This window comes from Larimichthys crocea, chromosome IV (genome assembly GCF_000972845.2).
Source record: "Larimichthys crocea isolate SSNF chromosome IV, L_crocea_2.0, whole genome shotgun sequence".
NCBI lineage: Eukaryota > Metazoa > Chordata > Actinopteri > Sciaenidae > Larimichthys > Larimichthys crocea.
Window position 1 is genome coordinate 6,315,217 of NC_040014.1, and position 129,354 is coordinate 6,444,570.

Below are 129,354 nucleotides of genomic sequence, written 5' to 3' on the forward strand. Positions count from 1 at the left end.
CTTGGACTTGAGTCACTGCTGGAAAATGAAACGTGGGACTTGGTGGATTTACCAAAGGATCGCAAGGCAATAGGATTGAGGTGGGTGTTAAAAGTCAAGCATCACAGTGACAGGTGGAGAGACACAAGTGTAGACTCGTTGCTAAAGGCTACTCACAGATGTATGGTGCTGACTATGATGAAACTTTTTCACCTGTGGTACGATTCAGCTCGATTCGTACATTACTGTCTTTTGCTGTCCAGAATAATCTACATGTACACCAGATGGATGTAGTAACTGCATTCCTAAATGGACACTTGGAGGAAGAAGTCTACATGGAGCAACCAGAGGGATACATCAAAACAGGACAGGAATATCTCTCTGCAAACCAAAGAAGTCAATATATGGACTGAAACAGTGTCCTCGCTGTTGGAGCAAGGCTTTCACAGAGTTCATGAAAGACATTGGCTTTAAAAAAAAGCACATCAGACCCGTGTGTGTTTGTTAGATCACGACAGGAGCTAGAGATTCTAGCTGTGTATGTTGATGATGTGATTTTGATCACAGAATCAACAGAAAGCATGGATGAGCTGAAACAAGCTCTCAAAAGAGACTACAAGATGAAGGACATGGGGGAGCTGTCCTATATCCTGGGCATCTCTGTTGTTCAAGAAAGAGCAAAGAAGTGCGTCTTTCTGCATCAGAAGCATTACATTGAAGCCATTCTACAGAAGTATGGAATGAGCAATGCTAATCCCATTGCAACCTCTGCTGATGCAAATGTTAAATTAAGAAAAGATGATGGTGTCAGTAAACCTGTGAACTCAAGTACTTATCAGTCCATGGTAGGTAGTTTGTTGTATGCAGCAATGGCCACACGACCAGACATAGCACAAGCAGTGAGTGTTGTATCAAAGTTCAATGCAAATCCAAACACTGCACATCTGTCGGCTGTGAAAAGGATTTTTTGATACTTGAAAGTTACTGTGAACCTTGCCCTCAAGTATGAGCAGTCAGAGTCAGGAACTTTGATTTATTTCTCAAATGCTGATTGGGCCGGAGACCATAAAAATATTGAAATACGTTCTTCCTAAATAGAAGAGCTGTGAGTTGGTTCAGCAAGAAACAGGCAACAGTTGCACTGTCAACTGCAGAAGCCGAGTACATTGCACTCAGCCAAGCAATGCAAGAAGGTACCTGGCTGAAGCGATTATTGACTGAATTGGGAATGAATGATTCACCTACAGTGATCCTGGAGGACAATCAAGGAGCCATCGCAATAGAAAAAAATCCAGTCAATCATTCGAGAACCAAACACATAGACATTCGCCATCATTACATTTGTGATTGAATGGGCAAATACAAGTACAGTAATAAGAAAAAAAGTTTGAAAGGATTGGACTGAAGCATCATGGCCTGAATCAGACATGATTACTGCAAAACTGGGGGTGTTGTGACGGAGAGGCGGCCCTAACATTAGTTTTTGAGCCAGAACTAAACATATCGGCCAACTTTCATGGCTGTAAGGTGAGTACAGTTCCTCAAACATCAACTCACCTGTGAAACCAAGCTTCATTCAGCCTGCCTCAGCTCCACCCACCACTGTTGAATTAGCTGGAGCCAGCAAAGTCAGAACAAAATCTGGCTCTTCAAACCTGTGAGTGACGTCATGGAGACTATGCCCACGTTTTAAACTGTCTATGTACAGTATATATGATATTATACAATAGCATGCAGCTGGTGGGTGACATGTTGGGCTGCACTAGGTTTTGACTCGTGTTAGAAAATCTTTGAGGAGAGTCAACGCAGTAACAGAATCTGGATTATTATTTGATCAGCACTAAATAGTTTGACAGTTTGAGTTTTGTGAATGAGTTAAGTTAGATGAACTCACTTCGAATGACAAGGTAGCCACGCGCTAAAGCATACCCTGCTTTATCCTCTATTTTACTCTAAATGGGATCATCATTTATAAAATGAACATCTTGTTGTGTGGAAGAAGAATTGTACCCAGTTAATTCACACCATAAACTCATGGTGAACCTGTTTCCTAAATAACATGAGAAGTGGGATTATTTCCTCTTAAGACTCCATAGAATCGGAGCTGCAGAGTGTGCTGAACCCAGCGGCCACCGCACCACAAATCACATTGTGTCTCAAATAGCCATCATACACCATGGCCATTTCAGACACAACACGGCACAACATCAGCACTGCACTCTGAAACCCATTATTTACAGTAACACAGCACACCAAATCACACTGTGTCTGAAAGGGTCATTGTGCAGCCTGATGGACTGGATGTACAGACATTTTGACATGTCATAGAAGGAAAGTCAGACAGACTGTGCGTGCAGGTTTACTGTCAATGTTACTAAGAATTCCTGATATTAAGTTTTGATGAGTAAGTTCTGATGTTAAGTTTTTGCTTTTCCAGCTTTGACAAGTCGAAACATTTATCATGCAACCACTCTGCCCAGACACAGATCTCTCAGATGGCGTGACGGATTTCACGCACAGTTACAAGAGCACAGCACTTTTTTTTTTCGTGGACTCTCCGTGAACACACCGATACTGTACCACCTGAGCCAGCGCCCAGCGTCATCCAGAATCATCGGAACCCACGCAGGGAACTAGCATCCAATGCTTTTCATGTTTAAATCTGTTTGTGTTCTTTATGAAGCAATAACGGATGTTAAGCAATAATAGTATTAGGCATGGTAAGAATAAACACAGCACGAAAACTTCTTGTAGAGAAATGACTCACCGTTTTGACAGACAGTCAAGTGTAAACAGCAGTGTAAGTTTTCATCTGTTAACGAGGGAAATACCAGCACGCACGCGGTTACACGTCACTAGATGATGATATACATAAATATATTTGTTTCATCACTTTCTGTTTATTCTTTGCAGATGTCGTGAATAGTTTAATCAAATCAGATTTTATTTGTATAGCCCAAAGTCACAAAGTACATTTGCCTCAGAGGGCTTTACAATCTGTACAGGGAGTGACACCCTCTGTCCTTAGACCCTCGGTTCCAGTGAGGAAAAACTTGCCCACAAAAAACCTTTAACAGGGAAAAAAGGTGGAAGAAACCTCAGGAAGAGCCACAGAGGAGGGATCCCTCTCCCAGGATGGACAGACGTGCAATGGATGTCACGTGTACAGAACAAATCAACACAAACATATTGTACAATTACAATGACTGACAAAATGACAATGAATCACAATGAATGATAAAATGGATGGATGGATGAAGGCTTTATTTTATTACAGTACAACGACATTTCAGTACCAGTCTGTTACATTATGTGGTTCAGCCAGACACAAATATCCATGAACAATGTTCCAGAGAACTGCTGAATATTCTTTATAATATTGTAATGATCCATAAAATCCCCCTGCTCCTTTATTGTTTCTGTTTCCTTTATTTCTGACTCATACCTGAGTGTGTAGTCACACTGGTTCTTATTTGGAGTGTCTCCCTCACGTCTCTGCGCACGGAAAGCCGTAAACACTCCAACTCTGCTCCCTGCTGGACTGTTACAGTGTGCACTTTGTTTATTATTTCAATATGGTCTTGCCTTGTGGGGTAGTTTTTTGCCCTGCATATCATGTTGAGGACATGTTTTTCATTGGATTTGTTAAAGCCTTCTTTTACAACTATTTGTTTTCATAAACTGTGAGGATATTACTTACTAATGCTCCAAATAATTGGGACTGCTTTAAAGAATTTAAGTTTTCCCCGTGTACCAGAATGAGTGTGGTTTCAGCCAGACATGTCTCCAGCACTAAAACATGTAGCGAAAACTCTTCCTAATGATATTTTCATAGAGAAATAGATTTCAAATATGATGTACAGTCATATCAGAATATCCAAATATTCAGATGCAGGAGTCATGGCATCCTTCTTTCATTTCAAATACTTATTTCAATTTTGAGAATTGCTTTTAGTGACAGTGAGTCTTGATAATGAACATTCAGTACCAAGCTGTCTCCTCAGTGGACGTCTATGTGAACTGATGAAACATTAAAAAAGGACACCAGAGAAATGACATGTTCTTTATCCTTTAGGTTACAGCACATACCGTTCCCATTATTTGTCAGGTAAAACCTGGACCTTGTCAAAATGACAAATTAGTAAAATTAATTAATGAAAAAGTCTGCAGCATCATCAGCTTCAGGGTATCATCAGTTTCATTCTTTAGACATTCATACATGAGCACAGAAATCTTACTGGTCAGTAAAGCAAATATAAGAAATATCAATGAAGTTAATGTTCTTTTCACTGTTTTTATGGTAACTAATAGCATGTAGTGTATAATAGTGTTATATTTTAATGAGACACTGTTGAATTCCAGGTAAAACCTGGACCTTGTCAAAATGACAAATTAGTAAAATGAATTAATGAAAATGTTCCTTGTGATTCAAGGTGTGTGTTTTTTTTCCCCAAGATGTAGAGAAATACAGTCTTTACAGTATGCATTCAATAATACTGTTACAACAAAACACATTTTACCAGATGGCATTGTAACAGAAACAAACATTTTAGAACGACTTGGAGTATTGGGAAAATTCCTGATTAACCTCTGGCTTTAAAGGGTCCACTGCACACATTTCATTTCAGTATTACATAAGCATAAAGTTCTTTCAAAAGGATATATGGAATTATTACTCATCCTGCTGCACCCTGGGGTTAGTGACTCTCAAGTTTCACTTTCACCTGCACAGACAGGTCTGGTCTATACAAGACTACTATGCACGATGCACAGGATAGGTACATGCAGGCCGGTAAATGAAGCTTGCTGGGACATGCTAACTCAGGGAACAAGTCAGTAGACAGTCAGCAGACAGCCTGCAGAATGCACCATGTAATCTGAACATGCTAGCGCTGACTCAGAATTGACATTTAACATTAGAAAATGAAAAACACGCCGCCCAAAATAAGTCAGACTGTGTGTGGGCTGTATGTGATGACAAATATGTGATACTGAATGATACATGTCTCCTATATTTTTGAGTACATCGAGGTCCTCAAATGTGCAGTTTGCAAGATCATTTATTCGTTTCTTCTGAGATTATCTAAGTTTTTATTGAAACAATATTATAGGTTTTACTGTTTCTATGTTTGAAGTGGGGTTGTATGAAGTATTTAGCGGTCAGTGTGTTACCTACAGTAGACGGTAGAAGCACGGAGAAGTCCCAACACAGAAGCAGAGCTATGCTGTTGTGGACAGGGGCAGAAATAAAAATGTTTTTTAGTCACATATAGGCCCACCGAAAAAAAACACTTCAATTGTATATTATTATGATATTAAGAATATTTTCACTGCTACATTGCCATCAGACTGACTTTTTCTTTGGCACTAACCACAGAAGCTTTCTTCTACATACACGTCCTACGTATATGCCAAACTGTGCCAAATGCATTATACTGCAGAGCCACAGACTGAAATCAAACTTCAGGTTTCTGAAGATGTCAAAGATTGTACATGCTTTTGTTTTTCCAGCCTGGGCTGCTGTAACCCTGACTCTTGAATCTTTTTGAGGTGTCTAAAATACATTTTGTTGCTGTCCATGTCTACAGCAGTACATTGCTTAGCTTTGTGTGCTGGACCTCGTGTCTGCTTCTCCAGACTGGGGGTTAGATGACACACTGTGACTGACTATGGATCAGCACCTCATACAACCATGCTTCAGTAAGTACCCAAACTATCCAGGTAATTAAAATTTTCCTTCAGAATTTTAATCATAAGTGTTTAATATTATTAGAGTTTCTTATAACTGTTGATCAACTGTTTTGTGGATGAGATGTTGGTCTATTGTGTTGTGGCACCTGTATCAGGCGCATATATCAAATCAAAATATATATCATAACTACAGCAAACATTTGGACCTTCTGTGCCTTCCCATTGCACAAGTCTTGAAAAATGAAAATACTTGTTGACATCATTCCATGCTGCTGTAAAATCTGGATTGGAGACATACCAAACAGTTTTGTTTCATCCTTGACTTTAACTTAAGAGAAAAGGTGTCCAGTGTTGCCAGTGTTTAATAAACCATTCATGCAGGTAGATATGCATATAAAACATATGAAGGCCATTTCTTTACAAAGGCACATCAAAAGCAATCATTTTTATTTTTTAAAGCAAAGAGCTTCTTATCCTCTTTATGATGCCTGGGGATGTTCAGAAGCCCTTTTAGCCACCATACTGTTTTATTTTGTCTAAAAAAGATCTCATCTATGGAATTAAATGCCAAATTTCTGCACAATCAAAATTATTGTATATTGTAATTGCAATCATGCATCATTTCATTTGAGCAAACAAAGAGCTGTCTTGTGCTCATAAATTTAATCACACGTTTGCTGTTCCCTCTCACTTGGTTTCACTCTTTGGTTACCTTTCAAATTCACTGCTCTGTTAACCCTTTGCACTCGTTGTGCAAAGTTTCACCATTTGATCACCCTAAGGCAGAACTGTCAATCACAAACAGGACCATTTAGTCCACGGCAATAAATTTAGTGAGTACAGAATCCATTTGTTTGCTCATCACCAGTCTCATTGTATTCCGTGATATTTTCTCTACAAAATAATAATTATAATTAACGTCCCTGCAGAAAATATTTTGAGCATGTAGAAAGATAAAAGAACCATGAGACAAGTAAAGATAAACTTGTGTTGTGCGTGCAGTGTGTGGATTTTGCTTGATCAATTAGTTGGCTTGACATGCTCAGTGAGAGTTGGTGGTGCACCACTCATCGAGGGTCTACTTGGTATGATCCTGTACCCACTGACAGAGCCTGAGGCAGTATGTCTGTGGACTGACAGTGGAGAAGGACCGGCCTGGATGTCTCAGCCTCTTCCACCAATGCTCCAGCCTCTTCTTAAAACTGTAAACTGTGAAAATGTCAATGATGCCAATGAAGTAACGCTGCTCAGGCCCGTCGATAACATGCAGAGGATTCTTTAAATTGGGCAGTAAACGTCGGTTTTGGGCTCTGAAATCTTGGTCAGCTGCATCACGACCTGGCCCCGCATGTTCTGGGCATGTTTGAAGAGGGTCACCACTCGATGCATCTCCTACTTGTGATTGTCTCAAACAGCCACCATCAATTTCGGACAAAAGTAAGGTGAAGTCGTCTTCGGGGACTTCCCCAGGGACAGCAGCTATGCCCAAGTGGACTGGGCTGGTGCCTGGATTTACAGATCTAAAATGATAAAGTCACAGAGAAGAGAGTGTGTACAAGTCAGAACAATTATGTAACTCACAATTCATCTGTGCTGACAGATTGTAAAATGTTCTTCTGTCTAGACCAGGGGTGTCCAAACAAAGAGGGCCAGATTTGACAATGTGAAAATGTCTGGGGGCCAATACTAACATTAAAAAAAAAAAAAAGTACCAATAAAAGTTACAAACAAATGCACTGTTCTGTAACTATTTTGTTTTCATTGTCACAATTATCTTTTTTTTTAAAGGACAATGGAACCTCATTCTAAACATGACTTACATTTAAGTTGGAAACGTATCACTCTTGTTCTTGTCTTTAACAAAATCATTCAGAAAATAATATTTTGTGTCACATCTACAGATATATAACACCATCAGTTATGTTCTTAGAGGTTCAAATGCTACGTTATGTCAATCAAAAAAAGCCAAATCTTCCAGCCATATATTATCTGACAACCCTAGCAGGCCGTGATTAGCCCCCAGGCCAAGACAGCTGAAGAGTTACAGGAATGTGGGAAGATGGGGAATGCAGTTCAATTCCGAAACCATCTGGGCCAGCGGCCTTGCCATTGGGAAATGATTTTATAGCATCCAGAATCTCTTGCATGGTAATGTCAGAATTCAAAGCTTCACGAGCAGCTTCACTTAATCTGGGGAGTCTTAGACCCCCCAGCCAATCAGAAACATTCTCTTTTGCTTAAAAAATAATTGTTTATACTTTTAGGATCAATAACTAGTTCTCCAGTCTTTGATTTAATCTTGTGAATGGCTCTACTAGCTTGCAAGCCTCTTAACTGTTGGGCCAGTAATTTATAGGGGCTTATCACCCAACTAGAAGTGTTTCTGCCTGATCTTAAACAATTGATCGAATCACAATTTTAAAAGTTTCCCATAAAGTGGAGTCTGTGACTTCCAAATTGTCATTACTCTCCAGGAATTCTGAGATCTTAGTAAATATATATTGACAGAATGATGCATTGGAAAACAATGATGGGTGGAGACTCCAGGTAAACTGCTGTTTTTTTATGATTGAGATCAAGGACCAATGAAGTTGGAGAGTGGTCAGAAATTAGAATATTATGATACTTTGAGGCAACCATGTTTGATATCAATTTAGAGTCAACTAAAAAATAATATATTCTTGAAAAGGACTTTGGTGAGAAAAAAAAAATCTCTATCTGTAGGATGTCCAAGCCTCCAAATATCAACTAGATTCATGGAAGAAATTAAGTCATTGTGGAGGAGGTAGACGACTGATTTGGCTGGGCTGAGCTATCCAAACAGCTATCAAGCACACAGTTGAAGTCACCGCCTACAATTAAATATCCGAGAGATCAGGCAGTAAGTTATAAATATCTTATGGAAGAAAGCTGGGTCATCAAAATTTGGACCGTATACATTAAAGAGGGTAACATGAAATGAGTAAATGTAGCCAGTTACCAAAATAAACCGGCCATTTGGGTCACAGTAGAAACATGCCTAAAAGGAACAGTCTTATGGATCAAAAGTGCCACTTCCATCGTTGCTTCAGTGCCCAGCAGCTCAGGGATGAACTTTGCCAAAAACTCTGTTGGATGTCCATTCTTGATTTTCTCAGGCAAGCCAATGATTTTAATATTCTGCCACCAGGAGCGAGCCTCCAGGTCGGTTGCTTTCAGACAAAGTGTTTCATTCTCCGACTGCATTTTCGTACATTTTTGCCCAAGCTAGCATTTTCCACCTCCTGTATTCATTTATCGAGACTCGCCAGCGTTGCTTGGGTGGATGCCAAAGATGCCTCCAAGCCATTAAAACGGTCAGTGATTGTCTTGCTCATACATCATATCGCTAACTCTGGAGCTGTCATCGGCCTCATTTAAAGCTTTCTCTTTCAGTTTTTGGTTTTGTCATCCTGAGGCACTTAGATCAAAGTATTTATGAGGCTAAACCGGGAAATGAGGTGAAATATCCGTCCGTCCGTCCGTCTTCTTCTGCTTTATCCGTTTTTCTCGGGTCGCGGGGGCAGCAGCTTTAGCAGGGAGGCCCAGACTTCCCTCTCCCCAGCCACTTCGTCCAGCTCTCCCAGGGGGACCCCAAGGCGTTCCCAGGCCAGCCGAGAGACGTAGTCCCTCCAGCGTGTCCTGGGTCTTCCCCGGGGCCGCCTCCCGGAGGGACGTGCCCGGAACATCTCACCAGGGAGACGTCCAGGAGGCATCCTCACGAGATGCCCGAGCCACCTCAGCTGGTTCCTCTCGATGCGGAGGAGCAGCGGTTCTACTCTGAGCTCCTCGCGGATGGCCGAGCTTCTCACCCTATCTCTAAGGGAAACTCTAGCCACCCTGCGAAGGAAGCTCATTTCGGCTGCTTGTATTCGCAATCTTATTATTTCGGTCAAATACCCAAAGCTCGTGATCAACTGTTTTGTCAACAGATTATAGATTATATATAGAACTGATGTGACATGAACAAACTAATGTTTTTTGTGCCTAAATCAAATCAAACCTGAACTATAGTAATTATAGTAATATCAGAAAACTGTTGTTGAATCTCGACTGCTAAGCTGCTGAAATGCATTATTCAAATAAAGTGAAGTACCCGGTGTAAAGGCCAACTCAAGGCCAACTCAAGGCCAACTCACACCAGACGCGGAACGGAAGCGGAACGGCACCGCCGCGGTCACCGTAGCAAATAGAATCCAGTCTAGTCAATGAGAGCACTCACACCGGGCGCGGATCAGAAGCATCCCAGAAGCGGCTCTCCGCGCCACGGCGCGAGCTTTCGCCAAGATTTCTATTTCTTCCGCGAGCCGCGGCTAAACCTCGTAAATTTCATAGACATATATACATAGACGCCGCATTGAGCGGGTTGGTCGTTGGTCGCGATACGTAAACGGTGCCGCCATATTGGTTCGGGCAGATCTGCCCGTAAACTAATACAAGGAAATGGACTGAACTTCATAAAGCGCCTTTCTACAAAGTTCTTCAAGTTAATGTCTCTTATACACCCATTCACACACACACTAATATATCTGGGAAACACAGGCACCAAAAAACAACGTATGTAACTTTTAAAGTGATGATTATAAATGTTTACTCCTTATGTAAGCACCAAACCAACGTATGTATTTTTCTAATGCTGAGTGTTTACAGCTACTAATGTGTGTAACACTGTTACTGTGATGATAAATATTGAAATATTTATATTTAACATTTAATCTGTGTCTATAATAACCAGATCCTGAAATGTAGATGTGACATGAGGCTTTCTGAATAAAGGAGCACCACATACACACACACATATATATATATATATCAATATATGTGGTGTGTGTGTGTTGTGTGTGTGTATGTGTATATTTATATATATATCTATATATATATATATATATCTCTTATATATATATATATATGTTTATTTGTGTGTGTGTGTGTGTGTTGTATGTAGTAGTCTCTTTATTCAGAAACCTCATGTCCACATCTACATTTCAGGATCTGGTTATTATAGACACAGATTAAATGTTATATATAAATATTTCAATATTTATCATCACAGTAACAGTGTTACACACATTAGTAGCTGTAAACACTCAGCATTAGAAAAATACATACGTTGGTTTGGTGCTTACATAAGGAGTAAACATTTATAATCATCACTTTAAAAGTTACATACGTTGTTTTTTGGTGCCTGTTTGTTTCCCAGATATATTAGTGTGTGTGTGAATGGGTGTATAAGAGGCATTAACTTAAAGCACTTTGTAGAAAGGCGCTTTATGAAGTTCAGTCCATTTCCTTGTATTAGTTTATGGGCAGACCTGCCCGAACCAATATGGCGGCGCCGTTTACGTACAATTCAGCGCTCAATGCGGCGTCTATGTATATATGTCTATGGTAAATTTCAACAGAGCACTGCGCACCAGACAGGAAATCCAACACAGAATCAACATAATAAACTTCCGCCCCCCTTCAAAATAAAACACAATACACAGTTCATGTAGCTTTTTACAACTTCACATCAACGTTACGTCATGACCGGTGGCACCAGGTGATCAAAGATCGATCAAAGGGTCTCAACGAGAGACTAATTGTTGAAGTGGAACAACACACAATCCTTTATGACACAACAGATGCTTTTTATAATCTCTTCCACGTCGGAGAAGCAAAGTCAGCTGTTTGTTGTTGTTGTTTTCTTTATACACTGTTTATCGCAGGGTCTCGGGTATGTCCACGATTCTCGCGTGATCTCGCGTGAATACGGCCGGCTCGCTCCGCTGCCGTTCCGCGGCTGATCCGCCTCCTGTGTGAGTCCCGTGTCATTTCTTTGTTGTAAAGCACTCTGAGCTGCATTTCTTGTGTGAATCCCCAGCCAGGATGACTGTTTGTCTTGTTTGTGGGTGGTTGTTTGTCGTCTGGTGTCTTCTCCTGGCAGTGCTTGAGGGGGCGTGCCTGCACCTGAATACCTGGCTGACATCATTACCTCATCACCTCACCTGCTCCTCTTCAACTGCTGGCAGTATTTAAGGAGCAGCCACACATCCAGTCTCCGCTGGATCGTTGTCAAGTATTGTGTATGCTACAGCCTTCTAGCCCAAAAATCCTACTGTGTATCAGTAACTGCCTGTTTCTGCCAACCTCCTGCTGTTTTTTGCCCGCCACTAACCACGTCTTTCTGCATCAGGGATCAGCCTACGTCTCGTGTAGCCGCCGTGTGGATCTCCACCCTTCAGACCTGCCAGCCGACCCCTCTCTGATTGCCCCCACCTCTGGACTCCCACACTCGCCTACCTGCTCTCTTTTCATTTCACGCATTCACGCTCTGATTTAATAAACTATTGAATTCTAACCCACTTGTTCCGGTCTGCTTCTGGGTTCCCCTCTGAACCGTGACAATAAAAGGTGCTTTACACACACGATTTGATTACGATTAAGCTTACGATTCTGATTCCAATTCAAATTCAAATTAAAACTCTTTAATTGCACTCGGAATTAAATTTCACTGACAAAGATCGCAAAACGTTGAGAAATCTAGTAATGGAATGTACGGAAAACAACTGACTTTTTAGTTCTCATGATGAGAGTAGCGAAGGAGAGACTTGGGTGGCGTTCATCGTGGTGTAATGGCTGATGGGCCAGGAGGAGACTGTAGTCCAACACATTGAGCCTCCGGAGGAAGCGTGTGTCGATCTCCACCTGCCGCAGGAGCCATGGGCGCTGCCGGTCTGCACATATACACAGACCACAAAACATTATGTTTATGCATAATAAAGCAAAAATACACTATGTTTAATTCATTAATATAACATTCATTCACACATTGCTGTTCTTGCAGGAGTGCACTTTGGCAGTGTTAGAAAGAAGATACTGATTGGCCTGGCAGTGCAATAAAGCGGTTATACATAAACATCACTGTCCGGTTCCTTACCCAGAGTGATGTACTGTCCTTCAAAGTTGAGGTCTTTGAAAACCACAATAATCTGGCTTCCCTCTGGTGCAGGCTCTGTCCAACGACTCACCTCACAGCCCTTGATGTCGTACCTGCCAACACAAAACACGTCAAACCACATGGAGCGGCTGCCGTGGATGTTTCTGCGTTGTACCATACTACTCATGCTTTGTAGTAACCAAACTCACCTGGCATTGATTCGATCATCTGGATAAAACACACTTTGCATAACAATGAAGTATTTCTGCAAAGGCAACAAAGGAAATGTTCTTTATAGTGATCTGTAAGAGTCTATAATCATAATGCCATGTAAAAGAGTGATGAAGTGTGATCTCTACCTTTCGTTTGTGAGGGATTTTTATCCTGTGAACACCTTTAAAAAAACAGTGAACATTATTTAGTCCAAAGCAACATTACGTAACATTTCCACATCCAGTAGACACAGACAGTAAAATCTTTTTGGCAAACACCGGGCCTGCAAAGGTCTCCATTGCCTCACCGTGTGAGCAGTTGTCGCATGCGTTATGTGTTATATGGATAGGACGAGGGGGTTTCAGGAGGAGCGATCAGCTGTTCGTCTCCTGAGCTAACCCTCATAAGGGGAAGCCTGTCTCAAAGCTACCTCCTGAATCACAACCGCAGTTATGTGCTAATATACAGTACGTTTTTGTCATTTACAGCGCAAACCATGTAAACCCAGTAGTGTAGGGCTGCTGCGCAGTGCTGTGACACTACCAATGTTATGTGTGGTCAGAAGTACATCCTGCAACATTGACGTTTTCTGCCCATAGAAAGAAGTCCAACTGCACTTACCTTCATGAAAATCCTCAGTCATTACACATGTGAAACTGTATACACTATCACAATACAATGTGTGTGTCTGAGTGTGATGTGTGTACCTAGGAACTTGACTAGCAGTGAATGGGGGTATTCCTTCAGATGTTCCACGTAGATCTTCAGGTTGGCCAGAAGGAATTTGATTTCCCTTTTATTTTGGGTCTTCAAAAAGAAGCGTTTATCATTTCTAGACATTCAAAGGGAGACAGAGGGAGATCTCTATTTCAATTTCAATGAAATATTTGTCACATATAATCATAAAAGAACAGTCATTGTGACATGTACCTACACAATCTCCAACACTTTTCATTGATAGTTTTAAAAGGAATAAAAATAGAATATGTGGTAATATAGTTATAGAAGTAATGAGTACGTTAGTAAAATATGCTGTCAAAAAATGTATAACTGAAAGTTGTTATGTTTATTCTATATTTTGTTAAAGATTTGTCACAGATTTGTTTCCTAACACAAAATACTGGATGCAGTCATTTCACATTCAGCTTTAGAGCTGCACCAACTAGCTGTCTAAAATTGTAAGACAACAGAAGCAGCTTTTGCACATCTGTCTCTGCATGTGTACATGACGTTCAGTTCACTGGGTACGTTAAAGCTGGGTTAGGTTAAAGCTAAGGTTACAGTTTGGGTTAAGTTTAGAGTTATGGTTACAGATACACTGAACAAAAATATAAACGCAACACTTTTGTTTTTGCTCTCATTTTTCATGAGACGGACATGTTTTATATACACAAAATAACCATTTCTCTCAAATATTGTTCACAAATCTGTATAAATCTGTGATAGTGAGCACTTCTCCTTTGCCGAGATAATCCATCCCACCTCACAGGTGTGGCATATCCAGATGCTGATTAGACAGCATGAATATTACACAGGTGTGCTTTAGGCTGGCCACAATAAAAGGCCACTCTGAAATGTTTAGTTTCATCACACAGCACAATGCCACAGATGTCATAAGTTTTGAGGGAGCCTGCAATTGGCATGCTGACAGCAGGAATGTCCACCAGAGCTGTTGCTCGTGAATTGAATGTTCCTTTCTCTACCATAAACCGTCTCCAAAGGCGTTTCAGAGAATTTGGCAGTACATCCAACCGCCCTCACAACCGCAGACCATCTGTAACCACAGCAGCCCAGGACCTCCACATCCAGCATATTCACCTCCAAGATCGTCTGCAACCAGCCACTCGGACTACTGCTGCAACAATCGGTTTGCATAACCAAAGAATTTCTGCACAAACTGTCAGAAACCGTCTCAGGGAAGCTCATCTGCATGCTCGTCGTCCTCATCAGGGTCTCGACCTGACTTCAGTTCGTCGTCGTAACCGACTTGAGTGGGCAAATGCTCACATTCGATGGCGTCTGGCACGTTGGAGAGGTGTTCTCTTCACGGATGAATCCTGGTTTTCACTGTTCAGGGCAGACAGCGTGTGTGGTGTCGTGTGGAAGTCTCTCATCATGTCCTGGTGAGGACGAACAATACGACGACGGTGGCGTACATCAACCGACAGGGGGGATTACGCTCCCGTCAGTTGTACATGCTGGCACGCAGACTAATCCTGTGGTGCTGCGGTCGTCTTCTCTCCCTGAGAGTGACGCACGTCCCGGGAGTCCTGAACACAGACGCGGACCTGTCCAGGGGCGCGCCAATATACGGGGAGTGGTCTCTGCACCCAGAGATTGTGGAACAGATATGGGCCCGTTTCGGTCGGGCCATGGTGGATCTGTTCGCGTCAAGAGACAACGCGCAGTGCACGCTGTTTTACTCTCTGCGCAGCATGGATGCTCCCCTCAGCGTAGACGCACTAGCGCACATCTGGCCACGCGAGCGTCTTTACGCATTCCTTCCCCTGGCCTTGATACCCTCCACTCTGTCCAGAGTGAGGGAGCACAGCCATGGACTGATTTTGATAGCTCCGCATTGGCTGGCAGATATATCAGTTGCTGTGCGCTCAGCCCTGGCAGCTCCCGCTATGCAGGGACCTGCTATCGCAGGGAGGGGGACCCGCACCCAGAGCGCCTGGCTCTGTGGGCTTGGCCCCTGAGTGGCTAAATCTGTCAGCTGTGGGTCTTTCACAGCGCGTGATTTCCACTATACAAAGTGCTCGAGCCTCCTCCACTAGGTCTCTGTATGACTGTAAGTGGAGAGTGTTTGAGGGGTGGTGTCACAGAAACGGCCACATTCCTTTTCAATGTCCAGCAGGAGTGCTATTGTCATTCTTGCAGGACCTGATTGACAAATGAAAGGCCTTCTCCGCGGTTAAAGTGTACTTGGCGGCTAACAGCAAACAGCGAGCCAGCGAGCTAAACGGGTTAGTGACATCCATGCGCTTTCGGTGCATCCCTCATGCGCCCAGGTCTTCCCGGGGGATGTAAGGATGATTTTGAAGCCCAACCTGCCTTTTGTGCCTAAGGTGGTGGGCTCATGTTCTCCTATTGACCTTGTGGCCTTTGCTGCCTCACCGTGTGAGCAGTTGTCGCATGCGTTATGTCCAGTCCGTGCAGTGCGCACTTATATGGATAGGACGAGGAGTTTCAGGAGGAGCAATCAGCTGTTCGTCTCCTGAGCTAACCCTCATAAGAGGAAGCCTGTCTCAAAACAGCGCCTATCCCACTGCGTGGTAGGGGTGGGAATCTTGGGGCACCTCACGATTTGATTATAAAACGATTATTGATGCATTTTTAATTTATGTATATTGATGCACTTTTTCCACATTTCTTTTTGTTTCACTGAATGAGTATTCATCATTTGCAGTTCAAAAAACAGTGCATTTGCAATAAGAAACAAAGAGTTGAATTCATTTCCATTATATTTTATTAACCTTTATGGAAATATCCATTGGAATGGAAATGCATGAACATCTAAACTTTAGTGTACAGCTCAAGGTGCTTTTTGCTGCTTTTAGTGTTTCATATGTTAGTTGCAAATAAAACAAAAGTGCTCTCAGGCTTAAATGAACTACTACTTCAGTACCAACAGCTCAAAACAGTAAATAAAATACTCAAGTCTCTCATTTTGTATCAGCAGCTTAACAGTACATTCAATCTTCAATAAAACAAATGGTAGCATTTTATAGAAAAATATTATTGTTTTTTTTAATTCAGCGAAGCCTTTTGTAATTTGCTTGGCCTTTTGCGATGTGGGTGGCAGCTTACCCAGAGCGTCCTCGATTGTTCTCTGGCTGCTAGTAGCAACAGCAGCTGGCTTTTCCACCTCCTCCGTGTGACTTCTCATGTTCGTTGTGTTGCCAAAGTATTTTATTTTAGCGCGACAAATCTTGCGTACAACGTAGCTTTTGTCCAATTAATTTCCTCCATCAACGTTGTAGAATCCAAAATGATTCCACACGTCTGCTTTTAAATGTTTAGGAGCAGGTCGGATCTCACGGTGAGGTGGGTTGGTTAGCTCAGCCATGCTTGTTGCTGTTTTGTTTTTTTTCTGGAGGAGTGTGCTGTGGATGTGTGTTCGTGGTCCATTCCCCATAGCGTCTCGAAGACCGTGCTTACTGTATTTTAGTTCCGCTTTACTTGGCATATTTAAATAATCTGAATTTGGATGTTTGTGAATCGTTCTCGATTCTTCCACGGCCGAATCCCGATTAATTTAAGAATCGGAAATTTCCACCACCTCTACTGGGTGGTGGAGGCGATTGCTTTGGCCTATACAAGTCAGGGCCTTATTTAGGGGAGTTTCTGTTCAGGACATCTGTGCTGCGGCAAGTTGGTCCTCGCCCCTCACTTTTGTCCGTTTCTATATGCTGGACATCTCCGCTACGTGCATGGCACGCACGGTTTTGCTGTCCTGATTGGAACAGAGTACTTTTCCCTGTGGTTTGGTGGACGCTAGATAAGCTTGTCTGGCAACCACATCTCATAGTACGACATCGAGCGAAATATTATGAAAGAGAACTTTAGGTTATTTACATAACCCCGGTTCTCTGAGTAATATGAGTGAGATGTCTCACCAGACAACCCTTCTTGCTTGGGCGAGTGAGAAGAGGTGCTTATCTTGAATGACGTGGTGCTGTCCGCATGGGCTATTTAAGGTAGGTGGTACTACCAGGAGCGGACGGACACGTTTCAAATCAGGATTGGTGTAATGAGATTAATGGGGTGTGCATCCCATAGTGAGACATCTCACTCATATTATTCAGAGAACCGGGGTTATGTAAATAACCTAAAGTTCCAGTTCCTGCCAATATCCAGCAACTTCACACAGTCATTGAAGAGGAGTGGACAAACATTCCACAGGCCACAATCAACAACCTGATCTGAACCTGAACTCTATGTGTATGTGTATGTGTTGCACTGCATGAGGCAAATGGTGGTCACACCAGACACTGATCACCAGACACTGACTGGTTTTCTGACCCCCCCAATAAAACAAAACTGCGTGTTTCAGAGTGGCCTTTTATTGTGGCCAGCCTAAGGAACACCTGTGCAATATTCATGCTGTCTAATCAGCATCTGGATATGCCACACCTGTGAGGTGGGATGGATTATCTCGGCAAAGGAGAAGTGCTCACTATCACAGATTTGTGAACAATATTTGAAAGAAATGGTTATTTTGTGTACATAGAAAATGTTTTAGATCTTTGAGTTCAGCTAATGAAAAATGGGAGCAAAAACAAAAGTGTTCTATTTTTGTTCAGTGTACATTTAGGGCTTGAGGCTAGGTAAGTAGGACTTTAGACAGAATAAAGGTAATTTCGGTAACACTTTATAATTTATACACACTATTAAGCATTATTTAAGCATTAATATATACTGAATTCATCATTTATAATGCATGAATACTCATTAGTATGTAGTTCATAAACACAGTTACAAATGTACTCATCATTGATAAGTACAGTAGTTATGGAATAGTAAATACTGAATTCATCATTTATAAAGCATGTTTATGACGTAAATACTTATTAGTATATGGTTTATAATCACAGTCAAATGTTTTACTCTTCTGTACTAATGGTTAGTGAGTGTGTTAGTAGATGTTTTATAAAAACTCACAAATTTCCAATGGATGACCTATAAACAGTTATTAATGCAGGAATTCATGAATTCAGCCAGTTCCCAAGCACTTACTACTCGTTAATTAAGTATTTTGTGTGAGCTCCTCTAAAGTAGGCACTATCTATGCCTTACAAAGCATTTACAAATGAGATTTGAAGGCTGGCAATGCCTCAAGACTCACAAAAGTTTCAGTTATCTTAACAGACCAAGGAGAGACACAACACAAAGGGATATAGATATATTTACACACTGTAGATGAGCTCACACAAAATACTTAATTAACGAGTAGTAGTAGAATTGCTTTGTAACTGCCTGAATTCATAAATTCCTGCATTAATAACTGTTTATAGATCATCCATTGGAAATGGAATTTGTGAGTTTTTATAAAACATCTACTAACGCACTCACTAACCATTAGTACAGAAGAGTAAAACACATATAATTGTGATTATAAACCATAAACTAATGAGTATTTACGTCAGAAAAATGCTTTATAGGGGCGGTCGGTGGCATGGTGGGTTGTGCGGCCGCCCCGTGTGTGGAGGCTGCGGTCCCCGCTGCAGCTGGCCCCGGTTCGGGTCCCGTGTTGGATGACCCTTTGCTGCGTGTTGTTCCCCCTCTCTCTACTTCCTGTCTATCTTTAGCTGTCCTATTATTAAAGGCATAAAGGCCAAAAAAAATATCTTAAAAAAAAAAGAAAAAAGAAAAATGCTTTATAAATGATGAATTTAGTATTTACTAATCCATAACTACTGTGCTTATCAATGATGAGTAAAACATTTGTAACTGTGTTTATGGTAAATGGACTGTACTTATATAACAGTTTTCTAGTCTTGCGACCACTCAAAGCGCTTTACAGTACGTATCTCATACACCCATTCACACACATTCATACACTGATGGCATTGGCTGCCATGCAAGATGTCAACTGCTCATCAGTTTGAGGAGCTAACCATTCATACACATTCACACACTGATGGCACAGCCTCTGGAAGCAATTTGGGGTTCAGTATCTTGCCCAAGGACACTTCGACATGCAGACTGGAGTGGACTGGAGGAGCCTGGGATCAAACCGCCGATGATCTGATTAGTGGATGACCCGCTCTATCTCTGAGCCACAGCCACCCCTTTATAACCTACATACTAATGAGCATTCATGCATTATAAATGATGAATTCAGTATTTATTAATGCTTAACTAATGCTAGATAGTGTGTACTCATTATAAAGTGATACCGTTATTTCTTATGAAAACAGTGGAGCAATCGTGTGTGTGTGTGCGTGCCTCACGTCAGAAAGAAGTCGGCCTTGCTCTTGGAGTTGCTGATGAACTGAAGGTAGCAGTTTTCCGAGCAGAGTGACTGCTGATACTCCTGCTCTGCTAGTCCTAAAGAGCCACGTAGGCTGGCAAACACTGGGCCTGCAAAGGTCTCCATTGTGAAATCCTGCACACACAAACACACAGTCATACATACACATGCAGTAAATATTCAGGTGGAAGCACAGTCAGACACAGAAACATACACCTACCTCATGAATATGAGTGACCTCTGATCTGAAATCATCATCTGACAGATTATTCTAGAGTAAAAGAAAGGAGAGATGAGAAAGAGAGTAACATTCATTTCTAGATATGGAACTACAAAAATGGAAACAAGTGGACAATATTTCTAAATATTTCTAAAACAACACACATTCTAACAGGTACATCAAGGACAGGGGAAGGACTGAGTGAAGTGAAATACAATACACATTGTTATATGTATTTCTTTTTTATGTAGGCATCTTATTATGTGATGATCAAATGAAATGAAAATGTCATATTACAGTAATTTAGCTTCTTGTCTTTGATAACTAAAACAATTGTCCAATCACAGCTTGGTGACACCAAAATAGAAAAAGCAAGGTGCCGATGGTCCAGGAATCACAAAGTCATTAGGATTTATCTACTGGTGATCATGGGCAAGAAACCATGAATTCTGTAAGGGTATGTAAACTTATGAGGTCACAGTATACAGTCACTAATGTGGCTTAAAATCAGCCATACAGCCATGTGATTATCTCTGACTAAAATCTGCAGGAGAATGCGTCATGAGTGAGCAAAAATTACCAGACGTCAGGACACATGGTCAACTAGATGCATGTGCATGTCATTAGGAACAGGATGCATGATCTGGTAAAAAAATACAGCATGAGTTTTTTTAAAGCATAACAAACACAGTTTCCAAGAAACTGAAAAAACTTAATGGACTGCATATGGTGCAGACAGGATTGATTTAACCAAACAGGATAGACTCTAGATTTAAATACTGGTTGAAAGAAGGTATCACTGGCTGCTTTACCCTAATAGAGAATACGTTACAAAACTTTCAGACAGTAAGAGAAAAATATAATTTGTAAATGTGGTTTCTTTTTAAATATTTACAGTTACATAAATATATTTTTTTTATTTTAAAAGAAATTGAAGTGCAATGAAAGAGTACAATTAACAGTAAAATCATACACAGACAGTCCTAAATCAGTGGTTTCTAAACATTACCAGGGAATTGATAAGGGGAGGGGAGTTACTACAGCTTATATTAGGGAGATATAGAAGAAAGACTGAAATAATAAAATATCCCAGAGAACATGTGTGAAATTGTTTTCTCTACTTTTGTTTTTTCATCACTCCTAAAATGAAGACATATCTGACGTCAGTCGATCAGAACCGTTTCTTCCTTGTGTGTCCACTGTGAAGTGTGAATGTGAAGATATTTGTAGATTATTAATGTTATAATTCTGCCCGGCAACAAGGACGATAAGAGACTCTAAAGATCCCACACCGGGGAAATTCACTTGTCACAGTAGCTCATATATACTAGTTGATTATTTACAAATAGAAAATATATAGAAAAAGTCATGAAGTCATGCTGGTGTTGAAGAGTCTGACAGTTGATGGAATGAAGGATCTGTGGTAGATCTCCTTCTTCTTGGTGAGAGGAGTTATTCATGTTGGATGTCCTACTCTCTCCCACTTCCTCTATGCTCACAGGCCACTGACGCATCAGCCTTTGCTCTCCTATCCGCTCTCACAAGTTAAAAGCCGCTCAAAGTTACCAGTGAATCCGCCAATTCAGCTGTCAAGTCTCTGTGAGGAACATGATGCTACACTCTTGATACTCCCTCTGTAGCCTGGTTTGTGCCATTAACACCGTTTGTTTTCTGTCAAAGATCTAATAAAACCAAAGTGATAAAAAAAGAAAAGAACAAAATAAAGATGCAGAGTTTTCAGATTTTGAATAATAAGCAAAGGAAACAAGTTCATATTAATGTTTAAATTTGTTTAAATTTTTAAGTTCATTCATTTGGTGGAATAACCCTGATGTTTAGTCACAGTTTTTATGCGTCTTAGTGTGCTCTCCACCAGTCCTTCATATTGCCGCTGGGTGACTTCATGCTACTCTTGGCGGAAAAATTCAAACATCTCTGCTTTGTTTGATGCTTGTGACCATCTATCCTCCTCATAATCAAGATGGGGTTCAGGTCTTGAGATAAGAAATTGGGCTGACCATGACAGGGTCTTGATCTGGCGATCCTCCATCTACACCTTGACTGGTGGCATGGACCATTGTCCTGCTGGAAAACCCAATCCTCAGAGTTGGGGAACATTGTCAGAGCAGAAAGAAACACACGGTATGAGGCTTGAATCATACGTCCTTTACAAAGACAAATCTGCTTGATTCCAGACCTGCTAAAGCATCATTACCAATCCTCCATTAAAATTTCACCCTGGGTGCAAGACACAGTGGTTAGTTGAGCCTCTCCAGGTCTCTGTCTTTCGACAACCAGGTGTCTGACAAAGCTAAAAACTGGATTAATCAAAGATGACTCTACTCCGTTAGTCCAATCCGTGATCTAATGCAAACCTCTGCCTGGCTTTTCTTTGCTTTTTTTTTGTTTGTACTTCATCAACTTTGTCTGCACTCCCCTGCTCAGAGACATACTTATGAACAATTAACACACCCACGTGTTTGCAATTATATGGGTGGATATAAAAGCATGCGCAATGTGATAAAGAAAATAGTATTAACAAGGGCAGCGTTAGCGTTGTTAGAGGACCTTGCAAATGGTGCAATCCGACGTGAGCGAGTATTTAAGGAATGCAAGGATTTACTTGCAAACCATGCTAAATGGCTCATAAGTCGGGGTGCACATAACTGGTACGCTTATACGCATGCGCAGCAAAAATAACGAATGCGTAATGTCACTTGTGTTACTGAGCGCCTTTGCATAGCCCACTTGACCGATCGTCTCATATCTTACACATGTTGCTCGTCAACTACTGTCAAAGATGTGTAAAAAACAACAGACATTAAGCAGCTTCTTTGGTGTTTCCCCGCCTACAAAAAAACACCAACCCGAGCCAGAGCCGAAGAAAATAATTTTTTTCGGAAAAGTGGCTTCAAGGCACTGAAATGTGGTGCAAGATTTGCCGCGCACATCCACACCTAGCAGATAAAACAGGTGCATTTTATAAAGGCTCAAAGAATTTCAACCATCCTTTATTTGACAAACATGAAAAGAGCAAGGAGCATACGAATGCGATCGAGCCATTGCTAAACAAGCTAGCTGAGAAGAACTGTCCAGTCGCCCACTTAGCAGATGGCGGGACAAGCTGAACGAAGAACAGCGGCAAGCTCTGTGTAATATTTTTCTCCTCGCCTTCCATAAAGCTAAACACGCACATCCTATGTCTTCCTATTCTGAGGATATTCCTCTATTAAAGCGGTTAGGAGTAAATGTTGAAGGTGCATATCATTCACGTGAAGAGGGCTCACGGATCATGCAAAGCATTGCTCACAGCATCAGTAGGGAGTTACATGCCAAATTGCAGTCTGCTGAATTTTGGGGGCTGCTTTTTGATGGATCTGAGGACATCGCAAAAACTGAGCTGGAAATCGTTTACATCGTGTCTGTGTCGAGCAACGGAGAGTTTACCTCGGAGTTTCTTGGACTGATTGAACTGGGTGCTGACCGAACTGCGCAGGCCATAACAGACGGACTTGTGAGACTTTTCCAGGACACCAGCTTGGATGACTGGGCAACAAAGTTGGTCACTGTATGCACAGACGGGGCTGCTGTTGGTATCTACAACGGTGTTGTACCAAGACTCCCTTGTGCACGTTCTGTGCACCGTGCACACACTGGAGAATTGCGCAAAATCAGCTGATCGCAACGTTCCTTACTGTGAGACATTTAATCAATGTGTGGTCAAACTGCTGACATTTTACTTACAAAGAGCAAAAAAACTACTGCATTGAAGAAGCTGTGTAAAGAAAATGGAATCTCCTTTGTGAAACTGGGTACGTTTCATAATATCAGATCGTCCGCATGGAGGCATGAAACACTTGTAAAAATATCAAGATTGTTGCCAGCTATTAAAATGCAACTGGCTACAAGTGATAACAGGGACTTACAGCATATCTGCACAGAGCGTTTTCAGTGCTTTTTGTCACACATGCTTGAGATTGGCAACATTTTGAAGACCACATCCATTAGGTTCCAGAAGGAAAAGCTGACCATTGGACAATGTAAGGATAAACTCATGGTGGCCATTGGACAGTTCACACTTCTGCTTGATGATGATGGAGAAGGCCACAGGGCACAATGTTTCTAATGCTGATGCCAACAGTGACAAGAGAAACCTACTTAGGGGATTAATTCAAGAGTTTGAAATCAGATATGACTCCCTCAAGTCATGTGATCATTTCTTAGTAATTGACCGAACCGCAGCCCTCAACGCCCTGGCTGGGCCTAGAAATTCTGTCCATAAAGGTTTTGAACAGAACCGGTGACAAAGGGCAGCCCTGGTGTAGTCCAACTCCCACGGGAAACAGGTCTGACTTACTGCCGGCAATGCGGACCAAGCTTTGGCACTGAGAGTACAGGGACCGGATAGCCCGGAACCCCATACTCCCGGAGCACCCCCCACAGGACTCCCCAAGGGACACGGTCGAACGCCTTCTCCAAGTCCACAAAGCACATGTAGACTGGTTGGGCGAACTCCCATGCACCCTCCAGGACCGCGCTAAGGGTATATAGCTGGTCCACAGTTCCACGACCAGGACAAAAACCCACTGCTCCTCCTGGATCCGAGGTTCGACAATCTTGTCGACCCTCCTCTCCAGGCCCCTGAAAAGACCTGAGAGGGAACCACCACGCCGGTCTGCCAGTCCAGAGGCACTGCCCCCAATGTCCATGTGATGTTGCAGAGATGTGTCAACCAAGACAGCCCCACAACACCCAGAGCCTTGAGGAACTCTAGACGGACCTCATCCACCCCCGGGGCCTTGCCACTGAGGAGCTTTTTGACTACCTCAGCGACCTCAGCCCCAGAGATGGGCAAGACCACCACGGGGTCCCCAGACTCTGCCTCCTCAAAGGAAGATGTGCTGGTGTGATTGAGGAGGTCTTTGGAATATTCCCTCCACTGACCCAAGACGTCCCCAGTCGAGGTCAGCAGCACCCCGTCCCCACTGAACACAGTGTTGACAGTGCACTGCTTCCCCCACCTGAGCCGCCGGACGGTGGTCCAGAACCTCGAAAGTCATTCTCTATGGCCTCACCGAACTCCTCCCATGCCCGAGTTTTTGCCTCCACAACCGCAGAGGCCGCACTCCGTTTAGCACGTTGATACCGTCAGCTGCTTCAGGAGTCCCACAGGCCAGGAGTTCTGTAGGACTCCTTCTTCAGCTTGACGGCATCCCTCAGTGTCCCCCAGCGGGTTCGGGGGCTGCTGCTGCGACAGGCACCGACCACCTTACGACCACAGCTTCGGTCAGCCGCCTCAACAATGGAGGAACGGAACAAGGTCCACTCGGACTCAATGTCCCCTGCCTCCCCCAGGACGTGAGTGAAGCTCTGCCAGAGGTGGGAGTTGAAACTCTTTCTGACAGGAGATTCAACCAGACGTTCCCAGCAAACCTGCACAAAACAATTGGGCCTGCCAGGTCTGACCGCCATCCTCCCCCACCATCGGAGCCTACTCACCACCAGGTGGTGATCAGTTGACAGCTCCTCCCCTCTCTTCACCCGAGTGTCCAAAACATATGGCCGCAAGTCCCACGACACGACCACAAAGTCAATCATCGAACCGTGGCCGAGGGTGTCCTGGCAATGGAGCATGTAATCCAGTGTTACTGTTTGTAATTTGATCTCACCCGTAGCAGCATCACTGTTGACAGTTTACTCAAATCCTAAATCCTATTTAACAAGATTAGTGTTACTGAAATCACAATGAACTTCCCCACTGGAAGCTTTTATAAAAAGTATTTTGCTTGAACACAGAAACACAGAACTTTTAACCTGATAAAGCTGTTTCTACATAAAATGAGAAAAACAATAGAGGTAAAGCGATAAACACCTTCTTGTTTATCCAGAATTGAGCGGATCTGAAATAGATACAGCTGGTCTGAAATGCTTTTATTTTGCAAATCAGTGTATTAAAGTGTAACTAAACCCTCAAACCACTTTTTCACATAAAAACGGTCCAGAAGTGTCCTGAGAAAACTTCTGTTATAATTTGCTGCTCTATATATACAATTGAATTGTAATGAAATATAATGTGTATGTACTGTAATGGTGAGAGAAGAGATAAAGGCGAGTAAGCTTTGCTGATATTAATATATATAAAGTTTATATAGTGACTGCATTATATATGATGTAGTAGATTTTCAGGGTATTGAACTGGGAAACTGTTAGAAATGGCCTAACGCATCCAGAGATATTGGATGGATAGACCCTTCAGTGAAATAGTATTGCCCAACCCCACTGAGAACTAGCAGAGTGCAGATCTCTGCCAGTGTTGGATGCAACTAGCAGAAATTTGCAGCAGTTTTAATAAAGTTATTTTTTTTTTTTGTATAAGCAGTATCAGTATTCTTTAAGATAAATAGAATAGTGTAATGTGGTAATAGTGTGACAATACGAAGGTATTACTGAAGCAAAACATCTGACCACCTGTGACAGTGGAATTTGTACTGTAGTTTGAGAAAAATTTGAAAAGGCGTAAGTGTTGTGTTGTGCGTGTCCATGACTTTAAATTTGACAGACATATGAGATAATTTTCGACAACTGCAGGTTGTTCCATGTGCTGTCACTTTTTCACCACATATCTCGGCGAGACATGGATCAAAAGTGATCGGTGCACCTGGAGAACCAGTTCAGAGATCACAGAACCCTTTTGGCTAATCAGAGGATCTCGTTTGACAAAATCTTTTGTAGTATATGACTGACAGCTACAGTAGCTTGGAAAATAGTGACATGTGGCACTAATTATGTGATGAATTTACTGTTTATCAGAGTTCTCAATAATAACAAATGTTATTTCTGAGAGACAACAGTTAACAGTTGCAGCATGTGAGACTTGTAAGGAATCAAAGCGTGTTGATTGTAGGAAGTGCAGTGTAGAAAGAAAGACTGAAGCACAGAGTGGTACATATGGGAAGGGAGTGAAGCATCAAAACTCTGTTAGAAACAAAACAGGTTTAATATCCAGAATCTGGCTTTTTTTTAATAGTCATGATGTTACACGGTGCAGTAGCTGGCCCCATGCATCATTGTTTGTTTGTAGTCAACCAAAGATTAAAAAAGGCTCCCGTAAACTAAGCATACACTGTTTGGTTTTAGAAATGTTGTTGCACATAAAACAAATTTCAAGGACTCTTTTTTTTTTTTTTTACATCCATCCACATTTGACCTTTTACCATTGTATCTCAAGTGGATGCAGAAAAACTAGTCCACGCATTTGTTACTTCTAGGCTGGACTATTGTAACTCTTTGTTATCAGGCTGCTCTAATAAGTCTCTTAGGACTTTGCAGTTAATTCAGAATGCTGCTGCACGTGTTCTGACAGGAACCAAGATCAGAGATCACATCTCTCCCATTTTGGCTTCCTTGCATTGGCTACCTATTAAATCTAGAATAGAATTTAAAATTCTTCTCCTTACTTACAAAGCTCTTCATGGTCAGGCACCATCATATCTAAAAGAGCTCATAATACCTTACTACCCCTCTAGAACACTGCGCTCTCAGGATGCTGGGTTCCTTGTGGTTCCTATAGTTTCCAAAAGTAGATTGGGAGCCAGAGCTTTCAGCTATCAGGCTCCTCTTCTGTGGAACAATCTACCATTCTGGGTTCAGGAGGCAGACACGGTCAACACTTTTAAGAATAGACTTAAGACTTTCCTTTTTGATAGAGCTTATAGTTAGGGCTGGCTCAGGTCATCCCTTAGTTGGTGCACTGAGCTCTTCTCTTCTTCTCTCCTCATTGCCATCTGTAAACATACATGTCTCATTAATGCATGTTACTAACTAAACTTCTTCCCTGGAGTTTCTGTGCTCTGTCGTCCAACAGGTTCCTGTGGTTCGTGGCTGCTGCTGTGGTCCTGCATGACGTCCACTACACATATTATTACTGTCATTACTGCTACCATATCTCCATTACAGTTTATAGTTAGTTAATGATTTGCTGCTGCTGTGTATCTGTGTCTCTCTATCTCTATCACAGGTTCCACTGCTACTGTAATCATTTTATCATTCATTGTAATTCATTGTCATTTTATCATTCATTGTGATTCATTGTCATTTTATCATTCATTGTAATTGTACAATATGTTTGTGTTGATTTGTCCTGTACACGTGACATCCATTGCACGTCTGTCCGTCCTGGGAGAGGGATCCCTCCTCTGTGGCTCTTCCTGAGGTTTCTTCCACCTTTTTTCCCTGTTAAAGGTTTTTTGTGGGCAAGTTTTTCTTCACTCGAACGGAGGGTCTAAGGACAGAGGGTGTCACTCCCTGTACAGATTGTAAAGCCCTCCGAGGCAAATGTATTTTGTGAATTTGGGCTATACAAATAAAATGTGATTAATATAAGGTATGGAATGAATCTGCACAAGCTCCAGTTGAAGATAAGCACAAACCTGGATTTCAGTTTTTGAGTCATGACAAAGGCTAGAATGTGTCCAGCAACACCTTTTTGTTCACAATACATGTTACTCATTCTACCATGTGTTACTGGGGACCCCCCGAATAAAAGAAAGAAAACAGACTCCACAGACTGATGGTCTACTTTCTGTCTTCCTTTTTGCTGAAGGTGTTTCTCTGTTTTGTCTGCTGTTGTTTGCTACTTGTCTTATATCTTTGTCCAGTACTACCCAGATACCTATCATATGACATACATGCTCATCTACTGCATTCCAACCCTCCATAACTCCAAAAGTACCAACAGTACAGTACAACATTCTATTTTTTCTTTTCTATACATCCCATAAGTTTTGTTTCTTGGAATGTTTGTGGAATTTTCTTAGAAGAATACAATTATTATTTACATTTAGTCATTTAGCTGACACTTTTATTCAAAGCGACTTACAAAAAGGGAAACAATCAAAGTAAAATGTTAGGTGGAGAACATAGAATCAAGGGGGATAGATTTGCCATGTCCAGTTGTTGGCAGTGTTGGAGAGGAGGTCCTCTCTGAAGAGCTGGAGGTCTTCAGGACGTTTTTGAAGGTAGAGAGGGACGCCCCTGATCTGGTAAGAACTGGTAGGACGTTCCACCAACGGGGAAAAACAGACGAGAAAGGTTTGGATTGCCCTGAGTGTACGAGTGGCAGAGCCAGGCGACGTTCATTGGAGGAGGTAACATGTCTAGAACCGGAGACTACTTTGTAGTCAGCATTACTTAAAGCTCATTTGACAACTTAATCAAGGAGGAGTGGGCATCCTTCCTTGAAATAAATGACTCCAAATATTTTTTCATATTTTTTATATAATAGAAAAATAGATAACGATCAGATAACGATGCAAACACCCCTAAAGAGCACGCAACTCCTCAAATTTCAGCTAAATGTCTCAGCTGAGATATGCCAATGATGAACAAAATAATAATCAAGCACATTTCAAACAAATCTGCTTCAACATAATAAAAGGAAATCATAATAAAGGGAAATCACTCAACAACAGTAATGAATCAGCAGCAACCTTCTCCTCAAGCAACAAATGATACTTTCTAAACCTTTTATAGTAATCTATCTATCCCAACCTGAATGAATGATTTCATCATTTCTAGATAACCTGTTATTCACACAAATACCCACAGAAAGCCACCATTATAGATTTAACACAAATGTCTAATAACAAAGCACTAGGACTGGATGGAGATTCTTCTATACCACTGCTGTAAATATACACAATACAATCTACAGACAACTACCTCAACTCCTCATGGCTCTCTCCACACATACAGCATTTTTTGTTTTTGATAAAACAGAAACTCTCCCCAATCTTGGGTTGTAGCGTTTCCCCCTTTACATTTCCCCTAAATCACACTAAATCCATGCTATTGCCAGACTGGAAAACAAACAATCATTTTTTACAACTTCTCACAGGCACAGGATCACTGGAAACATGGAACTCATTAACACCTTAGTCATGAGGTGTGTGTTCAGTGTCACAGCCAGTCCTACTTGACTCTGGCCGCTGTCTACCAAACCACAATGACTAACTCCCCATTGTTTTTAGAAACCAGCATGCTTCAGTGCTTTTCATCACATGCAGTATCTTTGCCTCATCTGTCTCCCTCTGTTTTAAAATCCTCTTATACTGATTGGCCTAGGCAAAGCCAGGCAACTGCCCTTGGGGGCCCCAGACCCCCAGGGGCCCCCAGTCAAAGCACCAGCATCTATTTTATGAGCCACAAATCAGTTTCTGCAATTTCATCACATTTAAATTGTGTAATGATGGTACCCAGGTTAGTCTCTGGGTGTCTGTGTCTGTGTAACTGTTTGAAAAGTGAAATAGTATATTCTTAGTGTTGCAAATATTTCGATGGAGCAATGTTTGATAAATGCTTCACCCTTTCTGGCAGCACAAAGTCTGCTGCAGGGAGCATCCCTCAGTGAATGAAAATCTTCTGAAATTAATCAGTGCTTTGTTTTTGTGTGTTTATGATATTATATCATCTTTCTTTGCTGCTTTTCATTGGGGTACACTCCAAGCTATTTAAACCTATGTATGCAATAATGTATTTGATTTGGCTACATTTCTCTGAAACATGTCTGTAATGTTATGAACCGAAATACTTCCATTTGGGACAAAAACAAATATTATGGATGTTGCCTCTGCTGACCCGTACTCACTGGCGGTGCGTTGTCAATGGTTCTTTGAGTGGCTGATGCCAATCCCTTCTTCATCATGCAGGTCAGGCTGTAGAACTCATGCTGCTGATCGATCTCAAACAAGCCCAGAAGCTTCCACTGCTGCCTCAAACCTCCCCACCTCCTCCTCTTCACCGTGCCGGAGCGCTGACGGTTACCTGTGGCTGCTGACATTTCCATCTGGGATACAAAAAATATGTTAATTAAAAATATACAGCTGTACACTGTATTCCTACTATAACCTGCTGTACTGTAAACCTAGATGAGGTTTCCAAGCTCCAGCAAAGAGAAATCAAAGAGTAAGTAGAAGCCAGAGAGGCCAGTGACAAACACAAAAGACAGCTGACTGACAGTTTACAGGGTAACTATGGAGACCAACACAAAGGGATCATAGATTCATGGGCTGTGCTATGGTTAATGGTATAATCATCATCTTCTTTAAATCAGATTTGAAACAATTACTAAAGCATGTCTACATTTGTTTTGGTAAAGATGGAAAAAACAGCAGAAGTACAATAACGTCACATTAATCAGTGTCTATGAGAGCATAAGACAGTAAATAAACATGAAGCCAACAATGAAGAGCCAGAGAAATGAGTGGACAATAAACGGTGCCAGTGCAAAATGCATGTACAGGTACTGGACTGAAATGCATTTACACTGAAGCCAAACCAACAGTGAATGTATCTACTGACAAGTATCAAAGCCTCATATATCTCCGCCCTCTGTGCCATAGAGCTCCATTGTTGTCTGAACACATCAATGAGCCACACTGTTGCACTGGTGACCAAATATGTCCATGGCTGAAAACAGCCCCTAACACATGCACCAAGGTTTGAGTAACACTTCAGTGTTCACTTCAAACTACAATGAGCAGCTATTTTAGGAAACTACTAAGCCTTTTTTTAAAAAGATGATACCACATATTTGTGAACCATTTTTTAAGGTTTATATATTCAGCTTTTAAACTTGTAGTTACCAAGTAAATACAAGATTGAGTGGCTAATTTTTTTAATACTAGTCTAGAGTGTAGAGCTTCATGTATGTGCAAATTTTATGAATCTGATATGCTTTCTGTAAACCTTTCTGTTAAGGTAAGGTTCCCACAATTCTTTACTCATATTTTTTTTTGTGAGCAATTCTTCCAGACTTCATGTCTCGCTCAAAACCCAACCTACCACCTGTACTCTCCTGTCCCAGCGCCCACTGCAATCGCATCACAATGTTAACCTGCTCCGGAGCCCCTGCAGCTGATTGTGGAAAAAAGGATGCTCCACAAACTGCTCAGTATTATGGACAATAGCTCACATCCCCTACATGACCTCCTGCTCAAACAACAGAGCAGTTTCAGTCAGAGGAGTCTCAGCTCCACTGTAAAAAGGACCGCTACAGGAAGTCATTCCTTCCAACTATGTACAGTGACTCCCCTCTGTGCAGAGAGAGGAGACTTATTGTGGAACAGTTGAGCTGATGGACACTATCTATCTATCTATCTATCTATCTATCTATCTATCTATCTATCTATCTATCTATCTATCTATCTATCTATCTATCTATCTATCTATCCACCTTTTGTAAGTTAGCCCGTTATACTATTGGGTAGTTCCATAGCAACAAGCATGATGCAAAGCTCCTTGCACCTTTTAAGCTCTTCTCCCCGTTGCTAGCAACGCTCACAGCTTCACTTGGCCGTGAAACAAAAGCTTTCCTGTCTGATCACAACCTTGTACGACCCTGTTTGATGTCCGCTTGAGTGTTCAGGCTGCTGCTGGGTTTGAACACACCACCTTTTTAAGAGTGAAGCTCAGGCAGGCAGAGAGTGTTTTACTAATGTCCTGAAAACACGATTTCAAGAGGAAATGTATAGATTAGAATATTAGAATATTTACTTCTTCCATATTAAAATGTTATTAAAAAAATAAATAAGCCTGGACAAACTAACTCACCTGTTCAAATATTATAAAGAGCTTAAAGTTATGAAGAATTAACAACATTGCTTTGGGTAAGGACAAGTAAGTGTCGTTACAGATGGCTTATTAGAGCACTCAGACATCATTCTGCCTGCCTCAGGTCCACCGATGAGTCCAATCTTTGCTGATATTTAGATTAGATGGGAGGAGGAATAAGCAATACGTCCAACATAACGGTGGCCAGCACTGTATATATTCGGCTTCAAAACATCGCTTCAGAAACCTACAGGTGACTTCACTTATGCGCTGTCCATTCTGTATACTCTCATTGGTTTCGCCAAGAGTTCAAGTGAACGGGTGAGGAGTTCATGCAGGGAATTGCTACTATTAACGTTAACTCTCAGCTGTCACTGCATTCCTTTACAAACACTCAGCTAACGTTAATAGTCATCAATCATCTAATCATCCTGTAATATTAGCCACATGTTAGCTATCCAACTAGGCTATATACTGTCTGGTTTTGGTTTGACCCGGTCTCGACACTTTAAAGTCCTGGCCATGACTTGGTCTCACTTTAGCTAACAACACTGATTCTAGGAGATTTATACATATTATCAATAATGCTAAGGACAAATTTATCAAGAAATCATGTAACAGACAGAAGATATCTGGACTTTGATGATCTGTCATCTTGATACCAATACGTTCTTTTTACATTTGATTATTTTATTATATATTATTTATCTATGTATTTTGTTGTATATTGACTTGTCTGATAACTTTTGATTACATTATTTCAGTTTGTCAGGTGAGATGTCAGGGACAGAAAGTGTGAAGCTTAATGAGACCAAACCGATCATCAACCAACAAGAGGTTGCTTCTACAGCTCGCATCTGGACCACATCCTGTTTTAAAAGTAAGGGCATTGGCAGGTGAGTCAGCCTCAGCACAGCACACACTGATACATCCACAAGTTCAAAATGTTCCAGTTTTAAACCAATTCATGTTTATCCCAAACCCAACTTATGAAATTGATATATGTTAGTGTATGTTAACTGCACTCTCTTCATACTGCTAATACTATAGTTAGCTGGCTTCATCACTGTTAAATTTCCTTATAAGTTTGACTTGATGAGACTGGTTGTTGCCCACTAGCTGAGATTGCCCCCTCTGTTAGCCCTAGAGGGGCAACTTAACTTATCATATCTAAGTTATATTTCCTGTGGCTATACTGTAGTGGCTGGCCCCACTGGCTTCAATGGGTTGTTTCATGTGAATGCTTTGGTCCACTCAATTGTCCAACCACAATCACTGTTTACCCAGTTTCACTGGACCTAACAGTAGCCACTAGTTAACAGTAGTCACTAATTATCAGCTCTGATATGAGAAACGTTCCTTAAATCAGTCATGTACATTGACCTGAAAAATGGTCAATAACTGGTGTTTTCGATGGATGGGCCCATAAAAACATTGTTGACATTGGTTCCAATGTGCCCTTTCAATCCCCTTCACATGACATCCATGTCAAAGCAGGGATGCTGAGTTTGCAACTATGACATGCCGACAACAAGCACAGAGCTGTCTTTTCAAATCCTGCGTCACAGGTGTAATGTAGGGTCAAGCCTCTAATGTCATTTTAGCCCACCAGTGCACAGTGGAAATAGTTTAATAAAAAAAAGTGTTAAAAAGAGTTTAAAAAAAAAGAAATATTAAAATGTATAGTGTAATTCACCGTACACAAAAGTAACATACATACACTAGACTTGTATAAATTAAATATTTGTACATATGAAAAAAACAAAACATTACCAGCTATATATGAACCTCTTCAGCCTATAAAAATATGTACAGTTGCAATCTGAATTTATCAACCCCTATTGCAAATTAGATTTATTAATAAAATGTACATTTTTTCATCTTTGTGCAATAAATAAATGACACAAGAACAGTTTAAATAGTATATTAAAACTAACATTACAAGGGTTTTATCCAAAATAAACACAAAATGCTACTTTTAATGTCTACTGTAAAATTATTCAACCCACTGAATAGAATCCCTCAAAGAGCACTCAACAAATCAGTTGTTGTCTCAAGCACATTTGATGTAAATAATCAAGGGCTTCATTAATTGCATCAGTTGTGCTTGAGATACAACACATCAAATACCTGGAGTTACCTGGGGTTATTGATGGTGATGTTTGATTGCATGTTAGAAATATGGCTAAGTCCAGAGAATTGTCCAAAGAGTTAAAGAGAAGAGATCATTTCCTTGCACAAACAAGGAAGGGGATACACAAAGATAGGAAATGCAAGGAAAGTTCCTAGAGATACAATTTGAAAACATAGTTTACAAGTTCAAAGTTAAAGGATATTGTGTTGTGCAGTGTCATGTCTGGAGGAGGACAAATGAAGAATGTCCTGAATAGAACATCCTGCCTATAGTGAAGCATGGCGTTGGCTCTGTGATGCTCCGGGGCTGTTATGCTTCCTCTAGCACTGGAAAGCTGCACCGTGTGAAGGGCAAGATGGATTCAGTCAAGTATCATGAAATACTAGGAGGAAATGTCATGCCATCTGTGAGGAAGCTGAAGCTTGGGTGTCACTGGACCTTCTAACAGAACAATAATCCTAAATGTACCTCAGTCCACCAAGGCTTAGTTTAAGAAGTCCTGGAAGATTCTAGAGTGGCCCTCACAGTCGCCTGTCGTGAACCTTATCAAAAAATATGTGGTGGGATTTGAAAAAGGCAGTCACAGCACGCAAACCAAAGAATATTAGTGAACTGGAGGCCATTGCCCATGAGTAATGGACTAAGATTCTTTAGGAACACTGTCAGAAGCTGGTGTCTGGCTATGCTTCACGTTTGCAGCAGGTCATATCAGCAAACGGATAGTCTACTAAATACTCTACTAAGACGCTTGTTGAAGGGGTTGAATAATTTTGAAAGTGCAGTAGTCATTAAAAGTGGCATTCTGTGTTGAATTTGGACAAACCATTTGTAATACTAGTTGTCTTGAGCTATTTAAATGTTCTTGTTTTATTTGTTTATTGCAAACAATTGAAAGCTTGTAAATTTTGTCAAGAAACCTAATTTGGGGGTTGAATAACTTTGATTTAAACTGTATTTTAATGTTCATATTACATTTCTGACATATATTTCACATATATAGTTATCACACATTACATAAACATGTATGCATAGCATACACACACACACACACACACACACACAAACACACACACGTATATATATATATATATAGACCATAGCATATTATATGTGATATACAGTACGAGTCAAATGTTTGGACACACCTTCTCATTCCTGTTTTTCTTTATTTTAATATTTTTACATAGTAGACAGTAACACTGAAGACATGCAAACTATGAAATGACACATATGGAATTGTGTGGTAAACAAAGTAAAATATGTTTTATATTTTAGATTCTTCAGAGTAGCCACCTTTTGCTTCGATGACAGCTCTGTACACTCTTCATTCTCTCAGTCAGCTTCATGAGGTCGTCTGGAATGATTTTCCAACTGTCTTGAAGGAGTTCTCATTATGCTGAGTATTTGTTTTCTTTCACTCTGCAGTCCAACTCATCCCAAACATCTCAGTTAGGTTTAAGTTAGATTATCTGATGCAGCGCTCCACCACTCTCCTTCTTAGTCAAATACCTTTACAATAGTCTGAAGGTGTGTTTTGGGTCCTCGTCCTGTCAAAAAAACAAATGATGCTCCCCCTGAGCTCAAATCAGATGGGGTGTTATGTTGCTGCAGAATGCTGTGGTGGCCATGCTGGTTAAGTGCACTTTGAATTTTGAATAAAACACCAATCCAAAGCACCCCTACACCATCACACATGCAGGGAAGGTGGTGGTGGTGAACACAAATCAGAATCTTTAGGACTCTCTCAAAAGTTAAGTTAGAAAAGGTAAAATTTTAGACAAGACAAAACTGAGTTTTCTTAACAATAACAATAACAACAGTTTAATACTGAACTGAAAAATTCTGATTGGGATAGTTTAACTAACATCTTAAGTCTCAAGTACACTCTTTGAAGGTGAGTCTTGGAATAAACTGCATATTTATTTGGTCTTGTCTCGGTCTTAAACAAAGAGGACGCTGGATTTTATTTCATGACCATTCAAGAACACAACTTCTGTGGTATAAATTGTGTTTTCCACCTAATCACCTAATAATGTGTAATATGTCCCGCCACACCTTCATGAAAACTGAAAATAGTTTTACACTTGAGTAAGTTTTATTTTAATGGAGACACAGTGTCTGAAAAAAAGTTCTTCTACAGTCTGTAGTTATAGAGCAAACACCTGCATGGCACAGATAGCTAAAGAGAGGTCAGGTCGAGGTTTAACCAAAAGACGAGATGAGCCAACAGCTGTAAAGTTCCTCCAAACTCAGTATTTTATGAAGCAGACCATTTAAAAATAATAATAATATGAACTAGTTCAGATTTGGGACTGTGAACAAAGTAATCATTAAAGCCATTTGTGAGTAAACATTAAAATAAGGTGGAAGATTAAGTAGAATCCAAATGCTAAAATAAGAAATCTAGAAATAAAAATATGCCCTTCTCCTTTGTTACACTTATGTTGTTCAACTCCAACAGCTCCCAATAATCAGGTGTAAGCTGCTCTGGTTTAAGTTGTAAGAGAGAGATGCACATGTCAGAAACTGTTTAATTAATTTTATGTTTTATTTATTTATTTTATTAATAGACCATGTGAACTGTGGCCAATACAGATGCCAGCAATCAGTGATTGGACCCAAAAATCCTGATCAAGCATCGAGCATCTTTAATATTAGTATTTAGCCAAGCTATAGTTTACATAGTATTTTATATTTGAGAATTTATGAAAGGGTTTAGGGACTTTTTCTTTGGTGGAGCAAGCCCCTGTCCACCCACCACAGTTTCACAAAATCCTGTGGGAAACATTGAATCACTAAATGTACACTGTCTGAACCTCCTCCTCCATGCTACACGTTGGGAACCACACATGCAGATAGCATCCATTCACCTTCTCTGTGTCTCACAAAGACATGGCTGTTTTTGATCCTTGTGTTTCTTGGTCCAAACAGTTGTCTTCTTCTTCTTCTTCTTCTTCTTCTTCTTCTTCTTCTTCTTCTCTTCTTCTTCTTCTTCTTCTTCTTCTTCTTCTTCTTCTTCTTGTCTTGAACAGATAATGTTGAAGTGTTTTTTACTACTTGAACTCTGTGAATCATTTATGTGGGCTCTAACCTGAGGTGCTGTTCATTGGTGATTTCTGAGCATGGTGACTGTAATGAACTTCTCCTCTGCAGCAGAGCTAACTCTTGGTCTTCATTTCCTGGAGCAGTCCTCTAAAGTAATGACTGCAGGGGCAAACTGTGTTCTCCATGTTAGGGGTAGGCTGTGTAGGGAGAGCAATGGACAATTCATTTTATTGCAATCATTTTCAAGAATATTAAAGTCAGTTTTCACAAAACTTATAAGCTTGTGTTTACTCAAATAGACTAATTTCCATCTTTATTACTGGTCTTTTATCGGCAACTAACTTAGCTGCTTGATATGACCAGAAGGAAAAAAAGCTCAAAGTAGTTCTGGAAGAATATCATAATGCTAAATTACCTCCCTCTACAGTGTAAAGATATATTTGTACAGTTTCACAAAACCTTGTGGAAAACACTGGTTAATGTTAATCAGATTTCACTGATGGTACATAATTATTACACATAATGACGAGAACCTAACTTACACATGTAATTATACATCCTTAATTTCATACCCATAAACAATATTTAAATTGTTACAATTGACAATGATTAACCTTACACTTGACTATGATTAACCTTACACTTAAACAACATAAACTAAAAATAAACTTCACTTATGGTACAGTGGTGAAAAAGTAATACTAATATTGGGTATTGTTTGAGAAAGTTAGCATCAACTCTTTCATTACATTAGTTAGCATTACCTTAAACCAAGTCCTACTCAAAAATACATAAAGTTATAACATTCTATGTAAACTCCAAACTTGGACTTGCTTACATAACACTGACATATTGTCATGAAGATGAACTAGTAATGAAAACCTACTGAAGGATCTGGTGGTGCAGATGACGTAATCTCCATCTTTGTCTTCTTTGTTTCTGTGGTGCACCACGATGAAAGGTCATCCCCTTCCTGACATGCTGCATGTCGCTGGGAAGGATTAGATTAATTCCCCTGTATTTTAATTGTTATTGTCATTTTTTACTTTTAATTTTACTACCTTAGTTCACTTGTCATGTGTTTTGTGTAGCTATAGTACCAGTCAAAGCCCATTATTGCTAATGCCATATCCACAATAGACCTTTTTCACAGCAGCCATTTTGACATGACTAATTAAGATCCCGTTCCATTTATTGCAGCAGAGACTTTCCAGTGAGCCCACATGCACCACAGCAGCACCCTGACTCTGTTTGACCTGAATGGAACTGAACCTTAAACACCTGTGAAAAAGGTCCATAAACCTCTTTTCAAATGTCATAAACTATACACATGATGATGAAATATTAGATTAGGTGAAGATTATGATGAGGGAGAGGCTGTTTTTATTATTATTATTATTTTGAGGCTTTGGATGCATTTTTTTTTAAACATATCTTATATTGAAATGTCTTAACAACACATTTTCTCATTTTTTAGCACATCCCTTCTAAGAGTGCTATGTGCTACTTTTATGTATTTATTTTATTATTCCTGTGTTCATGTAAATATGAAAGCTAGAATAAATCATGTTTAAAGTTGTTTTAATTTAATTTCCATGTATTAATTAGACATATATGGCACAATGACCACATTTGTTACCATATATGGTTGCAACATATAATATAGGCATTGTTTATGAATGTTATATTATAGGCACATATACTTCATATATGTTAGAAACTCATACCTTCATATATCCAGAGGTTTAACGTGATCTAAGGGTTTAGGCATGATCATATATCACTTAGTCATATATTACATTTCCGTATGTATGCTGAACTTTCTCCTCCATAGCAGTGATAAAAGTTAAAGATGCAAACGTGACAAACAGTATTATTGAAACAGTAACTTATGATATCTGTCACGTTAAAGCGGTTTACTTGCCTCGGTGTAGCTCGTGGACGCAGAGCTGAGTCGGTCGGTGCGCAGTCCACTGGCGTCTGTGTGTGTGTGTGTGTGTGTGTGTGTGTCACATGTCAGCCTGCGGACTCAGAGGCTGACCATGTGATGACACCGAGCGGTTTCTGCGGTCACACCCAAATCTGTCCGAACAGCCGCGGACTGCAGCCCGCACACACTCCTCACTCACTGACAGACTTACATCACACCGGTACAGTGACACGTGCTGGCACTTCTGTGACTGTAAAGCAACAAACAACCAAAATGAAACTAAACATGAATACATCAATCAACTAAAGAACGACACGGATGTGAAACAGTCCCGTCCTGTGGGTTTGTGAGGATGGAGGAGAGCAGCCACAGGGCGAATTCTGCTGATTCATCGAGGCATCTGATGACTGCTGGTTCTGGTCCAGATATCTGCTCCATGATACTACTCCTTACCTTGGCTCCTTCACACACACCAATGCAATGATGATTAAAATATATTTAAAAATATATGTATAAAACGAATCCAACATGTTAGATAAATCCCCCTATTTATAAAAAAATATATAAAATTTCAATAATTGAATAATTTATACACAGCATTGATGACAAGCATCAATGATATGAGAGTTAGCACTGTAGGTTGTTATAGTTTAAAATGTGACAGTTTTATACACTCCATCCATGAGCTACAGGGTCCATGGCCTGAGAAAGGCTGAAGGGCCCTATTATAAGGAGATCATGTTAACTTGCATTTCCATCTTCAATGTCCAATTTAACATTTGGTGTGTGTAGGCCACAATCAAACCTTCATATTCATCAAAACTGTGAATGTTTCTGGGGCAGAAACTTAAAAGCCTTCTGAAGTCAATAACAACTGAACATTATAAAATGGTCTGAATCTGATTTTTATGTGATTATGTTTGTAATTTAGGTTTGTATCACCCATCAATAGACATCACAATCTTTCATTATACAGAAGGAACTATTTGTGCTGAGCATAATTAATATTCACTGAACACTAAACGAGAACTCTCTCTTAGAACTCTCTTAGAAGATTTCATCTAACTCATGGAGATGTCCCACTTCTGAAACAGTGTTGTGCTGTTAAAACTTAGATGTTCAGAGAAACACCAAATATCAGGAGTATCATCTGAAGCATGACACAAAAGTATGGAATCTCAACTACTACTTGGACTTATCTCCCACCATGAGCAAGCACTTGGTGACTGTGATGAGGAAAAATGTCCTTCAAGAGGCAGAAACCTCATCTCCTTGTTGGGAGTAATGAACAAACAAGGAAACAGAATGGAAGGTGAAAGGAGGTCTACTAACCGGTTTGACACTCTTCCAAAATGACCTCTTCCTGAAAAACAGGACTCCACAACAAACAAAGCTCCATTCATAAACACAGATGAACACATTTCCAAGGGTCAGCGCTTTATTGAACAGAGAAACATTTGGAGATCAAAACAGTTTACTGTTCAACATCAGTCACATTTCCACACATATCATCACATTATTTACAGAATCAAAGAGCCGTGCTGCTTTCAATAAAGTCCGAATTCTTTTTTAACTGCCATGGTTAAAAAAAAGAAAAGAAAGAATACAACAATGGCGTCTTTTACTGCAGTCATGCAACATATGACAACAAAAACTGCTGTCACAACATGACGAGGAGCTAAACAATGTGAAATACTCACAGTCAAGGGATTCTAATTGCTTCCAGTGGCTGGCAGGAGAGAATGTGACCATGTGACTGACTGAATCACAGATTGAGTCAGCTACACCTGAAAATATACAAGGAGCTACGTGAATGGTGGATTCACACCCACTCTTGTTACAATACCACCTTCAGGGGAAAGTTTCCCAAAGAAATGAGTTTTTCGGATTAAAATAGTATTTTTCAGAAAGGGGGGTGGAAGTGCCATCAGTCCATTGAGTCTTCTGCACTAGCTTGTCTGCAGGATTATCTTCTAGATCCCAGTCAAAGTGAGTCAGCGGTAATTTTACATATGTCTTGACTGGAAACTATTAATTTACTACATCACAAAACCACAGATGGTGAGTAAGAATGCTCCACTGCAAGCATCAGTCCTAAACAATCAGTGTTGATACTTCTCAAGTCTTTTCTGGATAAAATATACAAATAACCTCTGTGAAGTTATGGTTGAAGGAGATTGCAACATACTTTGCACTGGAAAAACTGACTGTTAGAGGGAAAAGAAAACAAGTGGAATTTTAAGATAAACATAAAAAAGTTCATCACTACTGCTGCCTGTTTATTTATTGTTTTTATTATTATTGTTATTATTATATTTCTCTCATTTTTTTTTTTATATTTTGCTGTATGGTACATTTTCTTGCACATTTTTCTTGTCTTGGCCATGGTTATTTGTATGCTTTCTAGATGGAAAAACTTAATATATACACATCAGTATTGTTCCCCATGAAAATTGGCACAGCCTGTTCTACTCTGAGCAAATTCATTCTCAGCCGACACATAGTGGCTTTAGAACGAAAATATGCAAAGAAACAAAGAACAAAAAGAACTCTGTAACAATAATCAGCTACTCAGGAACCACTTTTAGAGAATGGAGGTATGGTTTTGCCTGCAGGGCCATCACAGAGTTAGTCCACTTTCTTTGGCTTGCGATTCTTCCACAGGATAACCGCAGTGAAGGCCCCTGTAGAGAAGATAAGAATGCTTAATCTGATATGACACATTGTGACAACTCATTTCACATTACGTGTAGAGAATTTAGACTCGAGCATGGGCTTTGTTTTGGAGTCTACAGTCTACTCACCTATACAGAGGAGCAGGATTACTGCTGCGATGCCGGGCAGAATGACGGAGTACTCCCGAGGAAGAAAATACTTGTGCAGTATGTGATCGCTGTCCACGAAAGGCTGGAAAAGGACAAATTACCACACAATGTTTAATAACCATGTTCCATGTAATGTTTCATGTAATCATGATATTTACAGACAGATAGCCTTTAAATGATCCATTTTAGAAAATGATAAACCACTCAGGGAAACGATTCACCTATGTGATTTAGACATTTAGAAAAGGCCTGCTACTGACATGGAGTTCTTTGGATGACACAAGCTTCGTGTTGAAATGACATCTCTATTTTTGACTTTAGGAGACAAATGGAACCTACCAGGACGATGACCCAGACAGAGTAGTACGTAAACAGCAGGAGGCTGAAGACAACGAGACTCATGCCAACTGCTTGATCCACTCCTGTAGCCTGAAAACAAAGTTGCATGTATGGTAAATGGACTGTACTTATATAGCGCCTTTCTAGTCTTCCGACCACTCAAAGCGCTCTACACTACATATCTCATTCACCCCATTCACACACATTCATACACTGATGGCATTGGCTACCATGCAAGGTGCCAACTGCTCATCAGTTTGCGGATCTAACCATTCATACACATTCACACACCGATGGCACAGCCTTCGGGAGCAATCTGGGGTTCAGTGTCTTGCCCCGACATGCAGACCGCAGGAGCCGGGGATCGAACCACCGATCATCTGATTAGTGGACGACCCACTCTGCCGGGAATAACAATTTTTAAAAATAAATATACACTTGTTCTGGATTTTGATGCCTGCACGTTCCATAAAAGTCTGAAAGTTGTGTAATGCTCAAAACACACCAGTTTCCATTGTAACAGGTAATAGTATTATGATCGGGTATGAGAGGAGTGTTCGCAAAAGGTTCCAGTTTCCACCAGATCAGACGTGCTGCATGTCATCCCCCTCTCTCTCTCCCTACCTTCCTGCCACTTTTTAGCTGTCCCATCAAATAAAAGTTCAAACATCCAAAATCCGGATAAATCTCTGCACATAAAGAGCAAGGCTGAAAAACAACAGTGAATGTCTTGTGACCTTTGACCCCTCAGATGGGGCCGTATTAAAAACCCACGATTGTGTGAAGGATTTTACTACATGGGATCAGGAACACTTTACTGTCAGTAAACAGAGTTCATCTCTACATCAACAAATAAAGATAGTTAAGACAAATACCCCGCAGACTTTTCTGGACAAGCTTGTCTGAGATAGACTGACTAACTGGTGTGCTGTGGTCTGATGAATCCACACTTCTGTTTTTGGAAATGATGAACATACATATACATATCATAAACCTTTTCAGAGATATTCACAGATATATAAAACTTTAGACTTTTTGGGCAGATCTGCCCAATCCTAAACCCGAAGTGGTGGGAGCACTTCTGCTTTTAAGCATGAAGCATGCTGGATTTATGTTCACTGCCATTCTCTTGAATCTCCTCACTCTGACTGTGTAAACAGGAAGAGAAAGATGTCAGCATCTGTGTAAAGAGAGTATCTAGACGGGTAACTTGTTAGAAATGCTCTACAGCGACACTACCAGCTGGCTGACCTAACCGCTCTCCCTGCAAAGCCAACAGGGGAAATGGGCAGCGAGCAGAGTGCCAGGCGTAACACGGGGGATTTGAATGGGACTTAATATATCGATACTCGCGGCTAAAAAACGATACTTTCTGGGGAAACAAAATATCGATATCATATCGACAAGCCCCCACAGTCCTGGAGCTGAGACTCCATTTTTACCTGATTTTGACACCAAATTTCATAAACTTATTGGCTGGGTGGTTAATAACACTTTCTTCTTTGGTCTGACAAACTCAGAACACATATTTATTCTGACTTTACATGGACTTTAGAGAAATAAATGGTACTTATATAAGACCTTTCTAGTCTTCCGACCACTCAAAGCGCTTTTACACGACATATATGGAAGAATTATCCTATCTTTATTCAAGAGCGCACATTTGCAGTTTGAGAGCATGATTTCTCCTTCTCGTGCTCAGATTTATTGTCCTCGTGCTCAGATTTTGTGCTTGTACTCAGATTTCTGCTGCTTTCTTTCAAAATGTGTGCTTGGACTCAAAACATCACATGCTTGTGCTCACATTTCTTCTGCTTGGACACAAACATTTCGCTCGCACTCAAATATGTCCTGTGCGCGCTCAGATCCAATGTGCTCGTGCTCAGATCTAATGTGCTCGCACTCAAAACATGTCCTGTGCGCTCTCAAATTTTTTCTGCTCGCGCTCAAAACAGCACGTCCTCTCAAGGCTCAGGTTGAAGTGTCTGCTCAGACTGAAGGATGTCCCGCCCTGCGCTTAAATTATAAATAATTCTAAAAATACTTGTGAATCTATTTATCGTAGATCGTTTCTAATTTTATATTAGCGGGATGTTTTATATACTATAAATACGCCTTGTGGCATACCTGTGTTATGGTAGCTGAGTGGTTAAGTACACATATTCATCCATTCACACACATTCATACACTGATGGCACAGCGTTCAGGGGTAATTTGGGGTTCAGTATCTTGCCCAAGGACACTTTGACATGCAGACTGGAGGGGATCGAACTGCCGATCTTCCGATTAGCAGACGATAAAATATCTTGTCCATAACATATTCAGTTGAATAAAAGGTCAAAAAGTCAAAATGAAAATCAGTACATCCTGTGACAAGGGACACAGTGTGTGGACAGAGCCACTCCGTTCAAATATCTGGAAGTTCACATTGATTGGCTTATCCACCTGCACATATACACGTGGCGTCACACATGAGATACACTAAATCTGCCTTGTCAAATGAAGCTTGTGCCTTAAAACCAGTTTAGTTCCAGTTGAAATGAATGACTGCACAGCGACATTTGGTGAGAAGCTGCTACACTGAGAGAAAGGTGAAGGCAGGTGGTTGTTTTTCGCGCCTTTTCTACATTAGTAAGTCAGTATTAAACTATCCGTACACTAAACAGAGGATAACTCATTCTAATGGATTAACGTCAACTACCGAGCTACAGGCTAACAAGAACGTCTGCAACATGTTTCAATCACCGTGAAGTTAGCCGAAGCGTCACTAATGACTCAAACTGTCCGAAGTTTTCATTCTTTCATTTTGAGCTTACAGCTAAAGAACTACAAAGAACTACATTTTCTGGACAGAAGTTTAATCAGCTTTTCTTCCTTACCATTCTGTTTGCTGACGTTTCCTGCTCCTCTTCTTCCTCTTGATGAATTCAGCGGACACAATGCATCCACGGGTCACTGCTGTCCCCTACCGGCTGTACATAAACGTGTGTGTGTGTGTATTTCGGGTTGAAATGCATGTAATGTAAAACTGAGTGAAAAAAAAGAATTTAATAAAAGTCTCTTCTTCTTCTTTCAGTTTTTCAGTTTTTGTTGACTCTGTCAGAAACTACTTCTCCCTACTCCTGTCCTCCTACTTTATGGGTGCTGTTGTTGTACAAGAGTGCATTATATTTTAAGGTGTTTCTAATATTATGGCCCCCTAACTGAGGTAGCCAATATATCACATTGGATTGTGTAAGTGTACCTAAAGAAGTATCCAGTCAGTGGATGTCTGTAAATCCAGACTATGCATAGTTAACAATTTACAATTCATATGCAGTTATCATAATATTATAGTTCAAATTTCCCCTTTTCCTATTCTGACAGGCTTTATATTTAATACAATATTTACAGTGTTACAGGTACACTAGTGTGTGGTGCATCAGTCATGTGTATACAACAAATAAATGGAGCCACACTAAATACACAATAATGACAATCATAGGCGTTAACATTTTATTTGGTATGCATGTTTAATGCAAATCGTAATTCACTGCTCCACAACAGTGCCGTTGTTTACACAGCCATTAATAGAACATATAATCTCAACTCTTTTAAGTTTTAAATTGAACTTTTGAAGACAACACAACAGAGACAGTGGTGTTTATTTAACATATAAATGGTAAAAGAAGTGTTTAAATACATTTATTATCATTCTAAACTTTGAAAGGTCCAATTCACTTGTAAATAAAACCAATACACAATATAATCCATTCTAATTATGCAATGATTCTGTTTCAGTTCAAATTATCAAGAACAAATAAACCCTTTCATTGCAGAAAACAAAGCATTTAGTCGAATAATCAGAATTTATAAGGCCACAGGTTAGATAAGTATTTCTAGAACAAATCACAGTAGCAGACAATTCAGCAACACAATGGTTCCCTTAACTGGATGTATTCTCTATTGACCACACCCTTCACTGTAAATAACAACTGTTTATCATTTCAGTCCCATGTTACCGTACAATGTTAGCTTTTACATACAAATATGTACAAATCTGTAGACCAGCCTGCTGGTCTGGAAAGTAAAGGAAAATAGATTGGAGGGTTCCATGTGTGACTATGAAGGCCTGACCTCATGTACATAGATACCGGAGAGAACTGTAAGCATGAAGTGATGAATATGGACTGCCACCGGACCATTTTGTTTTTATGTTTTCATGCGACAAATTCAAAAGCAGCAGAAAAAAATCAGTATTCCCACCACTTCACTTGTACTGGTGCACATTTGATTTGTGCAGTATTCACGCAGTATGGCTGGATGGAGCACAACAAACTTAAAAGGGAGGCTTTCCAGTATCTCATGTACATCCTTTCACATCCGTCGAACGATGCATGTCCCGCATGCATTACAGAGGAACATTCACACATACAGTATCAACACAGACATAACATACACACACGAATCCTGTGGGTGAGCATCTATTGTACATTGTAAGCTGGTACAACAGGGGCTTTGTGCTGCGGCAGCTGTGGGACTGACCTCAGTACAGCGAACACCAGGCCTACACTATCACTGTTACAGTAGCTCTATACACAATTTGACAGGGACAGAATTTACGCATGCGATTCACTGTGATATGGACAACAGGAATTTCTTGTGAATCTACTATGAACTACAGTCCTACAGTATATTGCAGCACCCTCATAAAATTAAAAAAATATATAACGGCCTAAAACTACAAAGTGCAATGAGTTCTGGCTGCAGTGAGTCTTTTTGGTTAATGCTGTGCAGTCAGTGTGATGCCAGAATGTAGGAAGGGCAGCAGCAAGTAGGAGGCCAGTATTCTTCCTGTCACATCCATTAATCTGAGCCTCTCAATCATAGTTAGCTCCAGGAAGTTGATCAACTGACTTAAATAAATATCTTGAAACTATATGGTCCTCCAGAATGGCATAAGCTGTGGTTCCAAAATGAGTTGACAGTTCAAATATTCTAACTTAATGCTACCCTCAACACTTTATGAAATAATAACAATGGATCAGAACACCTAGGTGTTAAATTGGTAATTTGTAGAGAAAAACCCACAGCAAATGATCACCAACTCTGGATTTCCCTCTCAGTTCCACATTGCTTTTTAGCCTCTTTTAGCTCATTGTTTTGATGTTTTTCTATTCAGCCTACAGCAATGTAACATTCAATGTATGTTTAAAAGCTCTCCTGGTCATAAAATACTTGCATTCTGGGTTTGGCTTATCTGTGCGTGCTTGATGTGTTGCTCGGGTTGTGACAAAGATCTTGAAAAAGGACAAAAACTTTATGAGCAAGCAAGTACATCACCATAAAATCTTACAATCTTGATCAGTTTACAGGAGCATTCCAATTCAAAGAGTGAGTTAAGTGCAGAGAATGGAGGGTTACATATGGCCAGCCATATGAACATAGGCTTTGTGCTGAAAGCAGCCTTTGACAGATTCAACAAATTAGGTTTTTAGAACAACGGCAGTGAAATGAAATGTGGAAAAGAATAAGGACATTTAAAAACAGAACATTTCATGTTATTTTAGACCATGCCATCTCCATTTCCCTTTTAGTGGTTACCAACAATCCTCCTCAAAGAGTACACATGTGCAAAATGGTATAATAAGAACTTATATACAGTGATAAAATAACATCAAAATATAAGATAAAAAGCTTCAGTTTCAGGCTGATTTTAACTCAGTCTGTTCTAGAGGACATCAGCCCTCAGAGGAGCGTTCAATGGCCCTAATGCTGCATTCGGTGGGTCCTTGTCAACTTGTAAAGTCAGACATTAACACAATGAAGTCACGTTTACTACATTTGACTTGTGTGGTAAATCCATCAGATGAACTGGACCAGTCAAGACAATGCTGTGAGGTGTAAATAATGTGTTCATGATAGTTATATGGATACACCAGGTACTACTTCCAGAAAACTGAAACGTTCAATTTTACAAGTTGGCGAGGCCCTCCTGAATGCACTGTTATTTCAGTGTTACACTACAATTCCCAAAATGCAATGGTCTTCAGGGTATTGTTCAAGTAATTTTTGCACTTGAGCACTGGATGTGTTTCAGACCGGTCCCTTATTCAGTACTGCACGTAGTAAATCCCTGTACAGCTAATAGGACTAGAGTTGCACGGTATACATGGTACCCCGCAGTGCCAAATCGTAACGGTTCCTATTATACTAGAAATTCTACACGACGGTACTACTGTGGATTACTGTACTTTGTCTGGTATAGTATCATGGTTACTCATTTTGATATCGTGACAACTCTAAATAGGACTGCTGCATGAGCCAGAGATTTATTGAAATTGAGTCACTGATGAGTCAGTGACTTGTCACAGGCAACGCAGGATAATATCAAATCAGCAACATATTTTATTAAATGGTTATAACTGAACTGTACATGTATATAAGTAAAGTAACACTACAGTGTTAAATAAAGTCTGGTGCATTAGTTCACATGTGTAAAGTGCAGCTATTAAGGCTGGATTCAGCATGAGGAAGTCTGGGTTAGGGATAGGGTTAGTGCTAACTGCCACAGTTTTATCAAACTGACTAATTACCACTTCACTTAACTCAGACTTGAGTCACTGTTTTGATGACTTGCATATTAAATGGACTTAGTTAAAGTCCAAGTTAAATACAAATGACTTGAGTCACATCTCTGCCAGCTGCAGTGTTTAACCTGCTGCCACACCTACCACGGAACATTTTCCCAGCAGACATTTGGACACATGTTACTTTACATTAACAATGGCTCTGTTCTATTCAAGTCATGACAGCGTGACAGTGAACGAGCATGAACAAATAGCTGGACCCTGAAACTGAAGCAGGATGCGGCCATCATTACATTACTTATTTCCACCTGTGATTTTCAGACTGTGTCAAAATTTGTTCTGTGAAAATCGATTCTGCTCGATGTTTGTTCACGGTCATCACCTCGAGTCACTGCGGGCAGTCAGCAAAGCTGCATGCTGCTTTTTACATTCAAAGTTTCCACTGTGGACAGCTACTGACTCCAGGAACCCGAACTGAAGCAGAGACTGGTTTGATACACACCCACTGGACACTATTATTGTATTACTGTGAATTCTCAAACTGAATTACAGCCCAGACAAAAGGAAATGACTGCTATCTGTACTGCACACACAGTACATGCATTAACATTAACAGAGTCATGTCTGTTGCTTCTGAGGCTGAATTTCATTTCAGCCTCTTGAGGGAAAAACTTGTAGAACTGTACAGAAAATGATGAATGAACAGAATGATACAGTGAATGTTTTAAAAAGGTTTTGTGGATGTCAAACATAACGTTGTTTAGCAAAATCTGAAGTCTACCCATGGCCTGACACATTAGTGTTTATTTTGCGCTGCATCAGGCAGCTAACAAAGCTAGCCAGCATTGCTCAAATACTGCATGACAGTGTTGAGGGGACAATGTAATGTCCACACAACATCAGTATGAAGAAATGATGCTAATACTCTGGGTGCCACCCCTCAACTTACATGCGTGACAACAAAATGTAACTTCAGATCCTGATGTTGAACTTGGCATTAAATCCAGAGTATTAGTTACGTATCTGCACACGAACATAAAGTCAATTTAGAGCATAGATTACTAATGTGTGCATTAGTATAAAATGTCTAAACACTCACTCACTGTTGAATTAATTGATTCTACTAGGCGGCAGTTTTCCAAACACCAACACACTCCAACACTTCCTGCAGATGTTCCACAATAAAAACTTCCAATGTAAGGGGAGGAACTGTTCTCCCTGCACTGCTGAAGTGTTTTAATGTGGCACAGTGTAGGAGGAGCTGTTAAATCTGCATCAACGGCAAACAACATTAACGCAGCAGGGAGCACATCACAGTGTGTTCAAATGTACTTAGAACATCATCAGTGAAATGAAAAATAAAGGCCTGCCTTATTCTTCATTTCAGGTCAAATAAAAAGGCCCAGTCCACCATTTGAAAACACACGGTTATTGTGTTACACACCCACCACCACCCGATTAAATATACTAGAAAGGCTCGAAATCTATGTCATAGTAGTCTTATTTCAAGCTGTGTGCACTGATGACATGTATGGACATACGTGCACACACACAGTCACAGAGTTGAGGCTGGAGATGTGTTGCTGTCAGTGAGTCTCTATGACCACCGGCTCAAAAATACCAGGCGTTCCTCTGGGAAAACACAGAAAGACACGATCATTTTTATCAAAGATACAAGGCTGGTAAAAAGTTCCAGTAAAGAGGTGTACCTGTTGTAAAACAGTGTACCTGTTAGTGAGCTGTGTCCCGCTGAGGGCCGTCGTTCCGTCTTTGCTGACAAAGAGTCTCAAGTTGCTGTCTGAAGAAAAAAAAACAAGGAATATAGACAAGAAAGTGAGCCACTGTATTCCACAAAACTAAATCCCCAAAACTGAAACTGTGTACCTACCTTCATTGTTGCTGTTGTCAGAAAAGTTCTGACTCTGGACAATCTTCTCCACAATGTCATCCGCATCAATGCGAGTATCATCCACACAGCTGGGCTGCCGCTCCACAGTGTCCTTCTTCCTCCTGTTGTTGGGCAAGGTGAACACCAACAGAGAGAGGATTCATATCTGAAGCACAGCAACATTTCTTTCTTTTTTGTCACTGGTTTTACAATCACTGAAGAGTGATTATGCTTATTGTCTTAGCTAACTACTAACAATAACTGTTTTTTGTGACTGTTCTAGAAGTAAAATTAGGACAAATATATTCTTAAATGTGATACATTGAATATCAACAGTTTGAAGCCACAACTCCTTGACAAAAGCAGATGAAGCAGTGAGGTTATAAAGCTGTTCTGGTTCAGTGTGGAGGTTCTGCCACGAGACCAACAGAGCAAGTCACACACACAAATTCCTGGAAAATTCCTGGCATGTAAGTTTACACATGCCTGAGATTTCTATCAGTACGATGGAGTTCAGACATGCCTCACAGTGAGATCAGCTCATGACAGAGGCACAGGTGTGCGTGTGCGTGTGTATCTACCTAGAGGATCTGTTGGACATGAGGGCTGCTGCAGATGGTGGAGGAGGCCTCTCTGGTTTGGTGGGAGTTGCTTGTCGGTGAGGCTCGGTGGGGGTGGAGGGAGGTGGCTGGGTGGGGGGTGGGCGAGCCCACAGGAGGCACTGCTGCTGGAGGAGGTGTTCCTATGGTGACTGAGGTCAGTCAGGCTGGAGCAGCGAGAGTGAGCTGTGCTATAGCCTAGAGGAGAGGGGAGGAGAGGAGAGGAGAGGAGAGGAGAGAAAGGAAAAATGATCTTCACAATAATAGCTTGTTTTAGAACGTGCACATGTGACATGGAGAGGGAAAGCTCTCTGACCTGAGATCTTGCTGTGCTGGCTGGCATAGCTGGAGCTGCGGAAGTGACCGGTGTGAAAGACCTCATCTGGACTGGACACACTCTCTCCCTCCTCAGGCAGTCCTGCAGATCACACAGCAAACACACACTGACTTCAGAATAACACCACCTGGTAATACTGGGTCCAAAGTGTGAAACTTTGAAAAGCCAAATGAATATGTCTTTTTATAGCAGACAGTATAAACTATAAAAAGAAGACAAACAGACCAAGACTAAAGGTAACTCTGGGTGAGTCTTTTCTCTATGCAGCAACTGATTTATAACTTTCTTAATGAGTAAGGGATGTAGGATTTCAGTCATATTTTCTGTACAATTTATTCTTTTATCACTGCAGCTTCAGCAAATCAACTGTAAACCAAGGCTCACTAGAGTCCTGACTACATTTCCCAGTAGAACTGCCAATTGGAAAACATTAATTGAAACTAAAGCTAATAATAATATAATATAATCATATATATACATAATCAAACAATATTTTATTCCATGAAATACTGGCAAGCATATCTTTAATTTAGAAATATTTGACTTGCACATAATTCTTTTGTGTAATATTTTCTTGTGTTTAGTTTTATTAGACTTGATTAAAGAGTACTAGAATGCAAAATAAATAAAACTAAAACTAAAAACTAAAACATTCTTCTCTCCAGAAACATCCCAATTAATGACCAAGCCATTTTTGGTTTTCATGGGATTTGTTAACAATCCAGAAGACGTCATCAGACATCCTCAACCTTAATAATTTGGATCACATTCACATATGTGTATGTTAGATTTACTCACCAAAAACACCATTAATAAGCTTACATGAAAGGAGAATCCCATTTCTTAGTTTCCATTCTTATCCGTGATAAAAACATTGCCCTCAGCATGTTAATTGCTGACATACAATTAAATCAAATCAAATCAAATTTTATTTGTATAGCCCAAATTCACAAAACACATTTTGCCTCTGAAGAGGGTCTAAGGACATCCTCTGTCCTTAGACCCTCGGTTCAAGTGAGGAAAAACTTGAAAAACCCCACAAAAAACCCTTTTAACAGGGAAAAAAAAGAGAAAGATCTTTTAGATATGTTGGTGCCTGACCATGAAGAGCTTTGTATGTACGGAAAAGAATTCTATTCTATTCTAGATTTAACAGGTAGCCAGTGCAAGGAAGCCAAAATGGGAGAGATGTGATCTCTGATCTTGGTTCCTGTCAGAACACGTGCAGCAGCATTCTGAATTAACTGCAAAGTCTTAAGAGACTTATTAGAGCAGCCTGATAACAAAGAGTTACAATAGTCCAGCCTTGAAGTAACAAATGTGTAGACTAGTTTTTCTGCATCTGCTTGAAACACGATGCGTCTGATTTTGGCGATACGTCTGATTTTGGCGATGTCGAAATTTGTTTTATGTGGACGTTAAAGGACAAATCCTGATCAAAAACAACTCCAAGATTCTTTACAGTGGAGCTGGAGGTCATCAAACTTTTTATATCCTTAAGGCATGCTTGGAGTTTAGTTAACTGATTGGTTTCATCAGGCTTGATCAATAAATATAATTGGGTGTCATTGGCATAACAATGAAAATGAATGGAGTGATTCCTAATAATGTTCCTTAAAGGAAACATATATGAACTGAATAGAAGTGGTCCTAGTATAGAACCTTAGACAGGTTGTAACCAAATCCCCAGTAAAGCATCACAATACATGTGTAACACACAGTGTTCCTGTGCTTGCCTTCAACATGAAGGTCTTCAGATCATCTGGATAAACTCTTAACTTGTTTACAACCTGTCCTGTCTTGACTTTGCTGTTTCCATGTCAGTGTTCTCAGATTCAATACCAGATAGAAAAACTATGAAAATAAGATCCAAGTTGTAAGAACCTGAAATCCTCCGGTTGTAGTCGGTTAGAAAAGACAGGGAACAAGAGAGCAGTTACCTGAGCTGCGTCCTGACAACTGTCTGGGTTTGAAGGCCCGAGGACCCTCCACAATGCCTCCCAGAGTCTGGACTGTGGCATCAGTGCTCTCACCCTTGCAGTCCAGCTGCAGTGTGGGGTCCTCGTCCCCGATGGAGATAGATTTGGCTGTACTAGGAGGCCTGATGGTGAAGACACAGGCACAAAATATAATGAGTATTGTAGGTCAGTCTGGGAAACAAAGGCTTTCATGATGCGAGGTGTGCCTTTCCATGGGGTGACAGTTAAAGAGGAAAGACCCAGAGAGAAAGAGAGGCGTGAGGCAAAGACAAAGACAGGTAGATACTTCCTGTTTACATCTCCCATAGTCCCTATATTAGAGAAACTCAAGAATTTCTACAAGATTATCCCACAAATAATACCAGAGTTAAAATATTCATTGTGATTTTCTTGTATACTGCACTAGCTTAGAAAGGACAAATATCCCAGATAGCAGACCAACACTGAATCAATGTCTCTCTTCCCAACATTGAACAACATTTAAAAAATTGTTATAGAGACAGCTGAAGAGCAGCAGGAATGCAGGGAGAGAGAGATGGGGAACGACATGCAGGAAAGACCCACAGGTCAGATTCGAACCCTGGGCTTCCACAGCAAGGACTGAGCATTCACACATGGGGCGGCTGCTCTACCAACTGAGCTAAACGTTGCCGCGGGACTCACGTTTTAAAGCAGGGATCCCCAGACAGAAGATGCATCTCAATTGTTACCTATTAAAAAAAAATGTTTTATTAAATTTCAGTGCTGATCGGTTCACTCTGTGTGTGTGAGTGTGTGTGTGTGGCCTGCCTTGAGGATAGAATTGTCCTGTCGAGTGTTTTTGGTGTCATAACCCTCCAGGATGCAGCAGCGAACAGTGGAGCCTGAACCAGCAAACTCTGCAATGTTGAGATCAGCAAAACCTAGCTAAAGACAGACAGACAGACAGACAGACAGACAGACAGACAGACAGACAGGAGAAAACAAAATGTTTAAGGTGAGAGTGGAGGTCAAGTCTGGTCCACTTCTTTCTTTGGTTCCCTTCATAGATCTGACTCAGCAGGAATGCTTCTTGCTCCTATCAGATGTTTTGTTTGTCTGTCCATCACATCTGTAACTGACAGTCAGTGCTGTCATGTGAGGAAGTGAATGAAGTGAGTTCACATAAAAGTCAACAACCTCCTTTAACCTCTTCATTCATGAGTTCCTGCTCAGTCGCAGTTTGTGCTGATGGTGTGTGTGTGTGTGTGTGTGTGTGTGTGTGTGTAAATGTTACTTATATTATGTGCAAATGAATCCTCATGTGTTTCCATTACAGCAAATAAAAATACAATTCAACTCACAAGAATGCTTTGCTAGGAAGATTCTGATTCTTTTCTGTAAAGATGACACTGAAACTTTTTTTGGTTTTTTTTTTACTTGATTTCTGTTGGTCTATCCAACACTATGGCCCTCAGAAAAATATTCTTCATATCCAGAGGATGATTTTTTGTGTTTTTAATGACTCCTTGACCTCTCATGCCAAAATATTAAAACATGTGTTGGGTACTGCACACATTGTTGGATTCTAGACATTTCGCAAACTTTCCTCTAGTGCCATTCTCAGGACTAAATGTAAACTATAAACACTAAACACTAAACACTATATTATAATCTGAAAAATATCATAATCTTTCCAAGAAGTTCACTGAACACAATTATGCTCACAATTAATTGTAATGACCACATGGCTTGTGACTAAAGGCACATTTTTAAGCAATTTAGAGTATTTTTCTTGGTTTGGCTGCCAAAAAAAACAACAACTTCAAGATCCACTTACTAATAGATTGCTACATTTGTTGATATTGAGCACAATCTCAGCACCAATAATCTGTGAACAGTTAGTATTAGTATTATAGTTCTATTTTCTTTAAAGCCAGTAGCCTACACAACAAATTTGTGCAGTGTCAGGATTTCTTGGACAAAAAAAAAAAAGATTTTCGAAGAAGTTTAACCATGTGTAACCATTACGGAAATGCCAAAAACCAGTGTGATAGTCGAGACCACCTGAACCCAAACCGTCATAACCACTATCAAAACCAATCACTATCTTAGGTAGCTAATCTGTGGCTGTCTGACAGCCACACCATCTTCATCATTCACTTCGTTGGAGTGCTTGTGAAGGGGGTCAGGGACGGGTGTGTCTAAAATAAAACCCAGAGTCCTCTTCAAAAAGTGGTCTTGAGACCAAGACCGATACTATAACATTGCCAAAAACTGCAGTTTCTCAAATGACCACTTGAGGCTGGCTCCAGAAGTGAGTCAGTCTCCATAACTCCCCATGTTAAAATGTCCAACTTCACAGCAGAAATAAACATGTTTACAGCCTGGTACAAAAAACTGTTTTGGTCTCTGTAGCTAATTTCCCCGTTCATGACAACTGTACTGAGGGTGAATTTATATACAACTCACCTGTTCACATTATATTAAGGCTTAAAGTTATGCAGGATTAACAGCCTGGGACGCTTTGATTGACCTACACTTCACCTCAAGATGGCAGCGACCAGAGGACACAGAGTTTCACAAGAGTTCTTCAGAAATCTGTGTGTGTGTCATGGATACTAGGTCCATGTTTTACACAGAGCGCACAAGGTTTCAATACAAAGAGATGTGGGCAGTGATTGGGTGAGGCTCTAAAAAAGCAAAAAACCTTTAGCTTCTGATATTTACACTGGTTAACTAAATAACTCTTAATTACACATTTAAACATGAATTTTAACAATCATTACTGACTACCTGACTGACTGACTGACTGTCACTCCCATGACAAACAGTACCTCACCTCTTCTGTGGCAAACATGACTCAGCACAAAGCGATCCTAATGATCAACCTGGAATGATGAAATGATCCCTTTGATCAGGGTGTGACAGGACAATATTCCAAACCTTATGTAGCTTCAGACACACACACACACACACACACACACACACACACACACACACACACACACACACACACACACACACACACACAAACACTCAAAGTATGACCTGTTACTGGCCACTTCACACTGTCATTATCCTATGACTGTGCCCTGTCACATGCCTCTGTAACAAAGCCCTGTGATGTTGACATGGTTGTTTTTACCATCACTGACACTGTAAAAGTGCCTTTTATAAAGCAACTTTATGAGTTCACAGGTTCAGTAGGTGAGCTGAACTGGGTTCAGCTGGACTACAGATGAGTTTTGATATCTTAATCTGGTCACTAATCAGAAAACAAACTTACCTTTGAGAAAGCCTTCCCTCCTTTGAGCTCCTGCAAAAAGATAGAGAGCAAAACATTGAAGACACCGTCTCTACAGTCCTTAAACACATCACATCAATATTAAAACCCAGAGTTCAACTATGAGACAGGTGCCATGGGAAAAAACGAATATACTGTGTATTACATTCATCATGCAGAGGGGTCATTCCTGCATGAAGTCGTGTTGGGGGAGGAATGGCAATGACTTTAAACTCATAACCCAGAGAAGGAAGGAGAGGTGGGTGCTGGGAATTGTAGTTTACCTTGCGTACAGACACCCTGCAGATGCAGGGGTCCAACACTCCGGTGATAGGATTGGCGCTCATTTTACACACAAAAGAGAACTTCTTCCTCCATCGAACACAATTCTGCTGCACCTCCTCCCTGCACACACACACACACACACACACACACACACACACACACACACGCACACACACACACACAGAACAGGTTAGACTGTGTGGGAAACAAATATTTAACAAAGCATACAGTTTAGAGCAAAACTATATGTACAGTAAATAGGTTTAAACAAATTGCTAGCTACGGCTAGGGGTCGCTAAAGCTTCATGGGGAGGTCACAGGTAAAAGAAAAAGTTTTTTTTTTTAAATATACAGAAGGTTTATATCTCAACATTGAATGGAAAAAAAAAATCCATGAGACCACTGTGAAGACCTGAACACAAGCAGTCTCTGCTAAACTGCCTTGTCCTGTATTAGAAAAGTACACAGTTCGAGCTAATACATATAAAGAGCTAACAGAGCAGTGGGAAAGTTTGTGTTTTTTGAAGCGTGGTTGTGTGACCACAGTCGGTGTATTACCTACAGTAGACAGCATTCAGGGTGAGTTTGTAGAAGCAGGCTGGGATCTCAGGATCTTTATTTACTAGAAGGATATGCAAGATTATTCCAATGTGAGCAGGTAGGCTGAACACATGAGGTTAAAGGCTGTGTCATTATTGTTCTCAATGAGAGACAAACACTTTTTAACAGATCCGATATAGGCCGTGTTAAGCATGTGTTGGCGAGCTGTGTTACTTTCATTTCACTGCAGGGTCACCAACCCTCTTGTGGTCCTGTTTAACAGCACTGCTGAGGGGACAAAGTGCCATCGTCAATTTAAAAAAGTGTTCAGCTACCAGAACGTCTGTGACTTGTAACTGAATGTTTGTGGACTGGAGTAATAAAGTCCATGAGGCCGTGCTGCAGTTTGATGGTCCAGATGATCTCATCTGGGTCTGTTGAGGGGTTTTCCACTTTCAGAGATTGAAAACAGATTCTGTGTTTATCTGCATGCAGTTCAATGCAGGACGTTCTTACTCTCCAGTGTAGTGGAGATGCAATCATTTTAAAATCCTGTCCAAGTGGTGTCAAAAGCCAGACAAGTCAGACACCGAGCTGGACAAACTGTATCAATATATATAGTATATATCGTTGATATCTATGCTGCAGGGGGGGTTATTACAGACTGGGCATGAGGGGCTGTTAAATGATATGATACTGTGTAGAGAAGCAGTAGATGCTGCACTGCTTGTTGCACTAAATTTATTCAGGAGTTCTCATTCTGATACAGCCTGAAAACCTCCACCATCTAGACTAAATCTCTAGATTGACCCATTTAACCCAGTGAACTCCTCAACTATCTATAAACAACTATAGATAGATAATCAACTATTCTATAAACATCCTTAAAGGTGCAGTGTGTTACATTTGGGGCCTTTATTTTCAGAATAAGGCAGACATGGGATATAATATTCATAACTATGTTTTCATGCATGTATAATCACCTGAAATAAAAATCTTTTTGTTTTTGTCACTTAAAAATTCTCCCTTTATATCTACAGTGGGAGCGGGTCTTCTTTCATAGAGGCCGCCATGTTGAAACACTGTGTTTCTATGGCAGCTAAACACTGACTCTTTTAAGTGTTGTTTCTCCTTTACACTAAGAAGCTGAGGGTGATGTGAGGAGATTGCAATGGAGAGATTACACCACTAGATGCAACAATGTAAATTCTACACACTGGACCTTTAATGACAAACATACTGGTTGAATTAAAGTTAATTTGTTTAATCTTGAATAATTGCATTCATTGAATAATAACTGAATAAAAGCAGCACAGCAGAAGTTCTTACTTTCATCAGAGGAAATGTTACAGCTTGTTACACAATACAGGGGATTAGTAACACACAGACAAGCCCTCCTCAGATATTACTACCTTCATCACTCTGTTTAACTGATGGTTTTCTTGTCATTCAGAGATAATTAACCTTTACATAAAATAACTTTACTTGTTTTGCCCCAAGGGCCTTAACTGAAAAATGGTCAATTCATAAACAAACATTCAGAATATTAATCAGATGAAATGAATAAACATAGGATGATGTGGCACAACAGGGTGACTTCAGAGTCTTTTCTGACCAGGTAGGTGTCCGCCACTGATTGGCAACCTTACACACACACTGGAGTGGTATGAGGTGATAAAATAAAGGTAACGTCTGTTTTTCATTGAACTGCCTGTTTTATTTAACCTTTGCTGTCCTCACTCATATCTGCCAAGAGGCGAATCCAAGCTGTAGATTGTGGTCCTGCTTGACACCCACTACAAATAATACTGACATTATTATCCTCATTATTAACACAATTAATCATATTTCTATTAGAATTATAGCTGTTGTTGTGCATCTTTGTCCCTCTAAACTCAGCCAGTTGCAGTAAATGGCCACGTATCATGATCTGGGTTCTGTTTGAGGTTTCTATCTCTGTGTGCTTGTTTAAGCTGAGTGTTACTGCTTTACATAAAAGTTCTGAAGTTCTTTCAACCACTGTGATTTTACTTTGACGTGTTAACTATGGAATCACATTCTGTATGAGGTGTATGTCTAAAGCAGGCACTGCTAAAGATGTCTCCTTAAGTCTTCTGCAATGAGCTAAACTTAGAAAATGACATATATCTTACATGGAAGATTTATGCAAGCAACTATATGTAAAAGCAATGTCTGTCACTTTCAATAGTGTTTCAGCCTAACAGTGAATGCTGACAGTGATTCAGATCTACCACTCGTTCCTTCATCAGCACAATCACTAAGAATTCCTTGTACCAGCCACTGAACATCAAAGGGTTCCATGAATGTGGAGCAGGGTGGAGCCAGGAAAGAAAAAGGCCATGCGTGCTCTTCATATCTTCATTTGTGGAATTTGGGAGGCAACGCAGTGAAATTAGGTCTTGTGGGATTTACCCAGTGTGTCCCTTCTTCATTCTCTAAAAAGGCTTTAGATAAAGAGCAACAGTAAGTAAGAAACACAAGATAACACAGCAGTGCTATCAGGAAACTAATCACAAATGAAAAATCAAGATTTACTAACATCTCACTTTACTCTCACAGCACACAGGCCATCAGTGCTTGTCCCGACTTAGCTGGAAAACTTTGATAACATCTGTCCCTGCCCAGCTCATGTCAGAGGCGATATTACATAACAATCATCCAGATTGCTAAATGATCAGCGCTTAAGTTACACAACACACACATGCAGACTCAGCAGCATATTGATGGTGGAGCTACAGCAACAATCTAAAGCTTGAAACTTTAAATCAGTAACATGCTAACACTCTGTAAGCCCCTACTGACCCTTGATCCCAAGCCCTGCCCCCTTTCACTCTGGGCTCCAATGTCCCGACTTTGACTTCCTGGAAAAGAAAAGTTTGTATCTGTAGTCCTGTGAAATATCTATGGTTCAGTCATAGTTCTCTCATAAAAGGTTCCTCACTGTGTGAAATGACCTGAAAGTATTAAAGTAGCCGCCATGATATGAGCAGTTCGAATTCTCTGACTGTTAAGGAAAGGATCTTCAATGCTTCCTTTATTATCTCCTTTAGCATAGGATACACCGATCCATCCTTTAGGAAAGGAAAGGAGGTAATGCCGTCCCACAATTCCTTGCTGCAGCGACCAAAAGAAAATAGACAGACCGTTCAGTCATTCACAATCAGACATCAAAAATAAAACATCGGCATCATTTATTTAAACAGTGAGATGCAGCCTGTAGCAGAGAGCGTGTGAATTTGAACATACGTGTTAATGTAAAAACTTAACTTAAACAGTGTTTTCTGTTGTTGACTGTGGCGCTGCATTCACACACACAGTAAAAATGTCAGTCCTGGACTCAAGGAGGACTCAGATGCAGAGATTTCACCAACTGGGTGGAACTTTATTTGGAATACTCCAACACTGAGTGACTCAAAGAATAGACTATGAAAATTACACTAGAGTCGAAAATAAAGATACTATTCAAGAATATACTCTACAAAACAAAACCACTCCGAAGAGGGAAAAACATAAAAGCAAAGAGGAAAAAGTCAACAGAAAATCACTCCACAAAGGGAGGACAAAAGCTAAATCCACTATAAAACTGAACAGAAAACAAAAACCATATACTATGAAATTTACAAAAAAAAAAAAAATCACTCACGTGGAGGCAAAAACAACAAGCACACGTTACGTGGGGAAGCAAGGAAGATCATGGACTGTGGGAACAACCGGCTGGGGTGAACGAAATGAACGAAACACTCTGGCACACGACAAAGTGAGACGCAGACAAGATATACTCAGGGTAATGGGGAACAGGTGGAAACAATCAGGGCGGGGAAGACCGGTGACACATGAGGAAGGGCAAGTGACCGCATGACAAAAAACAGTTTGGAACTGTAACATCCAGCGTCCTGCAGATCATCATGAAGTCACTGTTTTTATATGAGTGGACAGAAGGGTATAGGAGGACCGTAGCAGCGTAACAAACACTTCATCTGACTTCTGTGACAGGTGGACAATGTTTACACATTTATTTATTATTTGACATTTAATATTTACACATTTATTTATTATTTGAATTCTGATGTTGATAATGAAGTCAGATTTTTCACCGGGTTGTCCACGTTTATATTTCCTGCATCCATCTTCTGGACTTTGTAGTTTTACCACAGATCACGTCAATAACATTTGTTGTCACATGATGATGTAGTTATAGTGTAAGAGCAGTCGGATTCTCTGAACACCACGGTCGTCTTCTCCTTACTCCTTTTGAACTCTTGTTCACATCCTTCCTTGACCGTGACTTCAAGGAAAAGTGGTTAGGAAAGGACTTTTTTTTTTTGACTATTCGTCCGCACCCCTCATCTGGCTTTTTAGCAGCTAAATGCTGGTACCAGGATTGATGAGGGTCAGGTTTGTAGGCCAAAAAGCCAAAACAAAGAGCTAAAGGAGGCTGAAACATTCATCAGGTGATAATTGTCTATGTTTGTCATAATGACGGATCTTATCATAAATCTTGTTAGAAAATGTGTGCTCCATTCAGGCAAAATGTTAATCGTGGGACACTTGTGTTTTGGCAGCACCCCAGCACACAATCACTGTAGTTTCATGTGTAAAACTGAAGAAAATAGACTACAGAGAAATATAAAGAAGAAAGTATGCCTCATAGTCGTCACCTCAGCTGAGCTGCTCATATGTAAAGACAGATCTGCTGCATGCTGGGGCATGTTAGGACTGATTCAAAGCCCTTTATTTTTTTCATCTCTTTTCATAGTCCCTCCTCTTTCTCTATAATTCTGTTTAGCATTCATCATTGATGTAAAAGACTTTATATATCAGTTAACAGAACTTTTACTTCTTCATCTTTTCGTTTTTACACAAACAATCACAAGAGCTTAAGTCAATATCTTGACATGGCATTCTTTTCACAACATTGGCTTTAACATTTCATTTATCACCACTTATCTGAAGGGTGACCTGAAGTTTAAAGCTCTTTTAAAACAACAAGCCTGGAGGCTGCCAGCTGCCTGGGAGAGGCAGAAAATGGCCAGACAGGTTCTGCCACTTCTTTTCTTACAGCCCGACCTGCCTGCCTTCACAAACACACCATTGTACAGCAGTTGATACAAGACACGCTTTCTCCCACAGTGAAACTATGCTTAACATGGATAGTTGGTCACAGCTTCCAAGAGACTGTTCCTAAGAATCACAGTCTGACTCAGATCTGACCATTCTCCTGTGACGGCCTTTTTCTTTGGCACTAACCGCACAACTTAACTTGTTCAGTATTCCTACACAGGAGCCTGAATGTGCTGCACACTGTATTACATCACAGATCAACTGTTTGAGTCAGAAAGTTGAATATTTCTAAAGAAATGCTTGGGTTTTTCCAGGCTGTGCCGCTGTGAATCTGACGCTTGATTTTTTTAGGGTGGGCCAGTTTAATGTGGCTGACACAGTGCACAGCTCTGCTGTGTTGGGATCCCTGTTTGCTTCTTCAAAATGGGCACGCGCTGACCCTCCTCTACTGTATGTAACACACTAAGTACAGGTAAGTACCTTATACAACCCCAGTTCAAACAAAGAGCTAAAGGAGGCTGAAACATTCAGTGAAACCATAGTTGGGTGATAATTGATGTTTGTCACAATAAGGGACAGATTTATATACTGTGAAGTCATTTTGTCCAAAATACCCAAACTAACTAAAGTACAGTACTTCAGTGAATGTATTTAGTTACTTTCCACTGATGCAGAGTATATAGTACTCAATAATATGGAACACATAGGTCTACTGTGTAAGATTACATACATATAACGTATAAGATATAATCATTATCATGTTTCTGTTACCTTAGCAGAGTGGTTTTCAATCGGTGGGACGGGCCCCCATGAAGAGGCGTACAGCCACTGTACCAAACCCTGGCTCACTGGACCACACTGGACAGACGATCAATCCACAGAGCTGGGACAGGTGTCATGACCGTATAACAATGCATAATCACAACTATGGAAGCAGAAGCAGTTCCTTGCTCTGCTCTGTGAAGAATACATGACTGTTCTATTTTTGACAGATGCCACTCCAAGCAGCACACAGCACATCGAGCTGGGAGGCAAATGACAGCATGAAAAATCCAATCTATTGTCAAAACAAAACACCCTGTGCTGACTTTTGATTGTAAAAGCAGACAAAATGGAAACAACTTAACTAAGTAGCCTATACCACAGAAAAATGATCAAATCTGAGCAAAAATTGTGGTGGGCAAAACACTTCTGAAGCACTGCCATGACAACAGAGCTTACAGTGACACTGTTTAACGTATTAAGCCATACGCACAGAATGAACAGATGGACACAGGAGGAGTTACATTATGTCAGAGAATCTTAGAATCTACTGTTAGTGATGAGAATTCAAGTTGCCGTGAAGGAGCAAAATAAAACTTTTTACAGCAACCAGTCAAGCCTGCAGTATTTGACACATTTGGGTGGAGTGCTACTTTAACAGGTTATGCATGATAGTAAAGTTGACACAACCTGATTGACACAAAGTCATGATAACATTGTAGTGATGCAGGATTTTTTTAAGCATCTCAAAACATTTCCAGTTCTGAAAACAGAAAAGAGGAACTGGAAAAGCAATCCAAAGATAGAGGACTGGAACTCCCATCCTTTATCTCCTTTAAAATGCACCAGTGTGTAAAATTTAGTGGCAGTGTAGCAGCACAGTTTTACAGCATGTCATTTACAACATCTATGGAATAATCAAGATAATTAACCACATTTAATCCAATATGTCAAACATGCTTTGTTCAGTTCCTTTTTCCACATGGCTGTGATTGATTTTTAGAGAACATGTCCGTGCTTAAGTATAATCTGACATTTCTTGTTGTAACCTTATACAATAGCATTTTTAGAACATTTATAGCCTGCTCACCTAAAGGTTTAAACGTACCTGACACTAAATAATGAAAGCATAAACAGGATTACTTCTAGTTATAGCAGGCAGGAGACTGAGCAGACTCACTGGTGAGAAACCAGCACATCAGACTGGTTACACTTCCCGTTTCTACAGCAACGCTGAACTAGAAACAGCTTCTGAGCTGCTCCATTCAAAGCCAAATCAAACCACTGCGTCCAGCACAGTTAACTATACCGGTGGTTTTCAAACTGAGGTATAGGTATTGTGCAGAAGTGTCACCATGCTACAGCAAGAACTAAATTAGATTAATCTGTGAGGATAACCACCGCAGTCAATGTGCCAAAACCGATCCAGACACCTGCTGGAGACAGATCCAGCAAGTGCATAAAAACATCAAAACTTGAAGTAGGGAAACAGTCTTTGTTGACCAGGCCAGGCTAGCTGCTTCACTTTGCTTTCAATCTTTTCAAAGTAATTATCAAGCCAAGGTATTGTTTATTAACTTAAGTCATCAGTATTTCCATTAACCTGTTTGGAGGATACTCTTCTTTACAGCAGCACAGTGAAAGCTGCACTTTCTTCAGCGTGTCACTGTGTGTCGTCTCGTTGGTTAAATGGTGGCCCCTTGCAGTGCATTAAATAAAATTAAAATATATTAAATATGCAGTCAAGTGTAAGATATAAATCCACGGGCAAAGATAAGATAAAGAAGGCCGACTCACTTTCATTCTGGCCATGCAGACACTGTGCTAAATGTAGGTCGTATCAGTGAAGCTGCACACATCGTGTTTCTTGTCGAGCTCGGTACCTTTGCATGCTTGCAGAAAAGAAGAACTTTGTAGATTTATACAAGAGATTCTGTGAACAATTCTATTCATATTTTTAGTAATTTGTACAGCCGGAGGTTTTATTGACCCTCTCAGCTATTGTTTGTCTGTTGTGTAACAGTGCCTGATGCCGTGGGCCACGCCTGTGTTCTACTGAATTAAGTACAGGAGAGGAATCTGTTCAAGTGTCGCTGTTCTCACTGCATCTCAGACAGAGAGTGTCAGGACTTTTAGAATACCAGCTCCTGTACATAGTTTTAAGTACATTAAAGAAAGAGTGGGTGGTTCTGATCAAATTATATATATTTTTAACACCTACAGCTGTAGATTTGTCTGTAAAAATAAACTGTTTAGATGCTGGAAGAAGGTGTCTAACAGTATCTTAGCTCCAGCTCCTCAAACAAGACTTTTGACTATTTGATCAACTCAATCATTTTTATATATCACACTCAGACTGTTTGCGCATATCTTAATATCTGACATCCTTTCAACAAACAAACACTACCAACTGGGCCACATCTGGATGGGTATGACGTAGCAGTCCAAACAGGGCTATGAAGAGTGTATGCTGCATCTGTAGATGTTTCCTCCAGCTGATCACCTTAAATCAGAGTTCTCTACTAAAGAGGTGTACTCAATACAGGGCAGATTTCCACCATCCGAAGCACTTAGTGCAATGCCACCATAACTGCCAAAAGGAAAGTCTTGAATAAAGTTTTGGGATAGTAGGTGTTTTTGTACAAACTTATGGATCTGTGTATGACAGTTATTCATAATGAAGTTTGAGGGTTTTATGGTACAAGTTTCCCAGGAGAAAACACAAAACAGGATGGCCTTGAAAGACAAGAGAACCCACTGTTGGCTGGTCTGCATAGAGCTGATTAGATCTGCCCCAAGTAAATAAATTTAAATCCAACAAGTAATTGCTGTCATGTTCAAGTTGTAACATTTACAACAAACCAAATTCATCAAAATCTGTTCAAAAAAAGTGAGTCAGTCAATTTTGTAAAGTGTGCATCTCTCAATACACAAATATTTGTTTAATAGCGGATCTTGTTCACTATGACCACAATAGACACATAGCAACAACATACACCAGCAGCCAATGAGGTATCTTTTCTTTGGCTCTCACAGTCAAATAAAACATCTTGAATTGTGCCTGACCTTAGTGAATCACAACATATCAGGCACAGAATAAGTCTGCAGAAGCTCCGGTTCAATATAAGGGTGTCAGTTTATGAACCACAATTAAGGCCAGAATGTAACCTGAAACAGAGCAGGCTTACACCTGGCGATGTTAATAACTGGACACAGGTCATGAAAAATATGAGGAAGTTAAACACCTGGTGTTCACAGTTATTTGTATGCAGGCAAATGCACTGATACAGAGTCATATCTGCTAGTTGCCTGTTCATCTTAGCACTGACATGCCTACTTTCAGACATTTGGACCATAACAGTGTTTTTGCACTGTACTGCAATTTACATAAAGTTCACGTTACTGCTAACCATATTTGCCAGATACCCACTGGATTCCATTCTCTCCACTCCACTGTGAATGGACTTGCACTGACTTGAAACCGGCTTGATTTAGGTCATATGTTATAACTGCTTTAAAGAAATAGCTCATTGCACTTTTTCATGTTCTTTTCAATGGTGAGATCAGTGTGTGCCATGTGACGATTAGCCTAGCTTAACATAAAGACTGGAACACCATCCCAGTGGCGTTGGTTTAGTACCGCTGATCTTGTATTCAGGACATGTGCTCACTGATCTTATATGGCAATCCACCCTATAGCCATAACGCCTCCTAAAGTCAAAATCTTTTTACATTTCTGTTTTATATGGAATAAAAGAAATAGCATGTAATGTCTTTACTTGCTGATGGGAGGTGAATATTTTAGTGTTAGACAAAGTTGGGCTGGCTCCAGCTCCACGCAGACATGACACTGACTGACTGACTTGATTTTTAGTTTCAGATGAAGTTGAGTTGAGCTGAGTTATTACTGAGCTGTGAATTGCATACCGGTCTATCTCTGCGAGCTGATTTCTTAAATGTAGAGGAATTAATGAAAACCAGGAGAGGACAAACAGGCCCATGTTTAAAAGAATCAGAAACATTCTGGTATGTTCTAAATGGGTTAAAACATGCAAATACTTTGGTGTGGTCTTTGAAGGATCGTCTGTTATTCTTTGAACCTGCAGACCTGTCATAGCACTCCCCCTCAACTTATTGAGCCAAGTGTCTTACTGGAGTCATGCCAGTGAGGTTTATATATTGATGGCTGGTGGTAGGGAAGGGAAGAATGTGTTTTATTAAAGCAAAACTGTGGAGCTACCATAACATAACACATTTTAAATCCTGTTGATGCTACACTGACTTGTAAATCAGGTGAACGGCGAATGGTGTTTCTGTCATTCGTTCATCTGTACTCACACTATGTAACTTTGGGCTCCAGGTCGGGAGAAGTACGTAACGCTTCATGGCTCTAAGTCACACACCACCAACTATTTGACTGATTCTGGTGAAACTGGATCATATTTTATGGAGAAAATGTTTTCTGGTTTTCCCTCTGATGTCCTCTGGCTGCTCCACCTCAACTCTCTGTGATTTACAGAGTTTCCTAATGGACAGTGAAGTAAACTGCTGACAACTGTAGCTGCTGTTAGCTAATGTTAGCTCAGTTTGTTAGCAGGGCTAAGCTCTAAGAGAGCTCAGCGCACCGGGGAGTGTTAGTGTTTAAAAGCAGAGAGTAACCATACAAGAAGCCGCCGGACAAGAGTAAATGTGGGACTGATTTTAGTGGTTGGTGAGAGCTTGGTGAAATAAAACACTGAAAGACAGACGCCGAGCTGGGCCTACTGCTGTTGGACTAGTCAGTAATATTAGCTGCTGCTGGGTCTGCTGTTGGTGACCTGGTTGATGTTTGGCTGTTAACAAAGTTGTTGACTCGTTTTTGATTGTAAGTAATGTAATCAGAACAAATACTCGAGTACAGCTGAACATATTTACCACAGTGGGATTACACTCAGACACTGGAGACAACAAATCATAAAAATACCAATTTCTACATAATGTTGTTTTAAACTGCTAACTGAAATACAGTGTCAGTTCATCCAAGCCACAAACACACATAATCTATGGAGATAGTACTAGTGAACTGACTCGGACCCAGTGAAGGTCGGACATTAAGAGACATCAGTTTGAATGCAAACAAGAGAGTGGATGACTTTTCTGCTCTCTCAACAATGCCACCCAGGAGCCATTGAGCAAACCCATTCACCTCAACATGCTCTCACAGAGAGACTGAAAAACCAGCAGCAGAAGTCTGTGTCAATGCTGGGCAGCTCCCCAGTGTGAACGTACTCCAGGGTGGAGCTGAGAAACATCATGAAGGCAACTTTCCCAGGAGACATAAGGGTGAAACAACACATAATGTACTAAAGGTTGAACTGCAAGACATGCAGTTTCATACCAGTCTGTCTCCCTTATCAGAGGTGGAAAACTACCAACAAACAGACGTCAAGTATCCACTCCTTTGTAGCAGAGTGTGTCTACATAGTCCAGCCTGGCTGTTTGTAGAAAACAGAAAAGTGTCAACAGCTGGAATGGAAAGGAATGACATTTAACATCCATGGAGGCAGTCAGTGAGTTTTTACTGGAAGCAGATCAACCACAGGTTTAGATTCCATGCAATAAGAGGTTTTAGTGGGTTACAACAAGGAAGTGACATGTTGTTCTAAATACCTGGATGACGAGATGGCAAAGTCCCCACCATCAATGAGCCGGATCTTACAGAAAAGCACTCCATTGACAAAAGGCACCGCTGTGAGCTCCTCCAATGTGAAATGCACTTGAAACTTGAACTTCTTCTTTTTCATCAAGAAAGACATTGTTCCCAGCTGCTGGAGTGTGCTCATGGTATGATGAACACCAATGAATGGATTCAATAAATATACAGCAGACTGTGTTTGGCTTTAAAGTGGTGGCTGGGAATACTTCTTTAGTTCAAGGTTGATCATTTTCTGAAGAACTGTTTTGACCTGGACATGAGACACAAAATGCAACATTAAAAATCATTTGCAAAACAACTGTGTGAAGGTTTGTGCAGCAGTGACAGCTGTGCAAATCTGCTTTAATTCTTCTATCCCACACTGCAGCTGAAGACAACACCTCCTACATACTGACACCGTTTAGACCCAATGAATTCGGTGTTTTCTTAAAGTTTAAGACACGATTCAGACTGAAAGTCCGCGTTTGTTCGCCTTTTCTCTAACATTTCACAGACTCACCCAGCGCAGACAGCTGCCACGCAAACACCGAAACTGCTCGCGACTCGCTCGCGAGCTCGTAAACTTGTAAACTTCTCACCGTTCCGTCGGCCCGGTGCTCCTCATACTCGGTGAAAGAGTACAGCTGTGTACCGCTGCACACGTTTTGGAGTGTGGCTTCTTCTTTGGCACTTTTCTCAGCTTCACTGCATCCTCACCAACTTTTCCCTCTCAGGCAGAGAGTTCAACAGTCAGTCAGTCAGTCAGTCAGTCAGAGCGGCTCCGTGAACGTCTCAGAGCTCACGGGGCCAGTTAGGGACCGTCCACAAAGTGTGAGCAGAGAACGCCCGCACGGAAATGTGAACATGTGATACCTGTAGGCCTATACCAATATATCTGTATGTATATTAATATATCATTTATTTATATGTAATATATCCACATTACATATTTGTCGTTATTTTACTACGCTACTAAATATATGACATACATACATATACATTCCATAAATATGTCATTTTTATATATTTGGCAAATGTCTAAGCAAATACACTTCAAATATGTTCCTGGCAAAATGTTTAGTATTTGGACATATATGCAATTATTTATACTACACTGTAAAAAGAAAGTCACAGTATGAATGTGACAGTAAAATATGCAATGAAGTATTCCTGTGTTTTCCTGTGTTGTTGTATTTCAGGGAATTTCTACAAAACAACACAGTATTTTATATTAGAGGCTGTTAATTGTACAGTCAAACACCGTAATATTTAATGGCATATTTTACAGTCTGATCTTACTGTCATAGTTTGACAGTTTTTCATCGTAAAAATCCAGAGACATTTTAAAACATGAAATAAAACGCCAACCTTCAAACATGAAATCCACATTACCAATATCCTTTTACCATAATATTAGAAAAGTTTATACTGTATTTATTACGGTAAGATTCTGGCAATAATAACTGCCATTTGTTTTACCATAAAAACAACAGTTTCTTTTACACATATGATTAATAGAAAATATAAGAAGATTCATTGCCATAAATATAAATAGCCTATGCATAAATGCAACATAGAGTAGCTGAAGGTATTTTGTATATATATATATATACTATATATATATAGGGTCACCCAAGGCAAACAGGTCCTAGGTGAGGGTCCAGACAAAGTGCAGCTCAACATCCCCTGATGAAATGACAACTGACGGAACCAAGTTTCCCTTGCCCGGACAGGGGCCACCGGGGCCCCCCCTTCGAGCCAGGCCTCGGGGTGGGGCTCGTTGGCGAGCGCCTGGTGGTCGGGTCCTTACCCATGGGGCCCGGCCGGGCACAGCCCGAAAAGGCGACATGGGCCCCCCTTCCCATGGGCCCACCACCTCAGGGGGGGAGCAGTGCGAAGAGAGATGGGCGGCAGTCGGAGGCGGGGACCCTGGCGGTCCGACCCCCGGTTGCAGAAGCTGGCTCTGGGGACGTGGAACGTCACCTCTCTGGCGGGGAAGGAGCCTGAGCTGGTGCACGAGGTTGAGAGGTACCGGCAAGATATAGTCGGGCTCGCCTCGACGCACAGCGTGGGTTCCGGAACCAGTTTCCTTAAGAGGGGCTGGATGCTCTACCACTCTGGAGTTGCCCCCGGCGAGAGGCGCAGAGCGGGGGTGGGACTGCTTGTTTCCCCCCGGCTCGGCGCCTGTACGTTGGGGTTCACCCCGGTGGACGAGAGGGTAGCCTCCCTTCGCCTTCGGGTGGGGGGACGGGTCCTGACTGTCGTCTGTGCTTATGCACCGAATGGCAGTTCAGAGTACCCACCCTTTTTGAAGTCTTTGGAGGGGGTGCTGGAGAGCGCTCCCTCTGGGGACTCCCTCGTCCTCTTGGGGGACTTCAATGCTCACGTGGGCGGCGACAGTGAGACCTGGAGGGGCGTGATTGGGAGGAACGGCCTCCCTGATCTGAACCCGAGTGGTGTTCTGTTATTGGACTTCTGTGCTCGTCATGGATTGTCCATAACGAACACCATGTTCAAGCATAAGGGTGTCCACATGTGCACTTGGCACCAGGACGCCCTCGGCCATAGTTCGATGATCGACTTTGTGGTCGTGTCGTCAGACTTGCGGCCACATGTTTTGGACACTTGGGTGAAGAGAGGGGCGGAGCTGTCAACTGATCACCACCTGGTGGTGAGTTGGCTCCGATGGTGGGGGAGGATGGCGGTCAGACCTGGCAAGCCCAAATGTTCTGTGCGGGTTTGCTGGGAACGTCTGGCTGAATCTCCTGTCAGAAAGAGTTTCAACTCCCACCTCCGGGAGAGCTTCGCTCATGTCCCGGGGCAGGCGGGGGACATTGAGTCCGAGTGGACCTTGTTCCGTTCCTCCATTGTCGAGGCGGCCGACCGGAGCTGTGGCCGTAAGGTGGTCGGTGCCTGTCGTGGCGGTGGCCCCTGAACCCGCTGGTGGACACCGGTGGTGAGGGATGCCGTCAAGCTAAAGAAGGAGGCCTACAGAACCTTTCTGGCCTGTGGGAGTCCTGCGGCCTCGGCGGTTGCGGAGGCAAAAACTCGGACGTGGGAGGAGTTCGGTGAGGCCATGGAGAGCGACTTTCGAACGGCTTCGAGGAGGTTCTGGACCACCATCCGGCGGCTCAGGTGGGGGAAGCAGTGCACTATCAACACTGTGTTCAGTGGGGACGGTGTGCTGCTGACCTCGACTGGGGACGTCTTGGGTCGGTGGAGGGAATACTTCGAAGACCTCCTCAATCCCACCAGCACGTCTTCCTTTGAGGAGGCAGAGTCTGGGGACCCCGTGGTGGTCTCGCCCATCTCTGGGGCTGAGGTAGTCAAAAAACTCCTCAGTGGCAAGGCCCCGGGGGTGGATGAGGTCCGCCCGGAGTTCCTCAAGGCTCTGGATGTTGTGGGGCTGTCTTGGTTGACACGTCTCTGCAACATCGCGTGGACATCGGGGGCAGTGCCTCTGGACTGGCAGACCGGGGTGGTGGTTCCCCTCTTCAAAAAGGGGGACCGGAGGATGTGCTCCAACTATAGGGGGATCACACTCCTCAGCCTCCCTGGGAAGGTCTTTTCGGGGGTCCTGGAGAGGAGGGTCTGCAAGATTGTCGAACCTCGGATCCAGGAGGAGCAGTGTGGTTTTCGTCCTGGCCGTGGAACTGTGGACCAGCTCTATACCCTTAGCGCGGCCCTGGAGGGTGCATGGGAGTTCACCCAACCAGTCTACATGTGTTTTGTGGACCTGGAGAAGGCGTTTGACCGTGTCCCTCGGGAGGTCCTGTGGGGGGTGCTCCGGGAGTATGGGGTTCCGGACCCATTGATACGGGCTATCCGGTCCCTGTACTCTCGGTGCCAGAGCTTGGTCCGCATTGCCGGCAGTAAGTCGGACCTGTTTCCAGTGGGAGTTGGACTCCGCCAGGGCTGCCCTTTGTCACCGGTTCTGTTCATAACCTTTATGGACAGGATTTCTAGGCGCAGCCAGGGCGTCGAGGGGCTGCGATTCGGTGGCCTTAGGATTGGGTCGCTGCTTTTTGCAGACGATCTAGTCCTGTTGGCTTCATCGGATCGTGACCTTCAGCTCTCTCTGGAGCGGTTTGCAGCCGAGTGCGAAGCGGCTGGGATGAGAATCAGCACCTCCAAATCCAAGGCCATGGTTCTCAGCCGGAAAAGGGTGGAGTGCAGTCTCCAGGTCGGGGATGAGATCCTGCCTCAAGTGGAGGAGTTCAAGTATCTCGGGGTCTTGTTCACGAGTGAGGGAAGGATGGAACGGGAGATCGACCAGCGGATCGGTGCGGCTTCTGCAGTGATGCAGACTCTGCACCGGTCCGTCGTGGTGAAGAAGGAGCTGAGCCGAAAGGCGAAGCTCTCGATTTACCAGTCGATCTACGTTCCTACCCTCACCTATGGTCACGAGCTTTGGGTAGTGACCGAAAGAATAAGATCGCGAATACAAGCGGCCGAAATGAGCTTCCTTCGCAGGGTGGCTAGAGTTTCCCTTAGCGATAGGGTGAGAAGCTCGGCCATCCGCGAGGAGCTCAGAGTAGAACCGCTGCTCCTCCACATCGAGAGGAACCAGTTGAGGTGGCTCGGGCATCTCGTGAGTATGCCTCCTGGACGTCTCCCTGGTGAGATGTCCTGGGCACGTCCCTCCGGGAGGCGGCCCTGGGGAAGACCCAGGACACGCTGGAGGGACTACGTCTCTCGGCTGGCCTGGGAACGCCTGGGAGAGTTAGCAGAAGTGGCTGGGGAGAGGGAAGTCTGGGCTTCCCTGCTGAAGCTGCTGCCCCCGCGACCCGACCACGGATAAGCGGAAGAAAACGAACGAACAAACAAACATGGACATATATGTCCAGACATATACGCATCCAGTATTAATATACCAAATAATAACCATATGTTTTCCATATATCATGAATGTATTTAGAAAATATCAATGAACACACTTAGTCTCGTAGTGAATATGTATCTTTGTGAGTTAACAGAGAGCATGCAATTTTAAATTCCTTTAATTAAAAAATAAAATAAAAACGGTTTTATCTTTTATTTAAAAAAGGGGGATTTTAAATTTGAATGTTATTACATAAATATTATTTATAATACATGCTCAACACATTGTGGTTTAAATTTCAAAAGTAAAAGTAACAACATCATCATGTATCACAATCATGATTCTAAATGAATACACTAGTGTTCAAATGTTTCTGATGAGAATTAAGAAGACTTTACTACTAAAAGTAGCTGTTATCAGCAGCCAATAATTCAGCAGTTCATATATCCAAAACAAAACAGCTTCATAAATATGAAAAGATTTGCCAGTTTTAGATTGCTAGTTTTGTTATCACTCGACACATGATAAGACTGTGAGCTCTTGTTGAGGTAATGGAAGAGGCGAGGGAATCCCTGAAGCTTTCTTTTGAACATCTACAACCAATCAGCTCCCCAGAGGTAGGCTTCCTCTGAGATGTGTGGAGGAGTCATACATGTCTCTAGACCAGCTTCTTCAGGAGGTTGGCTGTTAGACAAAGTCACACAGTCTATACACCACTTCTTAAAATGGAGAAAACATGAAATAATAACTAATAATTGCAGATCTAAACAGCGTCAGGTTCTGCTTTTCAAGATTCTAAAATAAAACTGTTTTACTAAAACATATTCATGACGTCATCCTATAGTGTAAGCAGATGATCATGACACTTTGTGTAATAATCATGTAATCATTTTAAGGAAACCTGTCAATCTTTGTTTTGTTTTTAAACACACAGTATGCAATTTATGCCACTAGGGGTCGCACACATTAAAACAATAACAAAAGACTGGTTTTAAAGAAGCATGGGATCATGGGAGTTGTTGTCTTCATTGTTAAACAACCACCATGTATGATGATGTATTAGTTTTTTAAATTTAGTTTCATTTACATTTAGTCACATTTGCCTTCTTCACTCTCTGACATATACTGCGTTTCCTCTGAATTTACAGTAACTAGAGGTCTGTCTGTCTGTCTGTCTGTCTGTCTGCCTGTCTGTCTGTCATCGTTGTTTGCACAATTATAAAGATCACATTTAAATGACATAAGTAAATCCTCCAACATCCACAGGATGCTGTTCCTTCACATCAGTTGAGGTGGGTTGGACACCATCCTTTGGGGGCTTTCCTGTCTTGTCCAACTGGTAGGACACTCCAGGCTAGATTATACTGTATATCTCAGATAGATAATGCCTCAGGATCCCCCAGGAACAACTGGAAAACATTGCTGAGGAAAGGGACATCTGGACTACCTACTTGACCACCCTGGAGGACATGTCTGTAAGTGCTCTCCTATAGTCCACACTAACACAGGTAGACTAGATGAGCAAACTCTGATGATCCCTCAAAGTAATCGGCCACCTCAATTGTGTTGTCTGCAAACTTTCTTGTGCTGTTGGAGCTGTGTTTGGCCATGCAGCTGATGTGTATATAAAGAGAACAGCACAGGGCGGTTGCATTGCTGAGTGTGAGAAAGTTGGAGGTGTGTCTATTTACTCTGACCATATGTAGCGTCAAGAAAATCCAGGATCCCTGTGTGCACAGGATTATTCAGACCCAGATAAGACAGTTTGCTGACCAGCCTGCACGAGTGAGCTTAGGTTTATGAACAGCAATCTAACAGTCTCCTCTCCTCCGAGGTGTGAGGGTGTTGGCGTTACCGACGGTAGTACTGGCAAGTAAATCTGTTTGACAGTAAGCAAATTTGGGTGTGAGGTGCTCACTCGTAAGGACTAGTCTTTTACTAACCTCTCAAATCACTTCATGGCTACCGAGGTGAGGGCAACTTGGTGTAATCACTTAGGCAGGTGGGGGAAGTCAGCTTTGGCACAGGGACAATTACAGACCACTTTAAGCACGCAGGGACCATTAACTGGGAGAGGTTGAAGATGCTGATAACACTGGAGCTAGGAGGTTAAGTGCAGGACTATCCAGACCAGCTGCTTTCCTGATGTTGACCCACTTCGGTGCCCTCTTGACGTGGTGCTCTGATGAGACGAAGTGTGTTTTTAACTAAGTGGGTAACAGGTAATTCTAAGTTATGATCATATGGTAGTGACAACCCTGTGACATGATGAAACTAAATCAGTTTAGGTAACACACACACACACACACACACACACACACACACACACACACACACACACACACACACACACACACTGACCTCTTGTGGCTGATCGCCAGTGATGCACCCTGCAGGGTTCAAACTTTATTCAGTTGTGAAGACACAGACACTAACTGATGCCAGCTGACTCATGACTCTTCATTCAGGGGAAACTTAAGGATGACCTGACGAAACTGAGAATGAAATGTTCATCCCACATCAGGGCGATGACCCTCTGCATCTTAGCATTAAAAACTGAATTCCAATATCAAATACAAGGTATTAAATAACATAAAGTCACTGCCAGTTAATAACAGTAAAAAGAATGTCCTCGACATAATCTCCTCTGACCGTCCCAATCATAAAACATTAGTAAAATTCTGTACATGCTCTTCCTAAGGCAACTTATGACAAGCTTTTCATTGTTCTCTCTCTCCCCCGCGCGCGTGCGCGCGCGCACACACACACACACACACACACACACACACACTGAGTCTATTGTGTGTCTTCGGCTTGCTGTGGCGGAGGTGGAGGTGTTTTGGGTCTGCTCTGCTCCTCTGTTCCTGCCCTGTCAGCTGATAATCCTGCTGCTGAGCTGCTGGGGTTTGCGACCTCAGTCCCACTTTGCAGGAATTTGCGCAGGTCTTTGAGAGCAGGCCTGAGCATCTGCACTAATGCCAGCAGGGCAGCCTGGGTACCTTCCAGGGCCAGGGCCTGTCTTTCCTGAGCGAAAGCCTGGGCCTCCTGAGAGCGCCTCATCATCTGTAGCAACTCATTTTGGCCCTCCAGGTGCTGGGCGATCTGTCGAATGTGGACGTTGGTGACTCTCTGCTCCTGCAGCAGGCGGGCGGAGTTGAGGGCAATGCGGCTCTTCAGCTCCTGGGGTTTGGCCTGACCCTGAGGCGGAGGCGGGGAAACTGAGGATGAAGCCAGCATCTCCACCGGAGCTTCCACGGCCGCCACCACGGTGGGAGTGGAGTCTGATACAGTGGTGGTGCAGTACTCCACCACGCCTCCATCCTCTAGAGTGTGGTACGTTGTTTCAGCTGGAAACAGGATGGAACAGTAATTTTTTTTAGTTACTGTGTGTGAAGAGTCTGCAGGTTTACATTCACATTGCAACACTGAAAATATAATTGTCATCTATGACTCCTTGTGTCGCCGTTTAAGGAGTATGTCGACATTTTAGCAAATCTGCAGCCTTCCTGGTGAGGCTGACCCAGATTAACTCAACCCCTTTGTTCTTTCTTCCTCTTTCTTAATTGCTTTACTAACTTTTTCTAAACTACCGACAAAATCTGTACTTTTTCGTTTGGCCATGCAAAACAAAAAACAGCTGGATGACATCCAGATGTTCAGATAATCAACATAGCCATGGAGGAATAAGCGCAGAAGTTGCTCTGAGCTAGTGATTGAGGAGGATGGTTGGTCACCTCTCCCTTCTGGCTGCTAAAGTGATGCTGGAGGTTTAAAAATGACCTGTAAACTGAATCTGTGGGACCAAAATGTCTGGAGACTGATCAGAAAATAAACATCAAACAGCTGCATTCCACGCCTCTTGTCAAGGCTCCATTTGAAATACATCTCGTTTCATATTCTAATACTTTTAGACGAGAATGAAAAACACATTAACACACTGACACTGACTGACTAATAAGGTGCATTATTTTCCTATAAAACATGGCAACTTTTTAGTAACATGGAGAATCTCTATTCTCACTGCTATTTAATTATTGTGTCATAATTGATTTCATTTTATTGTTTTAGTGAGATGTGAGAAAGGCGCAGTGAGCATTTGTATTGTCAGTGTGTGGCTGCGTGGTTCGTATTCAATATGCAAAACCAGAGTAAATATTAAAAGTAGGGACTGGTAGAGCAACATATAAGAGGATGTGAGGACATGTTGTTCATATTGATTCTATGATTTTCTTTCTGGACTTTTAAAACACATAACAAGTTCAGAATGCAGCCTCACAGCGTGTCCTTATATTTGTCCATTCCATGAAGAGAAAACTGCACTGAAACTTAACGTTGCCTTCTTCATTATCTCTTCCTGCACGTGAGTGAACTGTTGACCAGTTATTTGTGATATCAGGAATGAGATAAAGCAATTTACCTGAGATAAACTAATTTATCTCAGGTAAACTGGACGGTGGCCCGAAAAAGACCCCACAATGTAAAGTTAGTCCAACAGAACGTCCATCCATCATCTTCCGCTTATCGGGGATCAGGTCAAAGTAGCAGCAGATTAAGCAAAGTATTCCATATGTCTTGTCCTTCTCTAATTCGTCTTATAATTGTAAGGCCTTGGGTATCTGCTTTTACACTTTAGGCTCAGCAGATAACTTTTGTAGTGATCAACTCGTGTTAGACTGACTCAATACAGTGTAGGTATAGAGAGAGTGCAGAAAAAAACTTACCATTCAGTGGCTTTGCTTCATCACAGACTGTGCCTGAGCCAGCTGGAAGAGCTGAAAAAATGAATATGATGATTTTAAATCAACAAAAAGAAAATCTCAAACACTCAAATACAAATACTAAGCTAAAACCTGCAAAAACAATCATGTGATTCACTGGATCTGAAAATCAGGCTAATAGTAAGTGATATCATCTGCATGTTCCAACACGAGATTCTAGGTCATGGAGAGAAGGAGGAGGAGGAGGAGGAGAAGGAGGAGGGAGCAGAGCAAAAGTAGGACTGATGTTTGAGCGACACAATGGCTGAGAGACAACTCTACGGTCAGCAACCACCAGATATGTCTTTCCTCCTGACCCTCATCATCAACATTATATTGGTTGCAAATAGTTTGGAATGAAGACTAATTAAATTAAATGTTTGGAAAATGGATAGCAGACAATAAATACAGGGTTTAGATGACTTCAGTATAAATGGTTATGAGAATACACTCAGTATAACTCCTGTCAGGCCTCATCACATGGCTGGAAATGTTCCAGATGTTTATTCTAAACGTTTCACTGGCCAAACATCCCAACCCTCTGGAAGGATGTTAGAAATGTCAGACATGTTTAAAGACACTTGAACTTTTGTGTGTGTGTGTGTGTGTGTGTGTTTGTTCACCATAAAACTTTGGTCAACTTACTCTCTGCCAGTGTGACGGTGGCTGCGGCGTTCACTGTAACAGGTAAAGTTATCTCAGCATCCGAGTCTCCCGCAGGTAGGCTGATGATGGTGGCCTCTCCAAGGAGGTTACAGATCCTCTGCTGCATAGCAGTGAGGATGACGGGAACTGGAGTGCAGTCAGTGGAGGTCCCCTCTATAGCAGCCCGCGCCTGGGCCACTTTCCGCCGGACCTCCGTCTTCATGTCAGACCACTTCTTTTTCACCTCAGGCAACTCTCTGGGACAGGTGGTGACAGCGTTCACCTTTTTCAGGATATCCACCCACGCGTTATTCTTTGCCATGTGGGTGACTCCAGCATTGAAGTGGTTAACCAGTGTGTGCTTTTGTTTCTCTATTTCTTCCACAATAATTTCCACCTCTCTCTCCGAGAAATTCATTTTTCTCTTTTTCGCGACCGATGCCATAATGGCAGAAATTGCTCCTTTGGGGAGATAATTGTGCGTATTGTACGCAAAAATAGTAGGATTTACTCAATTGATGTGCGCAACGTAATGGCTTCCAGAATCGGCTTCTTCTTCCTACTAACAACGCTTACGTTAGCGGGGCGTGTAGCCCCGCCCGCACGCACCCAATTGGTTGGATATCTCGCGGTCATGCTGTATTCTTTGTTACTATTGGCTGAATCAAACGCCAATCACTCAACGAGCCAAACAAACTATGTGATTCAAAAAGAAAAAAGAAAAATTCTCCCCGTTATGTCTGTACCTCTGTCTGTGAATATAAGCAATATTTTCTGTTCTTCCAATTTAACGTTTTAATAACTGAAAACATTAAAACATTTTATACATTATTATTTTGTAAACTCTACGTGTGCCATAATAAAATGTTGAAATGTGTGTATAATGTGTGTGTGTGTGTGTGTGTGTGTGTGTGTGTGTGTGTGTACATTAATGACAAGGCATTTTATTGATTTATTTTTATTTTAAGCTTCAAGTCATTTTACATGCTGAGAAACCTAGAATAAATATGTACATGAATGTTAATAGAAGTCATCTATAACTGAATGAATGAGAGTAAAACTTTTTTTTTTACCTCTGAATTATTCAGAACTGATAAATCTCAATGATCAGTCTGAAATGACTATTTTGGTTTATTCCAGTAACACTGTAGTTTTTCTAAAATAGAAACTTAACTTCAGCCTCAGTTTTTTTAACCAGGCATTGTATATGTTGCTTAAAAGTCAGGGAATCATAGATTAGGATTTTTGCATTAAGAACAAGTTTTAAAGTAGACAAACTTTTCTGCAACATTAAATGCACATTGCGAGTGGTCAACAGCTTTAGAGAGTTTGCGCACTGCAATAAATAACTGTGTCATCAGCATATAAATGAAAATTGGCATCATTCACATCTTCACCCAAGTTAGTTATAAAAATGGTAAAAAGAAATGGGCCAAGTACAGAGCCCTGAGGTGTTACAAACAGGCAGAACATCAGAGCACTGACCACCAAAACTGACACACTGAGACCTATCAGTAAGGTAGTTTGAAAACAAGCCAACAGCTTACTTTGATAGGCGAATATCGAAAAGCCTCTGTTTGAGGACAAAGTGATCTACCGTATCAAAAGCCTTGGCTAGATCAATAAAAAGAGATGCACAGTGCTGTTTTTTATCAAGTGCTAAGGAAATATCATTTACCACCTGGATCACTCAGAAAGCCAGAAGATATAAAATGCATGTTAAAATACTTCAACATATTAGTTTGGTCATGAACAACAACAGAATCCTTCATAATACAGGTTGGTCAGGTATGAGAGACATTACTCACTGAAAGGGATTTAATGACTTTCCAGAACCTCCTTGGATCATTTAAACTATCAGTGGTAACTGATAGATAAAACTCAGATTTCGCCTTTTTGATTAGAGAAGATCATTTGTTTCTCAACTGTCTAAAAACAAGCCAGTCAGTGCTCAATCCAGTCAACCTCGCCTTAGCCCAGGCTAAATTACGTTCTTGAATGACAACAGAAATATCAGGGGAAAACCAAGGATTATCCCTCCCTTTAACTCTATACCTTTTGTAGAGAAAACAAAATGTTCAGATAGAATCAAAAGACTTTGGAAGTAACTTACAGTCTGTGGTAGTTCCATGTCATGTCACGATGGACCGTGTACAGTAGATCAGTGCAACGCTGTCACACAAGTCACAACCCAGTGAAGACAAACTGTATGCAGGACAATCACCAGGCCCATTACTGAGTATATAAACATAAAAAATATTAGTTATAAGCAGATATAAGAACAAGTTTTTATAAATATGCAGTCTTTTCAACAATTATAATTTGACAACAAATATTTATATTATTTTGTCATTCATCATCTGTACTGTCACTTATGGATGCTTCACAAAAATGATTCATGATGAAGGAAACATAGAAAACATATTGTTAACATAAAAGTCTGCCAGTATATATGTTCCAGAAAGTCTTTATAAAGTCTGTCATGCTAAGTGACACAAACACACAGATGAAATGTACACACTAATCCAATCTATGATTTGTGACGTAAAAGAGATTTTTGTATTATTTGCTAGCATGTTAGACTAATTTTAACCACAAGAGGTCAGGAGTGCACAGGTTTAAAGTGATATGATCTTTATTTACTAAACATTCAGTCAAACTTAAAGCTGAGCTTTAATACTGTAGTTCTTCCTAGTATGTGGATGTCATGTCAAGATACTGAGCCTGAACCTTTTTCAGCATTTCTCACCAATAAACAGTGCGTATGCCTGAGGCCTAACAAACAGGTTGTACATTCGTACTGTACTGTTTAACTGTCAGTCAGTGTAACAGTGTGACATTTTCAGCAGGAATGTGTACCTCACTCATACATGTGTCCTTGTGTACATGCTAATAGAGCGTGAGATAGAAACAAACAGGAGGCCAGTCATCAAAACACAGCTTCATAACTCCAATTATGATTAGAACCACCACAGGATACCTTCAATAGAGCTTGTATGGTGATCAGAAAATTAAACTGTGCACTCCTGAGCACGTGTGGCTCAAACTGGAACACACTTTCTGTTAGCTCTGTACCTCCTGTGAGATTTTTTCTCTGGTTCATATGCGTGAGTCATGTATTTGGATGGAACACTGTTAAAGTGTCAGAGGTTAAACCTGATCTCATATCCTTTCTTTCTGCTGCTGAGACATCACAGCAGAGCAAACATTTTAGGTGGTTTAAGCAGACCCCTTACATACACACTTTCCTTTCTCTGCACTGTCATTAATTTAAATAAAAAAAAGAATACAGATACTATTCAGCAAAGAAGCAGTGGCCTAGTTATACTGCAGGTACGCCTTTAATAAAACAAACAAATCAATTCAGCCAGGTTCCTGCTGTTTCCAACACAATGTTGTCCTGTCTGAGGATATAGTAACTGGATTTGATCGAGGCCCACTTAAAACTTGTAATGGTCTACATCCTTCAATGACATGTAGCCTCATCCTCTGGAACGTGCACGCACTGAACACCATGGAGCATTCTTATCATGAAATGGTCACCACAGGATTTCCCATTAGCTCATTCATTTTAATACATTGAACCTCTGACAGCCAACATTAGCTTACATTTATGAAACAAAAGATGGCGCCAGTTAGTGTGCTGCAGCCACTGGCAGGCTTGAGTGAATATATTTTATTCCACTGTCTTAGATTTGTATTCGAAATTCTCAGACTTTTATTACACATACTCATTATTAAAACATTTTCCTTCCCCATTTTAAAGTTCTGCTCTCATTGTCTCCCACAGCACGTGAACTGTCCTTTAAAGCAGACACCTGGCTGCCACTCAGACCCTAACCTTTCATGCGGTCACGTAGTAATCTCGCGTTGTAAAACGAGACTTGTGGCTCAGCCGGCTCCCGGTGCCAAATGTATTGGGCTTTTTAACGGTAGGCAAGTTCTTAAATGCTCTTAAATGTCGGAATTAATATTTTATCCATGACGGTCTGTACAGCGAAAGACTCGTTTTTCGCGGTTTGTGACACCCCGGCCTGTGTATAAAGTGTACGCTTCGACGCTGTGAAGGTATTTTAACGGTCGGTTGAGGCGCTGACAGCTCAGGGTTCTCATCCCCGCGGCTCGTTTCACCGGCATCTAAAGACAACACTGCGGTTACGGTGTAAATGCGAGATAGCTGAGATAATTTGAACAGGTTAATTAGTGATTTACATTTTCGTCCTTAGGTTAACATCACCAATGTGTTCACGGTGAAAATTCGGGTTTGTAAGGTCACCGGCGGCTGAATGCTTTTGCTTTCTTTTTTTACCGGCTCCAATGGAGGGACATGTGACGTGGTAGTCGGCTCGAGATACAACAGTGGCCGTGAGTGCGCTTTGACTTAACCAAGCTGTCCGCCCGTTCACCCTGTAAGCTAGAAGACTGTAGACCGACTCATAGATGCACCAGCAGGGCTCGTTAATGCCCCCATTGCTCGGCGATGTATTCTGCCAGTGCCGGTCCGCCGAGACCCACCCAGGGGTCGACCCGGGCGGCGGGGGAGGAGGGCACGCCGGGGACCCCTCCTCAGCTTCCACATCTAAACCGGTCACCCGACAGCCCGTGTCCGGTGACTGGGGCTCTGACCCCGGTCAGTCAGCGCATCCGTGTGACATATGTGGAGGTCCTGAGCAGGAGCACAGACTCAAAGTACTGTTCCAGGTCCTGGACGTGAACGGCGATGGAGGCATTTGTGTCAACGACCTGACGATCGGGCTGAAGAAGTTAGGAGTACACCGCACTGAGCATGAGCTCATGGTAAGTGGACATGTTTTATCTCAAGTCTTGTTTATGTGTAGTGTTTACTGACTTGTCCATATTTCTGAAAATAACATGCGTTTCTCATGAGAAGACAACAAAGGAAAAATCTATAAGAAAATGTAATCAGAAAAGACAAGGATGCACTCAAGAAAAACACAACTGTTATATAAGCACAGTAGAAAAGTAGAAAACAGTAAGAGATAATGAGAAGACACATGTAAAGTATAACTCCGGTGTCCACACAACAATAAAAGTAACATACAAATGCACTGTTCTGTAACAATTTTATATTCATTGTCACAAAAAATTTATGGCAATGTCACCTAATCTAAGCCATGAGGAGACGTTGGAACCGCAGGGTGGCCGGTTCAAGTCCAGTATGAAACAAAGCATGGTGGTGGACTGGTAGCCTTGAGCAAGGCACCAAACCCCCCCCAACTGCTTGCAGGGCACTGCTCTGGGTGGCTGCCCTTCTCTCCACCATCTCTCTCCACATTTGCATGTCTATGAGCCCTTTGTGTGTGTGGTTTTATTTTGGGTTAAATGCATGTAAAAAAAACAACAAAAAAAACTGAGTGAAAAAAAGAATTTCCCCTCGAGGGATTAATAAAAAGTATCTCTTCTCTTCTTCAATCAGGCGTGAACACATCTAAAAACCAGTTCTTCCTTTCTTTCACATCTGAAGTCAGATAACAAAGAATGAACATGACTTATTATGAGTAATGCAAAGTCTGTTAACATTTAAGTTTAAACATATCACTCTTCTCTTCCACAAAGTCATTCAGAAAATAATATTTTGTGTCACATCTACAGATATATAACAGCAGCAGTTATGTCCTTAGAGGTTAACGTTTAACACATCCAAATGCTTCATTATGTCAATAAAAAAAAGCCAAATCTTCCAGCCATACGGTATCTGACAATCCTAGCAGGCCATAAATAATATATTATAAAAATTAAGCTTCGGGCCGCATGAAATCTGACAGCGGGCCGTGATTGGCCCCTGGGCCGTACTTTGGACATGCCAGGTATAACTAAACAAAGCTGACATCTTTTTTTGCAAAAATAAACAACTCATCTTACAGTCTGTGGTAGTTCCATGTCATGTCACGATGGACCGTGTACAGTAGATCAGTACAACGCTGTCACACAAGTCACAACCCAGTGAAGACAAACTGTATGCAGGACAATCACCAGGCCCATTACTGAGGCATCATGAATATTTAAATCAAACCAATAAATCAATTATTGTTATTTCAGGTCTCTAGGATATCACCCTTTTCAATGGGATTTCTGTTACTGATGCATGTTTGATTTTCTGCTCATCACTCAGGAGCTGTAGTTGTTACTTTACAGAAATAGTTATTAAGGAATTAGAATGCCACATAGGGGGCAGGGTCAAGTATGAGGTCAGTGTAAAATCTACAGAGAATATATTTCCTTGATTGTAGAGTAATGACCAATTGACCTTTTTATTGTAGATGCATTGAGTATGACCATTTATAGACATGGAGTAGTTGTGTCATTGTCCTGAGGGTGTATCGATAAGTCAGAGAGGACAGCTTTTCAGAGCTGAGGTGGCATCATGTCATCACAAGTGTATTGTGTAATTATATAACCGCCATGCTCCTTGGCTAAACTTCAGTAAAAATTGCGGCATAAGACATCTGAAGCGGAAGCAGATCAGAGTTGTGGACATTTCTCTCATTGTTTGTTGAGGATAGTCACATAATCTTGGATAACGGTGTCTTCTACATGCCCTTTGGCATTGTGGCAAATGTCCAAGACCACAGAGGTCACAGGCCTAACCTCCAATAACCAGTCACTGCTTGAAGCTACAGCTGCAGTGTATCTATATCATTATTGATGTTGTTGTGTACACAAGTTACACTTGTTCATTAATGCCTTAAATAGTAAATTGTTCCTGTCTGTCAATATAAAAAGCCTCCAGACAAAGTTGCTGTTAAATGGGAAGGTGCATTCTGTCAGTGGCTGAACATGGTGTTGGTGCCAGACATAGTGTCAGCACACGAGAAAGCAGTTGACCTTGTGGTATTTTCACTCAGTGTGTATTTAACCGTGAGTGGTGTGGAGGGAAATGAACACGTTGAATTTTTTTTTGTACGTATCTTTTTATTGTGTTTTTGGTTTTACATACAATAACTGACAAGATAAGTCTATTCAGGTGTTCTCAATAACAGGTAGCCTAATAGTACACACATTGGCATGTGGTGGTGTGTACATTAGCAGTAGTGATGTAGGCAGTGGTGCATGCACAATGCCACCCACCATTGGGCAGTAGGTAGCTATATGCATGCACCATAGCTTCTCCAGTTTAATATGAACTAAGACCTCCTTGAGCCAGCTATTGTGTGATGGGGGAGAACATGTTTCCATTCCAATGAGGCGTCTGGCTAGGAGAGATGTGAAAGCCAGTACGCAACGTTTTGTTGCAGGGAAATTAGGTATTGTAAGTGGGGAGACACCAAACAGAGCTGCAAGAGGTTCAGGGCTGAGTTCCATATCAAACACTCCAAGTGAATCAAAAAATTGGTGCCAGAAGTCAGTGAGGTTCAGGCAGGACCAGAACATGTGGGTGTGGTTAGCCAGTGATCGTTTACACCTACTGCAGCTGTCACTGGTATTTGGGTAAATTTTTGGCAGCCGAGCATTCATATAGTGCAATATGTGGAGACTTTACCATTGTAATAAGCCTTGTCTAGCACACATGGAGGAAGAGTGAACTAGCTGTAGAATTTGGTCCCACTGGTCGTCTAGTATTGGGACTCCTATTTCCTGCTCCCAGGTTTGTTTCAAGTGAGGCAAGGGGTCAGTAATATTAAATAAGGTTCGGCAGTGCAAGACCTCCTCGCTTTTTGGGGAGTTGTAAGGTAGCTCTTTTAATACGGGGAGGTTTGTCAGACCACAAAAAGTAAGATATCATCTTGTCTAGTTGATGAAAAAAGGATCTTTTCATAAAAATTGGGATATGCTGAAACAGTTAAAGAAATGTAGGAAGAATCACCATCTTTATAAGTTTAAGAGACCAGCGGGCCATATCAAGTTTACACTTAACAAGAGGGCAAAAGTTTCTATTGAACAGGTTGTCAAAAGAAGCAGAGATGAAGACTCCAAGGTTTCGAAATCCCTCTAAAACAACTCTAAATGGAAAAGAGGACGGTTGGAATTTCCTCGCAGGGGGGTTGACATGGAGAAGTTCGCTTTTATTAAAATTCAACTTATAACTAGAGTATTTGCCAAATTGGATTAGAATGTGTGTAATGACAGGAATGGATGAAACAGGGTTTGAGACAAATAATAACAAATCATCCGCGTACAGAGACAGCTTGTGGGTGACACCATTCCTGATGATGATGCCCTCGACTCCCTCCCTATCAACACAGTGTTTCAACATGGCGGCCTCCATGAAAGAGGGCCCGCTCCCACTGTAGATATAAAAGGAGAGTTTTTAAGTGACAAAAACAAAAAGATTTTTATTTCAAGTGATTATACATGCATGAAAACATAGTTATGAATATTATATCCCATGTCTGCCTTATTCTGAAAATAAAGGCCCCAAATCTAACAGACTGGACCTTTTTAAAGAAACAGGTTGGCAACCACTGTCCTGAACCTAAACTGACAGCTGCTCTCGTCTCAGTCTTTCTCTCCAGGTCCACAGTCGAGAGTCACGTCTAAACACTCTCAGGAATGCAGTGAGGTGTAGGCATGTCCAAATGCGGTACCAAACAGACAGCCCCTTAAAAGCCTGGAGGATACTGCGTTATTGTGCTTGTTATGGTTCAGAATGGAACCAGATCCTGATAAGTAAGCCCAAGTAGCTTAGCATTTAGTGTAATTTTTGCAAAGCATCATTTGGGCCTCACTTTGCAGAGGTCAGTGTTAACCAGTACAAGTGTGTAGTGTGTGTTTATGTGTGACAAATGTTTAAAGCCTTACATGTGATGCAATCCTTCTCAGAAGAACAGTGTAACTGTAACTGTAGTTTAGTAAACTGTGACACTTCCTCTTCCTGTCGTTGAGGGTGTATGAAGTATGAGTTCAAAATGAGATAAGAGGCGTCTCCCTGTGAAGAAGAATGTACTGGCCTCTCCACTCACTGATTACATTGTGCTGACTCACTGTCATTAGTCAGTAAACCACAGACAGCTGCTCATCCACCTACAGTAGAACTTTTTCTCAAATGGCACAGCCGCTCACTGCTGATCAGAGAAGATGACTGTAGACGCTGTTCACAGCACAACCTCCATAAGCCCAAATGTTAAACTTTTATATTAAACTTCACAGCAAAACTGCAGTCCCCCAAACAGCTACTTGAGTCTGACCACAGAACAAGTCAGTTTCCATAAGTCCCCATATTAAACTTTTATATTAAACTTCACAGCAGAAATAAACATGTTTACAGCCTGGTACAAAAAACAGTTTTGGTCTCTATAGCTAATTTCCCCATTCATGACAACTGTACTGATAGTGAATTTTTATACAACTCACCTGTTCAAATTAAGGATTTAAGTTAGGCAGAATTAACAGTGTGCCCTTACAGGTGCCTTGTTTGAGCACTCAGGCGTCATTCAGCCCTCCTAACATGGCGGTGGCCAGCGTTACATATATTGGCTTCAGAACAGCTCTACAGAAACCTGTGGGCTGTCCATTCTTTATACCAGGCATTGGAAACCTGTTCCACAAAGGGCCAGTGTTGCTGCAGGTTTTCTTTCCAACCAAGCAGCAGCACACCAGCCTTCAGAGAGTTGATTGGTCTGTGTACTGTGTGCTCTAGAACAGAAACCTGTAGCCACACTGGCCCTTTGTGGAACAGGTTCCCCGTGCCTGCTTTATACTGTCATTGGATCTGCTGGACTGTTGCCACATCCCCGGATCATTTAGTTAGTTAGGAAGTTAAGAAGTTAATTGACTTTGCAGTATAAGGCTGGCAATATTGTGTTTTTTTTATTTTTTAAATATAATTACAAGTATAATTAATACTGTGGTCTTCTTTGGAGTAACATAACTGCTGCTGCTTTCTGGATGGTCAGATGAGGGTTTTCATTTTCATCTCACAAGTTTGACGTGCCTTTGAAGAACGACCCCGTTTTATCCGAATTGCTCTCAAACTTGCGGCAAATTGCACAATGCGTTGTTGGAGTTTCATCCACATCCTTCAACACCACCCAACTAAACTTCTAGGATAATTAAAATGCTCGCTTGTGCTTCAGCTCATTAACTTTGTCACTGCTGGGGGGACGTGGTGCAACAGCTGCAGGGAAAGCTGTGGGATGGGCTCAGGAGAGCAGCGCCAGGCAGCAGAAGGTGGTGTGGCCTGCGAACGGCTGAACAGTGTGTTGTATGTCCAGAATAAATAAAGAAGTTCTTAGTTACTTCTGTCATCAAAAATCCATTTTATGTCTTGCCTGATTAATAAAGCTGAGCAATTTTTTGAGCAATTGTTTCCCCAGAAAGTTTTTTTTCAGCCGCGAGTATCTATATATTAAGTCTCATTCAAATCCCCCGTGTTATGCCTGGCACTCTAGCATTTCTATCAAGTTACCCATCTAGATACTCTCTTTACACAGATGCCGACATCTTCCTCTTCCTATTTGCACAGTCAGTGAGGAGATTCAAGAGAATGGCAGTGAACATAAATCCAGCATGCTTCATGCTTAAAAGCAGAAGTGCTCCCACCACTTCGGGTTTAGGATTGGGCAGATCTGCCCAAAAAGTCTAAAGTTTTACATATCTGTGAAGATTTATTTTGTGTCCAGCATTTGCAAGCTGTAGACTCTCTGTCCAGTCAGAGTATCGTATCGCATCGAATCGAATCGAATCGAATCATATCGTTGGCTGAGTATCGTATCGTATTGTATTGTGAGATTAGTGTATCGTTACAGCCCTACTGATTAGGCGAGGGAGTTGCTAGATTTATTAGCCCAGTGTGACCCAGACAATTGTGCTGTCCTTATTATTGTTCATAAGCAGAGACTTCTTGAGTGTAAACCACTCGTCCTGGTGGGGAGACACTTGTCACAGCATCTGTGGAGGAACTCTTTGCAGGTTCTATAGTGAGCACATTGTAATTAAGAGTGCTCCTGTTTGTCAATAATCTGTTCCACTGGGATCGATGTACTCTGCAGTCAGTTCAGTGTGTGAGGCAGGACTGCAGAAAGCTGGACCTATTTGCTGCATCACACTCTAGTTTTCCCAGGCGTACATGTTGAGAATTAAAATGTGGTGGAGCTCGGCTGTTGGGTGGATGGGGTCGCCTGCTGAATGCTGACTGTGTGCTTCGAATGACTCAGAGGAGTCAGGAGGACAGTGAGAGAGGGAGGCATCACTCAGCAGATTTTTTTTTTTACTGTGAGGGAGGCGCAACTGCGGGGGAACCCTGCATTTCATCCCACCCCCTCTCTCTACTCTGGCTGACAATTGAAGGCATAAATTAATTTACATGCTGATATCTCATCCGCCATTGGCTGAGTGGGTCGTTCCACGGCTTGACAGTCAGACCTGCTAGTATGGGCTGCAGTGATTGGTCAGGTTTGGCTGCAGTAAGGATGCAGGTTTCTAAAGGCTCTGTTTGCTGCATTTCTCTGGCTGCTGGTGCTGAAGCTGGCAAAGTGGAAAATCCTGTGTGTCTGCTGCTGCTAACATCATTCTCTCATTCTCAACATGAGATCTTCACAGTGTGAAATTCCAGGTTTGATAAACGGAGAACTAATCGTGCTGCAGAAGTTAAATGGCAATAGTTAGCTTGGAGCATTTTGTTTTTATCCTACTGCAGTTGATGCCTATGAACCTGGACATCTGTCAACGCAGTGATTTTTAATAAGGAAAAGATCTAGGAAGAAGATGAGACACTGAGACACTGAGCTGGAACGGTGAAGCGGTAGAAAGTGGAGGAGTCCTCTCTGCAATCCCTCGTTGTCCTCGTCTGACCTCTCTACACTTGTTCTGCTAATTCAAGTCCTCGCTTTCAGCCAACAGACACAGAGTGTCGTCGTTGTGTTTGAGTAGTGGGCAGTCTCCCAGACACAGTGAGCCCCGGTTTGAGGTTATGCTGGGTTTCCTGTGCCAGAGCCTTTTTGGCAACACACGGTGTAAGCCTGCTGAAAGTCAGTTGCTAGGGGAGAAAGAGACTGAGGCTGCTGGGAAATGCAAAGAAACGCAAGCCGGTGTCCACGAAAGGAGCGCACACTCGTCTGAGCGCACAGAAAGTAGCAGCAGTAATGTTACTCCAAAGAAGACCACCGTGTTAATCATGGTGGCACCACCTAAGGATTTTCAACAGGTAGGATAAGTAGGTGGCTCTTGTCGCATTTACAGTAATATACCATAGATCAGGTTTTGCATAAGCAACCTGAAGTTTCCAACTTAAGTTTGTCCCTTGTGCAAAATCAATCCAAATCAATCAGTGTTGCATAAAGCCTCTTAGGTTATCTACTTGTCTAAGTGTTTAGATTAAACCTTTCACTGTGCACTTTAGTTATCATTATTGTCAGGCAACAGAAAAACAAAAAGAATAGCACATAACCTAAATTAACAAGTTCACACAAGCAGAGGCCAGAAGTAACTGACAAAATCAATGTGAGAAATCCCGATGTGAACCAAAACATAGATGAAGTCATGATGAAATATAAAAATATTACTGTGACTGCGGTAATTAGGAGATAACCAATCATCGACAGGATTTAACAAAATCTGGTGAGTTTAAATAAAACATGGCTAACAATATGAAGCATTATGTCTATGTTTGGATAGCCAGCTACAGCTGTGCCAACTGAAGGTCAAATTTATCATTTTCCCTGCATCTCCTCCTCCTGTTCAGTCACCATAACTCAAGCCATTGTCTTTTCCACCAATTATTTTACTTAAGTAAATATATAAGTCATTTTATGCAACTATTTTTTACTAAGGCACTGATCTCTAGGCCTGCTTAACCTGCAGGGACAACAGAACTACTGAATGGGCAGATGGGCATGCCTTCAACTGTACGTCACTCGCAGGATAATTACTGTTTCTAATTCTATGTATGAAGTAGCAGCAACAAGTAGCCGGTGATCAGAGCTGACATGTACTCCTGTTTTCTCTAAACAACCTAACCACTGAAAGGCATCAGTTATAATGTTGTTACAGTTGAAGTGTTTATGAAATTTATGTCAGGTTCATTTCTACTCTGTATGTGGAAGTCATACTCTTTTGGCAACTAATGAAATATCTCTCTGATAACTAAGGGATGGAATGTCATAAACATTTGAGACAAATATTATGATCACACAAAGGCTTAATTTAATTATTAAAAGTATTGGATGGATTGGCATGAAATTTGTAGATATTCACGTCCCCTTATGATGGATATATATTATCAATACAATTTGGTTTTTGAGCAAATATCTGCAAGACCCATGACATTCCCATCAGCCTCAGCAGAGGTAATGCTAATGCTAGTGTTAATTAGCAAATGTTAGCACGCTAAGCTAAGTTCAGATATGGTAAACATACCTGCTAAACAGCATGTTCCCATTGACATTATGAGCATGTTGCCATGTTGTTCAAAGCACCACTGTACAGCCTCACAGAGTCGCTAAGCATGACTGTAGACTCTTAGTCTGGTTAACCTGTATTTACCCAGTGCTGGGTCACTGAGCTAACACACTGCTGCGCATGCAGACATCGACATTACCAAGTACAACCACACTTAACCTAATAAGCTTTGCTTAAGGGTTCCTCAGTTGTGAGGGGTGCCCTTGAGCAAAGTAGGACAAGCACTGCTTTTGGCATGCATTTTTATCTTTATTACATTTTTAACTTTTCCTTTGCTTTCATAAAGAAATTTTTCTATTACCTCGGCAGTTTTTGCCTTCGTTGGATAGAGATAATGAAGGGACTGATGGAGGAGAGGGAGGGATGAACAGGATTTATGCTGCTGACTTCTAATGATTCGACACTTTCAGGAGTAAAGGTCACTGTGACTCTCAGTGTCAAAGTGATGTTACAGGTGTTGCTTTCCTCTTCTCCCAAATGACCACTTACCATATGTTAGAGACTGTGGTTGAATGTTAACCTGTCAGTGGTTAGTCATTATATTCAGGTATAAGATGAAATCAGGTACTGTGAGTGAGCTACCACTGCAGCTCCACATGTGTTAAGAGTGTGACAGTTACTTTAAATACAATACGCAGTCGAGCAGCTTTGGTTATGTCAGAACAGCTGCACAGTGAAATGTGATGACTGAGCTGCTAGAAAACATTTCTTTAAATGGTTTATTGAGTAACTCATTTCACCTCATGGCATTCTGCCCTGCAGGCCAATGTTTGTTTTGTCATGTGAAGTTCAGCGTTCTGTTGTTGCTGCTGCTGGTCGACAGTTTAAAACATTAAAACAGTTTTCCTGACCCTCGCCATCACTCTAGTGCAACCAGTTGGAGTGGTTAGCTCTATTACCTTCATTAGCTCTGTTAGCTGTAGACATATAGCTAATTTCCCTGTTCATGACAACTGTACTGAGGGTGAATTTATATACAACTCACCTGTTCAAATGATATTGAGACTTAAAGTTATGCAGGATTAAGAGCATGGATGCTTTGATTGACAGGTGGGTGCCCTTACAGGTGCATTGTTTGAGCATTCAGGTGCCATTCAGCCCTCCTTAGGCAGGACTACCAACATGGCAGTGGCCAGCGCTACATATTTTGGGGGACTTTGCTGCAAACTAGCTCCTAACAGCTATTTCCTTTATTCACAATTCAGCATTATCAGAGAAAACAATAATAGACAGGTAGGACAGCACCAGGCTAAAGTTAGCTAGCTGAGCGACCGGCATATGATGGTAACTTCAGTAACATCATGAGAAGATGCACTCGTCAGCACTCGGTTCAGTTGAATTCAGGTTTAGTCATTTGCTGAGCAAACACAGCATTAGTAATTCACATTCAGCTCCAACAGCCCTCAGTGTATTTACCCTTGATCTACTCACCAAGAGCAAAGAACTTTGTGGTGTGACTGTGGCTCAGGAAGTAGAGTGTTTCGTCCACTAATCAGATGATCAGTGGTTTGATCCTCTGGTTTGCGTCCTTGAGCGAGATACTGAACCCCAAATTGCTTCTGAAGGCTGCCCCATCGGTGTATGAATGGTTAGCTCCTCAAACTGATGAGCAGTTGGCACCTTGCCTGGCAGCCAATGCCATCAGTGTATGAATGTGTGTGAATGGGTGAATGAGATATGTAGTGTAAAAGAGCTTTGAGGGGGTCAGAAGACTAGAAAGCTGTTATATAAGTACAGTTTACACAATATTGAGGTGTTGCAACTTTTTTTGAAGTAAAAGATGTTAATACTTCGTCCACTGCTGCAGTTGCATTACCATCCCATTATACTGTAACAATGTAAAGACCTGGTGTAATAGTTTATATAGTCCCTCAAACAGTGGCCCATGGACCAGTCTCCATCCTGGTGTACGTGGTTGATTTTGTTTCTCATGCTCAGTTAGTCATTTGGTAGTATTGCTCAGTGACCGACAAACATAGATGTGTCCTCTCCCTCACTTAGGTATTTCCTGCCGGTAAGTGTGTTCATGCTCCAGTTAACTCTAGTTCCTTGTAGCCTGTAGCTGTCATTCCATTTGGCTTGGCAGGTAGTATTGGCAGAGAGTGCTGTGAACTGTCTAGGATGCCGAATAACCTGATATGTGTGATGGCTGTAAAGTGGTCTAAACTGCAGACTGAGTCAACAGTGCACAGATGGTAGGAGATGATGGAAGCTGCCTCACTCTGTCTGACCTCTGCTGCTGTTTGTCAAATCACTCTGTCCACAAAGCAGCAGTGAATGAGTTCAGGTTAATATCCCTTGCTAATATTACTGTGTATCACTCAACTCCAAAAATGAGCTAACATTTTCATGAGCTGCCTCTTCTCTCCTTACAGAAAATAGTGAAAGCAGGAGACAAAGACCTGGATGGACAGTTAGACTTTGAGGAGTTTGTTCATTATCTCAGAGACCACGAGAAGAAACTCCGGCTGGTCTTCAAGAGTCTGGACAAGAAGAACGATGGTAAGGAATCCTGTCACAGCTAGGACTGATACAGATTCACAAAACCTCCACTCCACTGATTCAGTATTCCATTTCCATATTTGGGTTCCTCACAAAGGATGAATTAAAAAGAATGTTCAAAAAGCAGCAGTGATATTTTCACTTTAAAGTCCAGTGTGTCACAATTTGTGATGAACTGCATTTGAATAGATTGTTGCTCACTGTGACTCATACACTGACTTGTACAACCAGTAGGGTTCATCTTTAATTAATAAATAACTCATTAATGTGGTGCAGGCCGGATAGACTCACAAGAAATCATGCAGTCTCTGCGTGACCTGGGCGTGAACATCTCTGAGGAACAGGCTGAGAAGATTCTCAAAAGGTGAGACTGACGCTGTGATCCACCGTGTGTGTGTGTGTGTGTGTGTGTGTGTGTGCGTGTGTGTGTGTGTGTGTGTGTGTGTGTGTGTGTGTGTGTGTGTGTGTGTGTGTGTGTGTGTGTGCAGTTAAAAGTGGCACGCTTTTCTTCAGCCTCTTTCACACATACAGTATAAGCAGTGGCACTGTTCATGATGTTCTCATGTCTGAATATGCTCCTGAGTCACTCTTACGTAAACATTTCTGAAAATGACTTGGCATGTATTATGCATTATCCCTGCTTTTTTTTTCTTTGCTGTGAGGAGGAGAGGTTAACAATACTGCTGAGACTGCCAGACTCAGTTATAAATCATTATAACTATATCAGAATTCTGTAATGATGAAATGACTTAGAATATTTAGTGGTGGTTTCACTGTAAGCCTTGTGCTCAGGAACACGTTAGCAGCATAGAAAGTTCAAAAATCCATCACTGATGATTGACAGAACATGGACTCAAACGTGTCTCCTCTCTGTAACTGTCCTGTTCTGTGTCAATAACAAGGGAAGTCATGTCACGTGAAGGTAATGTCCACATATGAATGACCATCACAGATATGTTAACTTTCCATGTCTGAGCAACTGACTCATGTTGTTATGGCTCAGTGTGATCCTTGTCTAGTTCTTCTAACCTCCTGTCTGTCTGTTTGTCTTTTCTTCATTGGCTGGTCTCAGAATAAGGAGGGGTCATATCTGGGCCCCTATCTTGTAGTAAGTAGTAGTTTCTATAGTCTGCTTGCGCAGCTCGTGCTGCACTGATCACCAGTGCACAGTCTGATTGAGTGACCAGCTGTGATTTCACAGATTTCAGATTGAACTCAAACTAAAGACAAACGGAGAAACGCTGTGATAATATGGTGATTCAGCTGCAGCACACAGTGCATAGAGCATCCATGCACTTGAACTCATAAAGCAAGCCATAAGAACAAATGTTACCATTACTGAGAAGTAACAGTGCATGTTCACAGATAGTTTGTTCTTCATAAAACAGTCACATTTCTAACAGTCTGTGTTCTTCACATCCACAGCATGGACAAAAATGGCACAATGACAATCGACTGGAATGAATGGAGGGACTACCACCTCCTGCATCCAGCAGGCAACATTCCTGAGATCATCCTGTACTGGAAACACTCCACGGTACACACTCTCAACAAAATGTCATCCTTTCCACCTCAAATGTATTTGTAGGGACACAGCGTTACGCTACTCTACACATGCAAGTTGCATGTGTTTAGATTGTATGCTGGATCATATGTTTTCTATTTTTGTTATATAAGATGTCATGTGAAGTAACCACAAAGTCAGGAACCGGTTTGGGTTAGTCAGGAGCAGATTTAGGCTGTTTTATTAGTCCCTTAATAGTCATGCATATTGAGTTACGCTGAGTTTGTCTTATGCAGTAACAAAAAGGTTTTGTGACATATCGAGATAAAGTGACACTTTTTTTTTTCAAAAGACGAAGAAAAGTTTGTTGTTATAAAGAGAAGTTGTGTAGAGCAGATTATTTTTGTCATGGTGGCAGCAGTACACATTAGATATAATGCTGTTGTGTGTTATTTGATATATTTATATTTTTATTTAATTTTCAGCAACTTATACAGTCACATACATGCACATTATTTGCTGTTTCCAATTTATGATCTGCTTAATACAGCATAAGAGTACATGCTTCAGGTTACATGGTTAAATAAGAGTAACACACAAACATAACAATTGGTAATTAAATCATAAGCAGCATAAATGGAAATAAATGAATGTATTCAAATAAAATAACATGACTTTTCCTGCATTATGGTCATGGCAGTTCTCCATCTGTTAACAAATATATCTTTTTGAAGCCTCAAGGCATAAGTTATGTGTTCCACATGGTAGATCTTCCAGAACTTCTCAATCCACATATTGTTTGTTGGAGAATTGTGTTTTAACCATTTAACTGTAAAACATTTACGAGCTGCAATCAGTATTTTTTTTTTCCCTCTTCCAATTATGTCACTTGGTATGAGCCCTAGCTTTACCATCTTGGGATCATTTCTAAAAAATTTCTGAAATACTTCACCAAGTGGCTAAAAAAAAAAAAAAAACACAGACCTAAGGAGTGGCAGACATGTACTAGCTCTTCCCCCATTTTGTTCACAACGTGGTCTTAAATTGTGTCTGTGGATAATGGTGGAGGTGCACAGAGGACTGTTCAAAGATGTGGCTGTATCCAGCAGCATCCACTCTGTCAGGCTCACATCCTGTTCTGACAGCGCCTGGTAATGTCACGTTTCAAGTGGAAAGTGTAGATCATGAGGGAGCAGCTGTGGGGCTTACAGCAATCCTCCTAGATTAGAACATCTGTCACCTCCCTTGTCAATATCAATATAATTACATATATTGATTATAGTCAACGAGAGAGAGAGAGAGCAAGCTGCATGAAAGCTGTTTTCACACAGCTCTCCTGGTTGATTTGAGTGAATGCTCAATTGTGATAACAGTTTAGCTTAGTTTAACAGCACCTAGTTTTCTAACAGTCACTGTGACACTGAATGGATAACATTCAGATCAGTCTTCCAGAAGAACATCGACTGCAGATTCACAGACTTCACGGACAAGACACTTGATAATTGATCTTGAAAATCTCTAGAAAATGTGCTTAATTATGTTGAGATAACTCGTCATGAACCTGCTGCTTTCATCTCAGATCTTTGATGTTGGCGAGAGTTTGCTGGTACCCGATGAGTTCACGGTAGAGGAGAAGAAAACAGGAATGTGGTGGCGACACCTAGTGGCCGGAGCAGGAGCTGGTGCTGTGTCTCGAACCTGCACGGCACCACTGGACAGGCTGAAAGTACTCATGCAGGTAAATGAAGATTGTAGATGAATATGGAGTTATTTTGATATTTCGATTCTACCTAAACTGAACAAAGAGAAGTGATTTAGTGATCACAGTGTAAGGACATGCTGACAATTTGTCCTCCCCAGGTTCACGCCTCCAAGAGCAACAGCATGCACATCGCTGGGGGCTTTTCCCAGATGATCCAAGAGGGTGGCATGAGGTCACTGTGGCGAGGCAACGGCATCAATGTCATTAAAATCGCCCCCGAGTCTGCCATCAAGTTCATGGCCTATGAACAGGTATGTGACAGTCCAGCTCCAATAAACTGTATATTTCTGTCACATTTATGTCGTCGCTGAAGAAAAGAAACTGTCCGACAGATTAAACGAATAATTGGAAGCAACCAGGAGACGCTGGGCATGGCGGAGAGGCTGGTGGCAGGCTCTCTGGCTGGAGCAATCGCTCAGAGCAGCATCTACCCGATGGAGGTGAGAGACCACTGAGCATGGAACACGTTCTCAAGCAAAGACATTGCTTTAAAGTAGTCATTAAGATTGTATTCATTCTGTTAATGTACTGTAGCAAATCTTCTTTTTGTCTTGTGACTGACTCCCATTTTAACTTTTAGCCTTGAACCCATCATGTGAAACTGTACTGTGACCTCTTATCTGGAGGAAAACAGACCTTCACACGTAGACTCACAGACCTTCAGTTATGCACAAAGTGTGAGCAAGTCATTTATGTAAATGAGGTTGATAACAAGCAACTTGTTTTCATTTGAAAGATAATGCACGACATGTATGTTAGTCTTTTCTACGACTCTGAGACAACCAAGTGGTGCTTTCTGTCATCCTGTCGCGAGAGCCTGACATCACTTCCTGTCCTCACAGGTCCTGAAGACACGGTTAGCCCTGAGAAAGACGGGCCAGTACTCAGGCATCTTGGATTGTGCCAAACACATCTTCCAGAAGGAGGGTGTGGCTGCTTTCTACAAGGGCTACATCCCCAACATGCTCGGCATCATCCCCTATGCTGGCATCGACCTGGCTGTGTACGAGGTGTGCACTTGTTGACTTCTCTTTTTTGCTTTATTCGTTTGTTATTTCTGTTCCACCTGACCCCTCCCCCTCTCCTCTCTTCTGTCAGACTCTTAAGAATTCCTGGCTGCAGCGCTACGCCACAGACAGCGCTGATCCGGGAGTGTTTGTGCTCCTGGCTTGTGGCACCACTTCCAGCACATGTGGCCAGCTGTCCAGCTACCCACTGGCCCTGGTCAGGACTCGAATGCAGGCACAAGGTCAGAACTCTGGAATATGGAAAAAGAGCAAAAGGGTTAACACTATTGCATTTACAGCAGTTTTGTTGACAAGCCCATCTATCATCTGTTTTCCTCAGCTACCCTGGAAGAAGGCCCTCAGATGAGCATGACAGGCCTGTTCAAACACATCATTAGGACTGAGGGGCCCATGGGACTCTACAGAGGCCTGGCACCCAACTTCATGAAGGTCATTCCATCTGTCAGCATCAGCTACGTGGTGTACGAGTACCTCAAGATCACACTGGGGGTCCAGTCAAAGTGAACAGGGAGACAGAAAGGAGATCAAGATGCCAAAGTTTTATTTTGTTTTTGTTTTTTTGTTTTCTTTTGAGCTGATGCCTGACTGAGGAACAAGCAGCTGACATCCAACATTTAAATCAAATAGAGAAATTCCAGGGTTTAAAGGAGGTAAGTGAAGAGGAAAGGCTGATGAAGACTTTACAGGTGCAGGAGAGCTCGATTGAGCAAATGTCTGTAAGTTAATATTAATATCCTCCTTTTAACAATCCAGAAGTGCTTCAGCACCTGAATCTTAGTTCAGGAAGTTACCATTGAATTCAATGAAGTGGTTTACTGGTCTACCAGTAAAATATACCCACTGCCATCAATGTGGCAGGAGCAGTTCATTGTACAGGAAGAATCTTTGTCTTGAAGGGCTTTGCTAAGGCGTATCACAAGGCATTTGCAATGTCTCCATACTGGAAGACTTGAACATGAATCATCATGGCTGTGCTCAAAGCTCATATGGATTTATGGATGGGATCCACAGCTTTGTTCTGTGTAACAAGGTGATCAATGGTCAAACAAGACCTCATTAAATAATGACATTTAATTAAAATTAAAATTAGCTACACCTCCCGTGTTACCTTAATATCTTTCAGTTTTTAACCACACTTCTGCTGAGGACCTAAGAAAGGCTCCATTATTTATGTCCAGTCGTGCTGTTTAATTTGAAATGTGAAGTTTATTTAGATCAGATGAAGTCCAGTCTGAGCTGGCGCACTTTGTTGCACTTTGTTTAACAGCGACAGTCTTCTGAATTTGCCAAGTTTGCCAACATTAGCTGCTGATTATACCAGACCTGAGTGTACTGACCTGAGCAAGGGTGTTTTTGAACATTTATGAATGCAGCTTTTTATTTGTATAAAGACTGTTATTTCTTTCAGCAGATCCTGTTAGTTTTATATAGCAGGGGTTCTCAAACTTACTCCTCAAAGATTTGCATCTGATTTCTTTGTTTAAGGTTCAAGGTCTTGAACAATTGGCAATAACAAAATAACATTAAATCAACTCACTTCTCACATACTACACTGACATTAGATGCTTGAAAAAACAAGGCATGTTCTGTATCTGCAATTTAGAGCTGATAGTTTCAAGCTGCACTGTAAATTCAGTGTCACTAACAATTTATTGATCAATAAATATTATTTTAAAATAGAAAATTTTACACTTCCAGATCAGCTTGCCAAGTGTGGACTGAGGTCCAACTCTTGTACAGAATCCTGAATCTGTCACTTAACATTTACCTGCAAACTGAACAGCAGCAACAGAAAGACTGACTGAAGCTACGTGGCTTCTTTTTGAGGACTAGAGGCAGCAGGATGATGAATGATCCACAGAGCAGCTTGTTTTTTGATGCTGTGGATGTCTACGCTGTGTAGAAGCAGTGGGAACCTTTGCACTCCATCTTAACATCATTGTAGACATTTCCAATTAGACAAAATACCATTCAAATCAGCAGGAAGGCCATGCATGTGTTGTTCCTAATCGTGAGGCACATGATGAAACTTTGTGTTCAACAGCTTTGTTGTTGTTCAGGAACACTTTGTGTTGGTTGTCAGATCAGATCCCAAAACTGTGCTGTATTCAAATTTCATAGATATAAAATCTAAAATATATAAATCAAGTAAACCATCAGGAAGATGGTTATTGTTTGCCACACTCCGCCAACACACTAACATCATGTCGTGAGGTCCTTTGACTGGACAGACGCTTCACAGAAGCATCTTAGGGGTACACTGCCATTCCTCCTTAGTTGCTATGCAATAAATCAGTCATCATATTTTTACCCTCCGTTTCCCTTTCCACATGAGCCATCAGGTGAAAATGGAATAGTATTAGTCACAGGAGGCTTTCTGACGAGGATGATATGGCTGTTAATATTTTTTCAAATGTCATTGGTAGCTAAAGAAACTCTAAATATTTATCCAGCTTGACAGCTAAAGACATTTTTCCATTCTTGTGTGATGTAAGTAAATACTCCTTTAAGTCACGTGAGGGGACATCCATGCAGAGGCAGCACTCTCATCCTGACTGATGCCTGTGTCAAATGGTCACAAATTCCCATGAGTGCCTTGCATGCCAAGCCCCTCTTACGGAAATGTACCTAAACACTATGAGGTGGAGTCTGTGGAGCATTGAATGCACTTTAAGGTACTCTGCTTTAAATTCCTGGTTTTCTTTTTATTTATTACTGTATTTATTTATTTTTACAAAAACTGATTCATGACTGAATATTTGATCTGTTGGTTGTATTGAATATATAATATTCAGTTTTTGTTTTGTCTTTTTGGTTTTTTTTTTTTTTTGGGGGGGGGGGGTTAAAGTGATTGATCTGGTTTCATATTCAAAGCCCCAGTATGGAAGGCCAAAGTGTTCAATATTAAATAAATAATCATACGATAAATACATTGTGTCAAGAATGTAAATATACCAACAATTTGTTAAATGTTCATCATTCTTTACTTAATGTTTATTTCATTATAGATCATTTTATTTACAAAAGTTTCTATATTTTTCTGAATGGTATTGTCCCAACAAGTTTTATTTCCTGATATCAGTGTTTTCGCAATGGCATATTTATGACTGTGGTGTTGTCATTAACAAGGCGACAACTGTGGTCAAATTTAGCTGGTGAGCTAAAGCAAAACCAGTGTCAAAGTAATAAACCACGCTCACAACCACACCTAGCCTGTTAGCTTGTTAGCCAGCTAATTAGGTAGCATCAGCAGCCTTGTTAAGTTAGAAAAGTTAAAAGATGTTTGTTGCTTTGTGTGCTGTTTTTGTGGCAGCGACCTCCAGTTGGTTGACAAAGATACCAATACTACCAATACAATACTTTGGTATTGTTGTTGCTCTAGCTAACAGGTGTTAACTGGCTACATTTTGCTAGCTTAAAGGACCAGTGTGCAATGTTTAGTGGCATCTAGTCATTCTTGAAATGTGGGAAAAACTAGAAAGGCACTATTTAGTGCAAGTGTTTAGTTTGTCTGCTCTGGGCTACCGTAGAGACAGGTGATTCAACATGGCAGACACTGTGGAAGAGGCCCTTGGCATTAGGAAAATAAAAATGAAATCCTGTGAAACTCAACAAAAAACTCAATTCAATTTTATTTATATAGCGCCATATCATAACAAAAGTTATCTAGACCGTGTTCTTTATAATAGTATTTACAGAGACCCTCCCAGAAAAAAAATTGTCATGTACATATACAATTTGGCCATGCATAGATTTTTTTTTCATATTACTATGATTTATATATTTGTTTATTTGACATGGAACACTTTGGGGCTCCATACAAAGAAAAAAAAAAAACAACTCTCCATCTCAGCTGCAAACACTGCTCAGGCAAAAACACAGCTGACTGTCATTAAGAACAAGTGAGACAATATGCAAATGATCTCATCATATTTAATGGGGTGTATGAAGTAGTAAAGTACTGTAATAAACAGACTGCTGTGTTCATTAAAGGAGCTCCTACCCTGCTGTACAAACCAGTGATCTGTGTGTGCCTCTGGTAGACCTGCAGTCTCACACATTGAACTGTCTGTCTGCTTGTGACCTTCAGAACGCCGGGCTGCTTCTGTCAGCCACCTTACTTGAGCACTACGTCTGCTTTTGAAATCACGCTGTGTCTTTGTAGCAGGAGGGAGAGGAGACGATGGGTCTCTGTCCTCTTCCTCTCTGGCCTAACAAGTGTTTATCTGACCCCTCGCTCTGATTGCTTATATACATAAAATGGTGACACAGAATGATGTCACTATGTGGCTGCGTGTGTTTTCCATACTTCGTGCAGTGAAGAGTAACGCTCCAATGTCTTAAAAGTAGCCCTCACTGTATGTTGTACTGACCAACAGACAGTTTGACAAATCACCAGTGCAGCTTGAAATGTACAGGAACTACTACACTATTCAAACTGAAGGCTACAGTGTATATTGATAAAAAGGTGGCATAGTTTACAAGGTGTATCCAGTATAATTCTATATTTCTATTTTATTTTATTATGCTCACTATAAGTGACAGAGATGCCAGGAGTATGTGAATCCTTGTATAGTAGTTGTTTGTTTGTAGATGCATCTATTGAATGAATGTTATGATGAAAAAAATATTCATGCTTGTGTATCTCAGCTGTTAAATAAACTAGTTCAGCCAGTTTTTGGATTTGTACTCATTTCATATTCAACTCATATTCAGCAGTTTGCACCATATGACAAGTGTTTGTGTCAGTATGATAAAATTCAGAGTCAGAATCATCTATGAATGCAGTGCTCCTACTGTCCTTTCTCATTTCCTCAAATATAGTAAATGATATTCATCTCCTGGAAAAGACGTTCCCCTCTCTTAACACATGTGAGTGATGGAGATGAGGATTTAATCTGAGTGTCCTGTTGATCATTCTCCAGAAACCTTCAAAGTGTGAGATTATGTTGTGACTGTTTCAAACCGTGCTGGAGCCAGTCCAAGCTGACGCTGGGCTAGAGGCAGTGTACACCCTGGACCCTGGTGGCTGTGGCTCACAGGCAGAACGGGTCGTCCACTAATCAGATGATCGGCGGTTCGATCCCCGGCTCCTGCGGTCTGCATGTCGAAGTGTCCTTGGGCAAGACACTGAACCCCAAATTGCTCCCGAAGGCTGTGCCATCGGTGTGTGAATGTGTATGAATGCTTAAACTGATGAGCAGTTGGCACCTTGCATGGTAGCCAATGTCATCAGTGTATGAATGTGTGTGAATGGGGTGAATGAGATATGTAGTGTAGAGCGCTTTGAGTGGTCGGAAGACTAGAAAGGCGCTATATAAGTACAGTCCATCTACCCTTTCAATGAGAATTATTGGGAATTTATGGGAATAAACTGTTAATTTACTAAATTGAAGGTTGGCCCTTAACAGGAAACTTAAATATAGTTGTGGAAAATATATTTGATCATAATCTAATCATAACCAGATTTCATGCAGGTACACTTGAATGCTATTCCTCAATCACATGCACATAGCACACTGCTTACTGCAGGGCTATTGAGGCCATGCCCCCTACCTGCACAGGTGATTTCTGTACCTGGACCACACTTTGGAGCCCAGAGAACACAGTATTCTGCCCTCATTAGTTGCTGATGTTAACTTGGCAGATAGCTAACAGGGTTCTTCAATAAACACCGAGTCATCAGGTAAGTTTTAAGATGTTTACTGTTGAAACACTGTGACCTGCAATACAAAAATATAGATACATAATACATATGGCTTTGTTCTTTAACACATACAGGACACAAATATATATATATAATATAGATATATATATATATATATATATATAAAAAACAAGTCAGATGTTCATTATCTGACAACAGAGAAAATTAGCGCTTAGCTTAATGCTAACGTTACATTGAAAACACCATTAATAAGCTATTACATTAGCATGCTCCGTTTTTTTAACGTTTGTTCACAATAACCAATATGAAACTGTTTCTAAAGCTTCAACAGGTAAGTTCAACACAAGAAAAACCAATACTCACAGGCATATATGCCTTCCAGGGTACAGCCAGTACTCGAGTTGAGGGGGGGGCGGCATCCCCCCTGTGGGGAAAAATGGTCAAAATCATCCCTCTTCTAAAATGGTCATCCCTTCTTATGACAGCGGTTTTCAAAGTGCGAGTCGCGCCTCCCTTGGGGGGCGCCAGAGGACTTCAGGGGAGGCGCGGCGGAGGAAAAAATAAATATATATCTTACAAAGATATGTGTCTCATCACTGTGCGATGAAAACTCGGCGAGCTAGCCCCCAAAGAGAAGCAACTAAATCCACAAAACGACACAGTATGTCCAGCGCGAAGAAACGCTGCTAATGTCTCCTGCTATGTCTCTGCTTTAGTTTGAATCAGTCACGAAGCTCCTGGTTGTTACATAAAGACAAAGAGGCTTTGACAGTGAAGTGAGACCTCTTGCTGCGATATACTACCTTTGGGTTTACTTCATTCTGGATCGTCATTGGTGGGTCAAAGGTGAATGTGGGCGGTACTAATAGATTCTCCTGACTCTGATTGGTCGACAGGTGACAGGTGTCAATCATCCACACTCTGTGTTGTTTTAGCCTTAGCACCGCTAGCTGCTACCTGCTGCTTCATATTCTTTAATACCGCTTGTTTCAAACATCGCGTCGTATTAAAACTCGAAGTCTTCTTTCCTCCTCCTTAAATTGTGTTTTTTTAAGTGAAGATGTTTTTTTAACAAAAATGTGTTTAAATGCATTTAAATATGTTTAAAAACACGAAGATGTTAAAAACATACACAAAGTTATTTAAAATGTTTTTACAAATATGTTTAAAAAAGATGTGAATGACATGATGTCCATAGTTAAGTGGTTATTGTTTCTTTCCGATAAATAGTATTGTCGTGTGCAGGCCATGCAACTGAGACTGCAAGCTATGAATCAGATGGGATTTAGAATTTGCCATGTCTAGCAAGTCACCCTAAAATTGACTAGAATGCAGGAAATTGCATCTAAGAAATACAAAATTTCTATTGAAGGCACACATTTGAGCTTGTGGACTACATAATATTGTTCCATAAAATAATTTAAACTTGATAAAGTTCTACTTACAAATAAATCAGTTTAATTTAAACTTGATAAAGTTCTACTTACAAATAAATCAGTTGAAATGTTTTTTTAGGGCTGTCACGATTCATTTAAAAAAAACAACCAAAAAAACAAAATTTAGTTAAATCACGATTAATCTCTATATTAAAAATACAGAGTTAGAATCAAATAAACACAAAGAAAAAATGCCTTTTTTTTTCTTTCAAATAAAAAAGTGCATTGTAGACCCACTTGACATGTCTGTTTCAAAAACACAGCACATAAAATGCCACAACAATGTGGTCTTAAAACTGAAGAGGTAGTAGACAACCCTAACCGTAACGACAAACAGGACAGCTAAATTAATGAAAAACTGCAGTCATTAGACACAGCAGATTCAGAACTCTGAACTTTTCTCCTATTTATTAAGCCAATTGCTAAGGCAGACCAGTCTGGTAACATTTTCAGTGGACAGTGCTGCTCTTTTCTTTTGCACAATGTGACCAGACAGTGAGAACAGTCTTTCGCACGGTACTGTCGTTGCAGGTGTAGCCAAGTACTTCTGTGCGAGAGGTGCCAAGCCTTTATAGGCTTCTGCATGTTCAGACCACCATTTTAATGGACAGGTTTCCATAGAGGTGCAGGGCTCTGCTCTGTACCAATCTACACAAGCATTATCTGTTGCCTCCACTTCATCTTCTGAATCTGATACAACCAACAGGAGGTTGATCTTCTTTTTTGGTGGTTCTGGATCTGTTGTTTCTTTGTTAGGCTGCTGGGAAATCTTTTCTTTAATCAACCCCCAGACTTCCTCCCTTTCAGATCTGGGAAGGCATTTCAGATCCTTAAATCTTGGGTCGAGTGCTGTTGCCACTTTCAACCATCGGACATTGGTGCTTTCTTTAAGCTTTGAAAGGTCAGTTGTGAAGGACTGTTTAAACCAGATCACATAGGCATGGGCCCACCACCCATGGGGAGGAGTCTCAGGGGGCAGGTGCGGAGAGAGCTGGATGGCAGTCAGAGACGGGGACCCTGGCGGTCCGACCCCCGGTTGCAGAAGCTGGCTCTGGGGACGTGGAATGTAACCTCTCTGGCAGGGAAGAAGCCTGAGCTGGTGTGCGAGGTCGAGAGGTACCGGCTAGATATAGTTGGGCTCCGGAACCAGTTTCCTTGAGAGGGGTTGGACGCTCTACCACTTGAGAGGGGTTGGACGCTCTACCACTCTGGAGTTGCCCCCGGCGAGACGCGCAGAGCGGGGGTGGGAATGCTTGTTTCCCCCCAGCTCAGCGCCTGTACGTTGGGGTTCACCCCGGTGGATGAGAGGGTAGCCTCCCTTCGGGTGGGGGGGGGGCAGGTCCTGACTGTCGTCTGTTCAGAGTCCCACCCTTTTTGGAGTCTTTGGAGGGGGTGCTGGAGAGCCCTGATCTGAACCCAAGCGGTGTTCTGTTATTGGACTTCTGTGTTCATCATTGATTGTTCATAACAAACACCATGTTCAAGCATAAGGGTGTCCATATGTGCACTTGGCACCAGGACACCCTCGGCCGCAGTTCAATGATCGACTTTGTGGTCGTGTCGTCGGACTTGCGGCTACATGTTTTGGACACTCGGGTGAAGAGAGGGGCGGAGCTGTCAACTGATCACCACCTGGTGGTGAGTTGGCTCCAATGGTGGGGGAGGATGGCGGTCAGACCTAGCAGGCCCAAACGTTCTGTGCGGGTTTGCTGGGAACGTCTGGCTGAATCTCCTGTCAGAAAGAGCTTCAACTCCCACCTCTGAGAGAGCGGGGGCGGGGTGTTGCTGACCTCGACTGGGGACGTCTTGGGTCAGTGGAGGGACCTCCTCAATCCTTCCTTTAAGGAAGCAGAGTCTGGAGACCCCGTGGTGGTCTGGTGGTGGCCCATCTCTGGGGCTGAGGTCGCTGAGGTAGTCAAAAAGCTCCACGGTGGCAAGGTCCCGGGGGTGGATGAGATCCGCCCGGAGTTCCTCAAGGCTCTGGATGTTGTGGGGCTGTCTTGGTTGACATGTCTCTGCAACATTGCGTGGACATCTGGGGCAGTGCCTCTGGACTGGCAGACCGGGGTGGTGGTTCCCCTCTTCAAAATGGAGGACTGGGGGGTGTGCTCCAACTATAGGGGGATCACACTCCTCAGCCTCCCCGGGAAGGTCTTTTTGGGGGTCCTGGAGAGGAGGGTCCGCAAGATTATCGAACCTCGGATCCAGGAGGAGCAGTGTGGTTTTCGTCCTAGTCGTGAAACTGTGGACCAGCTCTATACCCTTAGTGCGGTCCTGGAGGCTGCATGGGAGTTCGCCCAACCAGTCTACATGTGCTTTGTGGTTCTGGAGAAAGTGTTCGACCGTGTCCCTCCGGGAGTCCTGTGGGGGGTGCTCCGGGAGTATGGGGTTCCAGACCCATTAATGCGGGCTATCTGGTCCCTGTACTCTCGGTGCCAGAGCTTGGTCCGCATTGCCGGCAGTAAGTCGGACCTGTTTCCAGTGGGAGTTGGACTCCGCCAGGGCTGCCCTTTGTCACCGGTTCTGTTTATAACCTTTATGGACAGAATTTCTACACGCAGCCAGGGTGTTGAGGGGCTGCGGTTCGGTGGCCTCAGGATTGGGTCACTGCTTTTTGCGGATGATCTAGCCCTGTTGGCTTCATCGGAGCGTGACCTTCAGCTCTCTCTGGAGCGGTTTGCAGAAAAGGGTGGAGTGCAGCCTCCGGGTCTGGGATGAGATCCTGCCTCAAGTGGAGGAGTTTAATTATCTCGGGGTCTTGTTCACGAGTGAGGGAAGGATGGAACGGGAGATCAACCAGCGGATCGGTGCGGCTTCTGCAGTGATGCGGACTCTGCACCGGTCCGTCGTGGTGAAGAAGGAGCTGAGCCAAAAGGTGAAGCTCTCGATTTACCAGTTGATCTATGTTCCTACCCTCACCTATGGTCACGAGCTTTGGGTAGTGACTGAAAGAATGAGATCGCGAATACAAGCGGCTGAAATGAGCTTCCTTCGCAGGGTGCCTGGGCTCTCCCTTAGAGATAGGGTGAGAAGCCCACACGTGACCTTGTGTAGCCTAAGGACAGAAAATTCCATAACATTAACCTTATTCCTCTCCATTGCCATTTTGCAATCTAGAGACATTAACTTTCTAAGATGGCGCCAGTGTGTGTGGCGGGCCGTCAGCTGCTCTGACTGTTGTGTGTGTTTCTCCTGTTTGTAACACTTTTTGCACAAACCATCAACTCTCTGCTTGTTTATGATCGTCAAATGTTGCTAGATCTAAGAATCTCCACCTATAATCTTGCCAACTTTGATCATTTTGGTCAAAAAACTCTGCCCCCTTTTCTATGGGACATCCCGACAGACCTCTGCTGTACTCCAGCGCCACCACCGCGGCGAAAACGTCACCGCCGCCGGGGGAAGCGTAGTGGCTGTCTGGTGAGGCTGAGGGCCGGACATCCTGATCCAGGTCGATATGGAGCGGGGCCTCGCCTCTGTTTCTGTCGACGTTCGCCAGTACCCTGTCGCTGCCTGGTTGGTACCGGTGGCGGGCTCGGATGGGATGTTCCAGCCCTGTGGACCCTGCTCTCCTCGTCTCCGCTGGTGCGGAGTGAATCTGGGGAGCCTGCGGCCTCTGCGTCGGGCCTCTCCGTCAGCTGTTCGCCCTGTCCCGCCAGCTCCTGCCAGGTTCCGCCTGGTAAACGCCAGGTCGCTCGCAAACAAATCATTTATTCTCAAGGATTTCTTCACATCACAGGAACTGGATTTCCTTTTTATCTCCGAGACCTGGCTGAGTGTTGGTGAGTCCAGTGTCTTCACAGAACTTTTACCCGATGACTGCTGCTTTTTTAACTCTCCTCGGATGTCTGGCCGAGGAGGAGGAATTGCGACTGTTTTTAAGAGTGACTTTAAATGCAAACAGATATCGCTGCCATCCTCCTTCACCAGCTTTGAACTCAGCCTGTTTGAGCTGGGACACCCTCACACGGTGCTGTGTGCTGTGGTTTACCGGCCTCCCAGATATAACAGAGACTTTTTATCTGACTTTTCTATGTTCTTAGCTGATATTATGCCGAAATATGACCGGGTCCTTATTGTTGGAGACTGTAATATTCATGTGTGCTGCCCTGAAAACCCTTTGGCACGAGACTTTTTAAACATCATTGACTCTTTTAATCTCGTGCAGTCTGTACTTGGGCCTACACATGAACGTGGTCACACACTTGATCTTGTTTTATCTTCTGGTTTGCCTGTTCTTAACCTGGAGGTCTGTGACGCTTTCTTCTCGGATCATATGCCTGTACTGTTTGAAGCTGCTGTTTGCTGTCACACAGTTAAACCTCGCGCTGCTGTTCGCAAACATCGAGTCATTAACTCTTTCACTGCTGCTCACTTTTCCGCAGTTTTCAGCCAGAACTGCGTCATTCCTGAGTCTGTGTATGAGGATACAGAGGCTCTTAACTCATGGTTTCTCGACACCTGCCAAACTGCCATAGACATTGCGGCTCCATTAAAGACCAGGCAGCAGAAAGCTAAATCAGAGCCCTGGCTGAATGAAACAACCCGCACTGCCAGACAGGAGTGTGAAGAGCTGAGCGAAAGTGGAAGAAGGACAAACTGCAAGTGTCTTTTCAAATCCTGAGGGATTGTTGGCGTCATTATCAGTGCACTGTGAAAGAGGCTAAAAGAAAATACTTCTCTGATATAGTTCTGTTAAACTGTCATAATCCTTGTGTATTGTTTAAAGTTATCAACTCCGCTCTGAATGCACCACAGACTGGAATCGAGGCCTCCCCTGCTGTGTGCGAGAACTTTCTGCACCACTTTATTGATAAGGTCACTTTTACCAGAGCACGTATTTCTCCTCCTGCTTCCGACCCTTCAGTATTTGTCCCCTGCTCTATGGTGTTGGACACGTTTGACCCTGTGACCCTGCCCCTTTTGCAGGAGATTGTGAGTCATTTGAAGCCCACAGGTTCTCCGGACGATGCTGTCCCACCCCGACTTTTTAAGGAGGCTTTTCCCACCATTGGACCATCTTGTCTCACTATCATTAATAGCAGCCTGTTCTCTGGAGTGGTCCCTGTACATTTTAAACATGCAGTTGTGCAGCCTCTGTTAAAAAAACCTGGGCTTGATCCTTCTGTCTTGGCAAATTTCAGGCCTATCTCTAAACTGCCCTTCTTCTCTAAAATCTTAGAGAAGATTGTTTATTCTCAGCTCATGGACTTTTTAAATGAACATAAAATTCTTGAGATTTTCCAATCCGGTTTTAAAACATTGCACAGCACAGAATCAGTGCTTTTAAGAGTTTTTAATGATATCTTTTTAGCTACTGACTCTGGTCACTGTGTTGTCCTTGTACTTTTAGATTTGACTGCAGCCTTTGATACAGTCCACCATGAAATCTTGATTGCTCGTCTGGAGCAGTGGGTGGGCATCAGTGGCACGGCACTCCAATGGTTTAGGTCCTATCTGTCACATCGGACTTTCTGTGTCAGCCTTGATGACTCTGTGTCCTCCACTGCTCCTCTCTCATGTAGGGTCCCACAGGGCTCTGTGCTTGGCCCTCTTTTATTCTGCCTTTACCTTCTCCCACTTGGCTCCATCCTCAGGAAACATGGCATATCCTTCCACTGCTATGCGGATGATAGCCAGATCTATGTCCCTCTCAAAAAGGCGGACTCTTACTCTGTCAAACCGCTGCTAATGTGTCTAGAGGATCTTAAAGCCTGGATGGCTTTAAATTTTCTGAATTTTAATGAGAAAAAGACAGAAGTCATAGTCTTTGGTGGCACTTCTGGGACCCCCCCTCTAGTTGATCTGGGTCCCTTGGCACATTATCGCGTCCCAATTGTTAAAAATCTAGGGGTAAAAGTGGACGCCGATCTTAAATTCGACAGCCAGATTAAAGCTGTGGTGAAGTCCAGCTTTTTTCAGTTAAGACAGCTGACAAAAATAAAACCAGTCCTTCAGAGACAGCACTTTGAGGCAGTAATCCACGCCTTTGTGACCACTCGGCTTGATTATTGCAATGCACTTTATTTGGGGGGTTAGTGGGTCCTCGATCAGTCGTCTTCAGCTGGTACAAAATGCTGCTGCACGTCTTTTAACTGGCACAAGCAAATTTGAGCACATTTCACCGATTTTAGCTTCACTCCACTGGCTGCCTGTCCATTTTAGCATTCATTTTAAAGTTCTCTTATTTGCTTTTAAGGCCTTGAATGGCCTTGCCCCACCCTACCTCTCTGAGCTGCTGCACCCCTACATGCCTAGCCGTTCTCTCAGGTCAGCTGACCAGCTGCTCTTGACTGTCCCTAAAGCTAGACTTAAGCTCAGAGGGGATCGAGCATTTGCCGTTGCAGCCCCGGAGCTATGGAACAAATTGCCGCTGCACGTGAGACAGGCCTCTTCTCTGTCTCATTTTAAAACCCTTCTTAAAACCCACCTCTTCTCTTTGGCTTTTAACACCATGTAGATGGTTGATTTTATGTACATACATGCTTTTTGTTATTTACGTACTTATTTTTGTCTGTTTTTTATTTATTTTATCTAGTGCCTTTTATTCATTTTATTTTTATTGTTTTCTACCTTCTTTTATCTACTTGATGTTTTGTTGTGTTTCTATATTGTTATTCATTGTGTTCTATCGTATTGTGCAGCACTTTGGAAACCCTGTGTTTGCTAAAATCGTGCTATATAAATTAAGTGGATTGGATTGGATTAGATTGATCATAAGATCAATACTAACTACCGAATACTAATAATTACCAAATTTAGAGACCACCAGGGAGTACAGTCAGAATGGGATCGACACAAACATTACAAAACATTCGTAATCACACAGAAATCAAGAGTATTTGAGATCAGAATTATTCAAAAGGACATCAATAGAAATACTTTCAAACAAAGCAGTCGGTTTAGATTAATTCATACAATCAGTGAGAAACTTTAAGAACCCCTCTTATGTACCCCCCTCAACCCATTCCCATGATGTGTGAGTTCCACTTTCAGGTCAACAAGGGCCTTTAAGCTAGCGAAGATCCCCTACAACACCAAGGTGTTAAAGAAGTTCATCAGGGAGGTCACAGATCATGTGCAAATATGCCACTGGAAGAGGAGATGTATGTATTATTTCACCTAGTAGATAAAACCCTAGCAATTAGAAGGGGTTCCATAAAACAATTGATTTAATATTGTAGATCAAAATGTCTTTCCTTTTTCCAATCAAAAATAAAAATCAATCACAACAGTCATTGTTGCAATCAAGATATTGTAAAGTCTTCAACCTATGTACATTATGTACAGTCGAGGGTCACCACCATGGAGAGGTTACTAGCACATACGATGCATGGTGGCCTGGAATCTATCCTCGTAAAATAATACCATGAACAGTCGATATCCATCAGTTGCACATCATCATAATAATAATTTTAACTTTGAAACTCTAAACATGTATTACATTACTGTGAAAACTATCATTGAAAATAGATTTTAAAACTGATTCATTAAATGGCAATTTCTAAATGATTAAAAATCACATCTTTTAGAACACCAAACAAGTAAAGCCAGAATCATCACATAAAGTTAACCTAAAATGGAACACAGAGGTAACAGAAAACTGATTTAATCCCCGAAGATAGAAAATATTTCTTCAACTTTATTTTCATTCATCCACTCATCCCCCTGTTGCTCCATAGACACCATTCATTTACAGACTATAAGTCTCCTCTTCATCATTTTCACCAAGAGAAAGATCATCCAGGCCGAAGCCTTGAATCCTTTCCTCAAAACCTTCAGAATCATAATGCCCCTTACCCACCGGATTGGCAGCCTCTGGGCATACACACACCTGATTTTCAAGAGGTTTTGAACAGTTTGTTTGGGACAGAACTATTTGAACTCTATATTCAAAATCTAATTTTACATACATTTGTGTATGATTAATGCGAAAAAGTGTAGTATAATTGAAACCGTATAGTAGGTACTGTTCATTGACTGTTCTAGCAACGTATAAGGCAATTTCAGCATTATGTGGAGACTACAGGGTAGGCAGGAGTATAGCACTCATCTGCTTCATCTTCAAATCTCGCGGCCAAATCATTCCAATTGAACATTTTATAATCCGCTCTAGTGAATGGAATTGGATGAGACATTGGTGAGTGTATGGACGAAGGCATATTTTGACATAGCAAAAAGTTACTGAGATTACAATCGCAAGCATAATCATTAGACTGAAGGCCGAATTTGTTTTTTGCACTAGAGTTTGAAAAACTTCACCTGTACCTCTATCACACCTTGTGGATTTAGGTTTGGCTACCTCAAGTGTATTTATGGAAGAAAATTGACCAATATATAGAAAATATCTTATCCTTATCAGTTTCACCATAGTACAGATCTTACCGCTCTGCACCTCCCCTGGAACATCTTGGTAATTAACACCGCACAGTTTATAATCAGGATAACTTTTCAATGGCTGTTTAGTTAACTATCGGTTATGCAAAATTATCAAAAAAAATCAAAATCACTCTCAAAGAGGAAAATCAATAAGCTACAAAACATTAACTAAAACCACTACTAGAAAAACAGTAACAAAACCTCTCCTAAAAGGTGGAGGCTAGACAATACTATACACTAAACTAAGCACTAGAAACCAAAAACACAGACAAGACAAACAAACAAGAAAGTTACAACCAAAAATCACTCTTTTGAGGTAAAAGTGGAGACAATCAGGAATGACGGCAACAGGTGACACACAAGGGAAGGGCAAGTGATCTGAAATGAGAGGGCAGGTAAATTTCAAAATAAAACAGGAAATGACGAGACAGAACAAAAACCCAGCTTGACTTCACCGCGGTGTGACAATAGGTTGACTAGTCCCTGTGGACATTAGTCTCCCCATTAACATCTCATGAGGACTCAGTCCTGTTGTCGCACTTAATGCACTTTGGATGGAGTACAGCACAACAGGCAGTGCATCAGGCCATTTCAGACCTTTTGTTAGTACTGTTTTGGTTAACCGTTCTTTGATAGTTGCGTTCATTCTTTTAACTTTGTGGGTGAAACGGAACATGCAGCTTCAACTTGAACCCTAACATTTTTTGACAGATCCTGCATGATTTTTTTTTATACAAAAACAGATTTTTTTGTCACTATCTATATTCTGTGGCACCCCAAACCTGGGGATCACCTCTTTTAGCACACTGACATCTGACATAGAGTCTCTCCTTTCGTGTGCTACAGTACGTGTGAAATAACAACTATAGTCTGAAGTAGCCTGTATCTGTGTAAACGCCTTTATTTAGCGTCTCTCCTTTTAGCACCGTGAGTTACTATAGTTAGTTGTAATGATAATCAATACTTTTTTGTTTGTTAATTTGGTTTTGACTGTGCAAAATCATGAATGTAGCGTGACTGTACCTCAGTGCTAAAATCTTATAAAATAAAGTGTACGTGACAAATCTAAAGCCTCAGAGCTTCATTTTGATTATTCACTCTCTCCTAACTCTATTAGCTCTTATTTAGAATAAGTCATTATCTAGTCCTCGTGCTGTTTGTATAAAGTATTTTTCTGTTAAATGATAAGAGGCTCACCTAAAACAATATCAAAAATAATAATTATTGATAATAATGAGTAGAAGAATAAAGTACTGAAAAGTTCTGTAGATGGTTGACCTGAAACAAACTTGAGAATTATATTGAAAAGAGAAAAACTAGCAATAGAACAACTGTTTAAAGGATCCTCCTGTAAAACAGTGTTGGTCAAATATTTAAACTTGATAGATTCATTAGATCATGATCATGAGTGGAGCTGAAATCTTATCTTATTATTTTCATGTTTAGCAGGTGTCGAGTAAAATAACCCGTAACATGTTTCACAAATTGCAACTGGGGATTATGACTTGGCTACAGCTCTGAAAAATTCAGTCTGCTTCTACAACTCCCAGTTTATTTAAAACGTTTTAATTTACTACTGCATAACCAGCCAGGTGTATGTTGTCATATAGCCTGCTAGCTGAACCACCAGTATTAAGAACCGTATCGGAATTTGGTATCGTGTTTGCAGTAGATGTACATGTTGATATTGGCAATGCATTCGTGCTCCTCATCAGTGTCAACCAATGGAGGTGAGTGCTTTAAAGTTACGTTGGGACTAGAAAGAAATATTGCCTCATAACCTGAACGACGTGCTGCCGCCATGTCTTGAGTTATAGATGTTCAGAATGTGTAATACTGCACGTGGAATGTGTACAACACAGTCATGAGCCAGTACAATGTGGGAAGATCTGTCGATTAAAATGGCAACAGCGGGCACTGCTCTTAGACAACTTGGCATACCGAGAGCCACAGGGGTCAGTCGAAAGGAATAGTACGCAACGGGATGGCAATGAGAACCATGTTTCTGTACCAAAATGCCAGTGGGGAAGCCATCTCTCTTATGCACATGCAGATGGAACAGCTGATGATGGGGCAAACCCAACACTGGAGCCATGGTCGGAGCATGATTGCAGTGTGATGGCTCGCAGAACAGAGTCCATAATTGCATATTCAAAAATCCAGTGTCTGCAGTAATTAGCCATCCCCAGAAAAGATAGTATCCATTTCTTGGTTGTGGGGGGAGGCATGTTAACTAGCAGTTTCACCCTCTCCTGTGACAAAAGGCTCTGTTATCATTCAAAACATGACTCAAATATGTCACCTCAGGTCGACAGAATTGCAACTTAGCCAGCAACACTCTGTGACCACACTCGGCCAGTCTCTGTAGCAGCAAGATAGAGTCTGTGTGGCAAGCTTCTTTTGATGGAGAAGCTATTAGGAGGTCATCTGCGTACTGCAAGAGAGTGGAGCCCCCTGGCAGGTGGAGTCCATGCAGGTCTCTTTTTACCACCACCGCATACACAGTGGGACTCTTGACACAACCCTGCGACAAACGTCACCAGGTGTACTGTTTACCTTTGAATGTGCACGCAATTACTGAGATCAAACATGGCTATATATGGTTATAAAAAAAACACACAATCATGTAATATAAATTTTCCATTACACTAGTGTGCAGAGTTAGATGGTAAAGAAGCTAAAATCAAATTGGTGTCAGGCATAATTGGAGCTGCAGGTACCACTATATTATTAATCACTCAGTCCTGCACAAACCGCCAATAATCAGGGCGGTTTGCTTTGGAAATTGGTAAAAATGGGAGTGTTACATGGGCTGGTGGTTTGAACACATTTTGATCCAAAAGAGACTGAATGACACTGTCAATTCCTGCCATAGCTTTGTGAGGCAAATTGTATTGTTTAATCATTGGTAGCTTAGCATTAGGCTTGAGTGTGACTTTATGTGACGGAGCCAGATTTACGAAACACACATGAAATTCATGCTTAGCTCACAGAATAGATGGAACCTCAGACACCTAATGCAGACGGTGTGAAACGGGCTTGTGTAGGACCCAAATGCAGCACAACAGCAAGTTATACTTAGTAATGTTCTTTATTGAGGAACTCACAGCAGGCGATATGGCAGGTGAGAGAGAGGGAATAAGTCCTGAGTTCAATCGGAGAGTCTGTGGCAACGAACTGGAGCAGGGGGACAGACTGCCCGGGGAAACCTCCAAACAGCCAGGGAAACAGGCAGACAGACACCAGAAACACTGAGGAAGAACTCGTGGACGGGGACGAAAAGCTGAGGTGATTACCGGGGCAGAGACAGACGAGCAGGTCAAAGGCAGGCAGGGTCGGCAACGGGAGATCAGTCCCCTCGTCCTCAGATGAAGAGTCCATAGAGGACGATGGCGGGTCCACCTCGCTAGGGCCGGGGATGGGTGGGGCACCAGAGGTGCTCAGGCGGGGGTTATCAGTGGACGGGCGGATCCTGGAGGGCTGGTCCGGGTGCTGCCGGTGGAAGTCAGTAATGAGCTGAGGGTCAAGGATGTAGCTGGCGGGGACCCACGACCTCTCCTCTGGACCATATCCCTCCCAGTCAACCAGGTACTGGATGCCCCTCCCACGGCGACGAGAGCGGATAAGCCGTCGAACCGTGTAGGCTGGGTCTCCATTGATAAGGCGAGGTGGCGGAGGAGTCGGGGTAGCAGGAATCAAGGGACTCTCCAGAACCGGCTTGATTTTTGAGACATGGAATGTGGGGTGTACTCGCATGGACCTGGGAAGCTTGAGGCGGACTGCAGCAGGGTTGATGACCTTCTGAATTTCGTAGGGGCCGATGAACTTGGGTGCCAGTTTCTTCGAGTCGACCCGGAGTGGTAGGTCCCGGGTTGACAACCACACCTTCTGTCCCACTTGATAAGCAGGAGCCGAGGTGCGGCGACGATTGGCCAAGGCTGTGTAACGGCCCACCGACCGCAGGAGAGTGGATCTGGCCTGGGACCAGGTGCGGCGACACCGGCGGATGAAAGCCTGTACAGAGGGGCAAGAAACCTCCCTCTCCTGGGCTGGAAATAGGGGTGGCTGGTATCCATAAGCACACTGGAATGGGGAGAGAGCAGTGGAGGAGCTGAGGAGTGTGTTATGGGCATATTCTACCCAGAGCAACTGCTGCGACCAGGACGTGGGTGACTGGAGACCATACACCGGAGAGACACCCCATCTCCCGGTTTTTCCGCTCCTTCTGGCCGTTAGATTGAGGATGAAACGGAGACAGGCTGGCCGTGGCCCCCGATGAGAGAGCAGAACTCTCTCCAAAAGACCGAGGAGAACTGTGGTCCTCGGTCAGAGACCACATTGACTGGAAGACCATGGAGCCAGAATATGTGCTGGAGGACCGGTTCACAGTCTCTTTGGCTGAAGGGAGCTTTGGCAGGATGAAGTGGCCATCTTGCTCTAAACCGGTCTACCACGGTAAGGATAGTGGTGTGTCCGGAGATGGTGGTAGACCGGTCCAAAAAGTCCAGATATGTGGGACCAGGGACGATGGGGAACTGGAAGCGGGAGCAGGTGACCAGCAGGAGCCTGGTGAGGATTGGTTCCGGTTGCAGACAGGGCAGGCCTTGACAAACCCCTGGGTGTCCAGGTCCAGGGAGTCCCACCAGAATCGCGCTGAAGAACCTCCTTGGTCCTCTGGATCCCTAATACAGGTGAGGTGCGTGTTGTGGGCCCACTGAGCACCTCAGAACGGAGGTGGGCCGGGACGAAGAGCCGGTTGGGAGGACAGGCGCTGGGACCTGGTTGCTCCTCCAGCGCCGTCCTAACTCTCTCCCTATCCCCCATGTAATGGCGGCGCCAGAGGGAAGGATGGTGTCCGCTGCTGTGGAAACCTCTTCCTCTTCCTTCAGGAACTGGCGGGAGAGGGCGTCAGGCTTAACGTTGCGGGTTCCCAGGCGATAGGAGAGAGTGAAATTGAATCGGGTGAGAAAGAGGGACCAGCGGGCCTGCCTGGAGTTCAGTCTTCTGGCTGACCTGATGTATTCTAGGTTCTTGTGGTCGTCCATAACGAGAAATGGTTGTTTCGCCCCCTCCAGCAGTGACGCCACTCGTCCAGTGCCAATTTGACCGCCAGAAGCTCCCGATTTCCAATGTCATAGTTCATTCTGCGGGAGTCAGGCGTCGAGAGAAAAAGGCGCAGGGGTGGAGCTTCTGGTCATCAGTACCCGCGGAGACAGGACAGCCCCCCACCCGACATCAGAGGCGTCTACTTCCACCACGAACTGTCTCTTGGGGTCGGGCATACGCAGGATAGGCGCAGAGGTGAAGCGATTCTGAGAGGTCTGGAAGGCATCTGTGGGCGGCGGAGGACCAGCTGAAGGGGACTTTGGAGGAGGTGAGAGTGTGTAAAGGGCTGCCACCGTGCTGTATCCCCGAATGAAACGACGGTAAAAATTGGCGAACCCCAGAATCTTGTAGCTGCTTCCGGGAAGTCAGGAACAGGCCAGGCGGTGACGGCTTGAGACCTTGGCTGGATCCATCTGGATGCTCCCTTGCCGACAATGTATCCAAGAAAGGAGACGATGGAGCATGGAACTCGCATTTCTCTGCCTTAACAAACAGCGAGTTTTCCAGGAGCCGTTGAAGAACCCCCTGAACAGGGTGGAGTGGTCCTCCTTGCCTTGGAGAAAATTAGAATATCATCCAAGTAGACGAAGACATGCTTGTTAAGCATGTCCCGGGGGCGTTGGTGAGGCAAAAGGCATCACCAGTATTCATAGTGTCCAGTAGGTGTGTTGAATGCTGTCTCCACTCGTCGCCCTCCCGAATTCGCACCAGGTGGTAGGCGTTGCGAGGTCCAGTTTGGTGAAAGATGGTAGCCCCCTCCAGGAGTTCAAAGGCAGACGAGATGAGGGGGAGGGGATACCGATTCTTCAACCGTTATGTCGTTGAGGCCTCGGTAAGTCGATGCAGGGCCTCAATATTGTCCTCCTTCTTCTCGACAAAAAAGAGAACCCTGCTCAGCAGGGGAGGTGACGGACGGATTGATGCCAGCCGCCAGGGAGTCGTTAATGTAGTCCTCCATGGCCTTCCTCTCTGGTGCGGACAGGGAGTATAGACGACCTCGGGGAGACTGGTGCGGGTAGAAGAATCTATGGCACAGTCATATGGACGGTGTGGAGGCAAAGAGGTCGCACTCGCCTTGCTGAAAACCTCCCTGAAATCGTGGGTACTCTGGCAGGACCCCATCAGATCAGGAGCCAACGTGGTGCAGGGCCTGGACTGAGGAGCGGAGGCCTGCTTGAGACAGACTTGGTGACAGGCCGAGCTCCAGCCAAGAATGGCTCCCCGTTCGCCCAGCCCCAGTCTATGTGGGGATTGTGGCGCCGGAGCCAGGGATATCCCAAAATGAGTGGGATACGCGGAGAGTCCAAGATGTGAAACGTGATAGTTTCGTGGTGGTTGCCGGAGAGAAGCATCTGCCTGGAACGTCGGATGAGTGACGGTCCCCAGCAGGTGACCGTCCAGGGCGTTGGTGGGGACAGGCTGAGGCAGCGGAACCCTTTCTATCTCCAACTGCTGGGCCAGCTCTTCATTTTATAATGGAGACGTCGGCGCCAGAGTCAATGAAGACGGCAAAGGGAGTGGGTGCCCCCTGGTAGCAGCAGGCGACCATGGCAGAGGGGGCGTTTCCTGAGGGACAGTTCAGAGGTCGGACTCACCAGTACATCCCTCGCTACTGGTGAGACCTGGCTTTTTTGGCTGACACCTGGAGACGAAGTGTTCCGTCTTGTCCACAGTACAGACATAGGTTGTGTCTTTGACGAGCTGGGCTTCCGCTGGTGACAGAGTTGGTTCTGCCAACCTGCATAGGTTCTGGAACTCCCCTCTGAGGTTCAGGCCGGGAAGAGGATACCTCCGGACTGCACGGAACTGGGAAGGAAGAGGATGCCCAAACCGACCTCGGCTGTCTCCTCTCCCCGCCTGGCCTGGATGCGTCGGTCCACCCGCCGGTGAGTTTCGATGAGCTCATCCAAAGTGGCAGGGAGATCATATGACACCAGCTCGTCCTTAACATACTCCTCAAGCCCTGTAGGTAGGCGTCACACTGGGCCTCGGTGTTCCATTTACTCTGGCGACCCTGGTGCGAAAGTCAATAGAGTAGTCAGCCACGGACGGTCCCCCTGGTGGGGTTCAGGAGACCGCCCATAGCATCTGGACCCTGGGAAGGTGGGGCCAAAACCTTCCGGAGCTCAGCAGCGAAGTCTCTGAAGGAGCTGCAGCAGGAGTTTTTGACGTTCCCATTCAGCGGTTCCCACAGGCGGGCCCTCCCCGTGAGTGATTAATGGTGAACGCACTTGGGGCCTCCTCAGGCGAATGTGTGTGGCTGCAGGAGGGCGAACAGATGAGCAGTTTCGAATAAACGGATTACAGATCTCTGGGTTCCCCGCATAACGTCCGGAGCCCCAACTCGGGGTTCGAAACTGGACCAGGTGGCGTTGGTTGGAGTACGGCAGCAGGCGCTGTTGCAGGTAGGTTCTGGACCATATTCTATTCCTGAGAATGTTCTCCCCCTCTCCAGGGTAGCTCGGGGAAGCGGTGGTTGCTGGATCCATGCTTTGGCAGATTGTATTGAAACGGGCTTGTGTAGGACCCCAAATGCAGCACAACAGCAAGGGATACTTAGTAAATGTTCCTTATTGAGAAATCACAGCAGGCGATATGGCAGGTGAGAGAGAGGGAATAAGTCCCTGAGTTCAATCGGAGAGTCGTGCAACGAACTGGAGCAGGGGGACAGACACCAGAAACACTGAGGCAGAACTCGTGGTCGGGGACGAAAAGCTGAGGTGATTACCGGGGCAGAGACAGATGAGCAGGTCAAAGGCAGGCAGGGTTGGCAACGGGAGATCAGTCCAGACAAAAGTGCTGGAAAGACGAAGAACAATCTGGCAAAGAGTGTCTGGAGGTTGGTGCTTAAATACAGGTTTGATTACTGATGAGGAGCAGGTGTGGGAGGCGGGAGAAACCATGGTGACTGATGAGGAGGCGGGGCTGACAGGTGAGTGGAAAGTTACTGGGTGCAGGTAAGAGGGAAAAGCAAGCAGGGGACCGGAGTGGATTGTGACATGGGGAGCCCGAAGAAGAAGAAGAAGCAGAAGAAGAAGAAGAAGAAGAAGAAGAAGAAGAAGGAGACCGCGGGGACAGAGTCCAGCCTTGTGTGCTGCTGAGACGCGGCGGCAGCCTCATCCCCTGTACGGAAGAGTTCTGCTGGGATGACGGCTTCAACGACGCTCAGACGATCCTGCTCGCACCTTGTCGGCACGTGCGACGCCATACGGAGATGGTTCCGGCAAATGTACAGAACTGAACTGAACTAAAAACAATGGACAACTAAAGTAAAGTAGTGGTGCTCTGAATACCAAGCGTTTGTGTCATCATTTTCCGTTATTCTGTTTTCTTACTCTGTTCCTATTATTCAAATAAATAATACAATTAAAAAAAATTAATTAAATTAAACAAAACAAAACAAAACAAAACAAAAGATGACTGCCTTCAAGAATCACAAATGTCATGTAGGACAACTCATACTACTGCACGCACGCCGTACATACGCATGCATACACAAAGGACATTTTCGGCCGCCGGGTCACCTTGACCCAGAGGACGACGCGAGGGCTACTACAATAAAGTAGCGGCTGTGGCGATATGAGTGTTTTGTGTCATCCTTTTTCCTTTATTTCTGTGTTTCTTACTTTGTTATTATTATTAAAAAAAACAAAACAAAAGATAACCGCTTCAAGAATCACAAATGTCACGCACAACGACACATCCACTGCACGCACGCACAGAGGGACATTTTCGGCCACCCCGGGTCAACTAGACCCAGAGGACAACACGAGGGTTAGGAAGTTTCAAGAATGTTGTCATGTTATGGAATGTTGGCAAATTCTAGAATGTTGTCAAGTTCTAGGGCAATTTGAGATGTCTGATTGACATTCTGGAATGTTGGCATTATGTTTATGTTTCTGGAATGTTTTGGCAAGTGCTAGAATGTTTGGACATTCTGGAATCTTGTACGTTCCACAAGATTAGTTATTGTAGAATATTGCCATTTTCCGGAATATTGGTGAGTTCTAGAAGTGTTTGGAAGTTCGGGAATGTTGTCAAGTTCTAAAATGTTTGGACTTTCTGAAATGTTGTATTTTCCAAGATATTGACATGAGTGAGAATATTGTCATGTTTCCGAATGTTGGCGTTCGTAGCATGTTTGCCATTTCTAGAATGTTTTGGAAGTTCCGGAATGTTGTCATGTTAGGAGGATTTGAACAAATTCAAGAATGTTGTCAAGTTCTAGTTTTGTTGAGAGTTCCGGAATGTTGGTATTATGGTAATGTCCAGAAGTTGGCAAGTGGTAGAATGTTTGTGAGTTCCTAGAACGTTTTGCCAGTTCTAGAATGTCAGGAAGTTCTGGAATGTTGTCCATGTTTATGGAATATTGTGAGCAGGGTGTCCAAACTGTTCCACAAAGGGCCGGTGTGGGCTGCAGGTTTTTCCTTCCAACCAAACAGCAGCACACCAGACTTGACTCTTTAATCAACTGGTCTCAGTCTTCAGAGAGTTGATTGGTCAAACTGTGTGCTCTTGGTTGGTTGGAACAAAAACCTGCAGCCACACCGGCCCTTTGTGGAACAGTTTGGACATGCCTGTTGTAGAGTATTAACATTTTCCGGAATAGTGGTGAGTTCTAGAATGTTTGGAAGTTCCGGAATGTTGTCACGTTCTAAAAGGTTTGGACTTTCTGTAATGTTGTCATTTTCCATGATATTGGCATAATGTAGAATATTGTCATGTTCTGGAATGTTGGCATTTTCTAGCATGTTTACCAGTTCTAGAATGTCAGGAAGTTCCGGAATGTTGTCATGTTATGGAATGTTGGCAAATTCTAGAATTTTTGAGAGTTCCGGAATGTTGGCATTATGTTCTGTTCCGGAATGTTGGCAAGTACTAGAATGTTAGTGAGTTCTAGAATGTTGTCAAGTTCTATAATGGTTTGATGATCCGGAATGTTGTCAAGTTCTAAAATGTTTGAACTTTCTGTAATGTTATTTTCCACGATATTGACATAATGTAGAATATTGTCATGTTCCGGAATGTTGTCAAGTTCTAGCATGTTTGCCAGTTCTAGAATGTTTGGAAGTTCTGGAATGTTGTCATGTTATGGAATGTTGGCAAATTCTAGAATGTTGTCAAGTTCTAGTTTGTTTGAGAGTTCCGGAATGTTGGCATTATGTAATGATCCGGAATGTTGGCAAGTGGTAGAATGTTTGGACATTCTGAAATCTTGTAATTTTCCACAATATTGGCCAGAGTTGAGAATATTGTCCATGTTCCGGAATGTTGGATAGTTCTACCATGTTTGCCAGTTCTAGAATGTTTTGAAGTTCCGGAATGTTGTCATGTTATGGAATGTTGTCAAATTCTAGAATGTTTGAGAGTTCCGGAATGTTGGCATTATGTTATGTTCCAGAATCTTGGCAAATACTAGAATGTTGGTGAGTTCTAGAATGTTGTCAAGTTCTAGAATGGTTTGATGTTCCGGAATGGGGTCAAGTTCTAAAATGTTTGGACATTCTGGAACCTTGTAATTTTCCACAATATTGGCATATTATAGAGTATTGACATTTTCCGGAATAGTGGTGAGTTCTAGAATGTTTGGAAGTTCCGGAATGTTGTCATGTTATGGAATGTTTGGAAGTTCCGGAATGTTGTCACGTTCTAAAAGGTTTGGACTTTCTGAAATGTTGTATTTTCCAAGATATTGACATGATGTAGAATATTGTCATGTTCCGGAATGTTGGCAAGTTCTAGCATGTTTGCCAGTTCTAGAATGTTTGGAAGTTCCGGAATGTTGTCATGTTATGGAATGTTGACAAATTCAAGAATGTTGTCAAGTTCTAGTTTGTTTGAGAGTTCCGGAATGTTGGTATTATGTAATGTTCCAGAATGTTGGCAAGTGGTAGAATGTTGGTGAGTTCTAGAACGTTTGCCAGTTCTAGAATGTCAGGAAGTTCTGGAATGTTGTCATGTTATGGAATATTGTAGAGCAGGGGTGTCCAAACTGTTTCCACAAAGGGCCGGTGTGGCTGCAGGTTTTCCTTCCAACCAAACAGGCAGCACAACCAGACTTGACTCATGTTAATACAACTGGTCTCAGTCTTCAGAGAGTTGATTGGTCAAACTGTGTGCTCTTGGTTGGTGTGGAATGCGGAAAAACCTGCACCACACCGGCCCTTTGTGGAACAGTTTTTTGGACATGCCGGTTGTAGAGTAGTAACATTTTGTTCGGAATAGTGGTGAGTTCTAGAAGTTGGAGTTCCGGAATGTTGTCACGTTCTAAAAGGTTTGGACTTTCTGTAATGTTGTCTTTTCCATGATATTGGCATAATGTAGAATATTGTCATGTTCTGGAATGTGGCATTTTCTAGCATGTTTACCAGTTCTAGAAGGTCAGAAGTTGCCGGAATGTTGTCATTGTTATGGAATGGGTTGGCAATGCTAGAATTTTGTGAGAGTTTCCGGAAGTTTGGCATTATGTTCTGTTCCGGAATGTTGGCAAGTACTAGAATGTTAGTGAGTTCTAGAATGTTGTCAAGTTCTATAATGGTTTGTGATCCGGAATGTTTGTCAAGTTCTAAAATGTTTGAACTTTCTGTAATGTTATTTTCCCACGATATTGACATAATGTAGAATATTGTCATGTTTCCGGAATGTTTGTCAAGTTCTAGCATGTTTTGCCAGTTCTAGAATGTTTGGAAGTTCTGGAATGTTGTCATGTTATGGAATGTTGGCAAATTCTAGAATGTTGTCAAGTTCTAGTTTGTTTGAGAGTTCCGGAATGTTGGCATTATGTAATGATCCGGAATGTTGGCAAGTGGTAGAATGTTTGGACATTCTGAAATCTTGTAATTTTCCACAATATTGGCAGATTGTAGAATATTGTCATGTTCCGGAATGTTGGATAGTTCTACCATGTTTGCCAGTTCTAGAATGTTTTGAAGTTCCGGAATGTTGTCATGTTATGGAATGTTGTCAAATTCTAGAATGTTTGAGAGTTCCGGAATGTTGGCATTATGTTATGTTTCCAGAACTTGGCAATACTAGAAGGTTGGTGAGTTCTAGAATGTTTGTCAAGTTCTAGAATGGTTTGATGTTCCGGAATGGGGTCAAGTTCTAAAATGTTTGGACATTCTGGAACCTTGTAATTTTCCACAATATTGGCATATTATAGAGTATTGCATTTTCCGGAAAGTGTGAAGTTTCTAGAATGTTTGGAAGTTCCGGAATGTTGTCATGTTATGGAATGTTTGGAAGTTCCGGAATGTTGTCACGTTCTAAAAGGTTTGGACTTTCTGTAATGTTGTCATTTTCCATGATATTGGCATAATGTAGAATTGGTCATGTTCTGAATGTTGGCATTTTCTAGCATGTTTACCAGTTCTAGAATGTCAGGAAGTTCCGGAATGTTGTCATGTTATGGAATGTTGGCAAATTGTAGAATGTTTGAGAGTTCTGGAATGTTGGCATTATGTTCTGTTCCGGAATGTTGGCAAGTACTAGAATGTTGGTTAGTTCTAGAATGTTGTCAAGTTCTATAATGGTTTGATGTTCCGGAATGTTGTCAAGTTCTAAAATGTTTGGACATTCTGAAATCTTGTAATTTTCCACAATATTTGCAATTGTAGAAGAATTGTCATGTTTTCCGGAATGTTGGCTAGTTCTCCATGTTTGCAAGTTTCTAGAATGTGTTGAAGTTCCGGAATGTTGTCCAGGTTTATGGAATGTTGTCAAATTCTAGAATGTTTGAGAGTTCCGGAATGTTGGCATTATGTTATGTTCCGGAATCTTGGCAAATACTAGAATGTTGGTGAGTTCTAGAATGTTGTCAAGTTCTAGAATGGTTTGATGTTCCGGAATGGGGTCAAGTTCTAAAATGTTTGGACATTCTGGAACCTTGTAATTTTCCACAATATTGGCATATTATAGAGTATTGACATTTTCCAGAATAGTGGTGAGTTCTAGAATGTTTGGAACTTCCTGGAAAATTGTGATTTTGTTTAATGTTTGGAAGTTCCGGAATGTTGTCACGTTCTAAAATGTTTGGACTTTCTGTAATGTTGTTATTTTCCACGATATTGACATAATGTAGAATATTGTCATGTTCCGGAATGTTGGCAAGTTCTAGCATGTTTGCCAGTTCTAGAATGTTTGGAAGTTTTGGAATGTTGTCATGTTATGGAATGTTGTCAAGTTCTAGTTTCTTTGAGAGTTCCGGAATATTGGCATTTTGTAATGTTCCGGAATGTTGATGAGTTCTAGAATGTTGTCAAGTTCTAAAATGTTTGGACATTCTGGAATCTTGTAATTTTACAAAATATTGGCATAATGTAGAATATTGTCATTTTCAGGAAGATTGGTAAGTTTCTAGCATGTTTAGCAGTTATAGAATGTCAGGAGTTCCGGAATGTTTGTCATGTTATGGAATGTTGGCAAATTCTAGAATGTTTAAAGAGTTCGTATGTTGGCATTATGTCCCTGTCCAGAATGTTGTCAATACTAGAATTTTGGTGAGGTTCTAGATTCAAGTTCTAGACTGTT

At 42.0% G+C, this 129,354-nt stretch overlaps 5 protein-coding genes and 1 long non-coding RNA gene across 11 annotated transcripts; 2 read left to right on the top strand and 4 right to left on the bottom strand.

The window, feature by feature from the left end:
* Positions 1–3,234: 3,234 nt before the first annotated feature.
* Positions 3,235–39,945, bottom strand: pip5kl1 (phosphatidylinositol-4-phosphate 5-kinase-like 1). Its single transcript, XM_019265446.2, has 10 exons — positions 39,732–39,945; positions 30,665–30,862; positions 20,020–20,070; positions 19,780–19,934; positions 13,528–13,652; positions 12,967–13,001; positions 12,817–12,872; positions 12,608–12,720; positions 12,242–12,404; positions 3,235–7,190 (listed from the first exon to the last, which is right to left on the bottom strand). Exons 2-10 carry the CDS (start codon positions 30,860–30,862, stop codon positions 6,749–6,751), a joined length of 1,338 nt encoding a protein of 445 aa, XP_019120991.1. The 5' UTR covers positions 39,732–39,945; the 3' UTR covers positions 3,235–6,748.
* LOC113745739 (uncharacterized) lies at positions 8,704–12,052 on the top strand. Its single transcript, XR_003462365.1, has 3 exons — positions 8,704–9,005; positions 11,615–11,753; positions 11,864–12,052. It is a non-coding gene; the product is annotated as an uncharacterized LOC113745739 (long non-coding RNA).
* Positions 39,946–41,157: 1,212 nt separating the features above from the next.
* Positions 41,158–45,900, bottom strand: dpm2 (dolichyl-phosphate mannosyltransferase subunit 2, regulatory). Its single transcript, XM_019265449.2, has 4 exons — positions 45,781–45,900; positions 42,902–42,991; positions 42,542–42,644; positions 41,158–42,421 (listed from the first exon to the last, which is right to left on the bottom strand). Exons 1-4 carry the CDS (start codon positions 45,781–45,783, stop codon positions 42,366–42,368), a joined length of 252 nt encoding a protein of 83 aa, XP_019120994.1. The 5' UTR covers positions 45,784–45,900; the 3' UTR covers positions 41,158–42,365.
* A 482-nt stretch (positions 45,901–46,382) lies between these two features.
* Positions 46,383–70,678, bottom strand: LOC104926573 (protein FAM102A-like). Its single transcript, XM_027278674.1, has 13 exons — positions 70,460–70,678; positions 69,836–70,131; positions 57,802–57,922; positions 57,521–57,550; positions 55,063–55,179; positions 54,937–54,983; positions 54,235–54,395; positions 52,274–52,375; positions 52,024–52,155; positions 51,940–51,991; positions 51,359–51,480; positions 51,199–51,268; positions 46,383–51,102 (listed from the first exon to the last, which is right to left on the bottom strand). Exons 2-13 carry the CDS (start codon positions 70,006–70,008, stop codon positions 51,057–51,059), a joined length of 1,173 nt encoding a protein of 390 aa, XP_027134475.1. The 5' UTR covers positions 70,009–70,131; positions 70,460–70,678; the 3' UTR covers positions 46,383–51,056.
* A 4,234-nt stretch (positions 70,679–74,912) lies between these two features.
* Positions 74,913–80,688, bottom strand: naif1 (nuclear apoptosis inducing factor 1). Of its 2 annotated transcripts, XM_027278550.1 has the most exons (4): positions 80,085–80,688; positions 79,404–79,454; positions 77,442–78,029; positions 74,913–77,039 (listed from the first exon to the last, which is right to left on the bottom strand). In XM_027278550.1, exons 1-3 carry the CDS (start codon positions 80,527–80,529, stop codon positions 77,479–77,481), a joined length of 1,047 nt encoding a protein of 348 aa, XP_027134351.1. In that variant the 5' UTR covers positions 80,530–80,688; the 3' UTR covers positions 74,913–77,039; positions 77,442–77,478. The 2 variants fall into 2 exon arrangements, with proteins under 2 accessions (XP_027134351.1, XP_019120995.1); XM_019265450.2 differs by lacking the exon at positions 74,913–77,039 and having other exon boundaries at positions 77,076–78,029.
* A 3,231-nt stretch (positions 80,689–83,919) lies between these two features.
* Positions 83,920–104,912, top strand: slc25a25b (solute carrier family 25 member 25b). 5 transcript variants are annotated; one of them, XM_027278622.1, is made up of 12 exons: positions 83,937–84,016; positions 84,786–84,881; positions 95,816–95,942; positions 96,219–96,306; positions 97,015–97,050; positions 97,368–97,479; positions 99,026–99,184; positions 99,307–99,459; positions 99,541–99,648; positions 100,051–100,218; positions 100,307–100,457; positions 100,556–104,912. In XM_027278622.1, the coding sequence occupies exons 2-12, from the start codon at positions 84,879–84,881 to the stop codon at positions 100,738–100,740; spliced, it is 1,290 nt and encodes a 429-aa protein (XP_027134423.1). In that variant the 5' UTR covers positions 83,937–84,016; positions 84,786–84,878; the 3' UTR covers positions 100,741–104,912. The 5 variants fall into 5 exon arrangements, with proteins under 5 accessions (XP_019121010.1, XP_010754040.1, XP_027134423.1 ...); XM_019265465.2 differs by having other exon boundaries at positions 83,920–84,881; XM_019265466.2 differs by lacking the exons at positions 83,937–84,016; positions 84,786–84,881 and adding an exon at positions 91,220–92,187.
* The last annotated feature ends 24,442 nt before the right edge of the window (positions 104,913–129,354 follow it).

Bases quoted from the DNA above. Each gene is read 5' to 3' on its own strand.
- pip5kl1 (XM_019265446.2), bottom strand. From the start codon at position 30,862: ATGGAAATGTCAGCAGCCACAGGTAACCGTCAGCGCTCCGGCACGGTG. The intron at 20,071-30,664 runs GTGAGTACGGGT...CTTTTACTCTAG, and splicing joins CCATTGACAACGCACCGCCA to AATAATCTGTCAGATGATGA. The intron at 12,721-12,816 runs GTGAGTTTGGTT...TTGTGTTGGCAG, and splicing joins GATGATCGAATCAATGCCAG to GTACGACATCAAGGGCTGTG.
- dpm2 (XM_019265449.2), bottom strand. The intron at 42,645-42,901 runs GTAGGTTCCATT...GTCCTTTTCCAG, and splicing joins CTGTCTGGGTCATCGTCCTG to CCTTTCGTGGACAGCGATCA. The intron at 42,422-42,541 runs GTGAGTAGACTG...TCTTCTCTACAG, and splicing joins AATCCTGCTCCTCTGTATAG to GGGCCTTCACTGCGGTTATC.
- LOC104926573 (XM_027278674.1), bottom strand. From the start codon at position 70,008: ATGAGCACACTCCAGCAGCTGGGAACAATGTCTTTCTTGATGAAAAAG. The intron at 52,376-54,234 runs GTAACTGCTCTC...TGTGATCTGCAG, and splicing joins GTTGTCAGGACGCAGCTCAG to GACTGCCTGAGGAGGGAGAG. The intron at 51,103-51,198 runs GTACACTGTTTT...GTGTTTTCCCAG, and splicing joins GGGACACAGCTCACTAACAG to AGGAACGCCTGGTATTTTTG.
- naif1 (XM_027278550.1), bottom strand. From the start codon at position 80,529: ATGGCATCGGTCGCGAAAAAGAGAAAAATGAATTTCTCGGAGAGAGAG. The intron at 79,455-80,084 runs GTAAGTTGACCA...TCATTTTTTCAG, and splicing joins CACCGTCACACTGGCAGAGA to CTCTTCCAGCTGGCTCAGGC. The intron at 78,030-79,403 runs GTAAGTTTTTTT...TCCTGTTTCCAG, and splicing joins TGAAGCAAAGCCACTGAATG to CTGAAACAACGTACCACACT.
- slc25a25b (XM_019265465.2), top strand. From the start codon at position 84,525: ATGCACCAGCAGGGCTCGTTAATGCCCCCATTGCTCGGCGATGTATTC. The intron at 97,480-99,025 runs GTACACACTCTC...CTTTCATCTCAG, and splicing joins TGTACTGGAAACACTCCACG to ATCTTTGATGTTGGCGAGAG. The intron at 100,219-100,306 runs GTGTGCACTTGT...CTCTTCTGTCAG, and splicing joins TCGACCTGGCTGTGTACGAG to ACTCTTAAGAATTCCTGGCT.